This window comes from Diospyros lotus, chromosome 2 (assembly GCF_014633365.1).
Source record: "Diospyros lotus cultivar Yz01 chromosome 2, ASM1463336v1, whole genome shotgun sequence".
Taxonomy (NCBI): Eukaryota; Viridiplantae; Streptophyta; class Magnoliopsida; order Ericales; family Ebenaceae; genus Diospyros; species Diospyros lotus.
The window spans coordinates 18097625-18241803 of record NC_068339.1 but is presented as its reverse complement, the minus strand read 5'-3'; the positions used below and the strand labels follow the sequence as shown (position 1 = coordinate 18241803).

The window sequence follows — 144179 nt, the reverse complement described above, 5'->3', positions numbered from 1 at the left end:
CTTTCTCTCTCTCTCTGACCTTCCTATATGGTTCCATGTCCATGTCTTTGTATTGACCTCTATCTCATCCAGACAAAGTGGCAGCTAGAGCCCTACCCCCGCCAACTGGACCTAGTTGCAGACAACAAGGGGGCATTTTTTTTTTTTTTTTATTTGTATTTTGTTTAAATTTAACTTAATATATTTTAATCAATTAAATTTAACTTAGTTAAAGTTTTAATTAATGATGTTTATAATAAAAAGATGTCTGAATAAAAAATTACAAAAATCTTAAAAATCATTTTCAAACTATAAAAAAAATTGTAAAAATAAACCAAATACCTATTGTGGGTCAATGAGGAAGGAGATTGGGCAATTGGGGGTGGTTACGGATGCACGCTTATCCCATTGTGTGTGTGTGTGTGTGTGTGAGATAAGTAATGGCTGAAGGGCTGCACAGCAAAGCATCCATCATAATCTTCTAGTCATGCAATTGCAACACAAGCCCCCAAGGGAGGGGCATGTACAGTAAGTTTAAATGTGGGGGTTGATGAGAAAGTGATGGGTGAATGCATGAAGTATATATCATGCAGAGCCCGTCGCCCGCCCCTCATTACTGCACCGCATGTTCTTTCCAACCGCCTCAAAGGTGACACCGCTCTCACCTCACGTGGTGTAACTTAGGGCAACCCTCGGATGTATATATTTGCTTTAGCTCCCGCACAAAGCATTTTTTTTTTTTTTTTAATGGATCCACTTTGTCTCACTTATGAATCTGATTAAAGTTTGATTTGAGCTTTAATTTTTCTTTATGGGCTATAAATTACGATGGGTGTTGTTTCATCGTCCTAACTTAATAAGCACACATTGTTTTAGAATAAATTCTAATTAAGTTTATAAATAAATCATAAATAGGTTTATAATTGAGCAATTAAACAAGCTCTTTTTTAAAGTCTAAACAAGCAGAGCTCTCTCAAAGTCAAACTCTACATTCGGGACATGTCAGCACTTATGTTTTTATTTTAATATAATATTATAAATTAATCACATATTCTTTGGTAATTTTCACATACCACCCATCAGTTTTAAAAAACTACACTTGATATCTCTTGAGTTGATATTTCGGTATAATTAATCTCAATGTTAAAGAATATTAATTTTCCTAATACACACACTCAATCTCTCTCTAGGAATAACAATAATACTAGTAGCAATGGGTTTACGTTCCTTTCTCATTTTGACCTTTTTTTTCTCTTTATTTCTCAATAAAATCATAATGAATTCAAAAAAATAATATTAAGGGTTATGAATTATCAGTCATATGACACCTTTTCATTAAAGAAAACTAAAAAGATTATGTATTATTATTTTCTCTATCTAACATCTCCTCTAATAAAAATATAACATATGACTGATGATCTTGTCATCAATTAAGACTCATAACATTACTCAATCCTAAAAAATAACATTGGGTATAAATGCTACAACTCAATTGTAGGGATTGGATTGGAATACACAAATGATCTCCTCGCCTAACTCACTTGATCATTTACAAAAAAAAAAAAAAAAAAAAAGTTAATGGTATATGCATTTTCCTTTTAAAAATTTCTTTCTTACTTTGTTGCATGTATATTAAAAAAAAAAAAATTGGTGGTGAGCAACAATAATGGTCAGCCATACTAGTGGGTTGGAATTTGTAATTCTTTTTTAATAATTCAAATATTAGAACTTTCTAAATAAATCATCATTTAATCTCCATATATAAGGTTTTCAGAAGATTTCAAACTTGAAATCTCAAATATGTCTACTGTTACTCTTGCTATTGGAATTATCCATAGTATGTTGGGCTCGTAAGGATAATGTAGTTTTAAAAAAAATAAATTAATCATAAAATAACATAAAATGAAAATGCCACGTCGCGTCCCTTCAAGTCTTCTGCTAATAAGTTATGTTATATAGAAACACCTCATAAGAATTATTTTTTTATTTTTTAAAATATTTTTCAATTCTCTTTTTAACTCTATTTATACTTATTTTTTTAAAAAAATATTTATTATCAAATTTTCTATTAAAATATTTTCATGCAACATAGCTAACAAGTACAATACACGGCATTAGACATTCGTAGATGATCTCATCTAAAGATTTGGTATCTTTTACGAGGCAAATATATGCAGTATTTAAAATTATAACTTTTTTTAATGAATTATTAAATAAAAACAAAATACAATATAAATTTAAAATAAAATGAAAATTCGATCCTAATTAAAAAATGGAAAAGATGGAGTATTTTTTTTATAATTAATCCTTTTTGTAAATTCTATTATTGTTTTAAAATATATCAAAAGACAAAAAAAAAAAAAAAAAAAAAAGAAAGAAAGAATCGGTATTGTTCAAAGCGACCGCCTAGCATACGACAACAGATATGTATGTTTGTGTGTGTGTGTATATATATATGAGGGGAGACTGGAGAGGGCGGAGCTGCTCTGGATTTGAACTTTGGAGCAATAATGGTTGCTGGGAAGGTGAAAGTGGCGATGGGTCTCCAGAGCTCGCCGGCGAACCCCAAGCCAGACCCCTCCCCCAAGCCCCCATTACCTTCGCCCAGCTCCGGCAAGGTTCTTCAGAAGGCCGCCGTGTTCTCCCGCTCCTTCGGCGTCTACTTCCCGCGCTCCTCCGCCCAGGTTCAGCCCCGCCCGCCCAATGTCACCGAGCTCCTCCGCCTCGTCGAAGAGTTGAGCGAGAGAGAGTCCCGCTTGAAGACCGAGCTCCTCGAGCACAAGCTCCTCCGGGAGTCCGTAGCGATTCTCCCTGTTCTTGAAAACGAAATCGCTTCCAAGGATGCCGAGATTGCGCGGAACGCGACGAAGATCGAGTGCTTGGAGGCCGAGAACGAGAGGCTCAGGCAGGATTTGGAGATTCTCCATACGAAAGCGTCGGAGGAGAAGAAGGAGTATGAGAAGAAGGTGAAGGCGATGGAGTCTGAGATCACGAAGTTGAAGAGAGTGGTCTTCGAAGCTAGCAGAACGGATTCGAGGAGGTTCCGGAACAGTGATTTGGTTGATAACGACGAGTTTTCGTCGCTGCAGAGGTTTCAGGGGCTGATAGATGTTTCTGGTAGGTCCAATCTGATTAAGAACTTGAAGAAAGGTTTGAATGCTTTTGAAAATGGTGGAAATTTTGAAATTGTTGGCAAGAATAGGGACGAGTTTGGTGAGTTTGGGCGACCGAAACTTCTTCCGTGCAATTCTGAAGAAATCACTGATGAGATTTCCGAGTGTTCATCGTTGAGATCTCGAGCTCCTCGGGTCCCGAAGCCTCCTCCGAGGCCGTCATTTTCGTTTTCTTCATCGCCGTCTGACTCGTCTCGATGCTCATTCGCCGGTGCACCGGAGAGAGCGTCGACAGAGCAGCATTCGGCTCTTCCGCCGCCTCGGCAAACGGTGAAAGTGATGCCTCCACCTCCACCTCCGCCACCGCCACCGCCACCGCCACCGCCGAAGTGTACGAAGACTTCTCCGGCGAAGGTGAGGAGAGTGCCGGAGGTGGTGGAATTCTACCACTCGCTGATGCGGAGGGAATCACGGCGGGAGCCTGGCGGCGGACCCGCCGATGGTCCGGCGGCCAATCCCCGCGACATGATCGGTGAAATAGAGAACCGGTCCGCTCACTTGCTCGCCGTAAGTTTCCTTTCCGGTCACGCTGTTGGAGTTATTTACAATCTTGACACTGACTTTATTTGACTGTGTCAGTGACAGATGACCAGTCTTTCTGTCCTTATGGTACCCCTATAATATGCTCGCCATATAAGACAGGTCGTAGATTCTAAATGATTATACAAAAAGTAATTTCGACGAACCCAAATGGCATTTTTGACATTTCAGTAGCAGATACAAACACATCTATGTAATACGATGTGCATATTAATTAACAATTAACAATTATGCTCTTGGCTCGAGGTCAGCCAAGTCAAAGGTTCTATCCTTAGGCAAGATTCAGGACACTTCATTAACAAAATTCGATAGTTTTGGCAATGTAATTAACAGTAATTTAACTTCTAATTGTATTATTGATTGATACATGACTATTACAGATTAAGACAGATGTAGAGACACAGGGTGATTTCATCCGGTTTTTGATCAAGGAAGTTCAGAATGCAGCCTTTGTGACCATTGAAGATGTTGTACCATTTGTTAAGTGGCTTGACGATGAGCTCTCTTTCCTGGTAAATTAATGAAAACCCCATCAATTGTTTTGTTTTTTGGGTAAATTATCCCATTGTTTGAATTATTTGATTGTGCAGGTGGATGAAAGGGCAGTTTTGAAACAATTCGAATGGCCGGAGCAGAAGGCTGACGCCCTTCGTGAAGCTGCATTTGGGTACAGTGATCTCAAGAAGCTTGAATCTGAAGCATCCTCATTTTGTGATGATCCGCGCCAGAGTTGTGCTCATGCTCTCAAGAAGATGCAGGCATTGTTCGAAAAGTAATCAAATTTTCTCGTGTGTTAATTACACGTGTAATTGTAGTGCCTATTTGGAGACTAAATTTGCTGTGATAACTGCAGATTAGAGCATGCTATTTACGGTCTCTCACGAATGAGAGAATCAGCTTCCAAGCGGTACAGTTTATTTCACATTCCAACGGATTGGATGTGTGACACCGGCTATGTAAGTCAGGTACTCTTACCTTTCTCAAGATTTCACCTTATATGTGAAAAATACCAATCATTCTGGAGTTCTATACAAAACTCGTTCATTACAATAATGGCATGGTAATGTAACTCTTATAATTCAAAAAACGTGTTCTTTTATTAAAAGGGTAGTTGCATAATTGGTCACTTTATAACGATTACCTAAAATATGGCACGTCTATATCGATTGGATGTTTTCTTTACCCGTTGCTCGTAAAGGATGATTAAAAACATACCTATCATGGAATAAACTACTTTTATGTATTGAAATGCATATTTGAGGTGGTCCCGACTAGTGAATGGATATTTATTATTCTTCTAAGTATTAACCAAGTATAGTTGTCGGTAGATGACAAAAGAAAAGATGGAAAGTTTTGTCTCATTTACCCTGACTATTCTGCATGCGCGCATGTGAAGTTCCCGGATCTCTAAACTCTAGCTGTTTCTGTGAGATCCCGGTTTATCTGGATTTATCAGTTAAGAAAGAGTTTAAGATTCTCCTTGTTGACCCTTCATACACTGTCATAATTTAATGTTATATATTTAATACAAAATGCTTTAAAGTTGTTTAAATTAGAGAAAGCTAAGAAACTTGGGGAGCGCAGTGGGAAGCTTCTTTTCCATCCCATGGTTGTATAAAGTTGACTGTAGCATCAAACACTAAGAACTATGCTGGTCTGGCGCAATATTTTTTTCCCTGAAAGTATTTAATGAACTTGAATAGAGAGAAAAGCAGAGTGGTGGTAGGAAACTTCTTTCTTCTTCTATATTGATATTAGGTTGGTGGTTGGATTAGAATAAAAATAAATATGCTATGGTGCTCTGGCACAATTTGTTTTGTTTTATCTAATAATGTAGAACTATCTCGTTATTAGAAATATAAATAGATAAAACATCTGTTAACAACTCAATATAGTTTAAATATTTCTTAGATTAATCATGCTGCTTTTCAGGTACATTAAATTAGAGTAAATTAAAGCAACTTCCTTTGTGAGTGGCGTGACTTCCTACTATAAACGTATGAGATTAACTTAATCCCTATGGTTTCATCAATATTGAATAGTTTTTCCCATCCTCAATTTGGCTTTCCATGATCCATTCCAGTTTTGTAAAGGATGAGACCGGCTGAATGTCCAGTTTTAAGTATGTATAAATTGTGTCTGCATCCGGATTTACTCAAGAGATGCATAAGAGGAAAAGGTCATTCATCCCTAGGGATTAGTCTAGCGAAGTGCGGACACCCCAGGTGAATAAAAAAAAAAAAAATAGGGATCCTTATTTACTCCTCAGCAAAAATAAAATGTTTGCAGGTTCCCATTTGAATCCTTCATTTTTCTTCCAAACCCTCAACCTGAATTGATATTGATGTATAGTTAAACACCTGTGATGAAAGTGGGGAGACAATTAGTTCCAAGCATACGGGTGATGGACTTAATACTATTTCCAATTAAATCAAAATTGCAAACTGATCAATTTGATTGATGGAATCCCTGGCGTCCTTGATGTTAAAGTTACATCTGTCTTTTAGTTAAGAAACATTACTGAATCATGGACTGGTGTCGAAACTTTCAGATGAAGCTGGCATCCGTGAAGTTAGCTATGAAGTACATGAAGAGAGTATCCACAGAACTTGAAATTGTGGGTGGTGGTACTGAAGAAGAAGAACTTGTAGTCCATGGTGTACGGTTTGCTTTTCGAGTTCATCAGGTAAAAATAAAATACCAACTGCCCATTTTTGTCGAACAAGCATCCGCACCCCCTATAGATGATTTTGGCTTAGAAATTACTTGGTTCTTGCAGTTTGCTGGGGGATTTGACGTGGAAACGATGAGAGCATTCCAAGAGCTGAGAGACAAAGCCAGATGCTGCCATACACAGTGCCCAAACCAGCAACAAAAATACCTGTATGGCTCGGCCCCTTGCTGATCTGTAGCAAGCATTACCAAACTCAGCTTCAGAATGTTTTTGTTGTAAAGTTCAAATGGAAAATCAGTTATGTGAATACAATATGGTGGCCACGGCCATTCCGGATTCAGATTTGTAGTTGATGAGCTCCTTAATTAGGCAGTTTTTGACAGAAGAAATGCCTGTCATTTTGTTGCTCAGCAGGAGCCAATACCAGGGCCACTAGCTAGTTGAAGATCTAAATGGGTAACTTGACTTGTGAAGCTAATTTAGGCTACATTTCTTTTTGTACATCATTATGATTCAATCTTGTCAAAGCTAAGTGGGTGTTTAGTTATAGAAATTATGTAGTAATTTTTTATATCTAATTTTATACTTCATCTCTGGTTTTCTATTTGGTTTTTTCGCAGAATTTTGGAAAACAGGCTTTACTATTGAACATGAAAATTACTTTTTATTTCAAAAACTGGAAACGATACGCTAAATGGTTATATAAACATCTTTTCACTTGTCATAAAATGCACTTATTATTTATTAATAGAATTATTTATTATTATTATATAATTATACTTTCGATCCAATATTTATAGTAATGCTATTATTGTATTTTCACTGGTTAATTACTAAAAAGAACTCTTTTTTTTTTTTTTTTTTTTTACTTTATGTTCAATTATGAATTGAATTTCCAAATATTTCAATATTAGGTTTAAACTTTCAATTTATATTAAATATGTATTGTCGTTAGTTTTTTTTTATTTTTTAAAAAATAACTTTGTTATTTTTTAACTTGCAATTCTCAATTAAATGAAGTCGTTTTAAAAAAAGATGAATTAACTGAATAAAGTGGTTTCAAATGTTATAGACAATCAATAAATTGATACCTTGCGGTGGAAGGTAAATACATATATAGGACGCAACAAGTCCATTAGAATGCAACAAGATGATGATTGCTGTGGAAGGTCTTTGAGGTATTGCCGACAGTCTTTCTGCTAATTGTTAATTGCGTAGTTGGTGGGTAGATAACAGTAAGGTCAGCAGTCCTGAATGCATCTGTAAGTGAAAATTTTCTGTTCATGATTTAATGATATATACTCTGTAGAACAGCAGAATTTTTTCAGTTTTCTGCACAATATATGCCTTCTTTTCTTAATGTCATTTTTGTTGTCAAATGGCGTAAATCAATTGCTGGCATTTAAGTCTACATATTGTTTAATTGTTTCAAATTAATGATGTAATTGGACTATATGGTTTTCAAAAAATGAATGGATTTCCCTCTTCCTCTTCGTATCTGATTATTAATCCACATATGATTATTGCCAAATCAACCACAATGAAGAGAATATATAGGTCCCGCATACCACGTACAGAAACAAGTTTCCAACTCTACGAAGATTTTATTATGCCATCTTACCCCTTTTATTAATTAGGACTACTTCACTAGATCTTCACATGCTGACTTGAGATCATTTATTGGTGTTGGGAGTCACAAAAAGTGAGTGGCTAGGAAGTAACGGTCTTTGGCTTACATTTGGAGGCTTCATTGCTTAAAGTGCATATTTAAAGGAGAGAAGCCTAAGTTTTTGCTTAGGGAGTTCATCTTACTTGAAATTTCAAGTAATAAAGCATATGTTTATACATGTTAATCCATTGTTGGCTGCGCCAGTTTAGGCAGTTGGATAGGAAGCCTGCATGGCAATGCCGCAGAGGCCTTCCTTGGCATCAATGTCTCTTTCCATCCTTATGTATCCGTCCTCACCCCAGCTGCTCCCCCATGAATTCTTCACCAACCAGTACTTGGTGCCATCATCCGTTGCTCCGTACCCAACTGCCGTGACGCCGTGGTCTAACTCAGTGCCACAGTCTCCTGTGAAAACGCCACTGGAGTAGAACTGGAACGCGGATCCGCTGGCATCAATGGCTACCGACACTGGCTGATTGGCCACGGCCTTCAACAGTGCTGACTCGCTATCTGACGGCACATCTTCGTAACCTTTGATTGTGGCGGCATGAGAGGCTGCCTTTTTGGAGTTGCAAGTTCCATCAACTCCCTGGTAAGCGTAATCTGTTTCCGTGGTGAGGCCCTTGTTGTCGATTATGAATTCGAAGGCGTCATCCATGAGACCCCCCTCGCAGCCTTGATCTTCACCACTCGTGTCACAGTCCACCAGTTCTTGCTCTGATAGTGAGGTCAAGTGACCTGTTTTGAGCTGGTGAATTCCTTCCATTGCAGCGACTGCTGAGAACGCCCAGCAACATCCTACAATATCATATGAACAATACTTAGTGAAACCTAGTAATACATGAGAAAATGTGATTGTCTATGAGTTGTGTTTGCCTTACCACATTGACCTTGGTCCTTGATGGCAGTCACTGCACCTTTCTTTCTCCAATCCATGCTAGATGGAACTCCAGTCACATTTTCATACCTGAACGCAGCTGTTCTAGATGGCTTTGGATGGGTAGACTTTTTGTATCCATTACGAGAGGCTCGAAACTCTTCACTAGTTAGGTCAGCAAATTCATTGATGGCCAGCTTATAAGGCCGACTCCCAGCACTGTTGAAAGATTCTGTTGGAATTTTAGAGACATTGGTAACTATCAAGTTAACGAACAAAAGCTGAAAAAAAAACATGAATGTGAAAGGTTGTAATCTCATTTTTATTTATTCATATCATCATGCCTTTAAATAGGCAATACATGTCAATTGAATAACAAGAAAATAAGATTTATTGTTGGATTTAAATTTAAAAAACGAAATTATCTCAACCCTCTAAATCAATAAATATAATTTTGATCCAATCAATCCACTAAATCAGTAAACAGATTTTTGACCCAATCAACCCACTAAATCAGCAATTTTGAATCAATATTCAACATTCCTCCTTGATTCAAAGTTGCAAAACTTCAACTTTGTATGGAGCACTTCTCTCCAAATTTCCTCCCAATTGTGAAGCACTTCTCTTCACTTCTTGATGCACTTCTCATCACAATCAATACTTCCTTCAAATGTTGAAAAAAAAACAATTCAATTTCAAGGAGCACTTCTCTCCAAAAAATTCTTCTTGGTGCACTTCTCACCAACTAAAAGAACGTTTCCTCTTCGATTGTTGTAGTATTGTTGCCAAGCGAAGGTATCTCTCTTTCACTTTCGACCCACTGCCATAAACTGAGACCTCTCAAATGAGCTTTCATTTTGGCAGCCCATACTTGATAATTTTCTCCATAAAAAACTGGTAGTGAAAGAGATGATGTGTTGGTGGAAGCCATAGAAATAAAAAATGCGTTGATGGGTTCTCTCTCACAGACCCCTTAAGATCATTGAATGCTCTGATACCACTGTTGGAATTTTAGAGACATTGGTAGCTATCAAGTTAACGAACAAAAGCTGAAAAAAAAACATGAATGTGAAAGGTTGTAATCTCATTTTTATTTATTCATATCATCATGCCTTTAAATAGGCAATACATGTCAATTGAATAACAAGAAAATAAGATTTATTGTTGGATTTAAATTTAAAAAACGAAATTATCTCAACCCACTAAATCAATAAATATAATTTTGATCCAATCAATCCACTAAATCAGTAAACAGATTTTTGACCCAATCAATCCACTAAATCAGCAATTTTGAATCAATATTCAACAGATTCAATGAAGTCGGCATTGGCCTTGAATATCTTGAGTCGTCTTTCCTTCTCTCCATCGTCCTTGTACACGCGTCCATAGCGAGCCATCCACTGCTCATGCCTTTCACCCATAGACGCCCCGGGTAGGATGCGAGATGTGGCTTGGCAAGCCCACATCCCCAAAACTAAAATTGAGACAAGGCCTAGTTTCAAATTGAGCTCCAAAGCCATTGTTTAGTAGCTGAATATAATTGTGCAAGTATGAAGAACTATAATGTGTTGGTGGAATAAGTTCCTTGAGGACACAGGTATATATAGAGTATGCATCTGTTTGTTTTGAGGAACTCTACAAAACTTCATTCCCACTATCATGACGTGACTCTTCGGCAAAAGGGCTAAATCCCCTTGATAGCCCGGCAAGTTATTCATGAAATAGACTCAATTAATATGGATATCGTGCCCGGTGCTCTATTGTTTTTAAAATTCCACTTTTGTTCTTCTGGGTTTGTATTGTTTTCTTGAGGCATCATCCTAAATGTTTAGAACTAGTGAAGTTTCTGTTCCATCATTGCATTTATTATTTATTATTTAGAGTAAATTAAACTCAACATCAGTGAGATTTGACAAAAATACATAATTGTAATTGGAAATAGAAGTGTCATTATCCGCCTAACTTAAGTGAAATAAGAATATAATTGTAGATATATATAGGGAAGATAATTTTTATTTGTTCCAATAGGTACTCAATAAACATAATCCACTTGAGATAAGTGTAAATTTAAAATTTTGTCCAACGAATGCAGAATTACTAAAAAAGAAATATTCACACGAGTAAGAAGATAGGATACAAGACAAGTTTATACTCGACCCATATTTTTTTTTCTTTTCATACATTCTGTCATGTCACGTATTAACCAAATGTATATTTTTATTTTAGTTAACATTATTATTAGCATATTATACACACCAGCCCAAATTCAAACAACTTACCTATTTCAAGGTTAGTTGCTAGCTAGGTCCTTCAACGTTGGCTGAGCAAATTGTAGTTGGGATTATAGTTAAATAAAAAATTAATATTTAATAATAATGATGACCTCAATATCCCTAAATTTGAATGAAGAGTTTGATATGAAAAAAAAAAAACATACTTTTTTAAATTTAAATGATTACATATATCTAATTGATATTCATTATTTGATGTGAATGCATGGGCATGGGTCATAGAAAGAAAATATGGGATACTTACGAATAAGGAGAAGGTGGATATCAATTCATATTTGATTTATTTTCATTTTTATATGGGTAATTATATTAAAAAGACAGAAATAGACACATATGATTGTAAATAATAAATTAGAATGATATCAATTAAAGATAAGATGTCTAATTAAAATAATGTAAACACGAAAAAAAAAAGACAATTACTCATATCTATAAGGTGAGTGAACAGTGATGAACGTTGTATAGTTAATTATTTTAAAAGATACCCAGTAATTTACTTTCAGCGTTTATTTTAAGGTCCTTGTGCAATATATACTTTTTATTATTTTACCTAGGTGGAATAGGTGTCTTTCAAAAATAGTAAAGCACAGAAAACTTATAATACAGAAAAAAATTAGTCACAATTCATTTAGCTAATCTTGTGTAATTGCAGATTTCTAGTAATGCACCTATTTGAATTAATGCTTTTGATTGTCGGTTCCTATATTTTTCTCATGACTTGGATGCTCATGATTATCTCCCGCGCCCAGAACTTTATTTTCTTCAGGAATCATTGGGTTGGATGATTTCTCTCCCAATTATCCACGGCAAGGATTGCAGAGGCAGAGCTCAGGGCCTTTGAAGAACTGGAAAGGGATCGAAGATGTAATTAATTGTTAACCTCAGGACCTCCATGACCAAAAAACTTCTAGTAAGAATACACCAAAACATTGAGATGTTATGCTTACATTTCAGTAATTTATGCAAGATAGAGCCTAAGTTAACTGCATTATTAACCCTTTTGAGTTCATATATATGTTATACTGTGTACTGACTTTTGGGGTCCCTAATTAAGCAACTGTGACATGGCTTCTATTTTTTGCCTTTGGACACTAGTATGAGTTCATGACCAAGTGTGCATCCTTTGGCACTTAGCTGCCCAATGGGAAACCAACCATAAATATTCAATATAAAACAATACCGCGCTGAGCTTCTATTATTTTTGGGACTGACTTTAATTCCAATTACAATCATAGTGCATCCTTGAACCATGACAAAATCACAAAAGCCAGACTTCATGCACCAATTAGTCTCTCTACGTAAAATAATGATGGATTATTTGGCTTGCACACAAAACATTATTAACATAAAAAGTTCCAAACCTTTGGGAAAAATGCATGGCTCAGCAGAAGCATACAAAACGAGAACAACACTATTGGAATTTTGAGAACAATAGAGCAGTGGATACGCTACTCATACTTCATAGTCTATTTCACAGATAACTTGCCGAGCCCTCAAGGCAATTTAGCCCTTTGCCAGAAGAGTCATGTCATAGTGACAACGTAGTTTGATAAGAGTTCCATCAACAAAGCGAATACACTATCTCTGTCTCTCTCTATATATTTACCCATATTCTCGAAGAACTAAACTGTACCTCACCATTCTCCAGAAGAATTATATACAACGGCTTTGGAGCTCAATTTGAAACTAGGCCTTGTCTCAATTTTAGTTTTGGGGATGTGGGCTTGCCAAGCCACATCTCGCATCCTACCTGGGGCGTCGATGGCTGAAAGGCATGAGCAGTGGATGGCTCGCTATGGACGCGTGTGCAAGGACGATGGAGAGAAGGAAAGACGACTCAAGATATTCAAGGCAAATGCCGACTTCATTGAATCTTTCAACAGTGCTGGGAGTCGGCCTTATAAGCTGGCCATCAATGAATTTGCTGACCTAACTGGTGAAGAGTTTCGAGCCTCTCGTAATGGATACAAAAAAGTCTACCCATCCAAAGCCATCTAGAACAGCTGTGTTCAGGTATGAAAATGTGACTGCAGTTCCATCTAGCATGGATTGGAGAAAGAAAGGTGCAGTGACTGCCATCAAGGACCAAGGTCATTGTGGTAAGGCAAACACAACTCATAGACAACCACTTTTTCTCATGTATTACGAGGTTTCACTAAGTATTGTTCATATGATATTGTAGGATGTTGCTGGGCGTTCTCAGCAGTCGCTGCAATGGAAGGAATTCACCAGCTCAAAACAGGTCACTATCAGAGCAAGAACTGGTGGACTGTGACACGAGTGGTGAAGATCAAGGCTGCGAGGGGAGTCTCATGGATGACGCCTTCGAATTCATAATCGACAACAAGGGCCTCACCACTGAAACAAATTACCCTTACCAGGGAGTTGATGGAACTTGCAACTCCAAAAAGGCAGCCTCTCATGCCGCCACAATCAAAGGTTACGAAGATGTGCCGTCAAATAGCGAGTCAGCACTGTTGAAGGCCGTGGCCAATCAGCCAGTGTCGGTAGCCATTGATGCCAGTGGATCCGCGTTCCAGTTCTACTCCAGTGGCGTTTTCACAGGAGACTGTGGCACTGAGTTAGACCACGGCGTCACGGCAGTTGGGTACGGAGCAACGGATGATGGCACCAAGTACTGGTTGGTGAAGAATTCATGGGGGAGCAGCTGGGGTGAGGACGGATACATAAGGATGGAAAGAGACATTGATGCCAAGGAAGGCCTCTGCGGCATTGCCATGCAGGCTTCCTATCTAACTGTTTAAACTGCAGCCAACAATGAATTAACTTCACCTCAAGTTCCACTGAGCACCTCCCTTTTTATAAATCCATACTTGTCTATGTTCACTGTGTTGCTTCTCTTGTTGATGCTTCTGTGCAGTTTGAATGTGCAATGAATTCCTGTGATGCTGCTTCATGAGTCTTCCTTGATACTTTCTCAAGTAACATGAACTCCAAATTAACTTATGTTTCTTTGATCCTTTACAAAAATGCATTTTAACAAAATGAAGCCTCCAGATAAACCTGAAGGATGATTCTGTCTAGACAACTCCCTTTTACTGGCTTCCTTCACCAATAAATTAAATGAACTTAAGTTAGTATTTGAAGGACTCAAAAAAGATGAGATAATTGTACTAAAGGGTCACTGCATTACACCATTAGGCTCATAATCAGCTGTACGTATATATAAGTTGATGCTGCCAATCAATTGGTCCGCTTTTGTTCTCTGTTTTCTTCTTTATCTTTCGCCTGTGACTAGCAATTTATGAGGCTACCCAGTAGAGGCAACAGTGAAGTTGTTAACAACTCACTGAAAACAAGAGTAGACTCCTTAGAGATTCATCAGTCTGGACAAAGGAGGCAAGGGTGGAATTAAGAAGAACAAAAGATTAGGAGGGACTATAAATTAGAATGCAAAGCTAAGGCGAAACATCTTGATTTCAGACCTTGTATATATATATATATCTTCTACAGAAAGGCTATTAATGAAAACATTACAGATCATGGAACTTCAAAAGTTGGTTTTATGTGCCTGTTGGAAATACTACAGAAAATAAGTAACAGAGGTAATAGACTGCAAAAATTGATCGTTCATTCATTAACTTATGAATGTATTTATACAGAAAAAAAATGTAACAAACTCAATAAGAAATCCTAAAATAAACAAGCAACTGAAATTCATAATCAAATTCAAAAACTCAGCAATTTTTTAGCTTCTGTTATTCCACCAAATTCTCAACAATTTCAACTGTTTGACTTTTTCAACTTCTGATCTTTAGTAGCAAATATAGCACTTTTCAACACTCCTCCTTGCTAATTTTGCTGCATACCCCTATTTTTTCTCTCAAAAATTCAAACCTTGCCTTGGACAAACCCTTTCTTAGAATGTCTGCAAGTTGAATACTTTTGTTGTAATATACCAACTTCACCTCACCATTTTTCTGCACTTCCCTGATAAAGCAGTACTTCACCTTGAAGTGTTTGGTTCTTCCATGGAACACTGGGTTGTTCGAAATTGCTATCGCAGCCTAATTATCCACAAATACTTCAGTTGCTTCTTCTTGTGCCAGCCTTAGATCAATCATGATCTTTCTTAACCATAGAGCTTGGTTAACTGCAGCAGCTGCTACCACATACTCAGCTTCTGTAGTTGACTGAGCAACAACTTCATGTTTTCTTGAACTCTAACAGAAACACCCTGAACCCAAGCTAAATAGGTAACCCGAGGTGCTCTTCATGTCTTCGCAAGCTCCAGCCCAATCACTATCTGCATATCCATGTAGGACTAACTCATCTTTTTTTCTAAATTTAACTCCCAAGTCCAATGTCCCTTTTATATATCTTAGCACTCTTTTAGCAGCTATAAGATGCACTTTCTTGGCACAGTGCATGAACCTTGAAAGTAAGCTGACAGAGTGCATTACATCGGGCCTTGTGGCTGTTAAGTACATTAAGCAACCAATCAAGCTTCTATAAAAACCTTCATCAACCATTTCAGCTGCTTCTTCTGGACAAAATTTCTCATTTTGCGCTAGTGGAGTATCCACAGGCTTACATTCCTCCATTTTGAATTTTCTTAACACTTCCTTAGCATACTTCTTTTGACCAATAAAAATCTCACCTTTTGATTGTTGGATTTCCATTCCAAGGAAGAAAACCATCTCACCAAGGTCTGTCATCTCAAATGCATCCGTCATTTGCTCCTTAAACACCTTGACGAGCTCTTCATTACTCCCTATCACTAGCAAATCATCCACATATAGTGAGATAATAATAATTTCATATTTTTCTATTTTAACATATAAAGTATTCTCACTCAAGCTTCTGTTGAAGCCAATGCTTATCAAGTGCTCATCAATTCTGCCATACCAAGCTCTTGGGGCTTGTTTTAGCCCATATAGAGCCTTCTTAAGTAAATAAACCTTACTAGGATTAGTTGTAAATCCCTCAGGTTGTTCAATAAAAATTTCTTCATGCAGATAACCATTTAGGAAGGCGGATTTGACGTCAAGCTGATAAATTTTCCATTGTTGTTGTGCTGCAATTGCCAGGAGTAGCCTTATTATGTCCAACCTTGCCACTGGTGCAAAGGTTTCTGAAAAATCCACTCCAAACTGTTGTGCGTAGCTCTTTACCACTAGTCTAGCTTTGTGTTTGTTCACGGTCCCACCTGCCTTCAGCTTGTTCCTGTAAACCCACTTGACTCCTATTGTTTTTTGTGTAAAGGCCTGTCCACAAGCTCCCAAGTCTGATTCTTATGAATCATTCTCATTTCCTCCTGCATTGCATTGATCCATTTAGGATCCTTTGCTGCTTCTTCATAACCAGTAGGTTCTAGAACTACTACACTACATTTTTGATAAATTTTAGCAAGGGACCTTGTCCCTCTTATGGGTAGTTCATCATCGTTGTCTTCATCAAGCTCAACTACTTTTTTTTCTGTTGTCTGTCTTTTTGATTCAGCCTTTTCCCAATTTCATTCTGCATCTTCATCAAATGTCACATCCCTACTAATGATGAATTTTCCAGTTAGTGGTTGGAAAATTCTGTATCTTTTTGTGACTGTGCTGTACCCCACCAGAACTCCATATTCTGCCTTTTCATCTAGTTTTCCTCTCTTTGCATCTAGAATGTGAGTGAAGCACAAACAGCCAAAAATTTTTAAATTTGACACATAGGGTTTAGTATCATATCATGCTTCAAAAGGTGTTTTTCCCTTTAAGGCTTTTGTTGTAAGCCTGTTCAGCAAAAATACAGCAGTATTAACTGTTTCTGCCCAAAAAAATTTCGGCATATGCTTCTCAAATAGCAAGCATCTAGCCATCTCCATTATGGTTCTGTTTTTTCTTTCACTCACACCATTCTGCTGAGGTGTATTTGTAGCAGAAAATTGATGCTCAATCCCTGCATCTTCACAAAATTTTGCAAACATATGGGTTGTGTATTCGGTCCCATTGTCAGACCTTATTACTTTGATTTTACAGCTACTCTGATTTTCAATCCAAGCTTTGAATTTCCAAAAAATTGTTGTAACTTCTGATTTGTGCTTCATGAAATACACCCAACATATCCTACTAAAATCATCAATGAAAAGGATGAAATACCTGCTCCCATTAAGAGACTCTGTCCTCATTGGTCCACACACATCAGTGTGGATTAGCTGTAGTCTTTCAGCTGCTCTCCAGGCTTTGTTAATTAGGAATGGCTGTCTGGCTTGTTTTCCCAGCTGGCATGCTTCACACACTTTGATTTCTTCTCCAGTGAATGTCATTCCCTTCACAACTTCCTTTTTTTGCATAAATTCCAATGCAGAATTATGAAAATGTCCCATTCTTCGATGCCATACATCAACCTTTGAGCAAGAGTATGCACACGATTCATTTTTTGCTAACTCCAAACTGAAACTCTTGCTTTTCATGTCAACTGAGAACAAAACTTCACCACTTGAGTCAGTAATTTCACATGTTTTATTTTTAAAAAATACAGAATAACCCCTTTCAAGCAATTGCCCAACACTTAGCAGATTTTGGTCTATTTCTGGTACAAAAAGTACATCAGTAATTATTTTTTTACCTGCAGAACCTGTTATAGCAACAGTTCCCTTTCCTTTTACCTCGATCAACTGACCATTGCCAATTCTGACTTTGGATTCGGCAGACCTATCAAGGTCTTGAAAGATGGAGTCATCGTATGTCATGTGGTTGGTACATCCACTGTTTATTAACTAGGCCTCACTTGTGGAGTTATTTCCTGCAAAACAAGTTGCAACAAATAATTATTCTTCATTAGGTTGTTGCACAGTCTGTGCCTGGGTTTGCTGTTTGTTCTTGCAGAATTTAGCAATGTGCCTCTTTTTCTTGCATGATCTGCATTCCAGAATTTTCCAACATTTAGTTGGATGATGATTAGTTTTGCTGCAGTGTTGGCAATGAGGAAATTTAGGAGGATTTCGTGTGCCCTTGCCAACATTGTCTTCTCCTCCTCTATTCCAAAGCTTCTTTCCCTTGCTTTCACTAGTGGCTGTGTACTTTGCCTGAAAAGCCCCTTCTACTCCCTCCTCCTGTCTATAAGCTCTTCTCTGCTCCTGAGCTTGCATCGCATTGATCAACTCTCCTAATGCAATAGTTGACAGGTCTCTTGACTCCTCAAGAGAGGAAATCTTAGCCTCAAACATTTCAAGAAGTGTTACCAGTATCTTTTCAACAACTCTGCTATCAGGAAGTGCTTCACCAAGCATCCTGATCTTGTTGACAATGGCCATCAGTTTGTCAACATATTCCTTGAAGCTCTCAGCTTCCTTCATTTTTTTCATCTCAAATTCTCTCTTGAGATTCAGAATTTGCATCCGCTTTGTCCTCTGATTACCCCGGTACTCCTCCTTGAGAAGATCCCATGCTTGTTTTGCTGTTTCACAAGTCATGATCTTTGTAAAAATCATTTCTGATACGGCTGAGTGAATACAGGTCTTGGCCTTATACCCTTTTCTTGTTGCTGACTTATTTTCTGTGATTTGGGCAATGGTTGGATCCTCAGGTAATGTTGGTATTTCAGTTGTTACCACATCCCATAAATCACTTGCCTGCAAGTATGACTCCATCTTCACTGCCCAAATCTGATAATTTTCACCTGTAAACATTGGTGGTGCTGACATGAAATTGTTTCCTGCCATAGCTGTAATCTGGCTTGAAGGCTAGGTGTTTGGTTTTTTGTAAACAAAAAGAAGGTTCCTCACTGCATTCACTCACTCTCAAACACAAACCCTTAAGATCAATAAGGCTCTGATACCAATTTGTTGGAAATACTACAGAAAATAAGTAAAAGAGGTAATAGACTGTAAAAACTGATCGTTCATTCATTAACTTATGAATGTATTTATACAGAAAAAAATGTAACAAACTCAATAAGAAATCCTAAAATAAACAAGCAACTAAAATTCATAATTAAATTCAAAAACTCGGCAATTTTTTAGCTTCTGTTATTCCACCAAATTATCAACAATTTCAACTGTTTGACTTCTTCAACTTCTGATCTTTAGCAGCAAATATAGCACTTTTCAACAGTGCCAATTACATGGGAAACCGTTACCAGAACACGGACCTTGTTTCCCATGTTTATTTGTCTTTTGTGTTCGTCTTCAACAGTACAAAGTCACTTTCTTAGGCATTAGTATTTTTTTTTTCTTTTTTTTTGAGAAATCTTATGTAGTTAAATTCTTCAGTTCAGAAAATGATGATTTCATAACATTACTTGGCGGTGCCTATGCATCTTGCAGATCACTTTGATTCCAAAATGACCCACCCAGCCTCCATTGGTGTGGGGTCAACACCCATTAACCAGGTTCAGGGCGGGGATTGGGTTGAAGATTTGTGCCCCACGTATAATCGGGCCGGGCTACGAGAAGTCGGGATCGGGGACAGAGTGAGCAAAACCTGCCCCTTGCCATCCCTTCACAACAAAAACAACATATAAATTAAAGCTTTTGATAATTGGGTAAGTACTAAGTAGATGAAGAAGCACAAATGCCACGGGACTCTGAATTTTCTACTACATAAATAAAAAGCTACGCATAGTCTCGGCTGTGACTAGCTACTCTATGTCTTTCTCCGAGGTACAATTTTTACTAAACAATCTTTGGTTGCAATAGATATAATCCACACCCTGCTCTATTCTCCCTCAAAACTCGGCAAAATGAGTTCTAGCTAATACTACATTATGGTAACAGTTTTGATTGCAAACGAAGATATGATTTGGCCTCTTTTTGAAACTAACATATCCATATTTGAGATTTTTGCATGTTCAACTCATGATCAAACTCCAAAAGAGAAGAAACTTTCATGCATTTATCGATGAGCAGGGAAATTTCTATGCTTCCGTTGGGAGAAAGAAAATCTCATACTTGTCACCATGCGTCATTACACACAATGCAAAGGAAAGTAATAAGCTTTTTTCACAAAATGTGAAGTGGATGGAAGGCAAACTTCCAAGAAAAACAATTTTGCTCTCTTAATTAACAATGTCCATCCAATTGCACAAGAAAAATCTGTACATCAACTGGGCATTCTCTCTAATAAGGCAAACTCTTTGAACTGGAGCTCAGGGCCAAAGCCTTGAGCCTAGAAGAAGAAGAATCCTCAGCAGCATTGGCTCGCCTAGTAATCGTTTCCAAATTCTTATACAGACTTTGCTTCACCAACTTCTTCATCATCTCCCTCCCTTCGTTCTTCTCCCTTTCGCTCACCGGGGAACCTATCTCTACAACCCTCCCAGCTGTTTGTGGCCCCGAATGCGGCCCCATTCTCGCTTGCCGCTCGTCTTTAAACCATTGTAGCAGCTTCAGCGCCCTTTTCTGAGCCAAAGGGCTGCCCAGCAAGGCCACTTCAAGGAGAACCGAAACAATTCCCGAATCTGCCATTTTCTTTCTCTGAATGGAGCTTTGATGAGCCAGGATCATCAGAAGATAAGCGGAAAGTTCTTGGCACTTGGGTTTTTCCTCCCATGTCAAGATCTCTATCAAGCTTTCGGGCGCCACTGGACTCTCCTCCATCGCCTTCTTCCCCGGTAGGGTTACCGCCAAGTTCCCAACCGCTGCAAGCGCATTCTCCGAGGTTTCTTTCTCGGTGGAGAGCTTCAGAAGGGCGTGGATCATCTCGGTGCTGGCCAAAGCTGTTGCATTGTCTAGCATGGTGGATAGATTGTACACAGTGCTCAAGCAAAGCTTTATGGTTCCAGTGCTTGCGCTAGACTCCAGAATCCCGGCCAGCAATGGAGGAATTCTTGGTGAGGTGAAAGGGAACTGGCTGTTGGCCAGGGAAGACAAGGATTGCAGCAATTGGGCCAGTTCGTGCATAGTTGGTTCGTCGATACCGTCGACATTTTCTGGCAATTTTGATAAGATTCCGGCCCCTAGCATTAGCGCCTTCGTCCTGATGAATAACAATAATCATACATTGAGAAGAAAAACACTTAAATTAATTACTCGTAATTATTAAAAACAATGTTCGACTCGATGGGTCAAACTCAATATCATTCTTCCACAAAATTATTATCTCAAACTATATATAGATAGCGAAGGGTTTGAAAATAATATGAAGAGAATGGACCTACAATTCTAAGTTTCCATGATGGTTCAAAATGATAGGCATGGGCTCCCATACCATTACATTACCAACCACCCGGAGAAATTAATTGCACTAAACAGTGTTCTGCAGAGGGAAGTCAACAAGATTCTGAAACAATAATTTGTTTAAGAGCGTGAAGTCACCAAGAGATTTTTTAATTTCAATATTTTATTCTGATATGGACACGATGCAAAATCTCAACAGCCACGCCATACCCACATGAGAGAAGATGCAAAATAATACATTGTTTTTGGTTGTGTCTATCTTCCCCATGAGCATCTTATTAAGCAAATTATTAATAACTTACTTATTTGTTTAGAGAACTTCTTTATTTCCTCACTAGCTAGCATTGCCCCAAACTCCGCCTACCACTATGGACTTTAGTGGAGAGTCAACCCAACTTAAGAACAAAAAACTAATTATTCAATGAAGTTTGGTTGTTTTGGGTTTGAAAAAGTTGAAACTTGATACAATTTGACTATTAGAAATTGAATAAGGTGATTTTTTTTTTCACTAAATGGGTGAGATGAGACATTTTTAATAAATAATTAATACTAAGATTCAACTTGCAACTCTAGTCCCCTATTAAAATTCAAGAAAATAAATAAGTCATAATTGCACACTTAATCTTAGCTAAAGGATACCAAAATAAAAATCTAAATAATCGCACACAATATGGAAACAATCACTATGAACACAAATGATCACCCTATCTATACATCAAACAATGGGGTGTTATGGGTCATTTCCATCGTCATTATCTTTGTATCTTTGCAGTGAGTTAGGTCCTGGAATTATTGATGCGTGACTTGGATACTTGAATGATTTGTCCTTGCCTTGACATATATACCACGGTTTCAATTCCAAAGATGATGACCAATTGCCCCTAATGCATGACATATGAGGCCTTCTTGGGCCATCCTCCAAATAATTTAATTCACCGTCATGTTGTCACAAAACTATTTGTCTCAAAGGGCTTCTTAAAAATCATAGTCAGAGACACATTAATTACTCAGAAAAAAACAAGTGTTACCTACAAAAATAGACATGATCAGACAGGGGGTCCCAACCCAGTCTAGGCAAAACCCAATGTCCAGAGTGCATTTCTCTATGATCTGTTTGTCTCAAAAGTCATAAGTAGCCGCTGCCCCAATGGGCTCCATTTGGTTAGATTCCATTTGTATGGTTGGCTTGAGATGTCATTTATGTCAATAAAATCCTACTGAACTCAAGAAAAATAATTAATTGATAAGAATATCATTTTTAGAAAATCTCAATTAAAATCTTCACCTAACTCTATCAATAGTTTCTAAAACCCTTGTGGATGAATCAAATTATTCTTAATTAAATCTAATTAGTGGATGGAGATTGAATTGAACCGAATAACATGAGAAAATATTTAGTGTATATATATACGAAGTAAAAATAAATGATAATGAGTAATATTTGACAAATTTTTAAAATAAAAGTAGAATTTATCGGATGACGCATAATTAACTTGTGCTCTGTATATATGATCAGAAGACTTACGTGTAAGATCCGTTGGCAAGCTCAATCAATGCTTGAACCGCCGGCCGCCGCCGGCCGGCCACCTCTGACCCAACCATGGCCACCAATGGCGGCACGACGCCGAGCTCGGCCAGGGCCTTCCTCGTCTTGGAATCCTCTTTCGCCAGCCGCCGTATCTCTATCGCCGCCGCCTCCTTCTCTTCCCAGCTTCCGAAGTGAAGCCTCTTCACAGACCTCCGCAGAGCCACCAGCCCATCTTCGGCCTCAGTCTCCACGTTCTCGCCCTCTTCGAACCCAGCCGGAGGCGGCGCTGGTGTGCTCTCAGAAGCCTTGGGGCGGCGGAGCCGCCGTATGCTCGGAAAGAATCGGAGGTTTGAGTGATAGAAGATGCGGGGAGAAGAATCAGACATGTCCGGAGCTTGTGGAGGAGACATGCGGAGAAAAGGAGAGAATAGATGGGGGACTTTTTGGGCTGCTTCAAGGTTGAAGATATATATATATATAGACACCCACACATATGACTTTTAGAAAGTGGAGAGAGAGAAGGAAGATCTTTTGGGCTGCTTCAAGGTTGGATATATAATAAAGACTGATCGAATGGTCGATGGTAGTGTGGATCGATCTAAACCCTGGAGTTCAATTTCGTAAAATTTAAATATTAATATGAAGAGGGAGAGAAGGGGTAATATGGAATATGGGTGGGATCAATCCCGACAAGGAAGAAGCTTTGCTTGCTTGGGTGGGGTTGGCGCAGAGACAGCGGAGGTGGGCACATGCGGCCTATCAAATTTGTCTGCTTTCTGTACCTCGAATATTTTTGGGCAGTTAGATGCACTAATTACTTAATTATTACGAAAATAATATTATTTCAAAACTAAGACTACTCATGTTTAGTTAGTAAGACTTTCTTTTTATTTATATATTATATTATATTATTATATGTCTGATTAATATAAAAATGTCACATTAAATATCATTTTTATAATTACAGGGGAGACAATTAATGGAGCAAGATTTTTACCAAACCAAACTACCACAATTAATGTGCGGTTATTTCTATTTTTCTCTCTTATTTTCAGAAATTAGGGCTAATTAAGGATTCATATATAGTTTAAGGCTGCTTATCTCATATATATATATATATATATATATAAAACTGTCACATAATAATTAAACGATAAAATCTATCATTTTTAATTTCTTTCACCAATCAAAAGGGTACTCAATTAATGTTAAAAATTGAAAGGAAACTGTAGGAGTTAACAGATCTGGTCCAATTTTTCAGCCTCACTTAAGAAATTAGATGTATTGTGTATCAATCTCTATCTTTTTTCATAGGTTGAACATGGACCAAAAGATACCACTTCTCTTAATCCTCTATCTTAAAGGCAAATAATAATGCCTATATATATATATATATATTATGATTCTCAAGTGGCAACACAAATCACACTTGTCTTCCAAGATATTTTGAATATGAAAGGTACACATATATATATATGCCAGCCCAAATCACACATATATATGCCTTCCTAGGTGGGAATATCACTTGATGGCTTCGGCAATTGGTGCTGCTGTCACAGCATATACATATATATATATATATATTATGTGGGGTTATTATATGACAATTAATGCAACCATCAAAATGGACACTTTCACTGCTCAATTTAATTAGTAGATGCGGGGGTGACCCATGAGATCATATATATTCACAAATCAGCTGCTGCATTTCCCGACGGCCACTTAGATCTTCATCTTCAATGTGAAATCATCTAATCTAAGTAACATATTTTAAATCTCTCTCTCTACCTACTGTACCTGAAATTTTGAGACTTTGAGACAAAACGTAAAAATAGGCTCCTAAATTGACCACGAGGGCGAGCCAGAAAATGAGCCACCAGGCACCAACCACGAGGGCGAGCCGACGAGGGTGAGCAACGGAGGGAAAGAAGGGCAGAGCGCAACGAAGAACGAGCCACCAGCCACGAGAGTGAGACGAGTTAGTGAGGGCGAGGTGAGCCAACGAGGGCGAACGACCAAGCAGAGCAGTGACAAGCGAGAGCAAAAAGGTAAGGGCGAAGGGCGACGGAGCAACAAAATGAGAGAAAGATAGTGAGCGACAGAGCAACAAGGGTGACAGAGAGAATGATGGAGCGAGAGAGGCAGAGCAGCGATCGAATCATCAAAAGCAAGAAAGGGAGAGAAAGACAAAGGCAAAGTTTCGCAAAAAAGGAAGGGGTGGGCGACTAGGCTAGGCAATGAGCCCTTACAAAAAATAAAGTTTCTAATTTATGAACCCTAATTAGTCAAATTTTTATGGATTCTGAGACGACGACTGTCTCATGATTCTTATGAAAAGTCATCTCATGATTCTTATGAAAAATCAGACCCTTTTCTCACCAAGAGTAGTGATGTGGGACTGAGTAACACAGTAAATACAAGGAAAGTGTAGTTTGTAAGATAAAAAGGGATTAAGTAATAAAAGATAGTAGGAGACTACTGCAAATACACTTTGGGTATCTGAACTTAGAAGGACATAGTATAAGAACTCCATTTGAGTGGGTATCTGAACTTAGAAGGACATAGTATAAGAACTCCATTTGAGTATGTATATATATATATATATATATATATTCAAGTCCGTACGGACGATGACAGTTGATGAGTTGCAAACATGTGTTAGGCCGCCAGCTTACGCCTAATATTAGTTGAAATGATCTAGATACGTGGATAGATATATTAGACACGCCGCGGCTCCATGATTAATGGTGTGGGCCATGGTATCTTATCATAACCATTTTACAAAGTGCACCCCTTTTAATGTGTTTTCTCAAGTTTATTATTATTCAAGAAATAGGGAGATGCAAGAAACAAAGGTACTCATGGGAATTTTGGTTTGTTCTTGAAATGTATTATTTATTTTCCTTTTCTATTTCTTGGTTGTTTAATAACGAAAATTATAGAAGGACGGTACGAAAAATGCTAGCAAGGCATTCAAATTTTATCACGCAGCAACATATATACCACACTTTGACCATCAAGCTACAGATTAGAGATGAGCAATGGCCAGGCCAGCCCGCCTTCCACTTGGTCCACTCATTTGGTGGGTCGGGCCTAATTTAGCCTACGAGGAAGACGGGTCGTGCTGGGCCGGGCCGAGGCAATGAATATTGGGCCCAGCACAGACAGGCCCTTAATAAATGGGCCAAGCGGGTCGGGCCATGGGCCTGCTGGGTAGGGCTAGCCCATGGGCTTGGCTGTCTAAGTCGGTCCATGAGCCATTTATTTATAATTTTTAAACATAATTTTTATGTTTATAAAATTTTTATAATTTTTTAAAATATGTATAATTTTTATGTTTGTATAATTTTAATTATTATATTTAAAATATGTTTAAACATATTTTTTAAACATATGTTTAAATATTTAATAAACATAATTTTTTAAATATTTTTTTATTTTTTGGTGGGCTGGGCCATACCATTTTGGTGAGCCGGCTCACGAGCTATTTTGGTGGGCCGAGCCAGGCTACGGGCCAGATATCCCTAGCTCGGCACGACTCGCATCCTGCTGGGCAGACCGACACGCCTCATCTACTACAATAACAGGCTGGGCCGAGCCGGGCTATGAGGCATGCCGGCCCATTTCCTATCTCTAGCTTAGATGCATAGGGCTTAAAATCACATCTAAACCTATCTAGACAATACCTCAAGATTACGTCCCAATTAAGATTCTTAGCAAAAATTGTACTTAGAACCATTCTTGATTAGATTATATAATCCTTAAATTCTTTTAAAAAAAAAAAAAGATAAATAATCATTCATTATCCTTCTCATTTCTCTACTTGATTAACCCTTGTCAAACATTGATTTAAATATCGGAGTCTATCTCATGAAACAAAAGTCTTGAACTTATAAAAGTTTGATGAATTGAGCCCAACTTTCTAACAATAATATTAATTTTTATACCTAATTTATATGAATTTGTCTTAAATAATAAAATAAAAAATACTCGGTTTGTTGGTCACTTTGATATAAACAATTAAATGGGTTACTTTTGCAAATCAGTTCAATTTGGTTGCATATTAAATAAATTTACCCTGCCTTTGTTTTTATTATTGATTAGGTTGCCTCTTAATGTTTGTTTTAATGGAGCGAGGTGGATAATTTAAAAATGTGGAAGGTATGGCTTGTAATTAAGTTAAATTTTCGGAATGTTAAGTGTATTTTATTTTAAATAAAAAAATATCTTAGTAAAGTCAAATATAAAATATTACTTTTTATAGCAGTAAAATATAATTGGTGAGAGGGGACATGAGTAGTATGTTAGGTTGACTACAACCCAACTTTTTTTTTATTTTTAATTATATTATAAATCATTCATTTTCTATTTTGATTTTGTTTCAAAAATTGTAATTGCTCTAACTACACTCCCTATTCTTCTTTCTATTTCATTTATTTATTAATAAACTTCAATTTTATTTATTTTACCGTATCTATAATCTCCACACATACACAAAATCAATAATCAAATACACAAATCAATAATCAAATATACAAAATAATCAGATACATGCATAAACAAAATAAATAACCAAATACACACATACACAAAATCAATAATCAAATGCATAAATACATAATATCACTAATCCAATACAAAAATAAATAAAAAAAATTCCAAAATCACAAACCCACATTTATGCTCGATCTACTCCTCACTAAAAAATATGCTAACACTGTTTTGCTCGTCATCGCCCTTGTCTCTTCGACTGCTCACTGTCGTTGCCGGATCTGGTGGTCGTCCCCCAAATCTACTCGTCGATGCTTCCCGCTTTCGATGTCTACAACTTGTCTTCTCCAGATTTGTTGTCGCCATGTCTGCAACTCCAAATCCAGCCAAATTTGCCTTCCGCCACATCTGGTCAGGCCTCTTCTAGCATTGAGATGGTCGTGGGGAAGAGATAGTGAAGATGGCTTGGTTAAAATCGCTCACCAGATCTAGCAAAAAGATTGGATTGGCCGGCAAGCTAATTTAGCGATGACAAGTAGCATTAGAGATGAAATTTTCCATTTGACTTACTAGATTTTGTCTTAATAAGCAATTTGACTTCTCCGTTGGAGTTGGCCTTATATCGGCATATGTTAACGTGGCTTCCTAAATCGTGATAAGTGCCTCACTATGTGTTGGGCATGGAAGGCAAGGGAGGTTGGGCAGCGACACACCAAGGTCAATCCCTTGATCCAGCAAATCACTACCTCACACTCCCTATGACACGTCAAGCCAATGGATAAGATAATGAGTAGTCTGGTTAGTTACGTCACTCTAACAACGTGGAATGTGTTCACAAAAATAGCCCCAATAAATTTTGGATTATGATGAATGCCTGAATGACCCGCTAAATTAAGGTGTTGGAATTCATTATACAATCTCTTGTTGTATTGATTTTGATATTTAACAAAACATATTTTAAGTGTTTAAATAAAATCTCAAAGGTTATCTAACAAAACATGATTGATGATAATTAGATAGTATTAGAACATGTTTCGGGACACATGTGAATGAATTGAAATGAAATCTTGAGTGTTGGAACATGTCTCAATCGAGTAATACATAAATTAATCTTGATCTCAATTCATTACTCGAGTATTAGATATTATTAGTAGAATAATCTATTTGAATCTTAAGGATTAAAAGCTTGAAGAGAGTGTTAGCGTTGACAAAACAAACTTAAAACAATGAAATGAACTCTCAAGATTTTAACATTTTCGATTCTTATAGTCTGATAAAAATTTGAGTGATATTCAAAGTGTTAAAAGCAACATATCATATCAAAAAGCTAAATAAATGAATTAATCGAGTATCAAGACTTTAGGAAGTATTACTTGATTATTTGCCTAAACAAAAATATCACTTAGGTAACTTAGGCAAATTCAGAGATAAATGTTATAAAAACGAAGTCTAGCTCAAGTATTAAGGCGTATTACTTGAATAATTTACCAAGAAATCAAAAAGGTTGAAACTTAATCGACTACCAAACAATGGATAATATGTTAATTGAGTATTGTCTATGAAAATTAGCTTAGGTTTCATTTGAGAACATTGAATATCAAATTAGTTGAGTAATTTGCATTAAGAAATTAAGGGTACAAAGCAAAAAGAAAAAGTTAGTTGAATAATGTTTTACAACACATGAGTAACATCAGAGTATTAGTCGAGTAATGATTTACATTACTTAAGTAACTTGCAAAGAAATAAAGAGTTTCAAAGAATTAGCAGAGTAACATATATTTATTACTCGAGTAACTTGTAGAGAAACAAATAGAGTCAAAAGATTAGTTGAGTAATAGGTATTTATTACTCGAATAAACTAAAAAGAATTCAAAATGTGTTCAATATCTTACTCAAATAACACACATACATTATTTGAGTAAAATGGTTTGCAAAACTTAAAATTTGAAATTTAGTCATTAGATCGCATTTAATATAGTCCAAAACAATATTTAATGCTCTCGGATTGAATTTTTGTTACATTCCTTGTAATATATTGTTGATTTCTTAGATATTATAAGTACTAATATGTTTTATTTATAAATGGAATGTTTAATCTAATAATCTACAAGAAAGAGAGTTGTCATTGCAAAACTATCTTTATAACTTGAAGTGCTAAAGGCTTATATATATGTCCACATCATAGCAAGAAAAAGTTGATGAGAAGAAGAATAAGAGAATAAGAAAAGAGCTAAAAATAAAGAATAAAAAGCCTAACTGATCCTCATTCTTCTCATCCACAGGGAGTTCTTCAATTTTATTCATTTGTCTCTCTGAGAAAATCTAGAGAGTCCTCATATTTGTGTTGAGCCTATTTTTTAAGGACCCCTAGTGCTGAGAGTTTTTCTCTCCATTTGTATTTTGTTTCCTATCTTGTAAGATTGTTGTTTTACCTTTAAAAAATATTATAAAGGTTAGTGTTTGAGCATGTGAAAAAGCATAAAGAAATTTAGTGTTTGAGTCTATGTAAAAAACACAAGATCACTGAGAAATGATTGTATAAAAGATAGTGCTTGTCTCTTTAAAAAACACTCCAATAAAACACTCCAATAGTGGATTTTGAAAATTCTTGACAATGAGTCAAGGTAGTGGACGTAGACAAGTTGTTGAACCACTATAAATACCATACCTTATTTGTTTGTTATTTTCATTTTTATTCACAATGTTGACACTTGTCGTAGGTACATGCCTTTCATTGTAGAATGTCATGACTTTATCATATAGTGGAGTTTCAGGCAAACACTTCATATGCCCTCACTCTTCAACTTTTGATTGTTCCCCATATTAATAGAGACAAAATCCCTATTGGTATGCAAAGTCTCTCAAGCATACCTTGATTCTTATATATGGGCATAGGAGTAGTATAATCCAACATCTACCTTGAATATTGTCCATAGAATCATTAACAACATCATCATTGTTAGCACTCTTTACTAAATAGAATTCTCTATTTTACTAATGATCACATTATTCTCATCCTCATCCTCAATCTTTGCCCTAGCCTTCATCTTCGCCTGCAACAATTTTAAACTTTTCAAGTCTTAATTTAATTTCTACTAATGGCTTTTGATATCACCAAATTGGTTACAATAATAGCACTTTACATTGCTCATATCTCTCTTTTTATCTCGGTCAAGATTTTGATTTTCCTCACTTTGAACTCTCAGTAGCTCATACACGATATCTTCTAGGAAAGCCATCGCTCTTCATTATCTTCTCATTCTCCCTTAAGATGACAATCCCCTTATCTAGTTTCAAAGTAGTTTTGTCCGTCAACCTCATGCAAAGTGGGTAGTGAGGATAATAACAGTATTGTCTATTGCTCATCCTTTAACATCTCACCTACATTCAACAATTGATAAACTAACTGGTTAAACAAATTAATGCGATCATGAAAATACCTTTTTCATCCATCTTTAATGAATATAGTTCCATCTTCAAGCACAAACGGTTGGTCAACAACTTCAATGCATAGATACTCTCGAGCTTGTCCCATAATGCCTTTGTTGTGATCTCTTTCAACACACTATACATAATCTCAAGAAAAGAGCCAATCAAATTGTATGTGTTGTTTTTTGTTCCCTAATAAGACCCAAGGCAATAACGATTTTTTCAGGTGTGTCTTCATAAGCTTCGGCCTGGGATTGAAGGATCCAAGACCGTAACCATTTTCTTTTGACAGCCCATTTTAGAAGTCGGGCCACAAGCCCACTCCCCATTTGCTCAAATAGGGGTGAAGCCCACTCATTCTTAGCCCCTTTTAGCCCTCATATAAAAGAGCCTTTTGGCTCTCCTATTGGCGTCTCTATCCACTCTCGACTGAACCCTAGTTTTCTCTCTCTCTCTTTCTCGTGTTTCCTTTCGTGGCCGATTGCTTCATCGCTTCAGTCCCTGTTCATCCGATAGTGATGAAGGCACTCTTACCTTTTGCGGATGTTGTTTCCTTTCATGTATTCAGCCGTCTTTCCTTATGTGAGAAAGGCAGTCCCTCTGATGTCGTTGGAAGCACCTTATTTATTCAAATCTGGGTTCTCTTTTGGGGTAAGCTTTTCTCCTTGCTTTTGTGCCTTGATCTCGTTGTCTTTGTAATCGATCTACTTACTTTGTGTGGCTGTGATCGTTTGAGTAAGAAAGGGTTTTACTTTGTCGATTTGGCCGAGAGGTATTGGGGCTTTTCTAGGCTCACAGTTTGAGAGCTTCGTTTGTGGCTTGTGGTTCCTATTCGTTGGTGTTACCAAGAGTGGTAACTGGTCTTTCAGATCTAAGCCTTGAACGGTTAAAACAGGGAGTTTGTATTTTGTTTACTTTATGTTCTTGTTTTGATCTATATTTGATTCGTTCTATTGCACTAACATTTTCTGTTTTGAAGAGATTTTCCGCAACAAATGGTATCAGAGCCTTGTGTGGCTCCTGGGTAGTTCCTTGTTCAAATCAGATCTGAAAAGCCCTATCATTTTTAGATCCGGTCTCACGGTAAGTCTGTTTCATATCAGATCTTATCTCAATTCGATTGACCCTTGCAGGTTGTGAGTTGGGTTGCGACGACCCCAAATCCAGATCTAGCAAGTCGTGGGGATTCTCTCTAAGCAACACATGGTTGTTCACTCACCTGCCGACCAGCGGCGCGTGAGCGTGTAGGCGGCAGCATGTGAAATAGCGCATGGAGGCCGGGGGTGCCCCTCTTTTGTTCCAGATCTGTGCATGCATCTTTCACATATCTCAATCTTGAGATCTGTACTGGTAACTTCTCTGTATTCCTTTTCTAGCAATTAACAGGTCATCGTGTGGGGGTGGCCATTAGGTTTGGGGGTTATCCTGTGGTGGTAACCATTGCTTGTTGTTAGACTTAGGGTTATCTATTGTAATACCCTAAGTCACATTAAATAAATTAAATTAATTTAGTCTATATGATATTAAGTTTATGTAATTGATTTGGTTTAATTATGGCTTAAGTATGTATGTGAGATATAAATAAATGTATAAATATGTAAATAAAAATAGTAAGATTAAATTTAAGATTAAAAGAAATCATTTTATGTAAATGTAAGTATATACGTAAATATGTATATCGTGTATGTATATATGTAAAAAAAAAAAATCAAGAAAAATCCAAAAAATTCGGAAGTTGCAGGCAGCGCGCATGGCCGCCTGCAACCGGGAATTAATAAGGCTAGGGGGGGTTTTAATGGCGATTGATCGGAGGTATGGCCTTCTCGGCCACGTGGGCTTCGATTTGACATGAGCGACGTGCTTTTTCGGCTATAAATAGCCCAGTTCGCACAAGCCAACCCATCCGAAAATTGCAAAGCTTAAATCGATCGATTGGGAGAGGGTTTGAGAGATTTGAGAGAAGGGTTCTGATCTTCAAGTTGTGGGCTTCGTTTCTAGAGAGTTTGGAGACCAACGAAGCAGCGAAAAGGGAGATCCGAGCGTCGCCGGAAAATCGCGACTTCGCCGGAGCCGAGAGTTCAAGCTTTAAATCGAGGTATTTCGAGTTATTTTTCTCCAATTTTGATGCTGTATTTGGGTTCTGGAGGTCGAAAATAGGGGGGAAGAGCTTCGTATTGAAGCTCGGAAGCTCGGAGGGGCCGCCGGCGGCCAAGGGGCCCCCGGAGAAGACGACCCAACATGGGCGCGTGGCTGCACGCGCCCGCGAGCGTGCAGCCCACGCGCCCGTCAGAAAAATGAAAAAAAAAAAAGAAAAGAAAAGGAAAGAAAAAAAAATAAAGAAAAATAGAAATAGAAGAAAGAAAATGTTGTAAAAAGTTTTATTAAATCAGAAATTTTATGTATGCCATATTTTGTGAAAAATATTTCTAGAAATGTTAAATTTATTAATTATTAAATAGAATTTTCTATTATGGAAATAGAGAAAAATAAGATTTTTAATTCCGAAAATTCTAAGAAAATTTCAGCATATTAGAAGTATTATTTAGGAAATATTAGTGAAGAGAAAGTTAATAAATTGAAAGATTAGGTAATTATTATGTAATAATTACATATTTAGCTACTATGAAATAAGGGAAAATAGGAATGAAAGTTAGAAAATTACAAGAAAAATTCCAGAATACTAAGAATATTATTTAAGGAATATTGGTAAAAAGAAAGTAAATTTTTATGAAGCCTAGATAATTATTATATAATTTTGGAAGAAATAAAACTTAGGAATAAAAGAAAAAGGAAGAAATTATGAAAAATTAGCAATTGGTATTCTAAAAATAAATCTATGTTGTAGGGGTCCTCGTGAGCAAGGAAATTAAGAGATAGTCGCTTGGCACGTAGATCGAGACAAATTAACAGTAAGTATGCTGCCTGAATTTAATACAGTTATAAATGTAAATGCTTTTATCATATTGGCATGCTATGATATGAAATCATCATGTAGACTGCATCAATGGCATGACTATGAAATGCATACATGCACAATGATACTATTGATCACATGCATATGAGGCCGTAGGGAGTACGAACTGACACCACTGGCCTATCAAGGGTGCACCCATACACCCCGGCTTCGAAGAGGTGGCCGCTAAAATGATAGACAGCATGAGGGGTGTAGTTGACACCTACGATGAAAGACATTGCATACACTCATAGCATTGCATTTGGTATTCTTACTTAGATGATTCATCATCTAACATGGGTTCGCCCCTGGAACATTCAACGTTCCAGCCGGGACTTGCAGAGATGATTCAGAGAGTGGTGATGTGTAGTGGCACGAGGTATCAAGATGCGAGTAAATGTACCATGTTATAATATGATTAGTTTAAGATTTATGTATATTGTTCCATCATCAAACGCTTTATGTATTAACTTGTATTAAATGCCATGTACGATTATTAAATTATGCATGAGCAGGTTCGATTCAGCTTCCGCTTTACATTTATTTCTAGTCTAGATATCTCATCTGGCACTAGATACGATCTTAGGGAATTTTAAAATAATGTTCAAAAAAAAAAAAAATTAACCAAATTCCTAAGGCATAACACGCCCTGAAGAAGTGGGCTGTTACATCTATGATTTTCCTACGCTAGCATAAACTGTTTTGGTACGATTAAGTCTTGCTTAGAAAATCAGTGTTATTGTGCTGTGTGTGAAATCTGCCTTAGTTATTCCTATCTGTTAGGTTGAAATTAAAACCCTAAAATTATTTTGTTTGTGTGTGTTAAGCATATTCTGTTGTGTGAACATGTCTGCACATCACTTTGAATTGGGGGTTTTCAATGGGAAAGGGGGTTTCTCAATTTGGCAACAAAAAATGAGGGAAATTTTGGTACAACAGAAAGTTTCTAAAGCCTTAGATGGCAAACACCTTGAATCATATACTGTTGAACAAAAAACTGAGGCTGATGAATTGGCTTATACTTCTATTAGTTTACATCTTTCTGATTCTGTTCTAAGAAAGGTAAGAAAACTTGATTCTACAAAAGAGTTATGGGAAAAATTGGAAAAACTTTATGTGAAAAAATCTACACCCAACAAACTTTTCTTGCTTGAAAGCTTCTTCAGTTTTAAGATAGACTCATCTAGGGGTCTTGATGACAACCTAGATATCTTCAATAAATTGGTGCATGATATAACTAATTGTGGTGAAAAGGTAACTGAAGAATACAAAGCAATAATTCTTTTAAATGCAATTCCAAATGCATATAAGAAAGTTAAAAATGTCATTAAGTATGGTAGAGACACCTTGACCCCTGAAATAGTCATAGATTCCCTTAGGAGCAAAGATATGGAGTTAAAAAGTGAGAAAATACATGGAGAGATCCATTTGATAAGAGGTAGGTCTCAATCTAGAGGACATGAGGGAGGTGGTAAAAAGAAAGGTAGAAGTAGGTCTAAGTCTAAGACCAAAGGAAAAGGGAAGGGTAAGTGCTTCGGTTGTGGGAAAATTGGACATTATATTAAAGACTGCTATGCTGAGAAAAATAAGCAAAAAGAAAAGTTAAAAGATCAAGAAGAAGCAAATGCAATAACTTCTTTTGACCCTAGTGAAGTTTACATACTTCTAGATTCTAACATTGCTGAAATTAATGCTACACTTAGGGCATATGGGCAAGAATGGATTCTTGACTCATGTGCATCATTCCAGGTCACATCCCAAAGACATTGGTTTTGAAAATATGCGTGAATCCGTCGGTGGTCATGCCATAGTTTTTAGTAATATAGCCTATAAGGTTGTAGGGATTGGAGACATCACTCTTAAGTTAGAATCAGGATATGTCCTAAAATTGAGAGATGTTAGATTCATCCCTGAAATGGCTAGAAACTTAATTTCAGTAGGAGAGTTAGAAAAGAATGGATTTACAGGAAAAATAGAAAATGAAATGATTAAAATGTTTAAAAGGGCTATGATAGTGTGTAAAGGAGTTAGAAGAAATGGGATATATGCCTTAACTGCTGAGGTAATGAGTAGCTCGGGCTCTCACATTGATTCAATCAATTCTGATGTCATTCAAAAATGGCACAACAAGTTAGCTCATGTTAGTATTAAAGGACTTAAACTCCTGAATGATAAGGAAGTCTTTGGTAAGGATTGTGTGTCCGATATCCCCTTTTGTGACCATTGTGTGTTAGGCAAACATCATAGATTATCTTTTTCTTCAAATGTGCATAAAGCCTCAAGGGTTTTAGAGTATATCCATTCAGATTTATGGGGACTAGCATCAAATCCAATATTTTGTGGGAATAGATATTTTTTTGTCTATTTTAGATGATTTTTCTAGGAGAGTATGGGTTTTTCTCTTAAAAGACAAAACAGAAACCTTTAAAAGTTTCAAAACTTGGAAAACTCAAATAGAAAATCAAACAGGCAAGACAATAAAGTATCTAAGAACTGATAATGGTCTAGAGTTTTGCAACAAGGATTTTGATGATTTGTGTAAAGAATGTGGTGTAACAAGGCATAGAACTGTCCCTCACACCCCACAGCAAAATGGGGTGGCTGAGAGAATGAATAGAACTCTCCTAGATAAAGTTAGGTGTATGATGATTAGTTCTAATATAGCTAAATCCTTTTGGGGTGAAGCAGTGATGACTGTTTGTTACTTGGTTAACTTAACCCCATCAGCTACATTAAATGGTGACACTCCTTATGAGAAATGGCATGAAAAATGTGCAGATTATTCAACCCTTAGAACCTTTGGTTGTGCTGTCTATTCTCATCAGAATGAAGGCAAATTGGAACCTAGATCAAGAAAATGTGTTTTCCTAGGATATCTTGAAGGAGTAAAGGGTTATAGGCTTTGGGATAGAAGTCAAAAGGGAGTAAAAATAATTGTAAGTAGAAATGTCACATTTAATGAATCTGAAATGCCTTGTTTACAATCAAACAGTAACAAACAGCAAGACAGTGAGGGTGAAGATTCCCTAGAAGAGTCTAGGAATATTAGTATCAACATTCCCACCACCTCAAGTGAAGTGGAGATACAAATCAGACTGAAGAAAATGAGGAAAATGAGATAGTAGAAGAGCAGCCTCTTATAGAATAGCCACCGCTATCTAACTATCAATTAGCCCGTGATAGGAAGAAGAGATCTCATAGGATTTCTCAAAGGCTAGAATCTGATTTTGATTTAGCTTATGCTAGTTATCAAGATCTAGCCGATAAGGAGCCAAAAACATATAAAGAGGCCATTAGAAGTGAGAACTGGAAAGAAGCAATGGGAGAGGAGATGAGTTCTTTAAATAAAAACCATACATGAGAATTAGTACCTAGATCAAAAGATAAGTCAATTGTGGGCTATAAATGGATCTTTAAGGTTAAAAAAGGTACAAGTGAAAAAGATCCCATAAGATTTAAGGCTAGGTTAGTAGCCAAAGGTTTCACACATAAGGAAGAGGTAGATTATAATGAGATTTTTTCACCAGTTATTAAGTATACCACCATTCGTGTCATGCTTGCTTTTGTTGCATATTTTGACTGAAAACTTGAACAACTTGATGTTAAAACTGCTTTTTTGAATGGTGATTTAGATGAAAAAATCTATATGTTTCAAGCCAAAGGTTTTAAAGATAAGAAAAAACCAGATTTTGTGTGTTTCTTGAAAAAAAATTATATGGTTTAAAGCAATCTCCTAGGCAATGGTATAAATGTTTTGATTCATTTGTTAAATCAATCGGTTTTAAAATGAGTGATTTTGATCATTGCCTATATTTTCAGCATAAAAATAAAGATGATTGTATATTTCTTTTACTTTATGTTGATGACATGTTTCTTATTGGCCCTGATGTTAAAAAATCAATAGCATAAAATCTATTTTAGGTGGAGAATTTGACATGAAAGACCTAGGTATGGCTAAAAGAATACTAGGTATGGAAATTACAAGAGATAGGTCAAATTCCATGCTATTCTTGCATCAAACTTCATATGTGTTAAAAATTCTAAAAAAATTTAGTATGCATGAAAGCAAATCAGTTTCTTTACTCTTAGGAGCCCATTTCATACTATCAAGAGAAAAATCTTCAGCTAACAAAGAAGAAGAGGAATACATGAGTAAAGTTCCTTATTCAAATGCAATATGATCGGTTATGTACCTCATGGTGTGTACTAGACCAGACCTAGCCCATGCAGTTAGCACATTAAGTAGATTTATGACAAACCCAGGTCATGTCCATTGGGAAGCATTGAAATGGTTGCTTAGGTATTTGAGGGGTACTTCCAATGTAGGTTTAGTGTATAAACACCATTCAAATAAAATGAGGTTAATAGGGTTTACAGATTCAGATTATGCAGGTGATAGAAACAATAGAAAATCAACATCATCCTATGTGTTTACTTTATGTAATTCATGCATTAGTTGGAAGTCTTAACTTCAACACATTGTTGCTTTGTCCACTATTGAATCTGAATATATAGCTGCTACAGAAGCAATTAAAGAAGCTTTGTGGCTTAAAGGTTTGCTTAATGAACTGTGTGTTCTAACAGAAAATGTTACTGTTTTTTCTGATAGTCAGTCAGCTATACATTTGTGTAAAAACCCTGTTTTTCATGAACGCACTAAACACATTGATGTAAGATTGCATTTGATCCGTGATATTATATCTCAAGATATTATTAGACTCGAAAAAGTGCATTCAGATTTCAACCCCTCTGATATGGGAACAAAGGTGCTTACTGTTGAAAAATTCAAAAGGTGCCTAGAACTTCTAAGCATTGGTAAAGTTACGTGAGAATTAGTAAGGTCTTCTTTTACCTACTGATTATGTTTTCAGTTGTATGTTTCTTTTTTTTACTACATGTGTTTGCTGGCCTTATTAGGAAACAAGGTGGAGATTTGTTGTTTTTTGTTCCCTAATAAGACCCAAGGTAATGACGATTTTTTCAGGTGGGTCTTCATAGGCTTCGACCCGGGATTAAAGGACCCAAGACCGTAACCATTTTCTTTTGGCAGCCCATTTTAGAAGTCGAGCCATAAGCCCTCTCCCCATTTTAGAGGAGAAATGGGGCTCAACCCATTTGCTCAAATAGGGGTGAAGTCCACTCATTCTTAGCCCCTTTTAGCCCTCATATTAAAGAGCATTTTGGCTCTCCTGTTGTCATCTCTATCCACTCTCGGTCGAACCCTAGTTCTCTCTATCTCTCGTGTTTCCTTTCGTGGCCGATTGCTTCATCGCTTCAGTCCTTGTTCATCCGATAGCGATGAAGGCACTCTTGCCTTTTGTGGATGCTGTTTCCTTTCGTGTATTCAGCCGCCTTTCCTTATGTGAGAAAGGCGATCCCTCTGATGTCGCTAGAAGCACCTTATTTATTCAGATCTAGGTTCTCTTTTGGGGTAAGCTTTTCTCCTTGCTTTTGTGCCTTGATCTCGTTGTTTTTGTGACCGATCTACCTACTTTGTGTGGTTGTGATCGTTTGAGTGAGAGAGGGTTTTACTTTGCTGGTTTGGCCGAGAGGTGTTGGGGCTTTTCTGGGCTTACGGTTTGAGAGCTTCGTATGTGACTTGTGGTTCCTATTCGTTGGTGTTACCAAGAGTGGTAACCAGTCTTTCAGATCTGAGCTTGAACGGTTAAAATAGGGAGTTTGTATTTTGTTTACTTTACGTTCTTGTTTTGATCTATATTTGATTCGTTCTATTACACTTAACTTTTTTTGTTTTGAAGAGATTTTCCGTAACACTACGCGTAGCATTTTTTTGTATCGTTGTTAGATTCTTTCATCCTCTAAACCAACATCAATACCCTATTGAACCATCACATCTTGGATGGTGCTCAGCCACAATGTAAAATTCATTTTCCTATCAAACAACAGAATCTCAAATTTTCCTGCCAAGGTACTTGAAAACTCTTCCCTTGTTCAAAACACCATAATAAAAGTTGAATTTAAGAACATAGACCCCAAAATCAAACTCTTCCCCAGTTAACTTAACGAGTGACATGTCTGTTAATTGGATGATGACGTGACACTTTTGGCCAATAGGTGAGGGATATGTCAAGGTAACGTGGTATGATGATGTGGCATACTAATTTGGTCTTGATGATGTGGCGCTGACTTGGTTGTTGACTCAGATGATGACGTGTCTAGCGTTAATGTTAGCAAGCTATCTCCTTTCTCTAGCAACTGAATTCAACGATTGAGAACACTCCGAGTTCAAATGGCAATATCTCATAATCCAACCATCCGATTAACTTGTAACTTTACAGACTATTAGAACAAAACATGGAGAATCTAAATCTGATATCTAATCTTACTCCGATGATGGCAAATGAACAAATTCATCAAAAAAACTCCTCTCTATGATATCTCTCTATTTAGCAATCTGATCAGCAAAAAATTTGATTTGCAAATGTTTTTTTACCCCAAGGAATTGATTTACAAATTTTGATTGTTGAAACAATCCCTCTTCCTATGGAAACTGCAACGTGTTTTTCAAATCACAAATTCAGCTTTGATACCACTTTTTGGACAAATGAAAGTGTAATAATCAATCACACAATAAAAACAAACATAAAATTTTACATGGTTCGATTTCACCATAAGGTACATGCGCAGTCCCAAACTCCATGAGATGCTTTATTAAATTTACTAAAAATTACAAGTTTTTATTGACAAGCTTGACAAAACTCTATCTCTTACACCCCACTCTTATACCCAAGTACACCCCTTTATTACCCAAGTCTCTTTCTAAAATGATGTGTCTCTCTCATATAAAATAAAGTAAGATATGACCTATTTATAAAGGAGGAGCGACCTCCCTTTTTTCTATTCTTAGGATTCTATTATTTCCTTTTTTTTTTTGGGGGGGGGGGGGAATTAGGGAGCCCCAAAACAATCCTAACCTTCATGAACCTAGCTAAAACAAGATATCCCACACTTATCTGATAATCCTTATCCAAATCACTCCTAAACTTGCAAAACTAAGGAATCAACTAATGGGGCAAGTCAATGGCATAAGGTATCTCTAGAATTCTTTGTTAACTTATGTATTAGAGTGGTATCATCTTGGTCAAGGCTTGGGACAATCATTCTTATTTCACATGCATAGGAAGTGTAAGGCCCGGATCAATTCAAGGCAAGTACCAAATCTCGCGAGTTTTACAAATTCAATTGTGATCAATTTTGATGCCATCACTGGCCCCGTTAATATTGACCTCTTTTTATAGTCACGTGTTATTCATGGTTGGGTAGATCGAAGTCACCCACCATATGGCATCCCACCATGAATTCCCTTCATGCACAAGCCATGTGAAAGAGATCTAGGCATATGAGATGGAAAAAAAAAAAAATAACTATAAATACTTAAATGATTGACACCCGAGCATTACAAAAAAACTCTCCTATAGTGGTAGGATCTAAACTTTGTTCCTATATTCTTGTTTTGGTACTTTAGGTGACTCTGATCTCTTAGACATTATATTGTCCCTTTGTACCTTCTGGCTTAATCAATAAAGGGTCTATTCAACAAACCCTAAGTAGTCCTAACCCTATGTTGCAAGAGCAAGCATTCAAGATATAAGATTCCCATGGGATTCCCAATCCTAAGCCTCTTTTCTTAATTTCATTTTCAAGATCTCTCACAAGTTCTAGTTTCAAATATCTATCATATTTATAAGTAAACGCTTCATTTTTAGTGTTATAAAATTTTATTAATAAAATTACTTTTCAAAATACCCTTTGTATTTTCCTTTAAAAAACAAAAATTATATCAACAAATTTTAAACTCATGACCTCTAACATCAAATAAAAAATTAACTTGAACCCAACTTTACTATTATTTCACCTCAGCACTCAACTAAACTTAAATTTAACATAAAATATTATAAAAAACTAAAACTGTGAACTACATTTTAAAACAAAAAGTAACTTCACTAGCCTACAAGTGAATCATCGTGCATCTAAAACTGGCAACCTTAATGACTTTTTCCTTGGATCAAAGGAGAGCCCAAATGGGAAATGTGACCTAAAAATAGCATCCGATCCTTTTTGGAGGCACATATATAAAGATGGGACAACAAACAGTGCATGTATGCAAGGAGATAAACATTGCAATTGAATTGGAACAACAAACACTGCTATAAAGATGGAACCCACGAGCCCAATCCTATCCTTTTTTCATTTATAATTGGAACAAGGAAGACCCATATAAAAATACTACTATGTCATGGGCTGGAGCCCAAGGTTGGACTTATGTGTGTAATCTAAAGGTTAGGCCCAATATGTTTAAATGAACCTATGTGAGGGGACCCAAAGGTATAAATGGGCCCTAATTACATAACCCATTAATGGAAAGTTTGTATTAGAACACTTAGAGAATAGCAAAGAAGAACAGAGACTTAAGAAAGGAAGAAGTGTGGGATTATATTTTTTTGCCTTTATTCCAACAGTTCCCAAGCTATTTATAAGCCAAATGAGAACATTGACTATAGAAAATAACAATTGAAATAATAATGCAAAAGGATGTGACACGAAATGTGGAAGTAGTTACAAACATTTAGACCTCTAGTGTATTTTGACAAGCACTGGCTAGGGTTGATAATTAACTATGTTTGAGTTTCACGTTATTGATGAGTGAAATTAATACTTATTAGACCATCTCTAACGCTAGCAGAAATTGCTCGCCAAGCCAAAAATATGGAGAGTCAATTATTGAAAATCCATTCCAACGGTGTTCCCTATATGTCTTGTCCCTCACCAAAAATTTATTAAGTTTCAAATTGCTTGCTACAATTGTTGAATGAGAAATTATTCCCATACGTCTTGTCCCAACGACCATCAACGTGTGAAAAGAATGAGTTGTTGCAAGTGAAGGCAAAATCAGCGACCATCAAAGGCAGACAAGCGAAGAAGACGAGTTATAGTCAGAAAAGATGAGTTGCAGGCGCAGAACAACGACCAACGAAGGCGTAGGTGTAGGTGTAGGCGGCGAGCAGATCGACGGTAGGGTGAGCAAAAGGGTTTGTGTAGGGCCGACCCTGAGATTTTAGGGGTTCTAAGTGAAATTTTTTATGGGGCCCTCTACGACTATATTTAAAAATAAAATTAATATCAATAAAAAAATTATTATATAAAATTCACAATATTTCATTTTAAATTTACTTTTTTAGCATTTTTAGATAAAAAATCAACAATTAAACTATTATAATTAATTTGTTCCAACATATATTTTTCAATAGACATCATTGCCAATCCATTAATGTAAATTCACTAATAACAGAGGGATCACAAATATTGAAATATATACACAAAATTAATTAATAATTTAAGGGCTAATAAAAAAAATCAAAAGATATACCTTATAAGTCACACAACGGGATGATGAGGACGAAAATTGAATTGCTGAAGAGAATGTGTAGTTATGAAATTAGTTGGATTGAGAACCTATGCCTGCACGATTGATGGTAGATGCCAGTGACAATGGATGGATAAAAAATTGAGAAGGAAGGGAACTTAGGAAGATGATGGAGTCGCAGCCACTATCAGGCGCATAAAAATAGTTGTGGTACAATCATATAAGGAGGAGATTGAGATTAATTAAAAATACATGAAATAGTTGTGAGAAGATGGGTGTCACTTCTAGATGCATAAGAATGGGATTGATTATTAATAAAGAAATGTGAGAGATTGAGATTAATTAAAAATTATAGTGATATTTATGGGATTAATTATTAATAAAAGAAATGTGGGAGATTGAGATTAATTAAAATTTTACGATGGTTTGAAATGGGCATGGCCCCCAATAACGTCTCTTCAATTTTTAAATTTACTATTTTTAATTAATTTTATTTTTTAATTAATTTAAAATCAAAAAATTGAAATGGGCATAACCCCCTTAATAGCTTGAAATGGACATGGGCCCTAGGCAGCCAATGCGCATGGTCGGCCTTGGGTTTGTGAGATTTTGGAGAATTTTTTTATTTATTTTTGTTTTAGATGATTGATATTGTGTATTTGGTTATTGATTTGTATATTTAATTATTAATTTTGTATATGTGTGTATTTGATTATTTTGTGTATTTAATTATTAATTTTATTTATATATGTATTTGATTATTTATTTTAGGATTGTGCAATAGGTACGCTATGGGCTACTCCCTCGACTACCGAAGCAATTTTAAATTTATCTTCTTCATTTGCAAGACCCAATGAAATGTACCCACCCAAACCCATCCCCTTCTTTCTCTCCCTGCTACCTGCTCAAACCCATCTTCTTTCTCTCCCTTTCCTTTTCTGTTACTCTCTCCTACTTCCGATCATTGTCGACCCAGTCGCCTCTCCATCTCCAATCATCGTTAGCCTCCTCTCTCATGGCCAGCATCAGTCTGTCTATTTCTCTCTCTCTCTCTCTCTCTCTCTCTCTCTCTCTCTCTCTCTCTCTCTCGCCCAAAACAACATCGTCACCCCCGCCCATCTCTCCCTCTCCCGATACCGTCTACCCTACCCGCATCTCCCTCTCACGACAACCTCCGACCCCAACCACTGGCCACCCATCACATGACCACCGCCTCTCTCTCTCTCTCTCGCTCGCTCTCACAGTTGTCACCTCACCCTTAGCCAGCCACTGCACCCCCCATCGTCGGCCTTCGCCCCCACTCGCCACCGACCAACCACTACACCCTCATCGTCGCCCACTACATCCCCCATATCTTCTTTTCGCAGAGATAATCTTTCAGAGCAAACTAACTAGTTTTCAAGTAACTTTCTAGATTTATATACTGCTTGATTTATGTTTTTGAGTATTTCTGAAATTCTTGATTTATGTTTGTTATTTTGACCTTGATGATGAGACAATAGATGATGGAAGTTTTGGAAATGATGAAGATTATAATTTAATGGAGAATTTGGATGGTTTGGATGATGAAATATTAGGAGAAGACAATGAGATTATTGTGTTGCAAGTTGGAATGAAGTTTAAGGATGTCAACGAAATATTAGTTTTACAAGAGATATGCATATAACGTAGGTTTTCCAGTTAGGAAAAGAACTTTGAGAAAGGGTGAGGATGGGGTAGTAAAATATGTGACATTTTCATGTTGTCGAGAAGGCCAAAGAACTAGGTCTAAAAGTAATTCTTCGAGGCCACAACCAACCATTCAAATAAGGTGTAAAGCTAGATTGACTACAAGTGTTGATGGTATTGGAACATGGCGAATTAATACAGTCCATCTTGAGCATAATCATAAGACGAGTCCATCCAAATCCTGATTGTTTCGATGCAATCGACAATTGAGTGCATATGTAAAACGTCAGCTTGAAGTGAATGATATAGCTGGAATTCCGTTACATAAAAGCTATAACTCAGCAGTTTTCAAAGCAAATGGATATGAGAATATACATGCATTGAAAGGGATTGTAGAAACTGTGTTGAAAAGGTTAGGTGGTTACGACTATGGGAAGGAAATGCGGCTATAATACAGTCTTATTTTTCAAAAATGCAAGCAATCTGCCTTGGTTTTTTCTTCAGTATCAATTTGGATGATAAGTCTCGATTGAGAAATGTGTTTTGGGTTAATAATAGGTGCAGAGAAGCATATATATAATGAGTTTGGCGATATCGTGACCTTTGACACCACATATCTCACAAATAAGTATGATATGTCATTTGCCCCTTTTGTTGGGGTGAATCATCACGAACAATCTATATTGCTTGGATATGGGTTATTCTCGAGTAAGGATACAAAGATGTTTGTTTGGCTATTTAGGACATGGCTTCAATGTATGCAAGGCCAGGCTCCTAATGGAATAATTTTGGACCAAGACAGGGCTATGCAAAATGCAATCCAAATAGTATTGTCGAATACCAATCATAGATGGTGTTTGTGGCATATATTGAAGTAGTTGCCTGAAACATTTGGCAACCATGTTCAAAAGGGTGCCATATTTTCGGTTATACACGAACTAGTCTATGATTCGCAAACTCCAGAAGAATTCGAACAAGCTTGGATTAAGATGGTTGAAGAACATGAATTGCATGACAATGATTGGTTAACCAGACTTTACATTGATAGAAGCCGTTGGGTTCCTTGTTTCTTGAAAACATCATTTTGGGCAGGTATGTCAACAACCCAACCCAGTGAAAGTATGAATGCATTCTTTGATGGGCTTGTCCATTCAAAGACATAGTTGAAGCATTTTGTTGAACAATATGAGCGAGCACTGAAGAATAAGGTTAAAAAGGAGTTCCAAGCAAATTTTTGGTCATTCTCGCAATTGGTTCCATACATTACACCTTATGAATTTGAAAAGCAGTTCCAATCAATTTATACCATATCAAAATTCAAGGAATTTCAAGAAGAAATCAACAAAAAATATGTATTGTGACCTTATAAGGTACAAAAAGATGGGTGTTTAAGAACGAAATATAAGGTACAAAAAGATGTCGTAGTTGGTGAGAGTGTCAAGAGAAAAAAAAAATTACCATTTTATTTCTGAGGGATAGCTACGAATTTATTTATAGTTGCCACATATTCGAGTTTAGGGGAATTATTTGCAGGCATGCTATCTTAGTGTTGATTCGTAATAATGTAAAAGCACTTATTAAAAAATATATATTGAGGTAGAAGATAGATGTGACTAGATATCACACGAGGGTCGCAATTAACTATGATGGGTGGATCAATAATCCTGGACAGTTAAGATATGAAAAATTGTGCAAAGCCTTTACCAAGGTAGCTGATCTCGCAGCATATGATGAAGGTCGTACTGCAGAGCTTATGGAGTGGATTCAAATTAAAAAAAAAAAAATGAGCTTTCCATGTCGAAGTCAAGTAGCAGAAGTAATCATCTATCTCAAGCGATTATTCATGTAGGCTCTGACAAGATAACAACGGAGAATGCTTCAAGTGAAAATCTATTGGACCCTAACTACTTGAGAAGTAAGGGAAGGCCTAAGAAGCTTCGTAAAAAGGGCCTGTTGGGGTCGAGATCGAAAAGAGATAAGGTAAGCACTAGTTTGTAATGTTCAAGTAACCTACTAGGTGGAATATAAATTAATCATCATTCGATGATGCACAGGTGTCTTCAGGTACATAGAAAGTCAAGAAAGTGCCTCAAAAGAATTTATAGGATGGTGCAGTCGTCATTCAGACTACACAGGAATCACAATACCTTGTCATGATACCCTTCTCATATCCACGACTCTTGGTACGTAACCTTATAACATTTTCATTTGATCAATTTGTTCTATTTTATTTTTAAAAAATTCTTTTCAGTGTAGGATTAGGATAAAACACAAGTAGTTACACATCCCAATTTTTAAGTCAATGAATTGGCAAGCATCCCGCAACATGTTCCATACATTCAACAATTTTCATTTCCCACATTGGGGCGTCCATCTCCACCACTTGATACATCTAATTTTCAAGGTGAGTTCATTGTTTAATTTTTTTAAAATACTGAAAAAGTTATGTCATGCATATGTTTATTAATGTCTTCATGTTGCAGGAGGTCATATTTCAATGGTTCCTTTTATTGGTTATGTTTCAGGAACCATTGGACCATGGCATAAGCAGGTATGACATTGTAATATTGGTGCTATTGTATTTATATGTTTGAGTTCTAACCTAATTCATATTGTTTGGAAATGTTGTATCGGTAATGGTTAGTATGAGCATATCAATCAGACATATAATTTTAGTTTATATAAGTGCCATGTAAATTTACTTTACTATCTTTATGCAGCAAAGATAGGAAAGCTATGCCAGGATGATGATCTCAGTCTCATACCACCTCAGCAAGAAATCTTCGTAAGAGCTGGTGCTTGTATTTTGTAATTTCCACTGGGTTTTGTTGTCTTATTTTTTTTTTTTTGTAATTCCAACTCGATAGAGCTTTTACTATCAGCAAAGTATTTAGCATGAAGCTCTTGTAGTGTCAATTCATCAGTTTCTTATCTTATTTGTTCTTGATTGTAGAAAGATCACTTGTACACTAACAATGTGACAATTAATACTCAATTACATTGCAATAAATACATTTTTTGTAATTTATGTGTATTCAAAATTGTGAACGTCTCTCTACCTACCATGTTGAATGTTAAATGAACAGGTTGTTGACATTTTCTTGTGGGTATGATAAGAACACACGGACAGGAGACCCATCTTCACTATCTTACTGTTATATGAACAAATGACTTGTGTCATTAAATAAGAGAGGAGAGGACATTGGTATGGGATTGATGAAGGGCAATTGAGAAGTCAAGATTTTCTCTGGACAAGCACATTGTGCTAAGTTCCAGGATGGAGAAATGGAAAGCAACTCTAATTGATGTCGCCTAATTGTCTAGTTTTGTTTTGCATAGCATGGTGGATGGGTATATCAATTTCTTTTTCATATAAGGTCTCTCATCCTAGTGTTAATGAAAAAGTTTGCAGTATAGTTTCAACATTTTCTATTTGTTTACAAATTTTGGATGAATTAATTATTAGCAGGGATGAGGAAAAACAACAATTGCCAAAGCTACATATAACCTTATTTCTTGTCGGTTTGAAGGTAGTAGCGTTGTACAACCATGAAAGAATCGAATTCATTAAAAAAAGAACAAATGGTTTAAACAAACTAAAAATTAAATTTAAAGGCCATTTAAATAATTTTATATAATTATAAAATAATCATCAAATAAAGTTTAAAAACCATTTAACTATAAAAAATTAGATACCACTAACAAAAAAATGCACTACAATTAAACACATTCATATCTCCAGAAAAACTTGTTCTAATTTTACCACTACAAACACATATTTAATAGTTCTCATGAGATACAATTTTACTCAAATACCCCACTACATACATATAATAAATACAATTCTCAAGTGTCAACCACAATCATGCCCGCCCCTTTCCTTTACCATTGTCAAACGCACTTCCTTTTTCCCTTGTGCACTATTATGTTCACTAAAATCTCCACGTTATCTTCTTCATATATTCGAGCTATAGTCTGGAACATGTGAGAAAACTCTTCTACAGGAAAATTGGTCGTAGACTTAGCCGAAGCACTGCCACTGGACTCACATTCGCCAAACAATCCACTTGATTCATCTTCTCCGACCCACTTCCAAAATCTACACTTAATACTGCAAATATTGAACAACCTCCCTTTGTTTATAGACTCTTTTTCCACCTCGAAACATTTACAATGCCTCGTTTACACAATGGGCATGGGCGCTTTGTTGGACATGCCGCAAAGTAGTGCCCCCACTGTCTACAGCTATGACATACTTCTGTATTTTTTCCCGTCATTATAACACTGTGAATTAGAAATTGTACTTCAATTAGCAACAACACAAGGTTAAAGAAGATTCATAGTAATGAAGCTTCTATAGAAAAAGTGTTACATATTTCCTATCCAGTCATAAGATTTCAACCTCACAAGTGGTCTTGGTTGCCATTCAAACTAAAGTTAATCTTGCATCTAAGTTCACTGGTGGATAACTGACTATCATATCCATGGGGATCTTCTTGTGAATCAGCTCTTCAATCTTTGTGGCATGCCCATTGGCTAGAAGAATTTGGTTTGTTGTTTTGGAATTCATTCTAACTTGTATGATATCAAATCTATTCAACAATGATTTTTTGTACTTTTAATCCCATGGAATTGAGGATGGTTGTTAGTCTAGAAATGATGCAGCTAATTTTTATTTTTATTTTTTGTGGCGCAATTATGATGAAGAGAATTGGAGATGAAGGAATTTAATCAAATTTGGATCTTAAATCATTTTTTAATAGGATACTTATAAAACCTTGGATTGACCATGCAGACAAGCAGCAAGAAGATGGATGTAAAACACAAAAGTACATAGTTTCCAAAGCTAACTTGGTAGCCTTCTAGCACTAGATACATAAAAGATAAAACTGTGATACAGATTCAACATTGGAAGATGGGGGAGGTTCCATTGTAAAAGACATACAGGAATGTGGTTGTAGCAAAGATTCGGTTGCTACTCTAACACTAAAGTTGAAATACTAGATAAGCATTGATATGAGCTATTGAACAGCATTGGCAGAATTTGACCTTTGATAAGAATTCTCTAGTGGCATTAATATAAACCATTGAGCAGCATTGCCTCTGCATCATACTACAATGCTTCTCTTAAGCATATTTGGACATGGCCTTTCAACACCTATTATTCAACTATAAGCATGATTTCATCTAGTATGATAGTAAAACTATTTTCAAAATCCATTTATATTGGGGGACCAAGATCAATAATGACTTTGATGCAAAACCATTGCATCTTTTTTTGTGCAGTAAATGGACTCAAAACTAAGAAATATCACCATACGAGAATGTTATTATGTGAAAACATGGGCAAATATATAAAGCTCAAAGTACCATATACCAGGAGTGTTGGCCAGGGAGTGGGTGAGCCTGCAGGCAATTGAGGGTGCAGTGGATAGCCAGCGACCCAAGAGTGGGGGTGACAACCGTGAGAGAGAGAGAGGGGGGGTGGTTGTGCGAGGGGTGGCCGACGATTGGGGTCGAAGGTCGTCGTGAGAGGGAAAGGCTAGTAGGGCCGATAGTGTCGGGAGAGGGAGAAGTAGGTGGGATCAACGGCATCATCAAAGAGAGAGGCGGGTAGGGGCGACAATGTTGTTTTGGGCGAGAGAAAGAGAGAGAGATGGGCAGCGACTGGGTCGACGATCTCGGGAGAGGGGAATGAGGTAGGGTCGATGGAGTCGGGAAATGGGGAGGCGGGTTGGGTTAACGGTGTCTAGAGAGAGAGAGGCAGGTGAGAAACGACAATGCTATTTTGGGAGAAAGAAAGAGAGAAACAGACAGACCGACGTTGGCCGTGAGAGAGGCGACCGACGATGATCAGAGATTGAGAGGCAGCTGGGTCGACAGTGATAGAAAGTAGGGGAAAGCAACAAAGAGATAGGGAGATAGAGAATATGGGTTTGGGTTTGGGCAGGTAGCAGGGAGAGAGAGAATGGAATGGGATTGGGTAGGTACATTTCCTTGGGCCTTGTAAAAAAAAATGAAAAATAATGTAAAAATAAATTTAAAATTGTTTCGGTAGTCGAGGAAGTAGCCCACCGCGTACCTATAGCATAATCCTTGATTTTATATATGTTGAAAAATTATAGAAAAAGTAAAATAAATAAAATTAAAGTTTATTAAAGTAAATAAATAAAATAGAGAATGAAATAGAGAGAATAAATGTGTTTGAAACATGCACAATTTTCAATGCAAAATTAGATTAAGGAGTGAGATATGGAGGTAGGTTGGAGATGGCCTTACATGTGATATGCCATAGTATAAAAAAAATAAAATAAAAAATTAATTAAATAAATTAACCCAAGTTAAATGGGAGAGCAATGAGAGGCACGCATTATCCTCATGGCCCAAATAGGCACTTAGAGGCCCCGCAACCCCCAAGGGCTTGTGACCCCTTTGTCCCTCATAACTCGCAGGAAGATCCGATAAGACTATCATAGTATTTTCCTGAATACAGGGAGATCCCACACAAGACGTAAACCAAATAACTCTGACAGTTGAAAATTCCTTTCAAGAAAATAATAGACAATTATTAATAAGAAATTATATCCCCAAAAAGCTAAGATAGACGTCATTCATAACAATCTTAATTCCAACCAGATTGAGAATAATCAAAATAGATGTTATTTACAAAAATCCTAATCCTAGATTATTTCGAATTAATTACTCTATACCCTTCTATAAATAGATAAACACTCATTCTAAAAGAAATAATTCTCTAATACCGGTGTAAATACTGTTCTCGATTTTTTATCACTCTTAGTGTCTGACTTAAGTATTAAAATGTTTGTACAAGAATCCTCTCACACCCTCTGATTGCTTTTTTCCTTATAGATTCAAGTGGTTTGACGATTATCTTTCTTGTAAAATAAATTTGTATCTTGGCAATAACAAATGATTAATAATAATATTAAAAAATAATAATTACTTAATGTATTGAATAATAATATTAAATAAAAATTTACCCTAATTTTAAGTAATAGTCACACACCATGGAGGCGGGTCATCACATGATAGAAGAAAATACTTGTAAGTTTTTAAGCACTATAAATACTTGTAAGTTGTAACAGTAAGAGGTTATTTGGTAAAAAGCTGTAATTAAATGTGCTTGAAGCACTATAAATGTGCTTTTTAAGCTGTCATTTAGCAGTTATCATTTGGGAAGAAAAGTTTATAAAGATGATTAAAAAGAATATATCACCTATTTTAACAAATAAAACTATCTTATTGTAATTTTAACGTGGGGAATTTAATTAGTTGTACTTTGGAACAAACTATAACATATATATATTAACAATATAGTTATATAAGAAAGTTGATATTTAATTGATAAATTTGATATTTTTAGGTAAGGAATCTAGCATCTATTTTCAAAAAATAGTTTTTAATTTTATAATGATTTTATATCATATGAAAATTAAAAAAAAAATCACTAGCAATGGGTACAAAGCCTTGTCACTAGTGCTCGCCATGGGATTTTATAGCAACCATATGTTAGTATCATGATGTAACTATTGAGTTGTGTGTGTGTGAAAGGGAGAGAAAATAATATCGTAATGGGGTTGTTCATGTGTATGAGAGAGAGAGAGGGGGGACATTGTAGCGTGTTTAACAATCTCATAAGACTTCTATCACTAATTAAGATAAGATTGAACTACAGGTGATATAATAATCGTGTAAACTTTTTTATTCTAATAAGTACGTTGATAAAGAAAATTATCAAATTAAGAGCATCACAATAATCGTGCATCAATGATGGCTTCTCTCTAGCAAACATCGCAATATATTTTGAATTGACAGTTATATAATTATATGTTAAATAAAAGAAATTATAAGTTATTTGAAATTATAAAATGACTGAAAATAACCTATCACTTTTTAATAAATAAATTCATAAAAAAAATTACATTTTTAAACAATGAAAGGATGTTTGAGAAAAAAATAAATTAAAATATTCTTAAATCATAAAAATAATTTGAACGACAAAAAAATTAAATATAATTTATTTTCTCTTGATAAGCGGACTACCTACTCTGGGTGAACTTATATACACTTATTTTTTAATAAGTAAACTTAAATTTAAGCGGACTACCCACTCCCGATGAACTTATATCCGCTTATTTTTTAATAAGTAAACTTAAACTTAGTCAACAAAACACAACGTGACGGAAGAAAACAAGAAGCATTCTTCTTTTCTTTTCTTTTTTAATCTTTCCATGTCTCTTAAAATATAATTCTGGCTTTAATTAAGGGGTGGTCCGCGTCGGAGCCAGCTACACTGGCACTATTCAAATTAATGAAATTAATGTATTCTGGTTGAATAAGTTGAATCTGGACACAAAACCCTATCCTCTTTCACACAAGAAAGCTGAGAAAACAAGCCCATCAGTACAGGTGTCGACAAAGCAAGCCACCAAGGACAGGGTCCACGCTTAAACCCTTGGGGATTTTAATAGCCAAGTTCAAGTTTTTCTCCTCTCTTCTCGTCTCTTGTGCGGTGGGCACCATCAACCATTAAGCCAACGGCAGTAGCAGTCAGTGGCTGTTCTCCGACTACTGTTTTTTGGCATTTGTCATTGGTCGAGAAGACATCATCAGATGATTCAGATCAGCAATGCAACAAAATTCTAAACTACCCACAATCCAATCCTGCTTTCTAATCTTAATGTCACGTCTCATTTTAATTAAAGATAGTAGTAGATTATAGAATAAATAAGGTTGGTTTGTCCTGATATCATGTCTTTGTTTATTATTGGGTTTATTTTTCTTGCATGATTTTTTTATGGCTCATGTCTTTAATGTCGATAAAAGAGATAAATCGTAAGTGTATATTTTGTCTCATTGCGCAGGACAAAAAATAGAATCCACAATCTATTAATGTGAATTTTAACTTATCGTGGTTCAATTACTTGACTTATGTCCCAAAAACACGTATTCGTTTAGACTTTGCCAGATATACAGATTTTTTAGTAGGTGAAGTTTCAAAAAAATCATTTGAAATTTAAAAATTAAAGAATTTATCTCCGTCATTGTTATATATTTTGTATATATACAAACAATATATAACTAAACCATGATATTAGTCGAGATGTGTCACGTAAATATATAAAAGGCCAATTTAATTATTATATTATATGCTAATATTCATTTTAGTATTTATTCTTATTTTGAGTTAATTTAGTACATGAAGTTAGAGGTGTGCAATCAGTTATAATCAAACCGAACCGCCCAAAAATTCTTAATCGAACCGAACCGACCAATAATCCTAATATAACTGAACTAACCGAAACCGAAATAACCGAAGAATAAAATGCAATAACCGAACCGAACCGACAATAGCCAAACATGAAACCAAAACCAAAACAATTTTCCAAGTCCCCAATTAGAATTTCCAAAATAAATGAGCAAGAATCAGAAATAGCCAGAGAGTTTTCCAATCGAAATTTTCCAGAACAAGTGAACAAGAATCACTGAATCAGAAGAAATACACGTACCTTTGAGTCTTTGACGCAAGAGTTGACGAGCTTCGAAGCGCTTGGGAAGAAAAAGAGTCTGGTCGACGAGCTTCGAAACGCACGTCGCTGTTGCCGATTGCCCCTCCACCACTTCGACAGTCGCCATTGCTAGCGCCGTCGCCATGGCCCAGATCTTGGAATAGCCCTCGTCGATCGTCCAAGCATAAGGAAAAGAAGAAACGAAGGCTAGGGATGGTGAGGTGAGGGTTAGGGTTCAATTCGGTCGGGTGTGGGTGAATTGCGTACCTTTGAGTCTTCGATGCGGTTGAGTGTGGGTGGATCGCGTACCTTTGAGTCTTCGATTTGATCGGGTGACTCAGAAGAAATACGCCATCGGAATCGATATCGTAGTCTCGCCTACGAGTGGGAGGGTGGGGGGAGATAGAGAAAGAAAGAGAATGGGGGAGAGTATGAGTGTTGGTCGAGTTGGGTGTGGCCCGAACTCACTCGCTGCTCGCAGGTGAGGGTCGGAGGGTGGGGGGAGATAGATAGAGAGAAGAGAGAGAGAGAGAGAAGGGGGGAGAGCATGAGTGTCGGTCGAGCTGGGTCTGGGTGGGTTCCGTGTTTAGGGGGGGAGGGGACTCACGGTTAGGGGGGGCTCAACTCACGGTTAGTTCGATTAACCGAATTGACTGAAAATTTATAATATTGTAAATCGAACCGAACCGTTTTATAAAAAAAATCGAATCGAAATAATCGAACTAAATAATTTTTTCAAAAAAATCGAACCGAACCGACCAAATTTTATGCTTACCCCTACATGAAGTTTGGTTCGGTTTATCCAAACTTTTGCTCACCCCTACATGAAGTTTTAAAACTATTCCAATTTTATGCTTATCGTCCGTTCATTATTGATCGTTGTTTAGTTAAACTAATATTGATTGACTAAGAAAGGGTATGAAATTGATCCATTTTTAAAAAATTTAAGTATTAATTTGGCCTTATTTTTTAATCATATAAAAATTTAGATTATTCAATGCTAAACTTTTATTATATATTTTTATTTTTTCGTTGTTAAGTAACATGAAAATTGAGTTTGGTATTAAATATAGAGGCAACTACTAAAACTCATGTTTAGGTTACTTTATTGTGAAAAAAAAAAACGTAAAATAAAAAAATGGGATCAAAATTTAGTTCTAAATAATTTAAATTTTTGTATAACTAATAAATTGAGCCAAATTAATATTTAAACTTTTAAAAAATGAGTCAATTTTCATATACCCCGTGAATTGATCATTAGTTTGATTAATGATAGTTAATGGTGATTAATGGTTAATTGATGAGGAAAGCTAAGTTAAGGCCATATTAAAACTTTAAATACTAAACTAAAGGAAAAAAACAACTATTAAATTAAACATTGACGTATAATATAGAAACTAAATTAATTATTTTAGCCCATATAAAAGGGTTACATCATCAACCACAGCTCACAATAATTGATTTTGGGATATCAATTGATAATAATAACGTGTAAATAATAACTTAATATAGTCAACTATTAAAAAATCCTGTTATGTCGTCTAAGTAAGTTTTAAGTTATAATAATTGGGATTATTTTTAAAAATAGCCAGAGGGACCCAATTTCACCAAAACTAGTGTCTGTTGGGTGTTGCTGCTTCTCTATGCTGCTTCTCTATTGTAACAATATTATTATTATTATTATTATATTGTTGATGATGCAATAAGATACTTCGGCCAGGGCTAGAATGGTCTTTTCACAAGAGCCCATCAATTCGAACCCAGTATATAACCACAAAGCCTTGCATTACCAAATGCGCATGTGATGCATACAATTTGCGGTTCCACACAACAGTTCTCTGCTTCTGAGGGCTCTGCGTTTCAATCTGCTTTGTCTCTTCTCTTCTCTGCACATATACACACATACTTTTTCTAGGGTTGCGATTCGATTCCTTTGTATATTCATCGATTCCCCCAGCTGGGTCTTTCTCTCTCTTCCATATTTAAACCTTCCCCACCACCAGATTCGTCCATCGAAATGCTCGAATTCAAGACCATCAGGAAGAAAATGTGGATGTTCTCTCATTGATCTCGCCCCCCAAATCAGCTCATCCTTGTCCTCTTTCGCGTGATGGAAGGCATGACCACCGCCACAATCGCAATTCCATCTTCTTTTAGCCTCAGTTTCCGCCTCCGATTGCTCTCTTTCTGGTTCGCTCCCACCACTCGCCCTCCCGGCGCCGGCGACCCGTAGAGCAATTATCCCGCTGGAGTTGTTGTCTTGTAATAGGTGATAGCTTTTCTCAATTCAAAGTCTCGAGTTCGAATATCGTTTTTAGACGGTGTTTGTTTAGAGTAGAGAGACAGACGACGAATATATAATGGAAAATTGGAGTAAGAATTCGTTTTCATTTAACTCGAACCCTTCGAACTTGGTATCTAATTGCTGGGGGAAGTTGGAGTCGTATTCGGGAAATTTTGGAGGCTTTGATGGCGATTGGAGAGGTGGGTCAGCGTCGATTTCGCAGTCTTTGGTGTTGGATGGTGAGAAAGATGAGCTCATCAAGGCTCCGGTGAGATGTGGGAAGAAAAGGGGGGCGTCGGAGGAGAAGATTATGGCGGCGTTGAAGAGCCATAGCGAGGCTGAGAGGCGGCGGAGGGAGCGGATCAATGCTCATCTCACCACCCTCCGCGGCCTGGTTCCTTCCGTTCAAAAGGTAATCCATTTTTTCACCTACTCTATAGTTTATACACACACACACACATGACTATATGTTGATTGTTATCATCGAGATTGTCTTGAGTTCGCATTTGGATAACCCGCCTCAAAGAATGTTAGAGATAGGATTCTTATATCCAAATCTCAATAAAGAACTAAGAAACGGTAATAGAGTTGATTACCTAACAAATTGTTAGTATTTGTACTTAGCATGTAACTAATTAATTTCAATGCGTTCATTAGGCAATATTGAAGAAGATATTGGTTAATTCGGTGGTAAATTGTGTGGATGCTAATGTATGGCTTTGTTCTTTATTCTTTGCAATTATTCTGTTCTAGCTCTGTTTTTGTATAATGTGGTAAGATGGTTCATGAATAATTTTTGCTTGATTTGGTTGTTTCATTTGTTTATTTGTCTCAACCGTTGATGTGGTAGTTGCTATGCTAAATATCCTTCAACCACTGGCCCTATTGAAAGGCTTGCCATGATTGGGACACTTTATTCAGCTTAATTGGGCTCTTTCTGGAATAAGATTGTTATAGTTCAGCTATTTTCCTCATAAAATGGAATGTGTGGTTCCTCATATTATCTTTACTTTCATCTTTCAATGTAAAACACGAGCCTTCTTGTTTCCCCATTATCATCATAACATAATGTTTGGATAACTATGGGAGTTGATTTCAGGTAGGATTTGGGAATTCATAATGCCCGTAGAGGAAATGGTAGTATGTTCCATACATAGTATTTAGGTTTGGTGAATAAAGCAGTCAAATATTCCATCTCAGGAAACCCCAACCTGAGTATACCTAGTAAGAGTTCCCCGGATATAATATTTGTAGGTACCTTTTTTTTTTCTTACCAATTTTTGGAATTTGCAAGTATTTAAAATGCACATAATTTTGCCGAGTTCAAGGAGATTAATATATGAATCATGATTTTAAGACCTTTTTCTGAGAACTTTTTTCATAATTCGAGAACATGTTGTGCATCATTTAAATCCCAGTGTGGTTGATGGACTTCATTTCCTTTGTCAAGGAACTTTGGTGAATTCATTTCCTCTCTGTATGCAACTACTTTTAAGTGGGGAGACAGAGACTCAGTACAAGATTAAAGTTGTTTCCATTTTGCTTTAGTCGAAATCTGGGTTGGCATGCACCTCTCCTTAGTCTACTAAAGCAAATAACCTCTTGAAAATTGAAATAGTATCAGATTTTTTTATCTTAGGTTTCTTAACGAAACTTTACACCATGAGAGGGACTGTCAACTAATTTAATTAAATGATGCTTGCTGACAAAAGTTGCAAGTGGTTAAGACAGTTGTATGTTTTTTCATGATAGTTTTTGGTCTGATTACAAATGGAGGTGGGGTATTTGTCCACCTGGTGCAGCATGACCATAACTCTTCTGTTGTTCAACCTGTGACTAATTTAGGTCAGTTCGCAACCTAAGCAATAAATGGCTGATTGGGAGAAGCATTTGCCATTAGTTTTAAAAAATCATTCAATTATTAAATTTTGTTTTATAAGATAGAATAGTCCTCTATCATCTGTCACACTTGCAAGAGTTGACCAAAATGAAAATGAAATGTAACTTGATATTTTCTGCCATAGACTTGAGTCAACTGAGCCAATTATAGGAGTTAGTTTGTGAAGCCAATCAATATGGAAGAATAGCTACAACAACAATATATCAAACCTTTATCCCCACTATATAGGGTCAGCTAATATGGAAGAATTGCTACTTTAGCCATTTGCTATTCTATAAAATTCTAGTTGAGTTAGAAAAAAAAAAAACAAATAGTCATAGATAAGTGTACACTGTAGTTTCTGTGGCATGGTTTGAGCTTACCCTGAGTTTGAATTATTGTTTGCAGATGGATAAAGCCACCTTGCTTGCCGAAGTTATCAGCCAAGTGAAACAACTGAAGAAGATTGCCATAGAAACCAGCAAAGGTTTACTCATTCCAATGGACAATGATGAAGTAAAAGTTGAATCACATAACATGGATGACGGGACCTTTTCTTTCACAGCATCTCTTTGTTGTGATTACAGGCCTGAACTTGTATCCGAACTGCAAGAAGCTCTTCACGCCCTTAATCTAAACGTCGTGAAGGCAGAAATCTCGACCTTGGAAAGCAGGGTGAAGAACGTTTTTGTTTTCACCAATGCAGAAGACGGGACTCCCAAGGCACGCCAACTCCTTGTGGATACCGTTCATCAGGCTTTCAGCAATATCCTGGATAAGGTGACGGCCTCGGCAGAGTACTCACCAAGAACAGCACTTCTGAACAAGAGGGGAAGATTTTCCCCTTTTGATTCTTCAAGCTCGTCTTCATGAGTCATGACTCATGAGAATTCTGGGTAGTGGTGATAGTAGTATATATGGGTGATGCTATTGTACTGTGCATTAGCAATGTGATAAATGGTGCGCTGCCGCTGATGTTTGTACTTGTCTGTACATAACCATACTATTTTCTTTGCTTGGATGGGTGTGTAATGGAAACATGAATCTTGTTAGAGCTTTAGACATCCCACTAGAGTCTTCAATGATAGAAATCTTATTTCCTCTAGCCTAATATAATATGGCTATTATTAATTGTTCTGACGTTGGAGAGATTATCATATGATATAATTTCAGTTGATATATGAATGAAGCTATTTGATAATGGTCCAAATTTATAAGCTTATTACACTTGTGTTTGATGCTAGTAGATTATCAATGTCTTAACCTATATTTTTTTGAATCCATATTTTATAATTTTAAAAGGAGTTTTAACTCTTTATAAATCATAATTGTAGTTAAGATATAATTAGATAATTATTGTTTATTATTTTTGAAATTATAATGGTTAAAATATGATTAAGATAAATATGACTGACTCACTTTGAGAAAAAGATAGTTCAAAAGTAATTGAAATAATTACTGTTTGTAGTTAAGCTAAAATAAAAAATTAAGTGATTATTTCTTTCTTGTAGAGCTTATTATTATCTTCTTTACCCCCTAAATTGTAGTAAATTTTAATAAATTTATTATTTTCTTTTATACTTATTCACGTTAATATAAAATTTTTTATGAAGATCTTATCTAAAGATGTAGGTAAGTTATCAAATCACGTTACATCGATTTGTTATCTTTCGTTTTCTTTATCTCTTATAAAATGTAATAATGTATATACATTTGACTCTTATGCTTCATTCTTTCATTGTTAATTTTAATAATTGATGTCAAAACCAAATTATAATGAAGTTTTTGTTTGTATTTTTCTAATCGAAAGAGAACAAAAAAATTCGAGATCCATCGTTTGATGAGATGGGACATAATTTGAATATAAAGTTTTTACTTAAAAGATATATACTCTTAAAAAATATAACTTAAATGACAGACAAAATGATAGACAAATTGTTAAGAAAAAGTAAGAATTATTAAAAATGACAGACAAAATGATTAAAGTGAAAAATGTATCAAATATTATATCTAATTGATTAAAGGAATTTCAATTTTTTTTTTCTTTATGATCTTTTTCTTTCTCTAATGAATGAGATAATGATGAGTTATTTTTTATTAAATAGAAGATGAGATTTAGTTTGATCTTAATATAGAGTTCCCATAAATCTCTCTATTACTAACTTGATGGGTCTTTGTAAATCTGCACATATAATTTTGCTCACAACACAAAACTTAAATATGAGTCACATTGTTTAGATCAATTATTTATGGGCTACTAAATATCTTATTGTTAGTCTCTTTAAGTATGGCCATTCAAGAGGGGTGAATTGAATATTTAAAATTTTTCTCTCTTTTAATAAATATTATTGATTAATTATTTCTCTAAGAATATATAAAAATTATTTTTTTAATTAAATTATTGTTATTTAATTTTAAACAAATAAAGATTTTATAATTATGTACATGTAAGTTTGAGATTAATAAATTGCAAGACACAAGATATAGAAAGAATAAATAAATAAGACACAAGACAATTATAGTGGTTCGGTGTCTCCACACACACCTACTCCACTCTCCCAAGGTCTCAGTCACTCTTGGAGTTTCACTAATCTCACCAAAGTTTTTACAGTAGCTCATCTTGAAAACTAAATATACTCCTAGATTATAATGGGTTCTAGAAAAACCATCAACACCAAGATTTTCTCCTTAGTTTACCTTGGAAACTAGATTCATCTAGATTTTAACGATTCTAGGAAACCTATACAATCTACAATAGTAATTTAAATGTTACAAATAATTTGTCCACACTTGAACACAAATAAGCAATTAAGAACAAATTATACAAGGCAATAATATTTAAAAAAATAAATAAACGGTGACCTCAATTTGAATGGAGAAGATCGGATTCGGCTTTGCGATCTCTTTTTCTCCTCCTGTCTTGTGGGTCTTCGGTAGATGAATAATGAATCTTTGAAAGTCTTGAAATGCTTGAAAATTAGCTTGAGAGATTTTGGGAGCTTTAAATGTGCAATATGTACAATGGATACTCAAAAAATGAGTTTGGGGAATATTTATAAGTATTTTAGCCACTAAAGAAAAAGTTAATATGAAGTTTGAAATTCAAAAAATGTTTAAACTTTCTCAAACAATAAGAAAACATGTCTCACCTTTAATTTAAAATAAATTTACTTTTTGCATGAGAAATCAAGATTTAAAAATTCAAATATAAGCTTTTGAGACATAAATGATTAAAACAAGAAAACATATCTAAAAACAATCTCCTTTAATTTAAAATAAATTTACTTTTTGCATGAATAAGAGAAAATATATCTAAAATTAATTCTCTTTAATTTAAAATAAATTTACTTTTTGTATGAAAAAGAGAAAATATATCTAAAAATAATTCTCCTTTAATTAAAAATAAATATACTTTTTGCATAAGTAATAAAAACATTATCAATAAATGAAAATTCAAACATAAACTTTTGATACATAAATAATCAAAGGAATGAAACATGTTTAAAGACAATCCACATTTAATTCAAAATAAATTTACTTTTTGTACCCACTTTTAATTCAAAGTAAATTTATTTTTTTATATGAGAAAAAATACATTTATTGTTAATCATCAAAACTTAATTAATATGAGTAAGTTGGCTCAACATTCTTCCCCTTTTTGAGGATGACAAAAAAATTATTTATGAGGTGATTAATATGATAAAAAAAAATTTGAACTCCCCCTTAATTTTATACTATAATCTCCCCCTTTCAAAAATACTAATAATATAAAAATGTTTTGGATATAACTTAATAGATAAAATAATTTTTAAGAGTTTTAAAAACCAAACCTGATTGCCAAATTTGATTGTCTTGATTACACCTGCTTGATGTTATATCTCTTAAATATACTATTTCCTCACATACATGAAAAAATATCATAATACATTTTTTTTCCCCATACAAAAATAATATACAATTCACACTCTCATACATACAAAAAAATATCATAATACATTTTTCTTCCCCCATACAAAAATAATATACAATTCACACTTTCATACATACAATCTTTCATCTCATAATATCTTATTCTTCTCCTCCCTTTTGTCATAATCAAAAAAACATTGTTAACGAAGAAAATAAAGATGTATAAATAATATAGCTCATGAGAGAAATATATCGAGCATAATCCACAATATCGAGCATAATTCAAGATTACACAACATCAAAGAAAGTAATCATAGTATAATCAAGGGATATATTAGCATTACAAAATTTACAAAGCAGTAATTTAAGGCACCCACGTTGATAGCTTTGGATTTCGTCGATGTTCAATACTGATGATGGTTGCCAAACATGACGGATCCAAGTTCATCTATATCACCTGGGAATGGCCATTGGCTGTTGCTAGTTTCGACTAGGTAAGGTTGCAAACTATCTTTTGGAAATAAGGAAATGACATATTTTCTTCTTGGATGACTGAGTTTTCAAAATTCCAAATAGGGTTTGGATCATCCACGAGGAAATATCCATTGTCATAATATGGGTTTGAATTGGTTTCTGGATGAAACCAATTTTGAACATTGAGAGGATATGTATAAGAGTTTGTAAATAGTAATTGCTCCAATAAAGCTAGATGAAATTGAAGATCGACGACTTGCTATTGGATGGCAAAAATGTAAGATACACGACCATAAATAGGATCTTGAAGTCTAGCTTGACCTTCATACAAGAGTGAAGCAATAGAACTTTGAGACATTACTAGCACCAAAAACCTTATGGATAGCTGCAAAATTAGTAGGCCCTTCTTCATGGCAGAAGAAAGGGGCAAAGACGCATAATTGGGTACATTTTCTTCTTAATACTTTGTAGGCACCGCATGGAGAACCGAGTCCTGACATGATCTTTTTTTTTTTTAAAGACTGGGTAGATCTAGGTACTGGGTAGATCTGACCAGATCTGGCTAGATGTTGGGACTTGATAGATCTTAAGATCTAGCTGGATCTGGATAGATCGGGTCGATTAAACAGACAGATGGACAGACTTAGAGGCCGGATCTGAATAGATTTGGCTGGAACAACGAATAACTATGAAACCCTAACAAGAACAATCACAAATATAGAAAAAAATGAAAAAAAATATAAATGAAAAGGAGCTCACTGTGAATCCGATCGAGTAGGAGTAGCGGCTGATGCAAGTCTGGGCGACAGCAACAACAGTGGCCGGTGCAGATCTTGGCAATAGTAATAGCTGCGGTGAGCACGAATCTAGGTGAATGAGGAAGACGACGGTTGAAAAGGCAGCGAATGAGGAAACGTTGGAGACAACAGCGAACGAGGGAGACGACAGCTACCGGTTGAGAATGCAGCAAACGAGAGGACGACGGAGAGGTGACGAGAAAGAGAGATCGATTTCGGGAGACAAAGAGTGAGTGAGAGAGAGAGAACAGATGGGTGAGGACGACGACTTCTTCTCCTCTTTATTTATTTATTATTATTATTATTATTATTATTATTATTATTATTATTATTTTAAGAGCATAAACAAAATTTGCACAAATTTCCCTATTTCAACATTCTAAGCTACCAAAAGAGATTTATTATCCCTAATTCCCTTTTAATTCATTCTTGAAAATTCATTGTGTTCCAAATATAGAAAAATCTTTTGGTCTTGGAACTAATTTTCAATCTTCATTTTTCTTGCACAACTTTGATCCAAAATTCATCTTCTAAGACTTGATTCATGCAAGTTGGCTCAATCATTAGATATGAAGGCTACATTGTTACAATATTAGTGTAATGATGCCCTAGTCCTTACACCTTGACTTAATTCTCCAATTATTTAATCTATTGGATGATCTTGTACAAATTTATATTCTTAGGAAGCTCATCTAAATCTCCTTAAATAGATCTATTGTTACCTCATCTTCCTTATTTCTCTTTGCCTTAAAGGATTTATTAAATTTAATATAAATATATTCTTCTAAAAATTTTGTCCTAAAATTATACATTTTATAAGCCTTAGTAGTATTTGAATATCTAAGGAAGATTCCTTGGTCACTTTTAACCTCAAATTTTCCTATATTGTCTTTTGTATTCAAAATAAAACATTTACATCCAAAGACTCTAAAATAGGATACGATAAGCTTCTAATGTACTCAAATGGTGTTTTCTTTATGCCTTGCCTTAAAATAAATCTATTTAAAGTGTAACAAACAATATTAACTGTTTCGGCTCAAAAATAGGTAGCTAATCTATTCTTCAAATACGTAGTTCTAATAATTTCTTGAAGAGACAATTTTATCATTTAGCTATCTTTGAACTTTTTTATCTTTCTTCACAAAGTTTTGAAAAACTTCATCCTTTGAAGTTAAAAGCATAACCCAAGCATCACAAAAAAATTCTTCACTAATTTTCATTTTAAGAAGCTCAGCAACTAGATCAAAATTTTCTTGATTAGGTTTGGATTTGCATGACCTAATATGTCTTTTATGCCATAAAAGTAAGATCCTCATTCTTTACTATTAGACATCATGTATAGAAGATGACAGACCTTCCTTCTTTAGAAATGAGATCTATATATCTCTTCCACTAGCCATGTGCTGTGAGCATTCACTATCCATATACCATTTTGCTTTACATTGTGGTCCTCACGCATGTCTACATATTTGATAAGATCATGTTTTAGGTTTGGGTACCCATCTATAGACGGGTCTCTTGAATCTTTCTTCATTGTGATCAAATGATTTAATTATTTTTGATGTATGTGGATGATGAGCAGCATTTAAAAATTTATGATCTAACTCATTCATTATTTGTATTACCCCTTTGGATATCTACATTTGTACTGTGTTATTTTTCTTAAGTTGGGGACTCCATCTAGGTTGTTTTCATTCTTTCTTAGGTGTTTTGTATCTTGGTTTGGGTTTTGAATTTTTCTTTAAAATTAATATGGCTAAACTTTTTTCTATTGCATTATTTTCCACTAATAGTTTATTATTTTGAGTTTTTAATATTTTGTTTTCTTCTTGAAGATTAGTTAATTGATCTTTTAATTTATCTTCATTTTCTTTCTTGAGTTTTTGTGATTTTTCTTTTAAATTATTTATTTCACTATTTAGTTTTTCATTTTCTTCTTTATGATTCTTCTTGATTGTTTTTACTTCTCTCTTAATAGATATATATTTTATATATAATTCTTCGTATACGTTTTGTAATTCTTTTAATTCTAAGTTATTTTCCTCTTCTTCATCTTTTTCTACAGACATAAAGCATACATGTGTCTTTCCCTTGTTGGATTGGAATGACTCACTATAATCATTCATATCCCATGCGGGAATGACATTTCTCTTTGATTTCTTGAATTTTTTTTTCTTTTTTCTTTTTCTTTTTCTTTTCACCTTTGAATGCTAATGTTTTATTTTCATTATACTCTTTAGCATCTTCATTCATTTTCCTTAGCATTCTAAAAATATTTGAGGCTTTTTCGAACCATCCATTCAAATTACTAATTGTCTCACTAAGCCATAACTTACATCTTTGATATTGAGACAGAAGAAAGCTCATTTTAAAATTATTGGCCCATTCATGAATTTTCTCTAATTCTTTCCATAATTCATAAGATGTGGAGCATAAGGACAATTTTCCACACTCACTAGGCATCAAAGAACTAGAAATTAAATATCATGCCCTATGGTTTATTTCTATTTTTCTTAGGTCTTTCTTTGACCATTCTTCCTCATATTGAGAGGATATGTAACGGCCTGCCTCCCAGAGCCCCTGTGCACTAAGAGGATCTGTGAGAGGGTCATTACTAAAATAATACCGAACAATAACACAACTACAACTCACACACAGCCCTTATTTAGGTCATAATCTTTCTTTAATATTACATCTCATAATTGTCATTACATAGCTGATCACCGTGAGCCCATTTGGCTTACATAATACACATATATCTGAAACATAAAATATTAATCTCAACACAAATACAATAACACCCAGGATCTAGTTTTGGGAGAGCTCTACACTTGCTACCATGACACGATGGCCTAGACTCAACTCTACCATACACACCTGCGATCTCGAGATACTCTTACCTGGAATGATGGAAAGCAAACGTGAGTCGCGAGACTCAGCAAGCTCTAGAAAGAAAGGCTGGAGGGTATAGATGAGGCTCTTCCCGTAACACCCTATGTAATTCATGCTGATGCAATGTCATGTCATGCCATGCCCAATACCTGCCTTATTTCTAAATGCATAAACATATAATGAACTTCACATAAACGGTTCTTGGGGCCCACATAAAACATACACTGGCGCCCAAGTCCAACATAGAAACTTGTTGCAGCCTAAAATAGGCTACCATTTCATCATTCAATAGGACCCGCATTTTCCTGACCATGGTCAGCTTTTCCTGATATTCAACGTTTGGCTTTTCTTGATATTCGTTACATGCTCTTCCTGATACCCATCATACCCTCATATGTTCTTCCTGTCATCCATTACATTGTCATATTCTTCCGCGATCTTGGCCTCGGGCCTTCCCTGAGCTAAACTCTAAGCCGAGCCAAAGCTCCCCCGAGTCGGTACTCCTGACACCCGAACTGGCACGGTACTCTCGCTCAGAATAACAGTAACAATAGAATCATGCAATGCAATACATAAGAAATGCAATTGCTTCTGTAGCATAAACGTGATGACAAGGCCCCCATAAACCAAGTATCATGCCATGCTACGCCCACATAGGAATACACACATGTGGCATGCTCTAAATGCACATGTTCGCCTAGGGTACCCAAATTGGCTTTTAGACCAACCGAGTCATGCAAATGCTCACACATCCCTTCACACACAAAGCATGTTTCCCCAAATGAATGCAACTCAGCCCTTTGTAGTACACACATCATGATATGCACAAACCAAGGTGGGAATCTGAAATACCAGCTCTTCTGACCCATCTAGCGCTTATCGTAACAACCGATGACTGACGCCCATACATCCAGCCATCAACTGCCACGACCCACGGTCGACAGTCAGTGGCTTTGTACCCCATACCTTTAAACACACTTACTGACACTATTAACTTTAGACACACTTACTGACACTATTAACTTTATATCTTCTAAACTTAACATTACACAACATTTCTCCATAACTCTTCATGTACATAACCACATAACATCATGATACCATTCTCATTCCTTCTCATTCACAGAAAACCATCTCAACATACATAATAGACTCTTAACATATTCTCATAATCCTGACCATAGCCAATTTTCTAAGAACCTAACCCCAATGGGTTCGGCATCATTCCCAAGGAAAGCGGAGCGATACAGAGCTCCATGACAGTCGAAATGAAAGAAACCATGACATCCTTACTTAGCTTATTCCATTAACAATAAACTCATTAATAAAATATAAGTCATAGGGTAGTTACCACGCGGATTATTATTATTAATGCGTGAAACCAAGTTATGGTGAATGAGAGAATAAAATACGAAAAACCACAGAGACTTTCTCAGGAAATAAAGAACACGAGGAGAGGGTTAAGAGCTTGACTGAAATAGGCTGATTTCGGCCTCTTTTGTGCTCCCGTTGCGAAGTAAAACGTTTCCTAGCAATTAACACAACCGTGACTTAAATTAATTAATTCTAACCGCGTACACCGTAAAATCTAACCGTATAAAATTTATAATTTAAACATATAATGCTTCTACTAATTTTTACCCACATACCTGATCACTTTCCATGCCGAAGTAATCCCAAAATCCCTTTATTTTTCATATATTTTTCCTTTTCTTTTATTTTTTTTTCTTTCTTTTCTTTCATTTTCTTTTCTTTTCTTTCTTCTCCTTCCTTTCTTCTCCCACGCGCGTGGTCCTATTCATCGTCTTCCTCGCGCGCCCCTTGTGCGTACTAGGGCTGACCACTCCACCTGGCCAAGCCTCCACTGGCCACCGCCGCCTCTATCGACTGCACTGCGACCTTCTACGATCGCTGCGACCATCGTGAGCCCCTGCCGGACTCCCTGCACGCAGCGCAGCCGCTGCTGCTCCAGCCGAAACTAGCACCATCGGTCAGCCAGGGCTGCCTCTATTGCCGCCTCCAACAGTTTCCAACCGTCATTGGTCGTCGCTGATTGCTCACCTTCGCCGCGAGCCTCGCTGCTAGCTGCTGCCTCTACCAGTGTCCGCTATGGCTGCTTCAGCTCTCTTCGCTGCAATAGCCGCGACCAACGCCACTGTCTCCTGCTGCTCGCGCTTCCGGTGCTGCTCTCCGGCCACCGATTAGCCTCAGCCAATCACTCTCTTGATCCCTCGCATTGCTTTCTCGGCCCCTCCCTTCTGCACTCATTCTCTCTCTTTCTCTCCTCTGTTTTAATGTGAAAGAAATGGCCACTGTAGAATACTTGGAGGCCACGCACGCATATACATACATATATATATCAATTAATTTAATTTAATTCAATTTGATTTAACTTATCATTATCATCATCATCATTATTATTATTATTAAGATTATTTTTATATCTTATTTTTTATTAAGATTATTTTTATCTTTCTTAAATTCTCAAATACTCAACATTGATTTCAAATACCACAACTGATTAATTATTATTGTCTCCAAATTTCGGAATGCTACAGGATAGATCAAATCCATCCCTAACAAGTCTCCATAAAAGATAGCTTGTGGAAATGATATAGGATTCCATCCTAATCTTCCAAAAAACATAATCATTTCTAATGAGCATTGGAGGACTAGAGGGGATTGAGACATCACCTAGGGATTAGCTAAAATAAGAGGTCATTATAAAATCTTATCCTCAAATTTGATATTGATAATCATAAATATTTTAGGACCTGCTCTGATACCAATTGTTGGTCCCTTAAGATATGGCCACTCAAGAGTAGGGATGAATTGAGTGTTTAAAATTTTTCTCACTTTTAATAAATATTATTGATTAATTATTTTCTCTAAGAATATATAGAAATTATTTTCTTTTAATTAAATTATTGTTATTTAATTTTAAACAAATAAAGATTTTATAATTATGTATATGTAAGTTTGAGATTAATAAATTGCAAGACACAAGATATAGCAAGAATAAATAAATAAGGTACAAGACAATTTATAATGGTTCGGTGTCTCCACACACACCTACTCTATTCTCCCAAGGTCTCAACCACTATTGGGGTTCCACTAATCTCACCAAGGTTTTCACACTAGCCCACCTTAGAAACTATATACACTCCTAGATTACAATGAGTTCTAAGAAAACCACCAACACCCAAGGTTTTCTCTCTATCTTACTTTGGAAACTAGATTCACTTAGATTTTAATTGTTCTAGGAAACCTATACAATCCATAATAGTAATTTAAATGTTACAAATAATTTGTCTACACTTGGACACAAATAAGCAATTAAGAACAAATTATACAAGGTAATAATATTTAAATAAATAAATAAACGATGACCTCAGTTTGAATAGAGAAGATCGAATTTGGCTTTGCGATCTCTTTTTCTCCTCTTGCCTTGTGGCTCTTCGGTAGATGAACAATGAATTTTTGAGAATCTTGAATTGTTTGAAAATTAGCTTGAGAGATTTTGGGAGCTTTGGATGTGCAATAGATACTCAAAAAATGAGTTTGGGGGGCATTTATAAGCATTTTAGCTACTAAAGAAAGGATTAATATGAAGTTTGAAATTCAAAAATGTTTTGGTTTTCTCAAACAATAAGAAAACAAGTCTCACATTTAATTCAAAATAAATTTACTTTTTACATGAGATATCAAAATTTGAAAATTCAAATATAAGTTTTTGAAAGATAAATGATTTAAACAAGAAAATATGTCTAAAAGCAATCTTCTTTAATTTAAAATAATTTACTTTTTGCATGAGTAAGAGAAAATATATTTAAAACCAATTTTCTTTAATTCAAAATAAATTTACTTTTTGTATGAGAAAGAGAAAACATGTTCAGCCAATTTGCTCATATTAATTAAGTTTTGATGATTAACAAAAATATTTTTATGATATAAATGTATTTCTTTCTCATATAAAAAATAAATTTATTTTGAATTAAAAATAGATACAAAGAGTAAATTTATTTTGAATTAAAGGTGGGTTGTCTTTAGACACGTTTCTTACTTTTGATCATTTATGTCTCAAAAGTTTATATTTGAATTTTCATTTATTAATAAATGCTTTCATTACTTATGCAAAAAGTATATTTAATTTTGAATTAAAGGAGAATTACTTTTAGACATATTTTCTCTTTCTCATACAAAAAGTAAATTTATTTTGAATTAAAGAGAATTGATTTTAGATATATTTTCTCTTACTCATGCAAAAAGTAAATTTATTTTGAATTAAAGGAGATTGCTTTTAGACATGTTTTCTTGTTTTAATCATTTATGTCTCAAAAGCTTATATTTGAAATTTTTAAATCTTGATTTCTTATGCAAAAAGTAAATTTATTTTGAATTAAAGGTGAGACATGTTTTCTTATTGTTTGATAAAGTCTAAACATTTTTTTGAATTTCAAATTTCATATTAATAATTTCTTTAGTGGCTAAAATGCTTATAAATACCCCCTAACTCATTTTTTGCGTATTCATTGCACATATTACACATCCAAATCTCCCAAAAGCTCTTAAGCTAATTTTCAAGCATTTCAAGACTCTCAAAGATTCATTTTTCATCCATCGAAGAGCCACAAAACAAGAGGAGAAAAAGAGATCGCAAAGTCGAATCCGATATTCTCCATTCAAACTGAGGTCACTGTTTATTTATTTATTTAAATATTATTGGCTTGTATAATTTGTTCTTAATTACTTATTTGTGTCCAAGTGTGGACAAATTATTTGTAACATATAAATTATTATTGAGTATTGTATAGGTTTCTTAAATCCGTTAAAATCTAGGTGAATATAGTTTTCAATGTAAGCTAGGGAGAAAATCTTAGTGTAATGGTTGCCTAAAACTTATTGTAATCTAGGTGTGTATTTAGTTTCCAATGTGAGTTAATGTGGAAATCTTGGTGATTTTGATTTAGTGGAACCCCAATAGTGATTAGATCTTGGAAGAGTGAACTAGGTGTATGTGAAGACACCGAACCACTACAAATTGTCTTGTGTCTCATTGTATTTATTTTTGTTATATCTTATGGCTTATATTTATTATTAATCTCAAATATAATTTATTATATTTATCAATAAAATCATTAATCAAGAATATTTATTAAAATTGAAAAAAAAATTAATCACTCAATTCACCACTCTCTTGAGTGGTCATATCCTAAGGGACCAACACATGCCTAAAAGCATTTATCAATAAATGAAAATTCAAATATAAATTTTTGAGATATAAATGATCAAAAGAATGAAACATATTTAAAGACAATCCACCTTTAATTCAAAATAAATTTACTCTTTGTACCCACTTTTAATTCAAAATAAATTTATTTTTTTATGTGAGAAAGAAATACATTTATTGTTAATCATCAAAACTTAATTAATATGAGCAAGTTGATTCAACACTTATAATAAACTAATTAACTTTAACTTAATTCAATTTAAAGAATAAAGCTCATAATTAATATAAGCTCATTATATGAAAATTTTCATCATTCTCCTATTTGGCTGACATTGGTAGGGATTAGTTTTATAAAAGATTTTAAAAAATTATTTTCAAGTTAAGATTAAATCTTTAAGGGTTTAAATTTTACAAAGAAAACAAAATTAGTTTTTAAACAACTCTAAGTTATCACTAGTTTCAATAAGATCTTTGTGATGTTTTGCCTTTCATATAGTTTTGATAATGAAAAACCATTATATTTTGATGATATTTATTATGTTAATGCTCCAAATTAAATGATGCCTTAAGTAATCTCAAATGTATGTGATCAAAGTATTTTTCAATATATATATATATATATATGTTGTTTATGATTTAGGATATTGAAAAATGAACTTAAAAGTTTTTTTGTAGCATCTATCGACTAAATGTTAAGTTTTTCTAAGAGTATAATCGACTATGTGTCTATGCTCTATCAACTATGTCTTGAATAGTCGATTGTGTTTTTTGATCTATCGATTATTCTCATGGTTCTGTCGACTATGAAAATTATTTTGTCGACTATTTGTGTATATGATGTTATAAGTTTTCTTCATATTTTTGTTTTGTCAACTATCTCATCTCTTCTGTCGACTATCTATTATCTTCTGTCGACTAACTCTTCTTGCAAAAAGCCATAACGACTAATTTTTCAAACTCCAACGGTCACAAAACGACTAGTTTTGGGTAAAGCTCTTGGGATGCTTATATATACACGTCAAGGATGATCAAGAGAAGGTTAATGGACGGGAATGAGTTGATCTAAAGATTACGAATCTTTTTATTCGAGCTTACAGTGTTTGTGCTTTCATTGTTATATTTTTCTTTCCAAGGTTTCGTTCAATTATTGTTAATATATTCTTAAGCCTTGTATTTATTGTGAGAGAACTTATAACTAAGAATGTTAACTCTTAGCTTCTATCTTTCATTTGTATTACTCTTATTTTCCTAACTTGTTATGCTAAAGGATTTGCTCATTGAAGGTAGGGGTTTAATACCTAGCTAGGTGTTAGAGGGCTTGTTTGTATAAGCAAGACGTTTGTAATTTCCTAGTCTTAAACTAAATGGCCTACTTGGTTGAGTAGGAGGTTTTAGTAGATTGTTTGCAAAATCCTTAATGAGGAGCTAAGGTAGTGAATTAGGCTTGGGTTAAGCCGAATCAATATAAATCCTTGTATTTTCTTGTGCTTGTGTTCTTTGATATATTTATCTTTCCAAGTATTTCATTATTCCTCACTTGGTTCACATATTTATCTTTGTAAACTTACATTTGTCATTTTATATACTTTACGTTTTAAATCACTAAAATCTTAATTTGTATCAAAAAGTTTTTCAAGTTTTATCGAGCATTTAAATTACACAATTCACCCCCTATTGGGTGTGTGCCATAGGATTTCAAGCCTATCACTTTGGTACTAAATCATAATGGTCATTACATCATTGAGTGACAATACCTTTTATATTCATGTGTACCAATCAACCTTATCAACATAAACTAGATGTAGTAATATAGAAAATAACAATAAGACTTATTTATGATTTAATATGCATTATTTTTTATTTGTCAATCATTCATTTATCTTTCCTAAGCGGTACAAGCATACTTGAGAAATCCCTTACGCCTTTTTAAACAAGTTGGTATGTCTTACTTATAAGTGAATATATCGAGATAATTTTGTGTTACAAGATATACAAACAATGCTTTAATTAACAATGCTCGAAGTATTTGTTTAAGAATAACACAAGTCTTAAGACTTTATGTAATGACATGTCATGTATCATATAAGATAATCAAAATTTTATGATTGAATATCATTGATGATCATCAAAAAAACAAAAATGTTCCAAATACATTAACAAGAATGTATCAAAACAAATACATAGAGTAAATATGTCATCTCCCATTAACCAAGCATATCAAAAGACTCCAGAATACCCATGCAAAAAACATGTTTCTTACAAGATTAAGGCAAAGTCCTTTAGTAAGAGGATCAACCATTAAAATGTTAATCTCATGTTCTTTTGCTATCAAATATTTAACTTTCTTGTACCTAGACCATGTTCTCCCTTTGTTGTTCTTAGAGAATAATACTTCAAAAATATTATCATAGTACAATTGTAAGGGTTTAACAACAAAATCAACAACAACCATTTCAACCATGAGATTTATCAACTAAACAACTTCTGTAGCTGCTCCAAAACATGCTACAAACTTAGCCTACACTGTAGGAGAAGTTACCAATGTTTGTTTTGTACTTTTTCAAGACACTACACTTGATAATGCAAAAAAATTAACCTAATAAGGATTTGGATCATCTACACAATTGGCAAAGTTAGAATCTATATACCCTACCAACTCAAGATTATCAACCTTTTTATGGGTTAACATATGATCTTTACTCCTTTCCATATATCTTAAAACTTTCTTAACACCAATCCAATAGTATTTTCTAAGATTAGATAAATATCTCCCTAAAAGATCTATTGCAAATGCAATGTCAAGTTTAGTGCATACTTGTGCATACATTAAGTTACCTACAACACTAGCCTAAGACATTGTTTTCATAAGTTATCTCTCAATTTCATTCATAGGACATTGTGACAAGCTTAATTTATCACCTTTAATAATTGACACATCTTGCATGCTGAATCTTTTTAGTATACTTTCATGTAGCGTTTGTTAAAATGAGCAAGATAGGAGAGTATCAAGATAATGTCGGAATGCTTTCCGAACCAATATATGAAATAGTCAAGATAAGGTTGTGAAGAATTCTAAGATTTTTATCAAACTGTTTGTTAAATTTTTTAAAATGCACTAGATGATACAATCGTCATTTTTTTCTTATTTATAAAGACCAAGATATGCTTATCTTGAGGGAGAGGGAAAGAGCTAAGCATATCTTGAACAATCAAGATAAGAGGTCATTAATGATTTTTTCAAAAATTATCAAATAAATTTAACAAACATATTAGAAAAGATACAAATTCGGAATGCATCCCATATCTTGACTTTTCCATCCCATATCTTAATTAACAAACGCCCTCTCAATGTATGTCTGTTGTGAGAGACTAAATAAGATTCGAGATCTATTTGTAAGGATTTTAATTCCAATGACAAAAGATGCTTCTCCGATGTCCTTCACATCAAATTACTTGGATAATAAATATTTTGTCACATTCAACATTCTTAAGTCATTGCTTACAAGAAAAATGTCATCGACATAAAGAATAAATAGGATAAATTTGCTCCCACTAACCTTGAGATATATGCATTGATCCACTTTTTCTCCACAAAATCAAAAGAAGTGATTACATTATTAAACTTTAAATATCACTGATGAGAAATTTGTTTGAACCCATGAATAGGCCTTTGCAGTCTACACACAAAATGATTTTTGCCATCTTCTTAGAACCCTTGAAACTGTATCATATAGACCTTTTTACTTAATTTTTTATTTTGAGAATGCAGTTTTAACATCCATTTAATACAGTTCTAAATCATAATGAGCAATTAATGCCACAATCACTCTAAATGCATCATTTGAGGAAATACGAGAAAATATTTCATTATAATCAGTCCCTTCTCTCAGAACACATCCAAAATTATTAGTAATTAATTTTTTATTATTTTGTAAAATAATTCAAAATGTCATTACAAGTACCAAATTAAATATTTAAATAAAAATTTTCAATTTATGTTCACTAATTTTGTAACTATATTTATATTTATTATTTTGAGAAATACTTATTTCCAATGTTTCTAATTGATTCCATGACTAAATCTATTTCCAACAAAGGCTTTGTAGTTAGAGTAAGGATTTGTTCACCCTCTTTAATGGGGGTGAACGTAAATCTCGTTACTTTTTTGTGGAAAAAAATTAGAGAAATGCCCACTTAAAACACTTGAGGTGACGTCTTTCTCTACACTGTCTCCCTCTCTCTCTTTGTCTTCATTTCTCCCTCTTGCTTGTGTGATTGCATTTCTAGCTTTTGGTTTGTTCCAACTGACTTGCCTCGCTTTTCTCGTGTTGATTGTCATTGCATCCTTCCTCTATTCTCCCTCTTCGCAAAAAGAAAGGATGCAATGGTGATGAGAAGTGAGGTGACAAGCATCGGTGTAACGCCTCGATTTTCGAGCGCGTTAAAACTCAGGACAATTCTGGGATAATAATTTTTTTTTTCCTAAAAATTATTGCTAAACCATATTATTTCTCATATCCATCCCAAAATTTCCATACATCTTTCTCAAAAAAAGAATCACCATAAACATCAAATGCAGAAGCTATAATTGAAGCTAACATTTTAACATTAATTATAAATTAGTTTTTACACCATCATTAACCATAGAGTTATACATTATCATTCCTCAAAACTTTCAGAATTCAAAGTAGCATAACTTAAATACATAGGCTACATAACATACATTTAATTCATAAAGCACTTTGTTAAGTACCATTGCATGCCTCATTTATCCTCATTTCTGCTACAATCTCCATCTGAAACGTTTGAATATTTCAGGGGCAAAGACAAAGTTAGATGATGAATCATCTAAGTAAGGGAACAAAAAACATATTTCGTGGATGGATGTAAAATGTCATTTTCCATATTATTTCGGTTTGAGCCGACCGTACCTTATTGCTACTCTCCATTTTCACAGTCTTTTTACCAGGCCGAGGTATATGGGTGCATCCTTGGAAGAGCAGCGGTCCCTACCCGTACTTTCAAACCCTTATGTGAATGCATGATCAACAATATCTTCATGTACATATGCATATTTCATCATCAATACATGTAAATGCAACATACATGAACATATTCACATTAAGACATGGCAACATGATAAAATCATTTATTAAAAATCAAGTTTTGGGTAGAACCACTTACAAATCAAGAATTTTTATAAAACTAAATCCAGTTGGGAAGTACCACTTACCTTGCAAAAAGACAATTTTGCCCTTAGTATAATTTTGCCTCAAATTCGTATCGGACTTCCAATCATACTCAATTATAAACATTGACGTACCCTGGGCATCATAATTATTTAAAAAAATCAGATTTCTAATTTTCTCTAATTTCTCCCATTTCCTTATATTATTTTCTCAAGATTATGAAATAAATACTTTTTCATAAAATTTTCTCAATTTCTCTTCACAATGATTCCTAAAACAATATTTCTAATCCCCAAAAATTTCCTCATAATTTTTCAAAATCCATGTTCTATTTATTTCTCATTTTCTCTTTGATTTTCAAGCATTTATTTCCTCAAAATCTATAATAAATACTAATCATGTATTTTTCTTTCAATTTCATCATAAAAAATTCTAAAATATAATTATCATATTTCTGGAATTTTTGAAGAAATTTTCGAAGATAACTCACCTTTCAGCATAGCGATTCGGTATTCTTCTATACTACGACGAAGTCTCGGTTTGCGGATCCAACGACGTCTTCTGCCACAAATTTTCACACGAACTACTAACTCAACCTATAGGATTTTTCTAAGAATTTTTTGTATTTTTCTCTATATTTTGTTTTTCTTATTTTCTTTCTTTCTTTTTTTCAAATCCCTCTCTCACTCTTAAATATTTTTTCTTACAACATTTCTATTTCTAATTTAAGTTCTCAAATCTTTTAAGTTTTCTCTATTTATAGAAGGTTGAATTAAGCTTAGCATAATTATAGTGACCCACTATCTTTAATTATTTTGTCACATTTCTTAATTATTTTTCACTAAATCTCTCCCATAATATTTAATTATTTGTCCACACCCTACTTTGTCTCCCACATTTTTCTATTATTTCACCCATTATCTTTGATTATGTGTCCACACCCTACTTTGTCTCCCACATTTCTCAATTATTTCAACTCTTATATTTAATTATTTTATCACATTTCTTAATTATTTTTTACTAAATTCTCTCATAATCTGTAATTATTTGTTTACATCCTACTTTGTTTCCCACATTTTTCAATTATTTCACCCATTATTTTTGATTATTTATCTACACTCTACTTTATCTTCCATATGTCTCAATTATTTTACCCATTATCTTTAATTATTTTTCATTAAATCTTATCTATAATTTTTAATTATTTATTCATACTTTACTTTGTCTCTCAAATTTCTCAAAATACTAGAATATTATAGTCAAAGTAGTAGTAGTGAGGGGCGAGATAACAACGAAAATTTTTAATAAATCTTATAAATAATTTTTAATTATTTATTCATACTTTATTTTGTCCTTTAAATTTTTTAAAATATTAAAATATTACAGTCAAAGTAGTAGTAGTGCGGGGTGAGGTAACAACGAAGAAAAGAAGATGGTGGAGAAGGAAGAGAGAAGGGCATTAGAACAGGAAACAACCACCCCCACCCCGCGGCGGGGGGCGCGGGGCTGGGGACCCAATTAAAGGGGGTGAACAAATTCTTACTCCTGTAGTTGGACGCGTTGGGTTGAGACACATTTGTTTGTTATGTTTTAATTGTTTTCTCCACCGCGTTGTTTGTTTTTTAGATTCCAATTGAGGGGCCGCCGGTTCCCCTCGTGCACTTTGTCTTTTATTCTCCCTTTTCTTCTTTCCAATGCAATGATTTTGTTTCCAGTCAGTCACAACCTTAGTATTTAACCCAAATAATAACATAAAATTGATTACATGATTTGCATGAAAGTAACCCACAACTGTGACAACGCTATGATTCTGACGGACTGAGGTTGACCTCTTGTCTTATTCGATATTAATAAGCTAAAAAGAAAAATAGACCATTGAACTGGTAGTAGCCTACTAATAAGTGCTTTGGCTGTCCATCTCAGATTTTAACATGATTAGTGACCTGACTGGAGCCTAACTTGTTACAGTAATGAGTCGTGAAAGGGGCCAGGGGTACATGGACTATCCGACCCATTTGACATTTTAGTTTAATATTTTGTTTTATTATTTATTATTTTATTTTCTTTATTTTATTTGATAAAATGAAAAGAAAAACTAAGATTTCATTCTCTTTCTTATTTTTAAATCATTTTTAATTTTCAATTTTATAAAATAATATGTTTTCTTTATTGTTTTTAAAAATATATTTTGAAAATAAAAAAAAATTATAAAAAAAATTCAAAATAACAAAAAATTATTTTGAGTATTTTAATTTAAAACAAACTTTAAAATCAAAACACATTTATTTATTTATAATTTATTATTATATTAAAAAAATATTACAAAATTCATTAACTTTAAAATATATATATATTTAATAATTTATAAATATTAAATATTTTTAATTTATTAAATAATCAAATTTATTAAATAAAATATCATTAAAAAATTATTTTCAAAATTTCAAAACGATTTACTAATTTTTTATTTTAAAAAATAATTTTTTAAAATGATAAAGAGGATAAGGGCCTGTTCATTTCCCGTTTTCGGGCCATTTTCTGTTTTCAGTTTTTGAAAACATAAAAAACGCGTTCTCTTTGTTATTTTTTAAAACGCGTTTTCAAAAACAACTAAAAAATTTGTTAAGGAAACCCAAAACAACATTTGTTGTTTTGGGCGTTTTTAGTGAAAATACACTGAAAACACAAACCAAATGCAAAACGCAGAAAACAGGCTCCCCTCCCCCCACCCCCCGGGCATACACACAGACCCATTCCCCCCTCTCTCTTTCCCCATATTCTCTCTATTTTCCTCTTATTTTCTAGCCATCGCCATCGCCACCGCCACCGTCGTTGACCTTCAACTCCACTGCCACCACGACCAGCGCCCCTCAACACCACTGCGACCGATAACGCAACCACCGTCATCGACCTTCAACCCCACAGCCACCGTCACCGCGACCAACGCCCCCATCGCCATCGCCACCGCGACTAGCGGCCCCCTCCTCCACAACCACCGTCATCGACCTTCAACTCCACCCCCCTTCGCCACCGCGACCAGCACCCCCTTCACCATCGCCCCCCACTGCCATCGCCATCGCGACCAGCGGCCCCCTCTCCCCAGAAAACCCTAGATGAAGAAGATGGGTTGCAGCTGATTTGATTTTTTTTTGTGTTATTTAATTTAATTTATTTTAGTTATTTATTAAACTGAATATGTGATATATTTTGTTTGTATTAATTTTTTTAAATGATATTTCTAAGGTTGTTGATTTTTTTATTTTATTTTATTTGAATTTTATTTTATAGTTTAAATTATTTGAATCAAATTTATAATTTATTAAATAAAATATCATAATAACAAAAAAAAATCATTTTTAAAATTTCAAAATAAACGTATTTTCTAGTTTTCTGTTTTGAGAAATAATTTTTCAGAATGACAAAAAGAAAGCATTTTCAAAAATTTCAAAACAGACACTCAAAACACAAAATTCAAAATGAATTCAAAACTCAAAACACAAAACTGAAATAAAAAGAGAACACCACGTAAGCTTTTAATTTTTTAAGAATCTATTATTAAAATAAAAAATAAAAAATAAATTTAAAATTTAAAATAAAAAATAAAAAAGCAAAAAAATGCAGCCTAAAATAAAAGAGAAATTAAGAAATATCAGCCACTGCCCGTCAGTCATCCAAAACTCAAAAGGGACGACTCACGAGACTCAGGGTCAGGCCCCATCCCATACGGCAATGACTTCTGCCCTTTGCAGCTGTTGATTTTTGCGGAGGAATATCCTCTTGATCTGGGCAGCATTTTGATGAGTGATTTGCATTCAATTCAACAGCGACATCCATCTATATTGACGATGACAACCCCATCCACACACTTCCAGTAGGCGAATCAGATTTCTCTGCGTTCCGAAATTCCTATTCGTTTGATTTTGATTTCGTTTCATTTGGCGATTTTCGATTCCTCTTCTTCCATGGCGAATTCGCGCTTGTTGCTGGCGGTTTCCGTTCTTCTTGCTCTCTCGTCTGTTCCGACCTCCATCTTCGCCGCCGATGAAAAGCAGCTCCGGTTTGACAGTACAAGAGGGCAGTTCAGGATATTGCAGGTGGCGGATATGCATTACGCGGACGGCGAGTCCACGCCGTGCTTGAACGTGTTACCGGCTCAGGTTTCCGGCTGCTCCGACCTCAACACCACTGCCTTCCTCCACCGCATGATCGCTGCCTTCCAACCCCACTTCATCGTCTTCACTGGTATACCCAAAACTGTTACTTCTTTTCTTCTATTTCTTCCTGTTTATGAACCCGCTTCTTCGTTTCTATATGGTACCGAGGTCACTGAAGTACTAGTGAAAAGTTGGTATCTGCTATGTTGAATTCAATATGAAAATATTCAGTTTGCTCCGGCTCCCGTCGAAAGGAAAGTTTGGGGAAATTCTTCTTTATTGTTTAATTAAAGTGAGGGTGCCTTATAAAACATTAGATTATTGGATGGCACCATATTTGGGTGCTGGACTTGGGAAGGAAAAGGGAAAGATAAAAAGAAAATGAAGTGGAAGAAGCTAGTTTTGCTTGTTCTGGTTGGTTGGAACAGGAAAATGGAAATACAAATATACCACACACACACAAGCATGTAACTATCATCTTATTATTGGTTCTTTGAATTGTATTTGTTTTCATTTGCCCTTACAAATCTAATACCCAAATTCAGCGTGAGTGTTTTCTCATATAAACTGAGAACAAAGAAAAAGGAAAGACCGCAATTCTAGTAGTTTTCCAAACTGGCTTGTCGTCATAGCTGTTAAGCTAAGCATTGGGCAGATAATGTAATCATTTGGTGCACGCGCCTCAAAATTTTTTTGCCTAATCTTGAGCTTTGCAGAACACCGAGTGAATAGGTGCCAACTGCTGGCTGAGAATTTATTTGGGTGTAATGCAGGGGATAACATTTTTGGATTTGATGCCTCGGATCCAGCTGCTTCTATGAATGCTGCATTTGCCCCTGCAGTTGCTGCCAACATTCCTTGGGCAGCTGTTCTGGGAAACCATGACCAAGAGTCTACACTTTCAAGGGAAGGGGTGATGAAACATATTGTTGGCATGAAGCACACCCTTTCTCAATTAAATCCTCCTGAGGCCCATGTCATTGATGGTTTTGGGAACTATAATCTAGAAGTCCATGGGGTTGAGGGTTCGAATTTTGCAAATAAATCAGTTCTCAATTTCTACTTCCTTGACAGTGGTGATTACTCTACTGTTCCCTCTATCACTGGTTATGGATGGATCAAACCCTCTCAGCAGTTTTGGTTCCAACGCACTTCCATGAAACTTCAGGTAACATTCTCACATTTAATTCTCTGTCCCCTTTAACCATTTGCACTCTCAAGTAGAATGGTTATATGAGTTAGTTGTATTGTCCATCTATGTGCGTTCTCTTTTAGTCCCCTATTCCCTTTGTTGGCTAATTTCTTATTTTATAGGAAATGTGGGGAAGCATGTTTCCTTAGGAACACATTTTGTGAATAATACAGTTGTAATTTTGTTATATTCTGTTTTGATGTTTGGATGGTAGCCAATAAAAATACAAGCCTTGGCCCTAGGATGAAATTTGGATCTATGTGAGAGCAAGGTTGAGGCAAAACAAAGACTACCAAAAACTCTAAATGAAGAATAGTCTACGAGAGTTTGATACAACAATTGATAGGGGGTTTTGGAGTATAAAAGAGGGGTAGGTGATCTGTTAATCAAGTATGCAGCCGTAAGGACACAGTCACCCCAAAATTTTATAGGAACCCGGGATTGAAAATGCAATGCCCTAGCCACATTTAAAAGATGTTGATGTTTGCTTTCAACCACAAAATTTTGTTCAGGTCTCTCTATACATGAGAATTGATGTATGACTCCCTTAGAGGGAAAAAAATCAGCAAATTTCAATTTAGGGGCATTGTACTGAAATTTCTTAATCACCTTGTTAAATTGAGTCTCAACAACTAAGGAAAAAAACTTAAGAACAATAGTCTTGGCCTCAGATTTATGTTTCATAAGGAAAACCCAAGTAAACCTTGTACAATCATCAACTAAAGTGAGAAAATATGTATGTCCAGCATAAGTAGGTGTATGATACGGCCCCCAAGTATCACAATGAATTAAATCAAAAGCACACTTTGACAATTGATTATTTGACACAAAAGATAACCGTCGTTGCTTAACCAATGGACACAAAGAACAAATATCATTGTTAGCATCATGAAAATGTAACTGATCCTTTATTAATTCCATTCGCTTAAAAGAAAGGTGTCCTAGTCTCTTATGCCATGTAGTTTTATTAACAACATTAGCTACCATGGCATGATGAACAGATTTTATTGTTGTACTAACTCACAATAGGATTTTTCAGTTGGTTAGGGGATATCTAATTAGATGTAATATTTCTCTGCCTAGGCCTATACCTGGGAGGATATCCATGAAGCTTATAGCATTTGTCAATTGTATGCCCAGTAAAACCACAATGACTACATATGGACCTCTCCCTCTTTTGAGATCTACCTTGATTTGGCCTATTACTGTCATGTTTGACAGAGAATGTGACTGGATCATTAACAACAGTATGAATGTTCCTTTAATTTTCCTCTTATGTAACTAGGGCAAACACCTTATTAATTGGAGGAATTGGATCCATTAGCAACAGTTGTCCCCTAACTTGTGCATAAGAATCATTTAGGCCTATTAGAAATGACATTACATATTCAATGTGATAGTGATCTGCTAAGGCCTTTGTACCACCACATGAACATCTTCCACAAGAGCATGTTAGCCTATAATTGCTAAGTTCGTCCCATATGGTATTAAGTTTTGTGAAATAAGTACTAATAGATTACTGGCCTTGTGTTAGATTCATCAAATCTCTCCTAAGTTGAAATATTCGAGGACCATTAGACTGCTGATATATTTCCTTAAGATCATTCCAAATATCATAGGTAGATTCAGAAAATATCACACTTGCAGATATTTCTTTAGAGACAGAATTTAAAATCCAAGAAATCACAATATTGTTGTTTCTGATCCAAGAATTGAAAAAAGGATCATCACCTGGTGGCCGAGAAATCAAGCTATTAACAAAACCTAATTTGTTCTTTACTGAGAGAGCAATAAGCATGACACGTAGTTGTCTCCGGTGAGCGGTTGAGATACCAGTAGCAATCTAGGATTATTAGAATGATGTAGGAAATAAGGACTCGAGGCGTTATTAACAATAGAGTTGCTCATTGACGGAGAAGAAATTTCTGGAAATGAAGTTGCCATAGAACAAGTATGAGCGATCGATTTGATATCAAAAGAAATGAAGATAGTGACGGAATAAGATTGCAAGGTTCGCGATCTAAAAAAATGAAGAAGAAGAAGAAGAACGAAGACGGTAATACCGACTTGCAGGACTCGAACAATGGAGATCCACAATGACATCGAGGAAAACAACACACACAACGTCGATTAAAGAAGAAAAGAAGCGTACCTAGAACTGACGGCGTCGGAGACCGATGAAGAACGGGAATCAACAAGGCAGAGTCTAGGGTTTTGCTCTGATACCATAACAGAGAGAGACGAAAATGTGGAAGGCTTCACCAACCATTTCATTCATAGAGATCTCTGCCTTAAATATGACCTAAAACTAATACACAAATTATAGAAATGTCCTTGAAACAATATTATAGAAATGCCCTTCTACGAAAACAAAAAATACAACAATGCCAACATTAACATGTAAGCTAATTACAATACAAAACAGAATATAACAAAATTACAACTCTATTAGTGAACGAGATAAATTATGACAAAATTTGGAAAATATAAAAAAATCTGGGGAACATTGTTTGAGCTTTGAGTCTGGTAATGGGATTCTCACTGTTTTGGTGAGATTTAGATGAAAATTAAAGGGGAATTTAGAAGGAATTTAGGGGGAATTGAGAAGAGCAGAGAACGAGTAAGAGAAAGAACGAGAGAGAGAACGTTGGGAGAGAATTCTAGAAATTTGTATTGATTGAATAATAATAATTCGGTTAAGGCTCAATAGGCCTTTATACCAAGTACAACAAGGAATCTCTCGTACATCCACTTGTCCACCTTTTTTACCTTTTAGAACAATTGGTTACAACCACCTAGGTACAATCCTCCCTCAGCCTATAGCTATGGTGCAACACCTCATAGCCTAGGTACATGACAATCTCCCCTCCCTTAAGAGCTTTCTTGGCCTCAAGAAATGTTGAGAAGCTAGGCTGCACGTGGAAACTGCTTGAGAAGATCTGGTCGGTATTGCCAAGTATTGTGGTGAGATCCCTGATAGTTAACCAGGTTTGTAACCAAATCTCAATAGTTTTTAGTAATTACCAGTAAGAAAACAAGAACAATCCAGGGCATTCGAGAGGCCTTTACTCTCAAGAATTTTTTACCCAAAAACCAGCCACCCTCACTCTTCTTCTCAGCTATTATACCTCTCATCTGCTCCTCTCTAGCCAAATTCCCCTGCACATGCAGATTATTCTCTCAGCATGAGGATTACAAATCTACCCCCCATGTGCACGTGCTAGTTGTTACACCTGCATGTGTTGATTCCTTATTCTAACCTTCATGCATGCTGCTGTTTGTGACGTCTTTGGTAGGTCCGGTACACCGGTGGCCTATCATATTGTTATTCGGGTGGAGGCAAGACCACTTCACCAAAACTTCGGTTAGGGGGGGCTGTGCTTGTATATGACCCTTTGATCGATTATAGCCACTGGTTCCTCATTAGGATCAGTATCCTTCAGGAAAGAAGGTAAGGATGGACTAGCCGATTATGTGCCTACCGACCCCTTGAGCATGGACATGTGAAACACGGGATGAATGTCATGTCCCTAGGAGGATTAGAAGGGTAATATTGTGATAGAGATATAATAAAGGGGTAGTATTGTAATAGGTTTATATTAGTTTGTTAAAAGATATTTGGTTGTTTGTTAGGAGCACATGGGTGCTGTTAGAAATTAGTGAAGGGGCTACCTATGCCTATAAAAAGGCCATTGTAAGAGGAGATGATCATGCTTGAATTGATAATTGAAAACTCTCATTCTCTCTCTAAGAATTCTCTCAAATCTCCCTCTCATTTCTCTATTCTGCTCTCCCTCATTTTCTCCACCATTCTTCTTCAATTTTCCCCCTAATACATTCTGCTCTTAACCTTAATTCAATCAGATCTTTCCGATTGTCCATTTTAGTCCGTCATGAACCCTAGGTTCATGACAAATGGTATCAGAGCAGTCAACCCTTGGTTGTGAATTTGATTCCAGTTAAGGCGACTACTGTGAGGTGAGCGGTTTCCCTTGGCGATTGTGGTAAGGCGGATCTCGGCAGCGAGCTAGCCAAACGAATTTCGATTAGGAAGGGGTTACTGTTTTTGGACGCAGGTAATTTCCAACGAAGGACTCTCAGTGATGAAATCTGGTGAGACGGTTCGAAAGGGAAAGGTGAAGCAATTCCGACGATATAGGCCGCGATTGTCAGCGATCTAGGAGGGAAGCAACATTCGACCAATTCTTAAGGAGTTACGTGATTGAGGCAGCGGGGTTTGAGGCGATTCAAGTGGTTCGGTGAATTCAACAGAATTGGTAGTCCTAACCATCCAGGAGCGAATCAGGCTAAGCGCTTGAATTCTGGAAGCCATAGCCGAATCAAGGCTATCGCATGTGGGATCCGAGGTATTAGTGATTCAGTGGGTGTTGTGATTTGGACTCGGGAGTGGGTGTAGCGATTGAACTCGCAGTGAGTTGCTGTGATTTTGGGAATTGAAAGCAATCGCAAAATTGGCTGGAGCGAACAATTGGAGCAGTGAATTTCGTGGGTGGATTTGATCAGCATATTCAGTTGCAGATCAGAGACACTCCTGTTTGAATTTTGAAGACGAAGACGACCATTGAATCTCAGAATTGATTTCGAGGCACGAGGAGGTGAGATACGACCACAATTCTCGGCAACCCAGGTGAATTCAAGGAGCTGCCATCTGGAAGTGGTCCTCGGCCTAGAAGGTCGTGACTGGAGTGGGTGATGCGGGTTGGTCAGACGACTGGAGTGGGTGGCCAGAGGTTGATGCGAACAGCCAGGAGGTCGCGACTGGTGCAGGAGTACCAAGCTATCACGGTTGTGTAGCGGGTTTCGGGCGATTGTGGTTTGGTCGGTGATTGGGCAGAACTTGAGGAAGGAAGCGTTGATGCATCACTGGTTGGGTTATCCTTGGCAAGAGGTTCGCGATTGGAGGTGACCGTAGGTAGAGCGAAACTGGAGGAAGGAGACGAGAGGCTAAGCAAAATTTGCCGACTGATTGGGTGCGAAGCTTTCCATTAAAGAGCACAAGTTTGACTGAACCTAAGGAACAATCGCTGAACATCGACCAGTGCGATTCAGTCTAAAGAAATTTTCAATTGAGTTAATCGAGTAGAGTCTTGGCCGCCAACTCCTTCTGCTTGATTTAATTGAGTGTAGAATTGAAGGCGAGGCAGACCCAGCTCTTGGAAGGTTCTGTTTGAGGCGGATTAAGTCTGGGCAACTTCTTGAAGCAGTGGGGGAGGTGGCCCTCATTAGCCGTAAGCCGCAGATTCCGTGTGAGAAGTGGATGCTTGTTATTGTTGGTGCTTAAGGCTGTGAGCAAAGGGAAACAAGGGTTAATTTCGACTTTGAATTTTGGTTAGCTTGTTTGAAGAAGAGCGGTATGTATAGAACCCCTATCCCTTGGTCTTCCAAGTGTCGTGTTTGTGAGATGTCGGCTATGGGATCTCAATTGCAGCCAAATGATGCTGCATTTTCAATGGGATGTCCTGCTTGTGAAGCCTTGGGAAGCAGTGCACGTAGGAGACCATTGGAGCCTCAATTGCAACAGATGAATGCCTCATTTTCAGCTGGAATGGAGCTTCAATGGCAGCCGAATGATGCTGCATTTTCAATGGTTAATTTTCATGCAAGAGAGCAACCTCAATTGTAGCCGAAGGATGCTGCATTTTCAATGGAATGTCCTGCTCGTGAAGCCTTGGGAAGTGACACACGAAGGAGTCTAATGGAGTCTCAATTGCAGCAAGAGAAAGTTTCCTTTTCAGCTGGAATGGAGCCTCAATGGCAGCCAAAGGAGGCTGCATTTTCAGTTGGTAGCAACAGGGACAAAGGGACAAGCAATGAGATACATGATGTGAGCAAGGAATTTGGTCTTATGATACGCGAGAAGTTGCAAGAGTTTGCAATGATACTATCTAAGGAGTATCATTACAGTTTTCCTGCTGAATACTTTGATGACTATTATGGAAGTTTTAACAAGGAGGAGTTTCTTAAAAGGGAGCAGCTAAGGCAAGAGTTAATACACTTGAATGTGCCAAATGAGGGCTGGCAGGAAAGAAATGAAGGGTTAAGCCAGATTGCAGATTTCTCTTCTAGCCAAGGCAAGTTTCTTGCGAATTATGGCCTTGATAGTAAGCTCTATCCACCAACAACAGATTCAAAGTGGTGAGGAATTCTTGAAGCCGGTTGTAGTTGGGGAAAAGCTAAAGGAGGCAGCTGAAGAAGTCAAAGGTTTTGTCAAAGGGAACAAAACTCCCATTGCTGTATTGGTTTTTCCTCCAGTTGGCAAATCCGAATGCTTGTCTATTACATTGAAGGACGAACAGATGGCTGGAGAACTAGTTAGTCAACCCTCTGTATTCAAAACAACACACAACGAAGATGATGAAAAGGGGGGAAACATATGTGGTAGCTGGTCGGTTGCGTGAGTTTCGAAATGATCGACATTTGAAGGATGTAGGGTTGCAGATTTCAGCTGCTACCTGTGATGAGTGGCTAAATTCATTGAAGGCATTTGATGTGGACACTTTGACAGGTTTTGGCATTATATTGGATCTCCAGACTATGAGTACTAGCAACCTTAATTTGGTAGCTATTACAAACCCAAGGGAAATAGTATGTTACTTTTTGGAGGAAGATGCAGTCTTGTCTGCAATGATTATCATTTTTGTTTCAATTGAGAACCTAAAAATGAAGAAGAAGAGACCTAGAAGGAGGAAGAAGGATGAAAACCTAGGCCACCTCTCTAGCCGAATCCCCCTGCACATGTAGATTATTCCCTCAGCATGAGGATTACAAATCTACCTCCCATGCGCATGTGCTGGTTGTTACACCTGCATGTGTTAATTCCTTATTCTAACCTTCATGCATGCTGCTGTTTGTGGCGTCTTTGGTAGGTTCGGTACACCGGTGGCCTATCATATTGTTATCCGGGTGGAGGCGGGACCACTTCACCAAAACTTGGGTTGGGGGGGCCTGTGCTTGTATATGACCCTTCGATCGATTATAGCCACTAGTTCCTCATTAGGATTAGTATCCTTTAGGAAAGAAGGTAAGGATGGACTAGCCGATTCTGCGCCTATCGACCCCTTGAGCATGGACACGTGAAACACGGGATGAAATTGGTAGTGATCTGGTAGTTGGAGTTGGAGTTGATAGGCAATCTATTTAAATCTGTCCGTAATCGGAAAGGGTCCATAAAACTTGGGATTGAGTTTAGTGACTTGCCCCTTTGAAAGAGCTTTCTGATGGGCATGCTTCATCCTTAAGTAGACGAGATCCCACACATTGAACTCCCTTTCACTTCGCTCTATCTGTAAACTGTTTCATGTAATTCTTAGCAATTGCCAACTCCTTCTTCAGGGATTGAAGGACCTGCTATCTCTATTATAGGTAAGAATCTACAACAGCTACCATGGTTGGCCCAACAATGGCTGGTAGAAGTGGAGGTTTGTACCCATACATGGCCTTGAAGGGGGACATTTTTATCGAGCTGTGGTGGCAGGAATTGTACCACCACTGGGCCAACGAAAACCATTTGTGCTAGCCCTTAGGCTGTAAGAAACAGAGGCAGCGTAGGTAGGTTTCAAGGCATTGGTTAACTCTCTCAGTTTGTCCATTTGTTTGGGGGTGATAAGCAGTGGACATGTGTAGCTTAATCCCCAAAGATCTCAGCAATTCCTTCCACATCAAGCTGGTGAATGACTTGCCCCTGTCAGAAACTATATTCTGTGGTAGCCCATGCAACTTCACACTTGATCGAGGAAAACCTAGGCCACCTCTTAAGCTGTGAAAGGGTGGGGAAAGCCTAAGGAAATGGGCGAACTTTGTGAACTAGTCAACCATCACAAGTATGCAGGCCTTTCCTTCAGATCTAGGTAGCCCCTCGATAAAATCCATTAAAATGCTACTCCATGCTTTGTCAGGGGTTGCCAATGGCTACAGCAACCCTGGGGTGCGATAGTCTCATGCTTGCCTTGCTTACACACATCACACTTCATCATAAACTGCTTCATCTTTGGCCAATAGAAAATCTATTCCACCTTGTGGTAAGTGTTCTGTATCCTTGAATGTCCTCTTGAAGGGGATCCATGCAAGGATTGCAGAATCCTACTTTTGAGTTGATCACATTCCTGGACTACCAATGTGCCTCGGTACCTTAGGAGTCCATTAGTTAGTGTGAACCCTTGTCGGCTGGAAGGGGTCAATAGCCAATTGTCCCAATAGTTCTTTAGTCCACTCATCCTCTTTGTAGCTTGCTGTTAATTCCTGATACCAATAAGGAATTACTGAAGTAATGGCATTAGATATGCCTTCTTCAAAACAATGGGACAATGCATTAGCTGCAACATTCTCCTTCCTCTCTTTGTATTATATAACATAATCAGGTCCCATGAGTTTGGTCATTCCTTTCCTCTGTAATTGCGTGTGTAGCTTTTGTTATAGCAGAAATTTTAGGCTCTCATGATAAGTTTTTATGACAAGTTGATTTCCTTCTAAGTAATACCGCCACTTTTCCACCGTAGTTAGCACCGCCAACAGCCCTTTATCATACATGCTCAGTCCTTGATGCTTAGGGGCTAATGGTTGACTAATGAAAGTGTAACATCCTGCATTGAGCGATAAGAAAGAGTAGAACAATTTACCCTGATGGGTCTATGCAAACTTCTCAGGGGGTCACCCATCCTTGAGCTTCCCTAGCTCAAGCACGCTTAACTTGTAAGTTCTTTGCATACATTCAGCCCAAAAAGTACCCAGCTGGTGTTGTTTCTTTCCTTACTTATCCTCGATATATACTATCCTTCTCTGGGCTCTCGGGGTATTACATTCTCCCCCCCTTGAGCATATAACGTCCTCGTCATACGACCTTACAACTGTTCCCAGATCTTCCTCGTCTAGTGTCCCCGGTCCAGTAACCCCAGCCTTTGGCTAGTACACGGTCCCATCACACGGCCTGGGTCGGCTCTGATACCACCTGTAACATCTCGCATCGAGTGATAAGAAAGATCGGAACAACTTACCCTGATGGGTTTACGCGAACTTCCTAGGGGGTCACCCATCCTTGAGTTTCCCCAACTCAAGCATGCTTAACCTGGGAGTTCTTTGCCTACATTCAGCCCAAAAGGTATCCAGTTGGTATTGTTTCCTTCCTTACTTATTCTCGTTATATACTACTCTTCTTTGGGGTACCGGTATTGTTTCTTTTCTTACTTATTTTCGATATATATTACCCTTCTCTGGGCTCTCGGGGTATTACATTCTCCCTCCCTTGAGCACATGACGTCCTCGTCATGCGACCTTACAACTGGTCCCAGATCTTCCCCATCCAGTAGCCCCAGCCTTTGGCTAGTACACGGTCCTAACACACGGCCCGGGTCGGCTCTAATACCACCTGTAACATCCCGCATCGAGCGATAAAAAGGACCGGAACAACTTACCTTGATGGGCCTATGAGAACTTCCTTGGGGGTCATCCATCTTTGAGCTTCCCCAACTCAAGCACGCTTAACCCGGGAGTTCTTTGCCTACATTCAGCCCAAAATATATTCAGATGGTGTTGTTTCCTTCCTTATTTATCCTTGATATATACTACCATTCTCGAGGTTACCGGTGTTGTTTTTTTCCTTACTTATCCTCGATATATACTACCATTCTCTGGGCTCTCGGGATACTATATTCTCCCCTCTTGAGCACATGGCGTCCTCGTCATGCAACCTTACAACTGGTCCCAGATCTTCCCCGTCCAGTGTCCTCGGTCTAGTACCCCCAGCTTTGGGCTAGTATACGGTCCCCAATCCAGTACCCCTAGCCATTGGCTAGTACACGGTCCCAACACATGGTCTGGGTCGGCTCTGATACCACCTGTAACATTCGGCATCGAGCGATAAGAAGAATCGGAACAACTTACCCTGATGGGCCTATGCGAACTTCCCAGGGGTCACCCATCCTTAAGCTTCCCCAAGTCAAGCACACTTAACCCGGGAGTTATTTGCTTGGATTCAGCCCAAAAGGTATCCAGCTGGTGTTGTTTCCTTTCTTACTTATTCTCGATATATACTACCATTCTCTGGATTTTCGGGGTATTATAGAAAGCCAAGGATCTGCCTCCTTGTATTAATATAGCCCCTATTCCAACGTCACTTGCATCAGTTTCCAGCATAAATAGCTTACTAAAATCTGGTAGGGCCAACTCAAGAACCTCCTCCAATGCTCCTTTCAGTTGTATAAATGCTTCCTTTGCCTTCGGACTCCAGTGAAAATTCCCCTTATTTAATAGCTCTCTGAGTGGCTTACTAATTATCCCATAATCTTTCACAAACCTTCTATAGTAGCTGGTGAGGCCTAGGAATCCTCTCAAGGCCTTTATAGAGGTAGGCCTTGGCCAAGAAGTCACGGCATCCGCTTTCTTTGGATCCGTGCTAACTCCAGAGCTGGAAATGATATGCCCGAGATATTCAACCTGCCTTTGAGTGAAGGCACATTTTGACCTCTTAACATATAATTGGTTGAGCCTAAGGACTTCAAACGTAGTTCTCAGGTGTTCAATATGTTTGGAAAAAGATGGGTTGTACACTAGGATGTCATCAAAAAACACTACGATGAAATCTTGTAGATAAGGGGCAAAGATTTGGTTCATCAGGGCTTGAAACGTGGCTGGGGCGTTAGTAAGGCCGAAGGACATCACAATGAATTCAAAATGTCCGTGGTGTATTCTAAATGCAGTCTTGGGTATGGTAACCCGATCGAAGGTCTTATTTGGAGAATATCAAAGCATTCTTTAATTCATCCAACAGGTCATTGATAATGGGAATTGGGAACTTATTCTTGACTATCATGGCGTTGAGTTGATGATAGTCTACACAAAATCGCTAGGACCCATCTTTTTTTTTTTTTTTTAACAAGCAGTGCAGGTGAGGCAAAAGGGTTGAGGCTTGGTCTGATAAGGGATTTTTGAAGCATTTCCTTGACCATTTTCTCAATTTCAGTCTTTTGGATTGGGGGATATCGGTAAGATCATATGTTGATTGGTTTGGAGTTGGGTTTAAGTGGAATGATACGGTTGAGGGATCTTGTAGGTGGTAGGGAGTTGGGCTCTACGAATAAGTCCTCAAACTCAAACAGCAACATGTTAAGAGAGTCAAGCTCTTGTACCTTTAAGTTGGGTTGAATTGGACTGTTGACCGTCAACATGAGCTCCCCCCTTTGCTCCTCATCTTCCTCCGAATGCTCTATGGCTTGAATTGAGAACAGTTGTGTCACTTGGGACAGCTTGCTTTTGAGCATTTTTTGTAATCTCCTTCCCGTGATCATCTTGCATGCCCCTGTTTCCAAGCTGCCCGTCAAAGTCATCTTCTTGCCGTCTTTTTCGAAAGTCACCTCCATCTTGTTGAAATAAAAAATTATGGGGCTCACAATCTTCATCCAGTCTACTCCCAGCACTATGTCACACCCCCTAAGCTAACCACCTCAAATCAGCCTCGAACTCTTCTCCTTGCATCTCCCAGCAAAACCCCATGCTTGCCGATTTGCTCACTGCCCTGCTGCCATTGGCTACAGTTACTGAAAGGGGATTAGTGCTGGTCAATCTACAGCCTACTCTCCTTGCGGTGCCTTCATCCAAAAAGCTGTGGGTACTCCCACTATCGATTAAGACCATCAGTTTGCTGTCAGGTATCCTCCCTTCTACCTTAATTATCTTACTGTTAGACAACCCTTTTAGCGCATGAGAAATCTCTCCATTATCCTCAGCTTCAGATTCTCCCTGAAACACAGGTATCTCCTCCTTAGCTTCCATTTCTTCTTCCTCCCCTTCCAACAAAAGTAGCTGTTTCTTGCACTGGTGACATGGGGAATATTTTCCTCCACATTGAAAACATAATCCAGCTAGCCTCCTCTGCTCCATCAGTTTTCCCCCATGTGACTGCATGGGGTTGACAGATGTAGGGGCTGTCCAACCTCTCGCACCTTGGTTGAATCTAGTAATCTCCTTGCCAAATCCTTTCCCTCCTTGCTGTTGGACCTCAGAATTCATTCCCTTAGCTTTCAGCCTCTGCCTTTTCATCAGGGCCTCCACTGTTAATTCTTGCAGCCTCGCACTTTCAGCTGCTTGCTGGTTTTTGGCTGTAGCGGCTTAACCATAGGTCTTAATTTATCGCTCAAGCCGCTAATGAAGCTTGAGACGAAATAAGCCTCAGTTAGATGGGGGTTGTGATTAATCATCAGCGATTTCAGCTCTTCAAATCTCAGTTGGTAGTTTTGTACTGTCCCCTCTTGTCTTAACTTATTTAATTCCTCGATTATATCTGTCATATTCCTATCACCAAACCTCTCACATAAATCCTCTACGAATTCAGCCCATTGATAGCTTTCCTTAACCCTTGACCAACCCTGAAATCAAGCATCTTCTACATCATTGAGGTATGCGGCAGCCATGGTCATTTTCGGCTGCTCCTGTATATTGTATAAACTAAACATTCTTTCACACCTCTTTATCCACCATCTCGGGCTAATACCATCAAACAGGGGAATCTCCATTTTTGGTAAAGGAAAACGGGACTGATTTTGGTCAGCCCAAACTTCCTCTCCCCCTTCAAACTTATCCTCCCCATTCACTGTCGGTTCTTCCCCCAACTCCGACGTCCCAGCAGCACGATGGGTCTCCCCAAACCCCGGTAATATTGGTTCGGACCTCTCCCTAGGAGGAAAGTTAGGGGATAGTCTTACTGAATTTTGGCCAGTGAACATCACCATGAAGCTTTGTAGCTGCTCCCGAATCTGACTCCCAACCTCCTCTCGTAAGCCACCTATCTGACCACTAATTTCAGTTCGTATCTGGTTGATCACTACATCCAGCTTCCTCTCCAAACCTCCCATCGAGTTCTCCATCTTCCGGTCCAACGAAGTGATCACCTTATGATTCCGGTTGGACCCAACTTCTAGCTGGTCTACTCTGCTTTGCAAGTCGGAGACAGTGGCACCGAATTGCTGCAGCTGGGTCTCGAAGTTCCTCATCCTTGTTCCGTCCACCATTGTTGAAGTTGCTGGAAGCTTGTCGGCCAAGGAGGAGCTCTGATACCAATGTTGTCAGACCTCTGAGTCTGGCAACGGGATTCTCACTGTTTCGGTGAGATTTAGATGAAAATTAAAGGGGAATTGAGAAGGAATTTAGGGGGAATTGAGAAGAGCAGAGAACGAGTAAGAGAAAGAACGTGCGCGCGCGAGAGAGAAGAGAGAACGTTGGGAGAGAATTCTGGAAATTTGTATTGATTAAATAATAATAATTCGGTTAAGGCTCAATAGGCCTTTATACCGATTACAGCAAGGAATCTCCTGTACATCCACCTGTCCACCTTTTCTACCTTCTAGAACAATTTGTTACAACCACCTAGGTACAATCCTCCCTCAGCCTACAGCTATGGTGCAACACCTCATAGCCTAGGTACATGACAAGCATTTTTTGAATGTTCTAGGAACTGTTTATGGTTTAAAAAAACATGTAAGAAGTCTTGGTTAAATCTCGGGAATTTTTTTTGAAATGTTCATCTTAAAATTCTGCTATGTTTCATGCTCTGAAGACATATTTTCAACAATAACAAGCTATTGTGCTTATGTTTTTGCAATAACTTTTTCTGTTAAAAAGGAACATCTCAATGTTGCTGTTATACTGATTACACCACTTGCTGGAGTGGAGTAGGAAAGACAATTCTTGTAGCCAACCTCTAGTAAATATGATAACAGCTTAGTTGAGTATTAATGCATTAGTTGGCTGTGAAGTATCTAGTCCTTTATCTAACTGCTTATTGAAAGAGGAAAGAAAAACAAAGTGAAGTCTAATCCGCTTTCTAACTAGTTTAAGATTCCTAGCAGTAGTGTTTTTTTTTTTTTTGGGGTGGGGGGTGGGGTTGTACATCCCATTTATTCCTGTATTACCTAGCATTTTGGTTCCGTAGAATATTTCTTGTGTTGTTTTCCTTCATTGCAACAATGATTTTAGTTGGCCTTAACCATGCTCTAGTTGAGATCTAGGAAGGAACCCAATTACTTCCACCAAAGATCCCATTGATTTTATACCTTATTGTTTTTGAATCTACTTATGATTATCCTTGATGTAGAGAGCGTACATGAGCAAGCCAGAGGCTCAGAAGGGACCTGCCCCGGGGCTTGTATACTTCCACATTCCGTTGCCAGAATTTACAAGCTTTGACTCATCAAACTTCACAGGTGTTAAACAAGAAGGAATCAGCTCTGCTTCAGTAAACTCTGGCTTCTTCACAACCATGGTGGAAGCGGGTGACGTCAAGGCTGTTTTTACTGGCCACGATCACATCAATGACTTCTGTGGCGAGCTAACTAGCATAAATCTATGTTATGCTGGAGGCTTCGGATATCATGCTTATGGGAAGGCTGGTTGGGCCAGGAGGGCAAGGGTGGTGGTTGCATCCTTAGAAAAAACAGCAGATGGAGGTTGGGGAGCAGTCAAGTCTATCAAAACGTGGAAGCACCTTGATGATGACAAACTCACTCCTATTGATGGTCAGGTTCTTTATAGCAAGAGTACTACAGGTAAAGCTTCTCCTGTGGTGTCTTTGTCTCTCTTAAGCGCTGGTCCTTTCACTTCATAATAGGGATGCTAGTTTGCATCTATTTAGAGTCCTAGATCATCCAAATATTGGCTCATTCAGTGTCTTTCTTTGAAGGTACCTCACATAATTCTCTTTCTTCTCTTGGTGGTCCTTTCTGTAATATCCCAAATTTTAGTTAGAAATATTTTAAGGAATTTGGTTTTAATTAGTTGAAACTTAAAGAAAGAAAGTATATACATATATATGATATATGCATATGATATATGCATATGCATATACATGGTATATGTGATTAAGTAGAAATAAGTAGAAAATCTAAGCAAAATACGTGGTTTAGATTAAACCAAATAAATTAAATAAAAAAAAAACTAAAGGATAAATGTGTAGATAATAATGATTAAATATGGGGTAAGATAAGAATGATCACAGGGGGTGAAATAGAATATTATTGGAATATCTCAGGGATTTTGGTTAGAAAATTAAAAATTAGTGTGAAACCTGCAATTTTCTGCTACCACCAGATGTGTGGCACTCTCTTTGTTGGGGGGTGGGGGAATGTGGAGGTCTACCCCCGCAAGAGGCCCTGATTGGTCCAATTTGCCTATAACAAGCAAGCTTGGCCAGAGATCATTCACAGAAAAATTTCATTAGGGGTAAGCAAAATCTGGTGGGATTGGGAGTGTTTTAGGTGAAATTAAATCATTCTGGGGTTCTAAGGGTTGGAAACCTCAGTCTAATACTCTATTTTGAAACCTTATCCTTGGAAATTCTACTCTACTACAAATTGCTGAGGAAAAAAAATAAAATAAAATGGGGTGTTAAACTTTCTTCCATGCTACAGTCTACTAAATGTTGATTGGTATGCTTGTTGTCAAATTTTTCATGGCAGTAAAAGCGGGTTGAGCATCGGAAGAATGTTCCTTAATTTCAAGGCCGTTATACTAGGCGTTTTGCACTGGTTTTATAACAGCAATCTGTGCTAGAGTTACCTGTTACCCAGTTTGATGCACCTGATTTTCCCGCAGTGCCCTCAACTTCTCTAAATTCTCACTTTTTTTTGGGATTATTTTGGTTGCATTTGACAGGAAGCCGTAGAAAGAAAAATGTTGGGCGCCCTTAGCAGATAGAATAGAGTAGTGCAATTCAGAAGTTAAATGGCAGTCGGTATGAAGATTCACGTCTGGTTCAGTAGGAACGTTGTAGTTCTATATGTTTTATTGTATTCAGATTCTAATGAAATGTTTCGGTTGCAAGGAAGCGCCATGCAGCAAATTACGCACGGAAATATGAATCTACAATGTGGGGTGTGGTAAATTATACAGGATTAAATAATTTTGTCAATTTTGGCAATGCGAATTCTTGTTTGATTCTTGAAATGGTCTGGTAATACTTGGAAGATATAATACATTTCTATCATCAGTCCTTGTGAATGCTACAGTTTTAAGGGGGGGGGGGGGGGGGGGGGGGGGGGGCCTTGGATTGGCCAAATTGCTTGATTCTCGAGTGGCTTTGCCTTTTATAGAAGCACAATTTAAATTTCATTCACAACATTCTTGAGGTTTGATTTAATTCCCGATCAGCAGTAGAAGAACACTGGAGTGGCTTGAATGAATGTCTTGACATGCATGTGATATGAGCAGTTGATAGCAGTACCATTGCATGTAATCTTTACCTTTGTTTTGCAAAGCGCCTGTTTCTACAATTCAAACCCACAATCTTTCAAAAGAGTAAGTTTGTTGGGGAAACCAGGATCGCCCAAAAGGATGATGTAGAAGGGCAGTGATTGCGAGTCGGTTGTTCATTTTACATGGAGGTGCCCTTGGATTCTTCTTAATTAGACCCAGCAGCCAGTTAGCAGCAGGCACCAGTGGTCTAGTGGTAGAATAGTACCCTGCCACGGTACAGACCCGGGTTCGATTCCCGGCTGGTGCAGTCCTCTCTTTTTGTTTTGGAAAACTACAATTAGGAAAACCGTTAACAGTGGCGCCGTTTGTTGTAACCGGAGATCCTGCATGTTAAGGGTCACATGCTTTTCTTTTTTGGATGAAACGGTGGGCATATATGTTTTTGTTGTATGCTTTGATTTTAAACGTATATATGGTTATGCTAAAAATATATATTATTTTATTTTTGGGATAATAGTTAATAATGGAATAAAAATAGATTGAATGGATCATTTTTTGTCTCTTCCAAATTGGATGTAGATTGGATGGAAATAAACTTTTCTATTTATTATTTTCATCTAATTTTATTACTTTTTGATGAGAAAACGAAAGCACAGGAAATCAATCAAACAATAAAAATAAACAAATTGTGTGGTTCATCTTCATTTCAAGTCTACATCCATTTTCCTGAACTTCATGAGATGTTTTATTAGATTCATCAAAAAATACAAGTTTTTATTGACAACTTTGACAAAATCTTACCTCTCACACATAATTCTTCTACTCGAGTTATTACCTCTTTGTTAGCCGAGGTCAGGGCTGGCCTTAAGATTTTTGAGGCTATAAGTAAAATTTTATATGAAGTCTTCTACATTTAAAAATAAAATTATATATAATGAATACGAATAAAATTTTTTGCTATACAAAAATATTCAAAGTTATCACAATAATAGTTTAAAATTCACAATATTTCACTTTAAATTTACTCTTATAGCATTTTTAGATGAAAAATCAATAATTAAACTATTACAATCAATTTGTTCCAACATATATTTTTTAATAGACGCCATTGGCAATCCATTCAACATTTCTTGTGACATTATTGATCGAATGTAAGATTTTATTAATTTCAACTTTGAGAGATATGTAAATATCCAGTGCACCAATATTTATAAATCAATTTAAATACAAAAATTAATATAATATTAAATTCAAATGCAATTAAGCGAGAAACAATAGAACTTGGTTAGATTTGATATTTGAATTAAAATCTATAAAACAAATTAACAAAAGACCACAAAAGAAGAGTTCAAGAAATATGTAAATATCCAGTGTACCAATATATATATACATATATATAATTAGATTGCTTTCTATTTTGCTCATCTTTCTACAAAACAAATTAGCCGTCAGTGCTTGCTGCCTATTGCTGTGTGCTACTGAAGTCATTTCTCCATTTTCTATTCCTACTTAACGTGAAATTCTATTAATTTTTTTTCTGTTTGGGACTAGGAGATCTTCACAACAATTCCTCCCTCGACTCAAATCTCCAAACACCTCAATAGCATCACATAAGGAAACCTTCTTCTTTACTTTGTTAATCTTGTCACCCTTGGTCTTCCTTGCACATAATTGCCATCCAAATAGCAAATATTATTCTCTTCTTTTCTTTTCTTTTTTCCACGAAGAATCAAGTTGTTAACCTTGTATATTTTGCACCATTTTCTAACTCCAACATACTTGTAACCACCCAATGTCAACTCAACCAATAAAACAATGTTGACGCTTGTCGCTTGTCATAAGTACGTGGCTTATGTTGTGGAATGTCATGATTTTATGATTGTGGAGTTTCAATCAAACACTTATCATCCTCTTAATCTTCAACTTTTAATTGTTCCCCACATTAATAGAGCCAAAATCTCTATTAGTGTGTAAAATCTCAAACATACATTGATCCTTACTATATGTGCATAGAAGTAACATAATCCAACACCCATCTCAAATTATTTTCAATAGAATCATTAACAACATCATTATTATTAATTCTATTTGCTAAATAAAAATTTCCATCTTCATTAATAATTACGTTATTCTCATCCTCGTTATCAATTTTAGCCTTGCCTTTCCTCTTTGCCTATAGCAATTTCAAACTCTTCAAAATTTCCTTCAATTTCTTATAATGGCTTTGGATATGACCTAACTGGCTACAATGGTAGTACTCTACATTACTCATATCTCTCTTTGTTTCTCTTAGCCTAGATTTTAATCTTCCTCTTGAGCCACCTTTATATTGAGTCCTCCCTCGTTTAAAACTCTTTGTAACTAGTCATGATCTCTTGTAGGCAAGCCATTGCTCTTTATCATTCTTTATTTCTCCCTTCAGATGTTGGTAACTAATGGAAAGAGAGAGAGTAACCAAAGATTCACCTGTTCTCCATATTTGATTAAATTTGTGAGGAGGGAACACAATGGCACAACAAATATCACAATATATGAAGCACAAAAATAAGTTAAGCAAGAAATAAATAATTAATGCGAAGACAAGTAATTTTTAACGTAAAAAACCCCTTCAAATGTGAAAGGGTAAAAATCACGGGACTGAATGGTCCACTCCAAAACTCCACTATGAATAATAAGAAACCAAAAGTGATTGTTCAGCAGCAACAACATGTACACAACCTCAAATTAGCTAGCTATCATGAACAACTTCAAAACATAATACAAAGGAAAGGCTATAGAGATATCACCAAAATTAGACTTTTGTTACAGAGTACAAAATTGGAGTTGTAGAGCTCAAATAAAAGATTCGACTGTCTAGGTTGAAGTCCCAGATGTCCTTTATCTATTGACAAAAAATCTGCCCAAATGGACCATGGATGGCCCTTTAATTTGCAAATAATCAAAGATTGTCCGTTGCTCTTTAACCTAGAAATTTCAGATAGCAAACCCTCTGTTCGGAGACCAAAAATCGGAGCTATAAACGTTAAAACGTTAATCCGACCGTCCAGAATGAATAGAAAGATGTCTTCTACAAACTAACCAAAATTAGTAAGATCGGACCACGGGTAATGCCTTAATCGATCACTTGATCAAACCTATACATTCCTTCACACACCTTGTCTCCAACTCTCCTCTCTTGTTTTTTTGTTAAATGGCTTCCTACACACGCCTTCTCCTTTTATATTAAAAATTTAGAAACCCCTAAGGGACTTGGGCTTCTTGCTCACGGGCCAAATAAGTTTTGAGCTTCTCCACATAAGAAAGGACCCAAAAACCCAACAGTTACCTCATCTTGCTTCAAAGTAGTTTTGCCTACCATTATCGTCTACACCAAGGGCTTGCATGAACTAGGCAATGAGGATAATAAGAATAATGTCTATTCTTTATCTTTCAAGGTCTCATTTGCATTCAACAATTGACAAACTAGCTGGTTGATCAAATTAATGTGATCATGGAGATTACCTTCTTCATCCATCTTTAAAAAATACAATTTCATCTTCAAGCACAAACGATTGGTTAATGACTTTAATGCATAGATGCTCTCGAGCTTGTCCCATAATGCCTTTGGTATAGTCTCCCATAATGCCTTTGGTATAGTCTCTTTCAGCACATTATACTTAATCTTGGGAATAAGAGCCAATTAGGTTGTACTCGTAGACTTCCTATATATTGTTGTCCAATCTAACTCATTCATTTCTTTCAGTCTTTCATCATCTAAGGCAACATCAAGACTTTGTTGAACTAACACATCTTGGATGGTGCTCTATTAAAATATGAAATTCATTTTCCCATCAAACAGTGGAATCTCAAATTTTCCCACCATGGTGCTTGAAAACTCCTCCCTTGTTCAAAACACCATAATAAAAACTTAATTTGAGAAAACAAACCTCAAAAATCAGAATCAACATGTCAAAATTAAGGGGAAAGCTATTTGAATTTTTTCTATTGGTGTTGCGTTTGACTGATGACATGGTAGTTTGATGTTTGACTAGTGGACTTAATTAATTGGTGACATGTTTGCTAACTAGATGATGATGTTACACTTTTGGACAATAGGTGATGATGTATTAATGTGGCACACTAATTTGTTCTTTCTTGGTGCCGTGCTACCTATGTGGTGCTGACTTGTTTGACTTGTTTGCGGACTTAGATGAAACAATCTTCCTTCCTGTGAAAAATTGTAATGCATTCTCTAAATCATAAATTCAGCTCTGATATCACTTGTTGAAAAAATGAAAGAGCAATAAATTAATCACATAATAAAAAAAAACACAAAATTTTACTTGATTCGATTTCACAAACAAGCCTATGTCCATGGTCTCAAACTCTATGCAATGTTTTATTAGATTGATCAAGAATTACAAGTTTTGATAGACAAATTTAACAACCTACCTCTCACACAGGACCCTTATATTCCAGTACATCTCTTTATTACCTAAGCTTTTTTTTTAAAAACAAAAAATGATAATGTGTCTCACTCTCATATAAAATAAAATAGGATAGGACTTATTTATAAGGGGAGCCACACCTATTTTCGTTTGGGATTTGGAGAGGCACCCCACAACACTTTTTATCATATTTCTCTTAAACAAAGAAAAATAATTTTCTATTACATTTCCTTCATTTCCATTCCATTCTCAAGGTAATATTTGGTAGGAGGAAATGGAGGCTAGAAAAAGAATAAAATTCTACCAAAATGACATTTGGTTAATATAGGGGAATGGAATAGTTGATTCCTTAGGAAATGGGAATTCCATCACAAAATAGATGAAAAGTACATCCCATTCCATGGAATAAGCATGCAGATTACATTTTTACTCTTAACTTATTTGAAATTACACAATCTCAATTATATATGTTTGACCTAAATCATTTTACACCTATTTATCAACGTCATCTACTTGGAGAGTTTTTCCCAAGCAATTCTCGTCGCATATGTTCTACCATAGTTGTCAAAAATCGTCGTTAGGTTTATCTTCATCCATCTTCTTAATCTCAATCTCTCTCTCTCTCTTTCTTTCTCTCTCTCTTTCTAAGATTTTTTATAACCCTTTTTGACATCCTCTGTCATCAACTATCATTTTGGCAATATGGTTCCCTGTCATTGCCAGAAAACACCAAGAAAAACTGTTAGCACTACTCTCATTCGTCACCAAAAACTAGGGTAACCCACCATGAACCACTCATTTTTTTCTCCACCGAAATCCATCACAACCATTTCCCTCCATCACAGATTCAACCAAAATTACTAGCTAGATTCCACACCTCACCTCCAATGTTGAGAGTCACTATGACCATTTGCCTTCTCCATCATAGATACAGCCGAAACATTATGATCTACTTTCTTTTCCTACATTGGGAACCATCATGACTAGCTGTCTCTTTCATTGCAAATTTGATTGAAACCACGAAAACCCACTCTTCTTTTCCAATGGCAATAACAAGCGTATGGCTAGAGAATGGCTCAACCTGCTGTCAAGGAAAGCAAAGTTCACAGAGCTAGGTTCAATCCATTGTTTGGGAGAACGAGATAAATGTCCTAGGTCTTTGAATGGCTAATAGTCCGTTGAGTTTTCGGGAGGGTAGATTCCCAAAGGCTATGGGCCTTCGATTAGTTTTGTCTTCAGATGGGTCGGCTTTAATGGCGATAACAAGCGTCTGGTTGGAGAATGGCTTAACTCACTGTTAGGGAAAGCAAAGTTCACAAAGCTAGCTTTAATCCATTGTCTAGGAGAATGAGATAAATGCCCTAGGTCTTCGAATGACTGATAGTCTGTAGAGTTTTCGGGAGGGTAGGTCCCCAAAGGCTATGGGCCTTCGATTAGTTTTGTCTTCAGATGGGTCGGCTCTAGGAAGAGTTTAGAAGTCTCCAGGAGGTGCTATTACCTTGATGCCTCTAGATCATGGTTGTTAAACTCTCGATTTTACGGGTATGATTTTATAATTTTTTATACCGAAAACCCTTACGATTTTGCGATTTTGAAGTTGAATCGCACTCGATTTTACGATTTTACATGTCGAAGACTCTCTTATGATTTTAGAATTTTAACAACCTTGCTTTGGATGGATCTTCAAGATGTTTGCTGCACAAGAATAGTTAGAAGGCATGAGGAGAACTCTCCTATGTAGGCCTTTAGATGCCAAAGTCAAACGATGTCATGATGAGGAGAACTCTCCTATGCAGGCCTTTAAATGCCAAACTCAAATGATGTCATGATCAGGGGCGGACCTAGGATTTTTTATTTGGGGGGGGCTTCAAATTTTTTTTTCTAACCGAGCTTTATCAAAAGAAAAAAATAAAAAGATAAAAAAGAAAGTTTAACGAATTTTGTATGCATATTTAACATAATTTATTAACTTAAAAAGAGAAAACAAAAAATAATAAAAAATACAAAAAATGGTCATGTTATTAATCAATCTAAAATTTAATTATATTATTTTTATTTAATTGATAATAATTTATCAATTGATATCATTTTATTTTTTTATTTTATCGATTAATTGCAATCCACACAATAAATAAATAAAATAAAAATTAAAAAAATGAGCACAACGATGTAATCATGGAATTGTAAGACCCTAGACTACATCCTATCATTATTGTCAACAATATGTATTATATATAATATATAATAATATACATATATATAAATAATATAATATATAATAATTAATAATAAATTTAATTATATAATAATATTAATTATTTAAAATATTTATTTAATATTTTATTTTTCTTTTTATTTCTTTTCCTTAATTTTTTTCTCCTCCTTTTTTTTTCTTCTTCTTCCTCCTCCATTTTCTCTAAACTTCTCCTGCACGCACGACCACCTTCTAGATCTGCACCGCGCACCTTCCGGATCTGCCCCGCACATCCTAGATCTAGACCGACAGCCACCGATCACCGACTGCTGTCATAGATCTGCACCGACAGCCACCGGTCTGCACCGTGCACTGTCCAGATCCACCGGTTGCTCTTGATCTGCATCGCGCATCCTAGATTTGGACAGACAACCACTGATCACCGGCTGCCGTCATAGATTTGCACCGACAGCCATCGGTCTGCACCGCGCACTATCCAGATCCACCGGTCGCTCCTGATCTGCACCGCGCACCTTTTAGATCTGCACTGCGTACCTTCCAGATCTGCACAGCGACCATCGCCACCTCCGCCGGCCATCAACGCCGCTGCCGGACCCGACCTCGACCCCGACCCGATTCAGGTTCGACCCATCTAATTAGATTTGATTCATATTTGATTCGACTCGTCCAATTAGATCTGAACCATATTTGATTCAACCCATCCAATTAGATCTGACTCATACTTGATTTGCTTAAATTTAGCTAGAACTCAGATCTATTAAGCTAAGGTTGGACCCGTTTCAATGCGGTGCCTGTAGAGTTTTGAGAAGACGGTGTACTCTACTGTGCATCTTTGCTCCTTATTTTTGTCATGAGGAAGGATCCACTTATTTTGTTGCCATCCATTGCATTTTTGGTGCTAGAAATGCCTCCATCCTCCTGGCCCGTCTTCCGAAAAATGACCGGCTTAGAGCTGCTATGACACTCTTATTTGAAGCTCAAGTCCGGCTTCAGGACCCTGTCTATGGTTGTGTATCTCAGATTCTTACCCTTCAACAGCAAGTTAGTGATCTACAAGCTTATCGAGCTGTATTGTAAGATTCACTATTCGCACACTATTCTTTACATCCCTAACCTGATCCAAACCCAAACTAGAGCCCTAATCTTCCCATCATTCCAAAAAATGCCTTGCTCCCTAGTTTCCCCGAGGCCACTTCTCTACCTTACCCTGATGACACTAGTAGTAGCTAGATGCCACTTCGAGACGACATCGATGAGTTATGACCCATTGTGTTTGGAAACCATCATCATCACTGAGTATCGACAATATTATTAGTTCTATGGTTTGATTTTTTTTTTTTTGGTACTATCTCATGATTTGGATCTCTCGTAAATATTTTGGAACATATGGAATGAAAGTTATGTTCTTGGTTACTCGTCAGTAGTATTCCATTTTAAACGAGCCGAGCTCAATATTGGCTCACGAACGGATCTAAATGAATATGGAAATTAGTTTTGATTCTAGAAGATGAGAAAGCAAAAAGTTGATTGTTGAGGCAATATTGAAGAAGAAGATCGCTGCAGGAAGAGCCAATTTGAAAGAATAGGTTAGGTTTAATTTTCAGATTTGAGAGTTAAAAGATTTTAGGGATTTATTCTAGGTTTGGGTTGATAATGTATTTGGGCTTGGGCTAAAATATATTTGGGCTAGTTGGTTGGCAAGTTTGAAAAAAAAATATTTGGGCTGGCTGATTGGGGTGGGCTTAAAAAAATATTTTTTTAATACTAAAAAGCCTACTTTTTAAAAAAAATTGGGGGGGCTCCAGCCCACCCTGCCCATGGGCTGGGTCCGCCCTTGGTCATGATGTAGAAGATAGAATGAGTATATATGGGTTATGCTTGTGAGTCTTCAGATGAGTGTTTCCGAATAGGTTTGGATTTGAAGAGTTAGCTAGATCTGGATCTTCGAGTGCTAGATCTAGCTCTTGAGGTCACGAATCTAAGGGGTATTTATAGGCTTCGAGGACTGGGCCATGTGGCAAGGCAACCCACGTGGCATATGCAGGTGGCCCGACTCTTTGAGTGAAAAGCCTGTGGATGAGGCTAGCGGGCTTGAAAGTACTTTTAGGGATATAATGCTACCGAAAAGTATACCTCAGATGAGACTTTCCCAAAAACCCTGAAGAATTTTCGGGTCTTCAGGATTCAAGGGTTGACCTCGAAGACTCTCTTTGGAGAGAGTCTTCGAGATTAAGGGGATTTAAAGAGAATTTTTACCTGAATACTCTTCTGAGTTGTTGAATAACTATGCCTGGAAGACTTTTCAGAGTTTTTCGGATCTTTGGACTTCTTTGAGAATTGGTTAGGTTTTGCTAAGATATCCCACAACACAAATAATATATAACTTGGGATGACCGTTCATGTGCGGCCTCCGGTGCTCGTACACTCGAATACGCCAAGAGAGGTAAATCGCATGTTGGGACTTTAGTTTTTGTGCAGGGTGAGGATCAAACTTGCAACCCACCAGATTGACATCGACATATTGCTCATCTGACTGCTCGACCTATGCCCTGAGGGCTATATAACTTTACTATAGGTTGGGAGGATAAATGGAAAAAGCTTAATCTCCAATTTCTTATATTGTATGTAGTGGTGACAACAACTATTGTAACACTCCGCTCTCTCAGGGCGTTAGGTAATGTAAGATTCTGGGGACATATATTTCCTTCCAATGGATACTTAACACAAAACCATTTCCCAAAGATCTCGTTACATTTTCTCAGTATATCAACTATGAACCATTAATAAACTAAGACACGTATATCACCTCAAATGCGGAAGTTAGATTGAAACCTCAATAAACATAATGGAAACCACTTTATTTATAACATAAAGTCAAACCAACACTTACATGACATCCTCAAAATAAACAACATAATTGAAAACGACATATTATAAGCTATCCACTAATCGCCGTCACTCCTCGGCAATTCCCTTTCTCTTCGTACCGTTGCCTTCACCTAGAACGTTTGAATATTCTAGGGACAAAGTTCATATTAGATGGTGAATCATCTAAGTGAGAGTTTAAAATCATGTTTTCATGAATGAATGTAAGACATGAAATAAACCAACACAATCCGGTAAGCCCTACGTACCCTAAGAGAATCCCACAATACTTAACCCTACCACGGGGAAAGAACAATCTCTCTAAAGGCCATGCCACCATATCGACACATCGACACGACGCGATTTTAGCTTAAGAGGGGCAAGGTCAACGCATCTCCCCAATATCTCGAGAACAATCGTTACCAACTCCCGGCCCATGAGGGTCACATCAACGCAGGAACCTGGCTCACCATATTTACGTCAAAGATTACGTTCCCACTCTAAGCATCTAGGAACCACTACACAATCCCAACTTAAAATCTCATATGGACCACCTAGTCATCCTAGTGCAACTTTCCTGACCAAACGGTCTGGCATGGAAACCAAGGCGGCTATCCTGGCATGCACACCAGCACAAGATACCCTTATTATTTCGTCATGCTATTAGAGAATTATAGCTCCACTATCCAGACAACATTTTAGGCTTACATTCCATATGAACAATCATAAAACGCATGACAATGCCACATTTCACAATTCAATGCATCATATAAACAACATTTTATAAAATACAATGCATATGTACAAAACATTTAGGGACGAACCTCCCTCACAAAACCAACCGTCACCGGTTACTGTTTGCATGCAATAAAATCATTTTGCATGAAATCACAACATATTTAAGTAACATAGACACCAAGTTTTTAGGGTAGCAATACCCATAATAAATCAAGTTTTGGGTAAACTACTCACGAGTTAAAACCAAGTTTCTAGGTAGAATACTCACCCCGAACGTATTCGGAATACCTCGATCCTTGTGTACCACCTCGATTTGCGTGCCAAACCACAAACACCCAAATTTATACTCAACCTCAAGCCACGATACTCCCTAAATATCATATTTAATTAAAGGAGCATCAAAATCTATTTTTCTTAATTTTCTCTATTTTTCTCCTAATTTTTACCTCGATAATTCAAAAATAATTATCTCCTCAAACTTTTTCCCAAATGTTTCAACACAATAATTCGTAAAATAAATTTAGAAAAATACTAGAAGAAAATACTAGATTTTCCCTTGTCACACGTGCCTTCACGCGCTCAGCGCGTGCAGCTCACGTGCCATCTTCTTCTTCACTTTCAGTCGTTGATGACAGCTCCGATGGCCAAACCAAGGATACCCCCATACAAGCCCCTGCCTAGTCAATCATAACGACACTGGTTGTCGGCCGAAAGACGACCAAAAAATGCCCCAAACGGGCAGTTGCAAGCGCGGCGTGGCGGTCCGTATCGAGTTTTTTGTTGATGCTCGAAACCGTTTCAAACGAACACCAATCGATCCGAAATGCTCTAGAAACGAGGCCCACACACCAAGGAGCAAAAGGCCTCTATTGGTTTCCCTCGATTCGTCCTTAAACTCGACCAATTTTGATGCAAAAATCTTGAAGTTTTCGGCTCATTTTATGGCTAAAAATTGGCCAGATCTCGACCAATCAACGGCCAAGGCTTGGCTTTCAAGCAAGCCCCTACCGTATATAACCTCCCCTGAGGCTCCCTCAACCATCCCATCGCCGAAAATGACAGCCACGTGTGGTGGAAGGTGGCGACCGTTTTTCCCTTGCGTTCACATTGCCAAGTTTTTATAAATTGCACTTTAGCCCTTTAATTTCTTTCAATCTCGATTTTTTTCTTTTCCTTAAGCCCCTGATCTTTTTAACAATACACTAAGACCCACAAGTTTTGTACGCTTCATTTAACCCTCAAAATTCCTGAAAAACCATCGTTTTGACCTCCCTTGGGCAAAATTAAAAAATTACACTTTGGCCTGATTGATTGTTTTGACCATAATTCCTTTCGTTTCAACCCGAAATCGCTCAAGGGTTGTTTCATATGAAAAATATAGGTCCTTAAAACACTCCATTAACTTTTCGGATGTTTTCTACATCAATTCGATTTTCTTAGCCTAGTTGATAGCTATACTGAAAACTGTTCTCGATTTAATTTATTTTGATATCTAAAATCACGCCTCGAATCATTGGTCAGTACCATTCCATTTTCCTTAAGCATCTAAGGTACGAGATACTCCTTCGGTCGTTTCAGTTGCCTAAAGTTGCGATAGTGTACCTTACAATCTCTTTCTGTCAAAAATTTCATTTATACCCTTCATAAAATACCATTTATACCCTTAAGGATTTCTCGGGTATTACAACTATTCCTTTATTCATCCATCTTGTATCTAATATAACTTCACTCACAATTAGAGATGTGTCTTTAGTTAGTTTTTGTATTTTTGGTTAATTTGGTTACAAAATCGAATTCAATAATAGAAAAACTTATTTAACCGAAGTATCTGATAAACCCAATTTAACTGACGATTTAATTTCTGAAAAAAATAGAGTTTTTGAACAATAGAAATAAATCAAATTGTTGAAGAAGATAGCACAGTAAGTAGAAGCCAATTGAAACCAATCCGAAAAATAAGAGAACATTAATTAAGTAGAAGCGACAGCTATTGTAGCAAAAAGCATTCATGAAATGCTTCCAAACAAAATACAAATGAAATATTATTGCACATAAATATATAATTCAGAAAGAGAGTGACAGAGAAGCCGAGCATGCATGAAACTCCACAAAAAGGCATGATATACAATCGAATCAACCTACCACAAACTGGACATTAACCTACATCTAATTAAGGAACATCCAACAAGGCAAACCATCACAAACTAATAAACACGTACCTAGCCAGTCTCTACTCTACTGAAACAAACACCAAACAAAGGGGCAGGCTCAACCTTGATATCATCTTTGGAAAGGTGATTGCGTGTTCTTGTGCTGGCCGCCGGCATTTTTTAGAATATAACACAATTATTCTAAAGTATGTGCCCTTAAACCTGTGTGGTTTCGGATGAATAGTGATTGTTCCGGTGGTTAATCCGATGCTTAATCACCTTGATTTCTCCACTCCCATCTGTCTAATCTACGTAATCACTCGCTATATATAAATGAAAACCAACTTCTCATTGAACCAGCCCATCTCGATCTCCCGACTCAACAATTAATTAAGAAGCGATCGAGCAAATTGATTAATCGCAGGCCAACAATGGCGGACAAGGAAGGAGGGATTGTGAAGAAGGGCCACGACGAGGGTTTGAAGATGGCGGTGTCTCTTCTGGAAGAGTTCGGGCTGCCGCTGGGGCTTCTCCCCCTTGCCGACGTAATCGAAGTGGGCTTCGTCCGGAGCACCGGCTACATGTGGATCCAACAGGAGAAGAAAGTGGAGCACTATTTCAAGATGATCAGCAAGTTTGTGAGCTACAACGCCGAGATTACCGGCTTTGTCGACAAGAAACGGATCAAGAAGCTCAAGGGAGTTAAGGCTAAGGAGCTCATGCTGTGGCCGCCCGTCAGCGAGATCACCGTCGATGACCCGCCCACCGGAAAGATCCACTTCAAGAGCCTCGCCGGCATCACCAAAACTTTCCCCGTCGAGGCGTTTGCGGCCGGCCAGTGATGCAAAACCAACTACTCAATGTGATGGATCGATCCTTGTTTTTTATTTTATGTTCACCTCTTTCAGATACTCCAGCTATATGTTTTCTGACAGATTCTCGATCATGATATGCATGTGCTGGGAAATAAAACTTGGGCCATTTTTATTGAGAGGTTTGGACACAGTATTAATATTAATTATCTGTACTAAATTTGAATTTGTCTATCCCCTCAATCTTGGAGATTGTCTCCAATAGAGGGTTTAATGGATAGGAATTGCCTTAAGATGAAGGCTTAATTAATAGATCGACTTTGAGATCTTCTCTTGCTCAGATTGTGCTTGTAGTGACTATCTTTAGTTATTTTGCTTGGAGAGTATCTCATTGTCTTATCTTCTACTTAGATTGAGATCTCTTGTTCTACTTCCTACAACTATGCTTTATCTCGAGTCCTTGCCCCCACAAATGTCTAAAACCTAAACTAGCTAGTTATGAGGTTAAAATCAATTCAAAAGCTATAGCTGGTGTTGAATTTTAGTGTCTTTGGAGATGTAATTTTCTTAGTGATGAGGGAATATTTATAGGGGGGGCAATTTTACTGTACTACCCCTGGGAGGTTACTATTAACTCGGAGCCATATGTGCCAATAAAGACCAATATGCGATCGCCACGTGTCAAGACTTAGGAGCTCCGCTTATATTTATAATCTTTAATATGATTTTGAACTGGAAAGAGATAAAGAAGAAGATTAAGTCAACCAATGATATCTTTAAATATCCCAAGAATTATCTCTATTAGGGAAGATTATCTTTTCTCCCCATGGAAAGGGGATCAACCTCTTCTTTTGAGTATATCTTATCTCCTAAGGGAAAGGCCACGAGACATCTATAAATAGAGGGCAACCTCTACAGATATGGGGATCTGACTCCTAAGGGACTCATATATTATTTTTCCATTACTATTATACTTCTCAGAAACCCTATGAACTGACTTGAGCGTCGGAGGGATCACAGGGAGCAAGTCCCCACCCTTTTTGCAGGTACTTGGTCCGAGGCAGAAGAAGGTGATCGGCTCTACATCATCAATTGGCGCCTACCGTGGGGCCATCGTCTTTTCTTTCTGTCTGCCAAGCACAATCTCAAGTCGCATGAAGCCAAATCAAATCAATTGAGAAAGAAGGCATTACACGTATGTGATAATAAAATTAATGGTATGTTCCTTCAATTAATATTTTTGCATCTGTCGTCGTTTCGTTTTTCAATTATTGTTTTATTTAAAAATAAAAAATAAAAAATTGAAAAAGGGCGAGAGGAATTTTATATATATTTGAAGAGCCTTTCGTAGAAGTTGGGGGCAGAAAGCATTCTTATGTGTATATATTATGTTATAAAGAGAAGCTTGCTGAAAAATCAAGCTGAGAAGTAAGAGTTATTTCATTTATATATATATATACATATATATATATATATGCATATTACATATGGAAGCTTCCTAGGGATGCTGGGTTGAAGAAAAAGCTATTAAGCATGTACATATACATATTATATTATAAGGCATATGAAAGCTTTTTTAGAAGCTGAGCCGCGTTCGGCGTCGACGGCGCAACAGGCTGTGATCTCCTGGGGCCAAAACGCCATAGGATCTCCGTCTCCCTTATCCCCAAACCCATACGTGTATTCTTCCTACATCCCTTTCGTGACTGTTCTATCAGGCGGCGACGGGTTTATGTGCGGTATTTTGTCGAACACCTCACAAGCGTACTGCTGGAATTTGAATGATTTGAGTACTGATGTCATTCCCCCCACCTTCCAAACAATTGCATATTCACATATCACTGTCGGTAAATATCATTAGGGGCTCGTATTATTTTGATAATGATTTTGGGTACTGTTGATTGCTGGGACAGTGTAAAACAAACATATAATAGTTTGAGTTCAAAACAGATTGCCCTGTTTTATGATCCCAATGTTAGTACGCTTGTTTTCAAAAAAGTTGTTTCCAACGAAGGATTCAGTTGTGGTACTGTTAGAGAAAGTGGAATGGTTTGTTGGGGACCAAAGTCTGCCAACTTGGGAGTTTCAGTCGCATCAGAGAACTTTGAAGCCTTAGCTTCGGGAATAACTACTCTCTATGGGGTTTCAAAAGTCTCCAGACAGGTCAAGTGTTAGGGCACCGGTAATGCGCTTCTTGTTTATCCGGTTGGAACTCAGTTTGTGTCATTGGCAACTGGTACAGAACATTTTTGGAACTCATCCTCCATTCCAAAGGGTTCTAGGTTCTTTATGATTGCTTCATATGATTTTATTACATGTGGTATTAAAGAAGATGATGTGGTACTTGATTGCTGGTTCACGATCTCATCGACTGGATTACGATCCTCCATTACAGTTGTGCAGCTCAAGCCCGTGTCCAGGCACTGCTCTAGTTTTTAGACTCCCAAAACTAAAGGATACAACCAATGGAGTTTGATAAGCTTGGCAGAGGAAACTATGGTCTTTACGGATGGGAGTCATGTAGCAATGAAGAGCGCATTAATTGCGGATGTAGACTTTATGTCGAACCACAAAAATAAAATATTGTTATTCTTTAATTGCGGACGTAGGCGTTACGTAGAACCGGGGAAACAAAATATTTGTTATTCTTTGATTGCGGATGTAGGCGTTGCGCCGAACCGCGAAGACAAAATGTTATTATTCTTTAATTGCGGACGTAGGCATTTCGTCGAACCGCAAAAATAAAATATCGAATATTCTTTAAAATCTCGGTCATCAACTATAATCCAAGCCATTATGTGCGCATGAAAACCGAAGGTCCGAAATGCCTCAGCAACGCAAGAGTAAAGGATCAGATGTGATCCTCGGGGGGCCCCGAACCCCCGAACACTAAAAAACAAAGGATCATATATGATCATCGGGGGACCTCGAACCCCCAAACACTCAAGATGAAAGGATTAAATATGATCCTCGCAGGGCCCCGAACCCCTGAACACACATTATCTCTGACTGCGGGTGTAGGTATCAATACCGAACCGCGAAGACAAAATATGAACATTATTTCTAATTGCGGACGTAGGCATTTCGCCGAACCGCGAAAATAAAATATGGATATTCTTTAAAATCTCGTCATCAACTACAAATCCAAGCCATCATGTGCACACGAAGACTGAGGGTCCGAAAGGCCTCGACAGCGCAAAAACAAAGGATCAGACGTGATCCTCAGGGGGCCCCGAACCCCCGAACACTCAAAAATAAATGATCAGATGTGATCATCGGGGGGCCTCGAACCCCCGAACACTCAAGATAAAAGGATTAAATGTGATCCTCGCGGGGCCTCGAGCTCCCAACGACTCGAGACAAAAGGATCACATATGATCCTCGAATTCCTGACAACTCAAAATCAAAGGGGACCACCCCTACTAATTAAGGCACCAGTTCGGAGGCTACGAACCTCCGCTAAATGAAGACCAAAGGGGACCACTCCTGCTAATTAAGGTATCAGTTCGGAGGCTACGAACCTCCACCAAATGAAGACCAAAGGGGACTACTCCTACTAATTAAGGCACAAGTTCGGAGGCTACGAACCTCCGCCAAATGAAGATCAAAAGGCATTAGTTCGGAGGCTACGAACCTCCGCCAAATGAAGACCAAAAGGCATTAGTTCGGAGGCTACGAACCTCCGCCAAACGAAGACCAAAGGGGACCATAGCCTCAGCCAACGGCCCCGAAGGCAAGGCACGCAGCCTCGACTAACACAGCTTCGGCCAACGGCCCCGAAGGCAAGGCACGCAGCCTCGACCAACACAGCTTCGGCCAAACGGCCCCGAAGATAAGGCAAGCGGCCTAGGCCACCACAAGCTCTGCCAGTGGCCCTCGAAGATGAGGAATGCAGCCTCGACTAGCATAACCTCGGCCCTAGGCAAAAAATAACAATAAAAATATATATATGTACTAATTTAAGAGCTGACCCCTTTTCTACTATAGGAAAATTCTCGAACGTTACTATCACCTCGAGCGATCTAATCACCCTTTGCATGGGAAGATTGAAAAGGCACCGGGAGACTTAAAAAGCGAATTCAGCATCCGAGACTGCTAACCCAAATTTTTAGTAGAACTTTTTTATAGAGGCTTAGAAAAACAGTGACAACTACTCCTTCAGCTGCCTAACCTCCTTACTCAATCAACTCAAGGAGTGGGAGGCAAGTGATGAGGGAATATTTACAGGGGGCAATTTTACTGTATTACCCCTGGGAGGTTACCATTAACTCGGAGCCATGTGTGCCAGTAAAGACCAATATGCGATCGCCACGTGTCAAGACTTAAGAGCTCCGCTTATATTTATAATCTTTAATATGATTTTGAACTGGAAAGAGATAAAGAAGAAGATTAAGTCAACCAATGATATCTTTAAATATCCCAAGAATTATCTCTATTAGGGAAGATTATCTTTTCTCCCCATGAAAAGGGAATCAACCTCTCCTTTTGAAGTATATCTTATCTCCTAAGGGAAAGGCCACAGGACATCTATAAATAGAGGGCAACCTCTATAGGTATGGGGATCTGACTCCTAAAGGACTCATATATTATTTTTTCATTACTATTATACTCCTCAGAAATCCTATGAACTGACTTGAGCATCGGAGGGATCACGGGGAGCAAGTCCCCACCCTTTTTGCAGGTACTTGATCCGAGGCAGAAGAAGGCGATCGGCTCCGCATCATCACTTAGCAACGTGAATTTACTTATTTTTCCTAACATTTTTAGAACTCCCTACTTAGTTTAATATTATCATTTTGAACTTAGAAAATAAATTAAATATTTTTCCAATATATTTATTTTAGATCATCAACGGACATGTATTTGAATTCGGACCCTCCCTCTCGACGTTGTTATAAATGTGAGACTTGCCTTTTGAAATTCCTGTACATGGTTGCGTGCATGGTAATGCGTTTATGCCGTCATTACAGCTTGTTGGGTTTCCATTTTTTCGGCCATATATAATTGCTTCTTGAAATTCAAGTTGTCTTCTTCCTCTTCTCTTGCCTGTAATCCACCTGTGCACCATGTATGCGCCATTTTCGAACCAAAAAGTTTCTTCTTGTGATTTTTATCCTTCACTTCCTTATACTTTCTCCTTTCTGCATTGCAATGGCTTTTGGCTCTGGAAAATTTAACGCTGCTAGAGTAGAACCAGTAAATGTAAGGCTCCGGAAAATTTAACGCGATCTTTTTTTTTTAATTTTTAATTTTAAGTTTTGAATTTATTTTTAGTTTTCTGTTTTGGTAATCCGTTTTTAAAAAATTAAAAACGCGTTCTCTTTATCATTTTAAAAAATTATTTTTCAAAACAGAAAATTAGAAAACTCGTTCTCTTTGAAATTTTGAAAATAATTTTTTAATAATATTTTATTTAATAAATTTGATTATTCAGTAAATTATAAATATTTAATGTTAATATATTATTAAAAAATATATACATTTTAAAGTTAATGAATTTTATAATATTTTTTTTCTATTATAATAATAAAATATGAATAAATAAATAAATAAATATGTTTTGAGTTTAGAGTTTATTTTGGATAAAAACACTAAAAATAATTTTTTGTTATTTTGAGTTTTCTTTATAATTTTTTTTATTTTTAAAAATACATTTTAAAAAAAGCAAAGAGAAAACGTTTTCATTATTTTAAAAAATTAAAAATTAAAAATTAAAAATAACTTGAAAACAGTAAAGAGAACGCAACCTTAGTTGCTTGAAGATGAGCTGAATACATTCCTTTCTTGCATAGATTGGGAGAGGGGGAAATTATTTAATCCCATATACTATGATTTTAGAATTTTTGAAAAGGTATTTTTTTTAATTAAAAATAATAAAAGGGCTCCCAATTGAAAGCTTATAAAAAAAAAGGCTTAGTACTTCATGCTATATAATAGGACCATGCTATTTGTATAGAAGCTAATTTACAGGTGGGTTTAAAGGTAAGATGAAAAATCTATTTTATCCCCCTCTCTCTTATCTTAATGACTATTTTACCCATTTCTATTCCCTTTCTCTCTCCTCATCTCCTCTCTCTGTCTTCTCTTCCCCCTTGAGCACTGCCCGCCGCTACCTCGCCCAATCGATTGCCGATGATCGCCGCTCGCCTTTTGCGCCTTGCCTCTCGCCTGGCCTATCACCACCTCATCTCTTGGCCAGGCGAGAGGTGAGGTGATGGTCGGCCAGGCGAGCGGTGGGGCGAGGCAACGACGGGTGCAAGGCAGCAGCGGGCGAGGGACAATGGGCTGCGAGGCAGAAGCAGCGGGTGAAGGGGAAAGAGGAGAAAGAAAGAAAGAGAGAGAAGATAAGAGAAGAGAAATCGTGAATTTATCGTGATAAATCTTTAATTTATCACGAGAAATTCATTCTGTAAACCCACCCCAGCTGTGAAGCTATTTCTATACAAATAGCATTTTCGCATATAATATTCCTTTGTAGATTTTTCTTCCCCACGAAGAATAAGCATGTCAACTTGCCTTGCAAGTTCATGGCTGCTGCTGCAGCCTGCAGTTTGGAATCCACGCATGGACGTAAAGCCATTCTTTAAAGTTCCTGTCACTATCACGTAAATTGCCCAGCAATTCGCATTTCTTTGTTAATCCCTACTCTTCAACTCTTCGTTAATCCCTACTCCCTAGCTACCTTAACATTAATTTATTAGGTGCTTTTCTAATTATATATACATCTCGTCATGATTAATTCTTGCATCACCACTCTGAGATCATCCAGCCATGCAAGTTGATTACGATCTCACAGGTTTCATATTAATTTATAGATAACTCTTCAAATTTACATTGAATAGACATCAAACATGACAAGTGAATCGTTTCTAGTTAGGTAAAGACTAGAGTCATCTGAATGTAAGTGGGTGATAATTTATAGTTGAGTATTGTCAGGATTTATAACTTATTTTAACCATCGTTAATTTGTAATTGGTGTTGAAATGGAGTTACGTTAGATTTTTTTGTGTAATGTGTAGGTAGCTCATTTTACTGGAGAGGGCAAGATGAGGATTCTCCAAGTTTTTTGTAGGGATTTTGTCGGATATTCAACTACTTGCAGTGATTACAAGGAATTGATTTTAAAGGGTTGGTATCAACAATAGACTTAATTAATAGAATATCTTGAAGGGTCATCATCTTTTTGATGGGTTTCCCACAAGGTGCTATCAAGAAAATTACCCAGTACCCACCATTATAAAATCATCATTCAAAGTTCAGAAGCTGGGTCTGATTAACTCGGTCAATAAAAAACGTGGCAGATTTCTATTGGACATTGACACATGGCAGTATCTTAGTGGCCCATGGGGAAAGGGTCTATCCGAACTTTCATTATGAACATTGAGGAGGAACTTGTATAAATAAATATATGTGTGCGTGTGTGTGTACGCCAGCTGCAGCAGCTTCACTGTGCTTTCTCTGGATTCTAAGGCCCACGACGGCACTGTTTGTGCTAAGAAAAGAAATGGCGATGAGATGAGAAATGGTGGGGATCGATTGGACCATTTCAATAATTTTATTATTCTTTCTTATCTTTCTTCTCTTACTTGCAGCCCAGAAAAGAGCATAGGTGCAGGCTCTCTGATATGTCTATATATACAAACATTGCTTGCTGGTTATATTCACAATACTCCAAGGATAGATAGATATTCATTCTCAGACAGGATATTTCGGGAAAAGACAGCAGCATGACGGTTAGACCTCTCTCTCTCTCTCTATATATATACACACACACACACACACACACATATATATGTGTGTTTATGTAGTTGAAATATGATCAATCGAGTAGTCAATTAAGTGAAGTAAGATTTACAAGCATGCTGACAACTTGTAACTGAAGGCGCGCATTAGTGACAACTGGCTACCAATGTTTTGTAAAGCTTTGTAAAAATGGGAAAATGCAGGCAAATGCCTCCCAACGTTCCGTTTTTTTATTTCTTTTTGTTTTCTTTTTCTTTTAATAACGAGAGAAGCAATAACCCCATTTTTGGATGCATCATATGACTTAATAAGTCGACGTAGTAGTTCACCAATCACATGTATCAAGTAATTATAAATAAAAAATGTGTTAGTTCACTTAAAAAATGTAAATATAATTACAAAAGATACCACTACAACCTCTTATGTGAAGAATGATAAGGAACACTAAACCACGTTTTCAAACACAGATTATTATTTCCAGCGTAACCTCATTACTGGTCTTGTTTGAACTGTAATACCTTGGTGGGTTGTCCCTACAGATTGTGGAGATGAGAGTTCACATGGATTGTCCTGGATGTGAGAACAAGATAAAGAAAGCTCTTCAAAAGCTCAATGGTATCACTTCTTTCTTATATATATCTATGTATATATACATAATTCCCTTCATATATAATACGTTTTTAATAATTGGATTTGGACATGATCACCAGGAGTAGATGACATAGACATAGACATGCAGATGCAGAAAGTGACGGTGACCGGCTGGGCCGACCGGAAAAGGGTTCTGAAAACGGTGAGGAAAACGGGCAGAAAGGCCGAGTTTTGGCCATTTCCATACAACCCAGAATACCACGACTTCACCCGTTACTATTACCAGCAAAACCATCACCAGCAGTACAGCCATAGCTATATTCCTGAAGCCACCTCCTCCTACTACTACTCTCAGCCTCAGCCTTCTTCGTCCTACAACTATCGGGTTCATGGCTACAACGGCCACGACCACGGCTACTTTCAACAGCCGCCTTATTCCACAATTCTCGACGAGAAGGCTAGTTCCTTGTTCAGTGATGACAATATCAATGCCTGCACCATAGTGTGATGATGTTATATATGTATGTATGTGTGGGCTTGAGTGTATTTTAGTATTGTGTTGTCCATTTCCATTGGACAAAAGCTTCATGTAAACATTCTCATGGTGGGGACAAGTGGTTTTAGCTTAATTTCCTCCCATGAACCTGGGAATTCTTGTAATTTATGGGCTATATTTTGTTCAAGAGTATATGCTCTATGTTATGACTGTAAATTAAGTTGTCTCAGATTTCTAATTTTAGTGAAATTCCTTTTTATGGAGCTTTGCTGGGAGAGGAGTTTACCCCCCTTGGAAAATACAAGTAATAAGGCTGAAAAGCAACAGCCAGAAACAAAGAAATAAGCAGCAATTGAGACAGACCAGGCAAGAGGAAAACCCAAATGCAGGTGGGGGAAAAGAGTTCTCTCACGGTAAGAATTATCTTGAATCTTATTAGATAAATAAGTAAAAATTATTTTGTATCTTACATGATAAAAGTAAATATTTTATAGATATGATAGTACTTGTCTGATATCTGATATGATAATTAGATTAAAATGGTATTAATTTGATGAAATAATTAAAAAAATTAATAAGATAATTAATTACTTAAAAATTAAATTTGATTTAGAAGATATGTATAACTTTTGATAAGTCTTGATGGAAGACTATTTCTACTATTATAAATCGGGATTTGGTCTTCTCTCTACCTAACACAAAAAAGACAAATTATAATTATATTTTACATCCATCATCAAGGTTTGGGGGTAAATAGAGAGAAATTAAATTTAGTTGTTTTTGTCTTCAACTAATAGTGTCCTTTACGACTTAAGTTTTAATGGATCAAGGTACATTTTTATTTAATCACATTACGTGAAGTACATAATGTTTTCACGGTTGATGGGCATGATGTTTTAATTGTTTGTTATTATCTCTACAAACAATATTATAGCTTATACTCTCATCGGTTTGGATGGGTTAATTTGGAGTTTAGAACTTAAGATTTAGAAATGTTTTGCATTCTCTTTTAGTTAACATTAGATTCCTACAATGTCAAGAACCCAACAAGAGCAGATACATCGAGATCTCTCTCATCAATTTGAAGAACAAAGTCTATATGGTATTGCCCGAGACAAGCAAATGTATAAGCCACACAACTAAACTACAATCATCTAAACATAGGCCCAAAAACATCAAACAAACAAGCCCATCAAAAAAGGCCCAAAAAGGATCCTTAAAAAAGTTGGTATCAAGAACAGAGGAAAGAAAACCCTCAAAAATAATACTTTGTTATTCATCAAAGTTGCCTTGCAACAGGCTTAAATACAAAGGGAATGCAAAGACGAAAATAACCCTGTTTACTATAACTGTACAATGGAAAGAAATACAAAAAACATACAAGAAAAAAACAACTAACAATATTTGTTACTCCCTCTCAAGATGGACCATAGATGTTAAGTATGGCCATCTTGGATAACAAGGATGAAAGTTGGGCTGCTTGCAGGGGCTTAGTGAGCACATCAGCTAGCTGGTGTTGAGTACGTATAGGGAACAATCGAATAAATCCAGCAACAATATTCTCAGGAACAAAGTGACAATCCAACTCAATGTGTTCCGTACGTTCATGAAACACCAGATTAGTGGCAATATGAATTGTTGCTTGGTTGTCATAGAAGATGAGAGCAGGAGTGGAAGCCTTAATCTAGAATCCCGATAGCAACTGGGTGAGCTAGGTAAGCTCACTGGCAATGATGGCAAGAGCCTTATAGTTAGCTTCAGCTGAAGAACGGGAAACAATATTCTGCTTCTTAGCCTTCCAAGAAACCAAAAGTCACCAAGGAAGATACAAAAACTAGTAGTAAACTTCCTTGAATCTAAACAAGATCCCCAATCAGCATTAGAGAATGCCCATAGCTAAAGAGAAGAAGAACCAAAGAAGAACAAACCTTGACCTAGAATGTCTTTAAGATATTGGAAAAGGTGATGAGCAGCATCTAAATGAGGTTGATGAGGCTGAGACACAAATTGACTTAGCTTGTGTACAACAAATGTAATATCAAGCCGAGAGACTGTAAGATACAATAACCAACCAACGAGTCTTATATAAGGATGGGTCTGCTAATAACTCTCCCTCAAATGAACAAAGTTTGGAATTAGGGATCATAGGCAAAGATGCTGGCTTACAGGCTAGAAAACCAGTGTCTTCAAGAAGTTGGAGAGTGTAATGCTTTTGTGAGAAAAAATATACCAGTAGAAGATTGAGCAATTTCTAACACAAGAAAATATTTCAACTAGCCAAGATCTTTCCACTTAAACTAATTACTATGAAGAAAACCCTTGAGAGAATTAATGACTCCAACATTAGGACCAGTAATGATTATGTCATCTACATATACAAAGAGGGCCACAAAGGAACTACTAGTACCTTTAGTAAAAAGAGAATAATCGGATCAAGACTGGTGAAATCCATGCTGAACAAGAGAATTTTGTGAACCATTGCCAAGAAGCCTCTTTTAAACCATAAATGGACTTGTGTAGTTTACATACTAGCCTCTTCCCCTAAGGCAAAACATGTCCAACAAGTTTATAGCCAAGTAAGAGGTCCATGTATACCTCCTCAAACAAGTTCCCATTAAGAAAAACATTGTTCACATCAAGCTGAATAAGAGACCACTTGTGAATGACAACTAGGACAAGTATAACCTTGATAGTGACTAATTTTGCAATCGGAGAAAAAGTATCAAAGAAATCTAACCCCTCTTGTTGGGTGTAACCCTTAGTTACTAACCGAGCTTTGTAACTCTCAATAGACCCATCAGACTTGTATTTAACTTTATGCACTCACTTACACCCAATAAAATGTTTGGAAGAAGGAAAAGGAATGATTGACCATGTTTGATTTTATTGCATAGCATCTAGCTCAGCATCCTTTGCAGTCTGCCAGTGAAGATATTGAATAGCTTGATGATAATGCTGAGATTCAAAATTAGATGATACTATGGATAGAAAAGAGCTATGAGAAGCAGAGAGCTTATCATAGGAAAAGTAATACTCCAGATACTACAAAAAAAATGATTTTTAGCGGCGATTTTTTTGCGGCAGTTTTTAAAACCGCCGCAAAAAATGAAATTTTGCGGCGGTTTGTAAACCGCCGCAAAATACTATTTTAGTGGTGGGTTTTTTAACATTTTGCGGCGATTTTGAAAAATCGTCGCAAAATTCATTAAAACATTCAATTTTGCAGCGGTTTTTAAAAAATCGCCGCTAAATTTAGAAAATAATTAAATAATTAAAAAATAAAATTAAATTTAGCAATGATTTTTGAGAAACCGCCGCTAAATTAAAAATAATTAAATAATTTAAAATTTAAAATTAAATTAATATTTGCGGCGATTTTCGAAATTGCCGCAAAATTCATTAAAAAATTTAATTTAGCGGCGGTTTTTGAAAAATCGCCACTAAATTCAAAAATAATTAAATAATTTATAATTAAAATTAAATTAATATTTGCGGCGATTTTCGAAACCGCCGCAAAATTCATTAAAAAATTAAATTTAGCGGCGATTTTTGAAAAACTGTCGCTAAATTCAAAAATAATTAAATAATTTATAATTAAAATTAAATTAATATTTGCGACGGTTTTGAAAACCGCCGCAAAATTCATCAAAAAATTTAATTTAACGGTGGTTTTGAAAAACTGCCGTTAAATTCAAAAATAATTAAATAATTTAAAATTAAAATTAAATTATAAATTCATTAAATAATTTAATTTAACAGCGATTTTTAAAAACTATCACAAAATTCATTAAAAATTTTAATTTAGCGACGGTTTTTAACAGCCGCTAAATTTAAAAATAATTAAATAATTCAAAATTAAAATTAAATTGAATTAAATTAATAAAAAGAAATATAAAATCTTAAAAAGAAATAAAAAATTTAATTTAAATTAATTACAAAATCTTTATATATATAAAAGTAGAATAGTCTTGAAAAAAAACATTTCCTCCTAAAACTTGCATTAATTAATGATTTGCAATTAATACTTATTGTATTAATAATTTACATTTTGTAATTTGCATTAATAATTTAAAATTTTCAATTGCTTTGAACTAATAAGTAGTAATAAAATTTTCTCCCAAAACTTGCATTAATGATTTGCATTTAGTACTTATTGCATTAATAATTTATATTTTGTAATTTGCATCTTTATATATATAAAAGTATGATAGTCTTGAAAAAAGAAATTTCCTCCTAAAACTTGCATTAATTAATGATTTGCAATTAATACTGATTGTATTAATAATTTATAATTTGTAATTTGCTTTAATAATTTAAAATTTTCAATTGCTTTGAAGTAATAAGTAGTAATAAAATTTTCCCCCAATACTTGCATTAATGATTTACATTTAGTACTTGTTGTATTAATAATTTACATTTTGTAATTTGCATCTTTATATATATAAAAGTAGGATAGTCTTGAAAAAAGAAATTTCCTCCCAAAACTTGCATTAATCAATGATTTGCAATTAATACTTATTGTATTAATAATTTATATTTTATAATTTGCATTAATAATTTAAAATTTTCAATTGCTTTGAAATAATAAGTAGTAATAAAATTTTCCCCCAAAACTTGCATTAATGATTTGCATTTAGTATTTATTACATTAATAATTTACATAATTTACATTAATATGTACTAATTATTGTAAGATTAATAATAAATTTTAAATATACGAGTTTTTCGATGCTAATTGTTTTGTATTAAATTTGCATGAGTTTTATGAGAAATATTAATAGACAACTTAAACTATTAATTAAGTCATAGAAAATTATTCATTTATTTAAAATATTATTTTTATATCTTTATTCTATGTATATTTATATAATATTAAAATATGATAGTCAAATAAAGTATTTTACCAAGTGTCAATCAATGATGAATTTTTTCTCTCAAAAACTTGCATTAAATCAAAGATAGTGATTAATTAATTATTAATTACTTTAATAATTATATTATAGTTTTGAAAATGTGATGTCTTAACAAATTCATAAAAAATTATTTAAGGTTGTCAAATGCTACGATTTTTCAATACTAATTAATATTTAAAGTATCACATTTTTAAGACTATGGAAGAAATCAAAATTAATTTTTTTAAAATTTTGTTATTATTTAAAAAACTTATTCTTACTCATATTTAAAAGTTTTAATTTATATTTATAATTATCATATAATAAATAGAAAATAACGAACGTTTTTAAGTGAAAATATTTATTTATAAATAAATATAATATAATAAAAAAAATTTATAAGTATTTTTTCAAGTGACCTATTTAATATGTTAATTATTCTTTAATACATTAATTGAATGAGAGTATATTAAATTAAAAGTGTTTTCCATTAGTATATTGAATAGTGAATAATTAAGTAAACTTAAATTTTTTCAACATGATTAAAGATTAAAAAAAATTATAATTATCAATTCTGTTAAAATTATTTAAAATAATAAATTTATTTTTTTATTTTTAAATTAAACTCTCCCATATATCACATGGGTTCACCACTAGTTAATTAAAAATTTAATTTAAAAAATTAAAATAAAAATAAATTTAACAAAATTTTAATAATTTTTAAAATATATAATTTTTTTTATTTTTAATCAATTAATTTAGTTAATTTAATTCAATTAATTTATTTTTAATTTATTCCTTTACTCTTTTAAAAAATAATAAATTAATTAATGTTTTTTAATTTATATTAAAAATATAAAATATAATTATGGAAAGTAGTAGTTGTTTTGGTATATAATTTATATATGTGGTTATATAACAAGGGGGCTTGGCAGATTAGACGGTCGCGCGCACACACGTGCACAGTGGAGGTTGCGGGATCTAAACTCTGGGGAAGGGGAGCCTCACGTGGCGAGCGGACATGCGGCCACATGGCTGGGCGGCACAGGGCGGGCGGGTGGGTCAGCAGGTGGGCGCGGGCGGGTGGAAGAAATTAAAATTTTTAATTTTATTTTAATTTTAGCGGCGATAGGGTGTATCATCAGACATAGGTGACCTACTGGCTAACAGATTACAATGAAAGTCTTGAAGGTATGAATGAGGTTTAGTCACTCATTTAATCCCATTAGAAATGACATGACATACTCCATTTGATAATGATCCGTAAGAGATTTAATTCCACCATAAGAATAGTTTCCACACGTACATATAGGTCTATAATTGCTCAACTCATCCCAAACAGTTTTTACTTTTGTAAAATAAGCACTAAAAGACAATTGGCCTTGATTCAAGTTCATCAATTCACGCCTTAATTGAAATATCCTAGGACCATTGCTTTGTTGATATTGTTCTTTAAGATCAGGTTAAATATTATATGCAGATTCATAGTATATAATGCTAGCGTAAATCTGCTTAGAAACTGAATTGAGAATCCAAGAATGATGATGTTATTATTCCTTATCCAAGCATTAGTAAGAGAGATATCACCTAGAGGTCTTGAAATTAAACCATTGATGAACCCTAGTTTATTCTTCACGGATAGTGTAATCACCATTGCACGACTCCATAACACATAATTTTCTCCTGTCAGGGGCTGAGACACCAAAACAAGCCCGAGATTGTCAAAATGGTGGAAGAAATAAGGACTAGATCTATCGTCGATGACGGAATTGTTCATCAATGACGAAGATGAATCAGGTGCGATCACCGCCATAAAGAAAGATGATGAAGAAAAGAGTCTGGACGAACAACAAAAAACCAATAGAAAACCAGATCCGTCCAAACAACAAGATTGCCGAAAAAATGGCAAGATTGTAAAGGAAAAGACACGACTTATCAGAAGCGAAGAGCTTTGATACCATATCAAGAATAGAGGAAAGAAAACCCTAAAAAATAATTCTATGTTATTCATTAAAGCTGCCTTGTAGCAAGCTTAAATACAAAGGGGATGAAAAGATTAAAATTGATGTTTTGCCTTTGATATAGTTTTGATGATGAAAAACTATTGTATTTTGATGATGTTTATTATCTTAATGATCCAAATTAAATGATGCTTTAAGTAATTTCAAATGTATGTAATCAAAGTATTTTCCAATATATATGTGTTGTTTATGATTTAGAAGATTGAAAAATGAAGTTAAAAGCTTTTTTGTAGCATCTGTCAACTAAGTGTTAAGTTTTTCTAAGAGTATAGTCGACTATGTATGATTGGTCTGTCGACTATGCCTAGCATCTGTCGACTATATTTTGTTATATCGACTATTGTGCAGGTTCTGTCGATTATGAAAATTCTTCTGTCGATTATTTGTGTGTATGATGTTATAAGTTTTCTTCATATTTTTCTTCTGTCGACTATCACATCTCTTCTGTCAACCATGCCTTATTTTGTTTATGAAATTGTCGACTATCTATTACGTAATATATACCTAGGAAATCTTTAAAGGTATAAGTGGTATTTTATGAAGGGTATAAGTGAAATTTTTGAAAGAATGAGGCTATAGGGTACACTAACATAGTTTTAAGTGACCGAATCAATCGAATGGAGTACCCCAGTCCTTAGAAGTTAAAGAAAAATGAAATAGTACTAACAAGTGATTTGAGACATAATTTTAGGTATTAAAAGAAGTTGGATCGGGAACAATTTTCTGTACAGCTGTGGGTCAGGCAGAGAAAATTGAATCGACGTAGGAAACTTTCGAAAAGTCAACAGAGTGTTTTGAGGACCTATATTTTATATATGAAACAACACTCGAGTGATTTCGGGTTGAAACGAAGGGATTTGGGGTCAAAACGATCAACTAGGCTAAAGTGTAATATACTAATTTTACCCGATTGAGGTCAAAATGGTAGATTTTCAGAAATTTCGAGGATGAAATGAAGAGTATATGTAAGCACCCCCGCCCGGATATCCCAACCACCCGAACTATCCGGACGGGAGCGCCTACGGAAGGGAAAAAGAATGAACACAGGAGACAAGAACCACCCTGGCATGCATACACAAGAATTAAAACAACGGAAGCGAAAGCTATATACATGCATGCACTACGAGAACATCGCTAGCACAACGGTCACAAGATAAATAAATGAATACAGACTCCTGTGTCGACATAAAAGAGACCCGAGAAATGACCTGGCACAGTCAATAATAATAGAGTAAACCCTACTCAACCATCAGAGTTGATAGGGATTGACGGGACTGCCTGTACACCATACCGATTCTGCCGCTAAAAGCTGACTCCCTTGCCATGGCCCACGATGCCACTACTTGGAATAAATGGAAAACAAAGTGAGTTGAGAGACTCAGCAAGCATAAGGAAAGAAAGGCTGAAGGCTGATCATATCCAATAAACTCTTCCCAGAATAAACCCCTAAGTACACACAGGCCATGAGACGTTACAACATAATAGCATAGCATAATAAAAGTACATACCGGTCCTTAGGGCCCACACAAGACACATGGCACCCAAGTCCCATACCAACCTGCCGCTGCCTTGAAAGGCAACATGTATCTCCAACCACTATAAGAAATTCGGGATTTAGCGACAGATTTTTAGCGACAGATATGTTCGTCGCTATTTTGCGATGGAATAGAGACGGAATCGCGACGGATTACGAATTTTTTTTTTTTATAGAATTAGCAACGGATTTGTTCCGTCGCCAAAAAAATAAAAAAAAATAATTTTTTTGCAACGGAAATATCCTTCCGTCGCTAAAAGTAGCGACGGAAATAATATTCCGTTGTTAAATTTTAATAATAATAAAAAAATAAAAATTAAATTTATATATTGCGACGGAATTTATTTCTGTCACTATATTTAGCGACAGAAAAACATTGTCGTTGCAAAATTTTAAAATAAAAAATTAATTTTAATATTAGTTTAAATAATTAAAATAAAATTTTAAATTTAATTTTTTTTATTAAAATTTACTGACGGAAATATCCTTCCATCGCTATTTTTAGCGACGGAAATAATTTTCTGTAATATCCCGAAATTTTGGTAATGATATTAATTATTAAATTTTGATTAATTATTAAATTTCGTCATTTGAGGATTTAAGGTAATCAAAGAATGGTAAAAATAATACTGCTAATAATAAAAAAATGTGTAAATTATGTTAACTTAATTTGAATTAATTAATTAATACATATTGATAATACAATCAAAATATTAATAATGAGTTAAGAAATTAACTTAAATTAATTAATTAATAAGTTTAATTTGTGGCTGTGCGTGTGTGCGTAGGGGTTAAGCAACTGGCCATTCTGTCAAATGGAAAACAGAGAAGAACAGAGGAGCAGAGAGTGAGCAGGGAGTGAGAGGGCTCGGCTGAGGGAGAGATTGAGGGGGAGAGATCGAGACCGAGAGAGTGAGAAAGAGAGATCGAACGAGGGAGAGAGAAGGAGATGGCGGCCATGGGAGGCTGGCCGAGCTTTGCTTGGCCATGGCAGCGACGAGGAGTAGCTGCGGCTTGAAGAAACCGCAGCCATGGGCGACGCAAGCAGCAGCGGCGAAGGCGGAGCAGCAGGCTCGCGGCGGTCGGGGCGACGCGGTGGCGACAGGTGAGGGTGGCCGGTTGCAGCGGCAGCGGCAGCCGCGTGCGTGCGCTGGTGAGGCGGCCATGGCTGCGATGCTGAAGCTCGAGGCGCCGGTGGAAGCTTCAATGGCTGGCAACGATGGCCGGCTAATGGCGAGTGAGGACGGCCGAGGAAGTCGTGCAAGCAGCAGCCGAAGGCTGCAGCGGCTGAAGCAGTGAGGGTCATCCATGGCAGGCGGCTGTGCGCAGGCGATTGCGCGAGGAGCAGGTGGCCGCGAGCTGGTGCGGCGCCATGGGGAAGAAGAAGAAGGAGCAGCGGTCCCGCGGAAAAGAAGAAGAAGAAGAAGAAGAAGAAGAAGGAAAAGGAAGAGGAAGAGGAAGAAGAAAAGTGCAGGAGCAGAGGGCGCGGTGAAGAAGACGATGAATAGTGCGCGCGTGGGAGAAGCCAGATAAGAAGAAGAGAAAATAGGAAGGAAAAGAAAAAAATAAAAGAAAATGAGAAGAAAAGAAGAAAATAAAGGGAAAATAAAGGGATTTTGGGATTTTTCGACAAGGGAAGTGATCAGGTACGTGGGTAAAAATTAGTAGAAGCATTATATGTTTAAATTATAAATTTTACGCAATTAAAATTAATTAATTTGGGTCTCGGTTGTGTTATTTGCTAGGAAATGATTTAATTTGCCTCGGGAGCTTAAGAGAGGTCGGAATCAGCTAGTTTCAGGCAAGTTCCAACCCCTTTCCTCGTGTTCTTTAATTCCCGTGAAAGACCCCATGATTTCCTGTATTTTATCACCTCCCTTACTTTAATTCAGCACCTTGCCTTATTGGTTGAACTATTATTCATTTGTTTTAATTTAAATTAAATCTGAGGCTTTTATAATTTTATTCGTTGTGAGCCTAAGGGGGTTTGTACCGCCCCCATTCCTTTCGGAATGATGCCGAACCCAGTTGGGGAACTAGGTTCCTAGTCGTGCGGGTTTTATTTACGGTTTTTCTCGGATTTACTTATGATTTGGTTAGAGCTATTGAGCAGTGGGGCAGGGGTCAACCGTTTGGTGACGTTGGGGTAGACTACGGTACGGCTCTAAAGAGGACCGTCGGGTGGACACCCCTAGTCACTGGCCGTTGACCGGTGCCGGGCATTGCTGACTAGCTCTGCCGGTATGTGATTTACTGCATGATTAGATACATTGTATTACTGTTCATGATTTGATATGTACATGGGTACGGGATGCATATTGGGATATCCATTTATTGAGTATGCTTGAGCACGGACATTCTAGTTTGGTAGGGTTGCATCCACCGCGAGCATATGCATGGCGTGTGGTTTACTATGTGGGCGGAACATGGTCTGATGCCTGGATGTATGGGCGCCTTGTATCACGTTGATGCTCACTACGCCATTGCATTTCTATGTGCATTGCATGGATACTGGTAGTATTTAGTTCTCGGACGGGAGTACCGTTCCGAGGGAGCCTATGGCTCGATTGTCGGGAGTACCGACGGATACGGGTGACGAGAGTACCGACCCGGGATTGCGTGCGCAGGTTTGTTGCAGATATTTGTTGCCTTTCAGGGCAGCGGCAGGTTGGTATGGGACTTGGGTGCCAAGTGTCTTATGTGGGCCCCAAGGACCGGTATGTGCTTTTATTTTGTTATGCTATTGAGCTTTTGTGTTGTTGCGTCTCATGGCTTGTGTGTACCTGGGGGTTTATTCTGGGGTGAGATTTCTGGTTTTGTGTAGCCTTCAGCCTTTTCTTTCTTATGCTTGCTGAGTCTCTCGACTCACCTTGCTTTCCATCATTCCAGGTAGTGGCGGCGTGGGCCATGGCAAGAGAGTCATCTTTAACGGCAGAGTCGGTGTGGTGTACATGCAGTCTCGTCAATCCCTATCCACTCTGATGTCTAAGTAGAATTTACTCTATTATTTTGTACTGTGCCAGGTGTTTTCTTGAATCTTGTGTATGTCGGCACAGGAGTTTGTGTTTGTTTATTTGTCTTGTGACCGCTGTGTTAGCGGGGTACCCATAGTGCATGCATGTCTTGAGCTTTGCTTCCGCTGTTCTTATTTTCGTGTATGCATGCCGGGGTGGTCTTTGTCTCTGTGTTTATTACTTTTCTCCTCCCGTAGGCACTCCCGTTCGGATAGACCGGGTGGTTGGGAATATCCGGGCGGGGGTGCTTACATTTTTCGTCATTAAATTTTAATAATAATAAAAAAAATTAAAATTAAAATTTTAAATTAGCAACGGAAAAAAACTCCGTCGCAACATTTTAAAATAAAAAATTAATTTTAATATTAGGTTAAATAATTAAAATAAAATTTTAAATTTAATTTTTTTATTATAAAAATTTAGCGACGGAAATAACCTTCCAAATTAAAATTAGATAAAAAATAAAAATTAGAGACGGATTATCCAAATCCATCGCTACCATTAATTTTTAATTTTTATTTGTTTTATTTAATTAATTTATAAATATTTAAATTTTAGAATGAATATTTAAATATATAAATATTTAAATTTTATAAAAAATTAAATATACATTTAACCATGAGATGAATATTAAAAAATTAATTTATAAAATTTAAATAAATATATTAATATTAAAAATCATAATATTGCTAAATTCTAACTATATCAATTAAATATATAATAATTAATTATTTGTAATATTTATTAACTGTGTACAAAATGTAAACAAACACTATAATTGAAAAATAAATAAAAAGTTTAAAAATCATAATATTATTAATTTTTTTTATTTAAATTTTAGAAATCATAAAAATAAAAAAATATTAAAGGATTACATTATATAGAAAGGAGTCTAGGAGTTATTTTGTCAATCTCTTTCTCTTTATAAATATGAGAATTTTTTGCTAAGCTAAAAAGTTTAAAAACCAAGCATAATGGGCCTGTTTGTTGCAGTTTAAAAGCTGTAATTTTTAGCTTCTAGATTCAAAAAAGTGATAATGTATTGTTTGTTTTAGGTTGTAAAATTATAACTTATAGCTTCTACTATCTTTTAGAAAGGGTAGAAGCTAGCTTTTTCAAAGATGGGGTACCCCAACTTCTACATCTTTCTGAGAAGTTGTAACAAACAAGTTCACAATTTATTTTAAGTTTTAAAAGCTATAATCTAAGAAGTTATAAACTATAATTTATTTAATTAAGTTGCAACAAACGAGACTAATATATGGACGACATTGTGTCTTATACTTGATAACAATATCATATGTTACTATCTAATATAAGTGTTATGTATAAAATATTAATGTTGATCAAGAAAAAAATAAATATATCTATTTATCATTTGTCCTCTCTAATTTTGTCTCTGAGTTATAGATGAAATTCAACAATCTAAAACCCACTATGTTGATCAGATGGGTTCTACCATTAGTATTGTTCTATTCTATAATTGAGAATCCTAAGTTCAGTGAATATTTTGAATTTTTATTTTTTAAATTATTTTATGAAACTCGAAAATTACCTTAAAAATTTATAGATGTTATGTAGATTTCGTTTAATATAATTTTTATTTATAAAAAATTAATTTTTTTAATATAACAAACTATTAATAAATAATTCAATATATCAAATTAATTTTTTAAATTAATTTTGAAATAAATATTAATTTAAAATACAATAATTTAAATTATTTTATCATCACATTTTAGATAATTACAGTAAGATTTTAAAAAAATGATTTAATAATAAAATTTTATTTAAAATACATTATTTTTATCAATTAAATAATTATTAAAATTATTTTTATAAGTTATATTATTTTTTATATAATTAAAATATTAAAATAAATAAATTTAAGAGACAGGAATTTATTTTAATAATAGTTTTAATAGTAAAAAAAATAAAAAATACATTTTTAGATAGAGATAGAATTTATTTTCTATCGTTAATTTTAGCGACGAAATTTATCTTTCGTCGCAAATATTAGAGACAGAAATAAATTCTGTCCCTAAAGTTTAAAATAAAAAAAATTAATATTAGTTTAAATTAAAAAATAAATAAATTCTGTCACTACTTTTTGTGACGCAAAACTATTTTCGTCACTAAAAAATTAAATTTTAATTGTAATTTTTTTGCTTTTCAAATATAGAGACGAAGAGTTTTTTTCGTCGTAAATTTTAAAAATAAAAAATTAAAATTTAATATGGAATCAAATAAAAATAAATAAATAAATAAATTTAATGACGGATTATCCGAGTCCGTTGTTGAAATAGAGGTGGAACTTTCAATTCGTCACTAAATTTAATTTTTATTTATTTATTTAATTAATTTATAAATATTTAAATTTATAAATATTAAATTCTATAAGAAATTAAATATATTAATGTATATTTAATTAATTATACATTTAAACATGAGATGAATATAAAAAATTAATTTATAAAATTTAGATAAATATATTAAATTTAAAAATCATAATATTACTAAATTCTAAATACATCAATTAATATATTTCATGTGCATAAAAATAAAAATAAAATAATATCGAGGAATTACATTATATAGAAAAGAGTTTATGAGCTATCTTATCAATGTCTTATTCTCTATAATTAAGAGAATTATATAAAAATAAAACAATTAAATGTATAATTATGTCATTCACAATAAATAATAAATAATAAAATATATAATAAAATATTTATGTAGCATTTGTTAAAATGAGTAGGATAAATGAGTATGAAGATAGGTCCGAAATAGTTTTCGGGCTAAGATATGGAATAATGGTTTTCTCCCTTAATAGTTATACTATAAAAAAACTATAGGAGGTTAATTTTTATTTTTGAAGTTTAAGTGTTATGTATAAAACATTAATGTTGAACAAGATCTAATCCATATATCTCTTTCTTCTTTTGGTAATATTTGTTAAAATTCGATATAACCTATTTGTTTGTATGACAATATATCGTTAGTTTTTAAAATGTATTATTTTTTAATTTCTAATTTTATTTTTGGTTTTTACTACTTTATTGAATCAAATTAATTAAAATTTGGTATAATCGAATTAATTGAATCAAATTAATAAAAATTATCATTTTTTTTAAATTCGCTTCTATTCAATTAATGTTTTTAAAAAAAATTAGTTTTTTGTTTTCGATTACATTTTTAGTTAAAAATAATTGAATCGATTGAATTTTAAGACAATGATATTTTTATGGTAATAAAATGACGTCATTTTTGGCCTATCACACAATTTTTCAGCTTGTTCGATTTTTTAGCTTATTTGGTTTATCGGTTAATTAAATTTTAATTAATTTTTTTATGTGTTTGTTCGGTTTATTGAATCGGTTTAGTTTATGTAGTCTATATTTAGTTTTTTCTATTGTTAGTTAATTTAGTTTATTGGATTTAATCGGTCAAGTTAGTTTAGTTTAATTTCTCAATTCAATTTGTTGATTTTTGATTAATTCGATAATTAAACCGATTGTTTACGTACCCCTAACAATGAGGGAAACTCTTTATATATGAAAGAGAAAATAATCAAAATTTTCTTCTTTAAAAAATTAAAGACTACTCAACATTCAAAATATATAAAGAATATCGTTACAACATTTTTGAATTTTTTTTATCTTTTATAATTTTTTTATTAAAGTAGTATTTATAACATATCAAATTAATTTATTATATTTATTAGATTTATAATATAAGAATTTTTTTAATTAATATTAATTTAAAATGCAATGATTTAAATTATTTTATTATGATATTTTAAATGATTATAATAAATTATTAATAAAATTATTTAATAATTATCATAATTTTAATAATTTTATTGATTATTATAATTTTACATTAATATAAATTTTATTAATTAAATAATAATACTAATTATTTTAATAATTTTAATATTATATAAATTTTTATATAAATTATTAATAAATAAAATTTATTCCCGCCTCTTTCCCTCCCCCCGTAAAACCCTAATTTTCCCCCCCTCTTTCCCTCCCCCTGTAAAACCCTGGTTTCCCCCCTCTTTCCTTTCCCCCCATAAAACCCTGCCCCGCCCCCCTCTCCCTCTTTTCCTCTTTTCCCTTCTGCGTACTCTTTCCCTTCTCCCTTCTGCGTATTCTTTCCCTCTCTCTCGTTCGATCTCTCGCGGCTGGCCCTTGCCCTCGCCCTCGCTCACTGCCTGGCCCTTGCCCTCGCCCTCGCTCACTGGCTCTCCCTTGCTCTCGCATGTCGCAACTCTCCCTCGCCCTCGCCCTCACTGGCTCGCCCTCAACGGCTGCCTCGCCCTCGCTCTCGTAGCTTGCCCTTTCCCTCGCCCTCACTCACTGGCTCGCCCTCACCCTCGCTCACTATCTCGCCCTCCCTCGCTCACTGGCTTGCCCTCACCCTCGCTCATTATCTCGCCCTCTCCCTCGCCTCTTGCCGGTCACCCTCTCCCTCACCTCTCAGTTGGTAGTTGGGTGGGTTGCATCTCTGGCTACTTGATCTAGCTCTCTAAGTCTTGTTTTCGCTGGGTGACTGGGTTGCTCGCCACTCTGCATTGACATTAGGACACTTTGGTTCAGTCTTTTGAGGTTTGGTTCAATCTTTGGTGTTGTTTTCCATTTAGGTTCAAATTCAATACTAGTGCCTTGCGTTTGTTTGTTATTTGTTTTAGAAAAATTGTATTTTTTTTTTTTTTTTGCTGGGTAAAAGAGAAGGTTAAGTTTGGACTAAGAGATGGTCCGTGTGCCATACGAGTATATGCTCTATCCATTGGTCAACCCATTAGTTTGGCCATTTTAGTGACCAATCTATTTTCGCTGCACTGAGATGCTGTTTGTGAGATTGGTAGTAGTATTTTCTACCTTGGATTTTAGTGTGAACATTAGTAGTTCTTTTAATCTTAAAGCTAGAATAATTTTAATCTTGTGATTTTTGACGCGTTAGGTCCTAAAAGCACAGAGAGGCTCTTTTGAACCCATTGGGTCGATGAATATTTAGTCGTAGCTTCCAGGATTGTGGCTAATTGAACCAACCAACCATTCGATTATAATTCGTAGCTCCCTGGATTTGATGGTCTAGTTTGCCAGTTTCCTATTTTAACTATTTTGGGTGGTGGGTTTGAAAACCCCAGTGGGTTGTTTCTCAAGCTTTTTTTATTTATAGTAGTTGAATTGTAATATTCAGTAGATAAATAAATATAATAGGAGGAATGAGTTTAGTTTCACTAGGAATGGGTGTTTAAACGGGTCCTAGTACTAGGCACTGGAGTCTTCCCCAATGTTTTTTTTTTTTTTTTTAATTTCCCCTAATATGGAAAATATTATTGCGGTCCTTTTAAATTATATTTCATTTCTTGATATTTATGTCATGGCTTTTACATTGCGTCCTTTCCTATATTCTTTACAGGGCACCCCCTTCACAATACACTGCACTCTCTTTAAAATGCGTTATTATTGTCTTCATATGCAACCTTAAGTTTACACACTTTTCTTCTCTGCATGGGAGCATCGGAATGTCACTTTTCTGTGTTTCCTAAATGTTTTTTATCTTGAAAAGTCAAGAAACTGAGTGTGTTTCAAGTCATTTTTGTATTTTTAAAAATATTTTGAAGCTGTTTTGTAATATTAAAAAAATTAAAAATACATTATCGATTTAAAAGTGCAATTTTGTTTTTACGATCACCTTAAAGACCCTCACTGTTATCTCAGTATTTTTATTACATATCAAAGTGCAATTTTGTTTTTATTACATATCTTTTTTAAAAGTGCAATTTATTTATTTTATAGCATGATTATGAAGTGTATGATGTGTTGAGAATTGATGATGTTGCATGTATTGAAATGTTATATTTTTGTGTTTTTTTTTTCTTACATAGGGTGTAGTCCATTTATAGGGGAGACTTTGTCGAATTTTCTCTAAAAATTATATTAAATAAAAAATATAATTAATTAAATACTTTTTAGCTATTTAATTAAATTTCTTGGAACTTAACCTTAGATTCTTGTTCGGTGACTTCCTCGATGGAGCGAGGAGATCACTGAATTGTCTAGTTGGACAGTCTAGAAATTTGGTGTCGTGTTGTGTGCCCAGCGAATACGCATTAATTTACTCATGCATGGTACGAAAATTCAGTAGCATTTCACGTTGTTCTCCGGTTGCATATAGGAATATGTTTTGATTCATGCAATTGACTCAAATTGAGTTTAACTTGTATGAATCAGCACATAATCCTTATCGTGCATCTAGAGAACTGTGCTGAGATGTTGCCAAAATTTCGTATCGTGAGTAAATGCGTCCGCTAGTGATCATATCAGGATTCATTTCCAGATGGGATAGGTCCTAACCTTCAAATTTTAAGGAGTGGTTAAGTGGAATAATATTAAAATAACTCAAATAAAAAAATATTGTAATTATAATTTAGTAATTTTTTGTTATTTAATTACCACGGGAAAAAAATGAGATCAGATCGTCAGTGGATGTATATCAAGCGTAAGGAGGATGGTTATGTTTCTACGGAATTTATCAAGGGTGTTTAGAAGATTGTTAATTTTGCTAAGAGTCAACCAGAGTGGATGGATGTGAATAAGATTAAATGTCCCTGTAATCAACCAAAGTGTAGGAACACGGCTTTTCGTGACCAGGAAACCGTGACAAGTCACTTGCTCACCAAAGGTTTCGTACCGGGGTATTACAAGTGGACACTTCATGGGGAAGTTATTGCTACGGTAGATTCGGTTGATATGTCTTACTCAGCATCAACGCTTGAAGCAGAGCCAAGCAACTTATTTGAGACTATGGTAATGAATGCTGCCAGGCCTGATTTCAATCTGAATATGGAGGAGGAACCTCCAAATCCGGAAGCTCAAGCATTCTATGACATGCTTAGTGTTGCAAAAAAAAAGTTATATCCTAGTTGTCGAAAGCATACGCAGTTGTCGCTTGTTGCTAGATTGCTTAGCTTTAAGTCAGAGTACCATCTATCTGAGAGGGGATTTAATCAACTTTGTGAATTACTTAAGGAGGTTCTTCCTGAACTTAATACGGTGATTGATAATTTTTACAGCACTAAAAAACTGGTTTGAGGGTTGGACCTTCCTGTTGAGAAAATTGATTGTTGTAGAAACAACTGTATGATTTTTTGGGATGATGACAGTGATTTAGCAGTCTGCAAGTTTTGTCATGAGAATTGGTACAAGCAAGTTGATCAAGCTGACAGTAGCAAACGACAAAAAACTTGTGTTCCTCATAAGAAGATGCATTATTTTCTTTTAACTCCTCGGCTTCTGAGATTGTATGCATCCAATTCAACAGCAGCAGAAATGAGGTGGCACGCAGATCATGTGGTCGAAGATGGTGTCATGCGTCATCCGTCGGATTCCCCTGCGTGGATTCATTTTAACGAGACTCATAGGGAATTTGCTGCTGAGAAAAGGAATGTCAGACTTGGTCTTTGTACTGATGGGTTTCAGCCGTTTGGTCAATCTGGGAAGCAATATTCTTGTTGGGCTGTCATTGTCACGGTGTATAATTTACCACCCTGGATGTGTATGAAGGATACAACAATGTTCTTAACGGTGCTAGTGCCAGGACCAGAGAATCCTAAGGCAAAACTTGATGTTTTCTTACAACCTCTTATTGCAGAGTTGAAACATTTGTGGGATGTTGGTGTGCATGCATATGATATCTCATTGAAACAAAATTTCTAATTGAGAGCGGCTTTGATGTGGACCATTAGTGATTTTCCTACATATTCAATGCTCTCGGGGTATAGCACGGCAGGAAAGCTGGCATGTCCTTATTGCACGATTCACTCGGACGCATTTTACCTATCAAAGAGTCGAAAGATTTCATGGTTTGACAACCATCAAAAATTCTTGCATCGAGATCATCCATATCGACAGAATAGGTATGGATTCCGCAAAAATACTTTGGTAAAAAAAACACCACCTCCTGTACTGTTTGGACCTGAGATACTTGCTTCCTTGGACAAGTTGGGTTTACTGAATGCGACAGAACCCAATGCTGCAGAGACTAATACGGATAACAGTCATGGTAGTGGTTGGAAGAATAAGAGCATTTTTTGGGATTTGCCTTATTGGAAAACTCAACTTATTCGACACAACTTGGATGTTATGCATATAGAGAAAAACGTGTTTGAAAATGTGTTCAATACAGTGATGAATGTACCGGGCAAAACTAAGGACACGGTGAAGTCGAGAGAAGAGTTGAATCAATATTGTTGCCGCATTACTCAACCAACTTTTACTCTGAACAAGAAAGAAAAAGCTGTCCTATGTGCGTGGGTAAAAAATCTAAAATTTCCTGATGGGTATGTGTCGAACATGGCTAGATGTGTTGATACAAAGAAGCTTAAGTTGTTTGGGATGAAAAGGCACGACTGTCATGTGTTCATGCAAAGGTCGGTTGGTGCCCGTTGTATTTCGGGAATTATTACCGCAAAAAGTATGGGAGGCACTGACTGAGTTGAGTCTTTTCTTCAAAGATTTAGCATCGACCACTATTAAAAGTGAGCACATGATGAAATTAGAGAACGACATTCCCATCACTTTGTGTAAGTTGGAGCTCATATTCCCTCCAAGCTTGTTTGACTCTATGGAGCATCTTCCAGTCCATTTGGCTTATGAAGCAAGAATAGCAGGTCCAGTTCAATATCGATGGATGTATCCGTTTGAAAAATACTATTTATTAGATTGATAATTTTTTTTTCTTTCTATTTTATAAGAAACATATTCATTTTGTAGTTTACTTATCTAATTACTATACACATTTTATATAGATACCTTGGAAAGTTGAAGAAAACAGTTAGAAATAAAGCTCGAGTGGAAGGCTCTATTTCTAATTCATACGTTGTGGAAGAAGCGTCATTGTTGTGTTCTCATTACTTTGAGGACCATGTTGTTACAAGGCATACACGAGTGCTGCGCAACGATGCTGGTGTTGTAAATGAAGGGGATGACCAGGAGGGGAAGTTATCAATTTTCAAGCATCCTTGTCGACCATTTGGATGTAAAAAGTCACGAATGCTATTTGGTGAAGAATATGATGTTGCACACAAATATATTTTGATGAATTGTCCAGAAGTTAAACCGTATCTGCAGTAAGATTTTGCTAATTAATTGTTGTTAATTTCTAAATTATATTTAAATTGAATAGTCTAATGTAGTTATTTTTATTTTTCTTATTAATTTTTTAAGAATTTACGATGCTAAGCTAAGGCAACGTAATCTCGGCATTGGCGACCATATCATTGAACAATTAACAAATAAGGAATTCCCTTCTTGGTTCAATAGCTATGTGAGTTGATTAATTAAAATATTAATTCCACTCAATTTCTTATATAATTATTTCTTATATATCTGTCTTATTTAATAGGCTAGCGATCCTACGAACAATCTGACTAATTCATATATAAGGGATCTCGCAAAAGGATCTTTTAACACTGTTACAACCTACCCTGGCTGCTTTGTTAATGGATTTAAATTTCACACGATTAGCCCTGGTTCGAATAAGGCACTATGAATAGTGGCATGTGCGTTAAAGGATCCAACTACGATGATCCCGAGAAGGACTATTATAGTCGGATAACAGAGATTGTCGAGCTCGAGTATCCTTCAGTATCGTCATTCATAAAAGTTGTATTGTTCAAGGGCGATTGGTTTATTCCAACTTTGAACGAGGGGGTGAAGATTCATCATGCATATAAGATCGTCGAGGTCAATGAAAAAAAGAAATGGAATACAAACGAACAATTTGTATTAGCTTCTCAAGCGATTCAAGTATATTTTTGCGAATATCCAAGCTTGAGGCGTAACAAAAGTGATTGGTTGGTTGTAACAAAAGTCAAACCAAGGTTCATAGTAGAGGTTCCATAATCTTTTAATAATCAAGAGGCGACTCTTCCACGTGAAGCACTGTCGTACCAAGAGGACCAAGAGGATGACGTGGAACTACACGATATTGCAGTTGATGATGTCCAAATCCCTGAGACAGTGAATGATGGTGACCACGCTGATTTAAATGATGAGCCAGTTATGGAATCAGAATTTGACGAAGCCCCAGAGTTGAATGATGAGCAAGTTTTGAGATTTGATTCTGAAGATAAGTTTGAATCGTATGATGAGCAAGTCTTGCGATCAGACTCTGAATATGATTCTGAATCAGAGGATGAACAAGTTCTTCAATTAGATTCTGATGACGACTTAGAATTTAATGACACAGATGTAGACTTATATGATAGTGATTAAAGGTAAATTTTATAACTTAAATACTTATGTTTAATCATTAATGATATTGATTTATTTATTATAGGTATGACAGGTGTTAGAAGACGATATCGTGCAGGATGTAGTGGTTCTAGACCTAACTCTTCTGGGTCCACTGCTGCTTCTACCTCATCTACTACAGCACCGCATATTTTGGGGGATGTTTCATCGGCCTCCCTCCTATCAGCATCTCCTGTTGCTGCCCCTACAGTTGCTTCTGCATTGACCCTTCCTACAGAGTCACCAGTACATCCATCATCTCACTCGACTGTTAGTCATTTTACATCCGAATCACTGCATGTTATACAGCAAAATGGCGATGGGTAACTTTAATTTATTTTTATTTTTTTTTACATTATGATATGTGTTAGTTTTTATACTAATTATTATTATTTGTATGCAGGAGCATCTTTTGTCGTATAATGAACATCTCCCATATTATATCGACAATCTTCAAGAAACGTCTTCATAAGGAAGGTTATGTTTGGAAAGAAGTGTCTTCGGAGACAAAGGGCTTATATTGGGATGAATTTGCGGTATTAAATTTAAATTAATAATATATATATTAACTATTAATGTAGAAATGTTTAAACTATTTAATCTTATTTTTTTTTACAGAAAAATTTTCAATGGGATCCTGCAATTGATGCATTGGTGAGAAGAGAGTGGGCACAAAAAGCAGCTAAGCGATATATCGACAACATTCGTAAGTGGCATGCTAATGGAAAACCGATCTTTGTGCTAGATGATGTTTGGGATAGTTGGATGCAGAAATGGGAACAAGACGAAGCTTTCAAGAAACGATTTGCACAAGCATCGCTGAACTGTTTAAGTGAGATAGGTGGCCCTGGCGCTGGTCCTTCCCGCCATACTGGGGGTTCTCTATCTTCAATGGAGCATAAAAGACGAATGGTAAGAGATTTAATGTATTTAATTTGTTAATATTTAAAAAAATTTATTATTAAAATGGTTAATTTTATCATTTTTTTTTTAGACAAAGGAGTTGGGAGAGAGCCTACACTGATTGAACTGTTTGAACGAACTCATTCTAAAAAAATTGAGGAAGGACAGATGGTGTATATCGACAGACGTTCTTCGAGTGTCGCTATAAGTTTTTAATTGTAAATAATATCTTTTTTATAATTAACATAAAATTTAATATTCATAATTGATTTATTCTATTTTCTTCGTTAAATTGTTGTAGGAAACGTACGGACAGTTGTTAGAGCAAGCAACTCAACCAAATGAGGGGTTTGAGGAGCCTCAACAACCAGATTGCGATTAGATATTCATCCAGACTGTCGGGGGGAAAAATAAAAAGAAGAGGATTTATGGCACGGGATCCTTATCCCAATCAAAATTTTCTGATGTTGGCAGCTCATCTTATGTCTCATCTGGTCTTAATGGAAACCCGGTTATACAAGAAATGACAGAGAAATTAAAATTGCAGAAAGAGCAGATAAATTCACAGGCTCATGAGCTGAACAACGTTCGACGACGGATGTCTGAGATGCGATTTTTGATTGAACAACTTACTGCATCTACTCGTGGCATAGTTCCTTCTTCTTCTTCTTCTCAGCCACAATCGATTCCTCAACCTGACTCTGGTGATGATTTAGATGATTAGTTTTTGCAGCTATTTTTATGTAATGATTAGTATGTAACAAACAATTATTAGTATGTAACAGACAATTATTAGTATCTTGTTTGAATGTTAATTTCTATATTATAAATATAAATTTTAGAATTTTTATATAATTTGTTTAATAATTAATTATAAATAAATTTACAAATTAAATTAAAAAATATATTAATTTTAGCGACGAAAATAAATTTCGTCACTAAAATTTTTAAAAAGCTTTAATGA

At 36.0% G+C, this 144179-nt stretch overlaps 8 protein-coding genes, 1 non-coding gene and 1 pseudogene across 10 annotated transcripts; 7 read left to right on the top strand and 3 right to left on the bottom strand.

The window, feature by feature from the left end:
• The first annotated feature begins 2433 nt into the window (after nucleotides 1-2433).
• LOC127796031 (protein CHUP1, chloroplastic-like) lies at nucleotides 2434-6844 on the top strand. 2 transcript variants are annotated; one of them, XM_052328069.1, is made up of 6 exons: nucleotides 2434-3659; nucleotides 4073-4204; nucleotides 4283-4464; nucleotides 4546-4648; nucleotides 6244-6378; nucleotides 6472-6844. In XM_052328069.1, exons 1-6 carry the CDS (start codon nucleotides 2490-2492, stop codon nucleotides 6595-6597), a joined length of 1848 nt encoding a protein of 615 aa, XP_052184029.1. In that variant the 5' UTR covers nucleotides 2434-2489; the 3' UTR covers nucleotides 6598-6844. The 2 variants fall into 2 exon arrangements, with proteins under 2 accessions (XP_052184029.1, XP_052184028.1); XM_052328068.1 differs by having other exon boundaries at nucleotides 4546-4657.
• A 1396-nt stretch (nucleotides 6845-8240) lies between these two features.
• LOC127795252 (senescence-specific cysteine protease SAG39-like) lies at nucleotides 8241-10432 on the bottom strand. Its single transcript, XM_052326807.1, has 3 exons — nucleotides 10227-10432; nucleotides 8917-9146; nucleotides 8241-8833 (listed from the first exon to the last, which is right to left on the bottom strand). The coding sequence occupies exons 1-3, from the start codon at nucleotides 10430-10432 to the stop codon at nucleotides 8241-8243; spliced, it is 1029 nt and encodes a 342-aa protein (XP_052182767.1).
• A 2532-nt stretch (nucleotides 10433-12964) lies between these two features.
• Nucleotides 12965-13968, top strand: LOC127795253 (senescence-specific cysteine protease SAG39-like; annotated as a pseudogene).
• A 4010-nt stretch (nucleotides 13969-17978) lies between these two features.
• LOC127794683 (uncharacterized) lies at nucleotides 17979-18872 on the bottom strand. The gene has a single exon (XM_052325930.1). The coding sequence runs from the start codon at nucleotides 18870-18872 to the stop codon at nucleotides 17979-17981; it is 894 nt and encodes a 297-aa protein (XP_052181890.1).
• A 1309-nt stretch (nucleotides 18873-20181) lies between these two features.
• Nucleotides 20182-23511, bottom strand: LOC127793995 (uncharacterized). The gene is made up of 2 exons (XM_052324848.1): nucleotides 22852-23511; nucleotides 20182-21126 (listed from the first exon to the last, which is right to left on the bottom strand). The coding sequence occupies exons 1-2, from the start codon at nucleotides 23262-23264 to the stop codon at nucleotides 20268-20270; spliced, it is 1272 nt and encodes a 423-aa protein (XP_052180808.1). The 5' UTR covers nucleotides 23265-23511; the 3' UTR covers nucleotides 20182-20267.
• Nucleotides 23512-56111: 32600 nt separating this feature from the next.
• LOC127795798 (transcription factor bHLH30-like) lies at nucleotides 56112-59604 on the top strand. The gene is made up of 2 exons (XM_052327706.1): nucleotides 56112-57006; nucleotides 58882-59604. The coding sequence occupies exons 1-2, from the start codon at nucleotides 56671-56673 to the stop codon at nucleotides 59344-59346; spliced, it is 801 nt and encodes a 266-aa protein (XP_052183666.1). The 5' UTR covers nucleotides 56112-56670; the 3' UTR covers nucleotides 59347-59604.
• A 21030-nt stretch (nucleotides 59605-80634) lies between these two features.
• Nucleotides 80635-98312, top strand: LOC127795083 (probable inactive purple acid phosphatase 29). Its single transcript, XM_052326535.1, has 4 exons — nucleotides 80635-81206; nucleotides 81892-82286; nucleotides 96412-96862; nucleotides 97968-98312. The coding sequence occupies exons 1-4, from the start codon at nucleotides 80927-80929 to the stop codon at nucleotides 98000-98002; spliced, it is 1161 nt and encodes a 386-aa protein (XP_052182495.1). The 5' UTR covers nucleotides 80635-80926; the 3' UTR covers nucleotides 98003-98312.
• Nucleotides 98313-98743: 431 nt separating this feature from the next.
• TRNAG-GCC (transfer RNA glycine (anticodon GCC)) lies at nucleotides 98744-98814 on the top strand. Its single transcript has one exon. It is a non-coding gene; the product is annotated as a tRNA-Gly (tRNA).
• A 12519-nt stretch (nucleotides 98815-111333) lies between these two features.
• LOC127794682 (uncharacterized) lies at nucleotides 111334-111868 on the top strand. The gene has a single exon (XM_052325929.1). The coding sequence runs from the start codon at nucleotides 111334-111336 to the stop codon at nucleotides 111742-111744; it is 411 nt and encodes a 136-aa protein (XP_052181889.1). The 3' UTR covers nucleotides 111745-111868.
• Nucleotides 111869-119359: 7491 nt separating this feature from the next.
• On the top strand, nucleotides 119360-120789 carry LOC127795517 (heavy metal-associated isoprenylated plant protein 29-like). The gene is made up of 3 exons (XM_052327260.1): nucleotides 119360-119447; nucleotides 119997-120072; nucleotides 120168-120789. The coding sequence occupies exons 1-3, from the start codon at nucleotides 119442-119444 to the stop codon at nucleotides 120554-120556; spliced, it is 471 nt and encodes a 156-aa protein (XP_052183220.1). The 5' UTR covers nucleotides 119360-119441; the 3' UTR covers nucleotides 120557-120789.
• The last annotated feature ends 23390 nt before the right edge of the window (nucleotides 120790-144179 follow it).

What these genes read in the sequence shown, in the direction of transcription:
- LOC127796031 (XM_052328068.1), top strand. Translation starts at nt 2,490, where the DNA reads ATGGTTGCTGGGAAGGTGAAAGTGGCGATGGGTCTCCAGAGCTCGCCG. An exon ending in ATGCAGGCATTGTTCGAAAA is followed by an intron (nt 4,465 to 4,545) that starts GTAATCAAATTT and finishes TGATAACTGCAG; the next exon opens with ATTAGAGCATGCTATTTACG. An exon ending in ACACCGGCTATGTAAGTCAG is followed by an intron (nt 4,658 to 6,243) that starts GTACTCTTACCT and finishes CGAAACTTTCAG; the next exon opens with ATGAAGCTGGCATCCGTGAA.
- LOC127795252 (XM_052326807.1), bottom strand. Translation starts at nt 10,432, where the DNA reads ATGGCTTTGGAGCTCAATTTGAAACTAGGCCTTGTCTCAATTTTAGTT. An exon ending in AAGGCCAATGCCGACTTCAT is followed by an intron (nt 9,147 to 10,226) that starts TGAATCTGTTGA and finishes TAAAATTCCAAC; the next exon opens with AGAATCTTTCAACAGTGCTG. An exon ending in CAAGGACCAAGGTCAATGTG is followed by an intron (nt 8,834 to 8,916) that starts GTAAGGCAAACA and finishes ATGATATTGTAG; the next exon opens with GATGTTGCTGGGCGTTCTCA.
- LOC127794683 (XM_052325930.1), bottom strand. Translation starts at nt 18,872, where the DNA reads ATGGCAGGAAACAATTTCATGTCAGCACCACCAATGTTTACAGGTGAA.
- LOC127793995 (XM_052324848.1), bottom strand. Translation starts at nt 23,264, where the DNA reads ATGTCTCCTCCACAAGCTCCGGACATGTCTGATTCTTCTCCCCGCATC. An exon ending in CTTGCCAACGGATCTTACAC is followed by an intron (nt 21,127 to 22,851) that starts GTAAGTCTTCTG and finishes GTTATTCATCAG; the next exon opens with GACGAAGGCGCTAATGCTAG.
- LOC127795798 (XM_052327706.1), top strand. Translation starts at nt 56,671, where the DNA reads ATGGAAAATTGGAGTAAGAATTCGTTTTCATTTAACTCGAACCCTTCG. An exon ending in TGGTTCCTTCCGTTCAAAAG is followed by an intron (nt 57,007 to 58,881) that starts GTAATCCATTTT and finishes TATTGTTTGCAG; the next exon opens with ATGGATAAAGCCACCTTGCT.
- LOC127795083 (XM_052326535.1), top strand. Translation starts at nt 80,927, where the DNA reads ATGGCGAATTCGCGCTTGTTGCTGGCGGTTTCCGTTCTTCTTGCTCTC. An exon ending in GCACTTCCATGAAACTTCAG is followed by an intron (nt 82,287 to 96,411) that starts GTAACATTCTCA and finishes TCCTTGATGTAG; the next exon opens with AGAGCGTACATGAGCAAGCC. An exon ending in TTATAGCAAGAGTACTACAG is followed by an intron (nt 96,863 to 97,967) that starts GTAAAGCTTCTC and finishes TGCATTTGACAG; the next exon opens with GAAGCCGTAGAAAGAAAAAT.
- LOC127794682 (XM_052325929.1), top strand. Translation starts at nt 111,334, where the DNA reads ATGGCGGACAAGGAAGGAGGGATTGTGAAGAAGGGCCACGACGAGGGT.
- LOC127795517 (XM_052327260.1), top strand. An exon ending in AGCTCTTCAAAAGCTCAATG is followed by an intron (nt 120,073 to 120,167) that starts GTATCACTTCTT and finishes CATGATCACCAG; the next exon opens with GAGTAGATGACATAGACATA.